This window comes from Equus przewalskii, chromosome 9, assembly GCF_037783145.1.
Source record: "Equus przewalskii isolate Varuska chromosome 9, EquPr2, whole genome shotgun sequence".
Classification (NCBI taxonomy): domain Eukaryota; kingdom Metazoa; phylum Chordata; class Mammalia; order Perissodactyla; family Equidae; genus Equus; species Equus przewalskii.
In genome coordinates, this window is record NC_091839.1 from 8,741,368 (window position 1) to 8,854,524 (window position 113,157).

Consider the following 113,157-nt stretch of genomic DNA (forward strand, 5'->3'; position numbering starts at 1 on the left):
ATGCTAGTTTGGAGCTGGTTACAAGACTGTTGCTAGGTCTGCAGTGGGGTCCACAGTTGGCAGGTTTGTTTTCAGGGGCGTGGATCCTGTCTGGATGAGACTGCCTCTCACACCTGGTTCAGCAGGCTGGTGCTGGGACAAGGGTCTGCTTCAGGGTTTGCAGTTGGATCCTTAGATAGTGGGACTATAACCAGGTACATAGATGGGTGTGGCTCCCATTAGATCCCTGGGAGGGCTGCTACCTACTGGATTGGCCCCTGGATGAAGGACTGGCCCTGGACCATGGCTGAGAGGGGCTGGAACCAAGCTCCAGGCCTGTTTCAGGTTCCACAGCCAAAACTGAGGTCTGCGAACTGGCTGTGCAAGTACAGATGGGTGTGTCTCCTGCCAGGTCCCTGGGTGGGCTGGATTGCTCCCTGACTGTGGCTGGTGGGGCTGGAGCCCAGTTATAGGATCCTTCCAGAATCTACAGTCTGACTCATTTGGCGGGCTTACCTCCAGGGATTCCCAGACTGTGGCTGAGAGGAGCTAGAACCCATTCACAGGCCACTTTGGGATCAACAGCTGGGATTGAGATCTGTATGCCTACCACCTGTTGCACAGGTGGATGTGAATCCTCCCAAGGTCCCTTGGTGTTTATGGTGCTGGTGACAGAACCAAAGTCAACTGGGGCTGTAGCTGAGTTCCCAGGGTACAGAGCTGTTCCTGGGTCTGTAGCCAGGATCATGGTTGGTGAGTCAGCTGTCTGTGTATGAATCTACCTTCTCAAAATGGTTCTCCCCCAGTCTTGACTGCATCAGGATTTCATTGTCTCCAGCTGGATCACAAAGAACCCACAAAGTCACTTTTGTCCATGGGTGGATGGCATGCCAAAATTATTGTTGTCGAGGAGATACAAGTAAGGGATGTCTTATTCAGACATCTTGCTAATGTCACTCCCTAGATTCAATTTCTCTAATACTTATAGGACTATTCTATGTTTCACCTCATGTGAGTTTTGGTAGGTTTTTAAAAAAAGAATTGGTCTATTTTGCGTAAGTTGTTGAACTTATGGGTGAGAGTTACTCATAGTATCTATTTATTATCCTTTTAATGTCTACAAGGTCCCCCTTTTCACTCTTGATATTGATAATTTCTCTATTCTCTTTTTTTTTTTCTTTGTCAGTCTGCCTAGAGATTTATCATTTTTATGGATCTTTTCAGAGAACCAACTTTTGGTTTATTTTCCTCATTGTGTTTCTTTTCAATTTCATTGATTTCTCCTCTTATTTTCTTCATTCTCCTCACGTTGGATTTATTTTCTCCTTCCTTTTCAAATATCTTTACTTTGAAGCTTAGATTACTGATCTGAGAGCTTTAGACCATCTAATGCTATAAATAACCTTTTAGCTACTGTTTTAGCTGCATCCCACAAGTTCTGATACGTATTATTTTCATTCAGTTTAGTATGTTCTTAAATTTTCCTTTGAGACTTCCTCTTTGTCCCATGGATTGTTTAGGAGTGTACTGTTTAATTTCCAGGTGTTTGGAGAGATTTCTGCTATATTTGGGTTATTAATTTCTAGTTTGATTCCATTATGGTTGGAGAATAAACTCTGTATGATTTCAAGTATTTTGAAATTCTTGAGATGTATTGTATAGCCAAAGATATCGTCGATTTTTTAAAAATATATCCTGTGGGTACTTGAAAAGAACGTGTGTTCTGCTGTTGTTGGTTGGAGTGTTCTATAAATGTCAGCTGGATCCTGTTAAGTTCAATTATTTTAAATCTTTGATAATTTTCTGTCTAGTCATTCCTCCAATTACTCAAAGAGGAGTACTGAAGTCCCCAAGTATAATTCTGGATTTGTCTACTCACTTCAGTTGTTAGTTTTCACTGCATGTATTTTGAAGCTCTTTATTTGGTACATACATATTTAGGTTTGTTATTGTCTTCTTGGTGGATGGACTCATCACTTCATAGTGTACCTGTCTGTCTCTGGTAAATTTTTTGCTCTGAAGCCTACGTTATTCTGTACATTTTTTCCATCTATTTAAATTTTTTGTTGAGGTGAAATTCACAATTAATGTACAATTAGCCATTTTAAAGTGTACAATTTAGTGCATTCACAATGTTATGCAACCACCACCTGTCTCTAGTTTCAAAATTTTTCATCACCCCAGAAGAGTACCCCATACCCATTAAGTAATTACTGCCCATCTTTTCTCCCCCATACCCTTGCTTTCTGTCTACGAATTTGCCTCTTTGGGATATTTCATAGAAAAAGAATCATACAATGTGTGACTTTTTGTGAATGGCTTCTTTCACTTAGCATAATGTTTCTAAGATTCATTTAAGTTGTAACATGTATCAGTACAGTACTTTATTGTTTTATGGCTGAATAATATTCCATTGTATGTACCACTATTTGTTTATCCATTCATGTGTTGATGGACATTTGGATTTTTCCACCTTCTGGCTATTGTGTGTAGTGCTCCTGTAAATATTCATGAACAAGTATTTGTTTTGAGTACCTGCTTCAGTTCTCTTGCGTATATACCTCAGAGTGGATCTGCCAGGTAATATGGTAATTATGTTTCACGTTTGAGGAACTGCCAAACTGTTCCCCGCAGTGCTGCACCATTTTACATTGCTACCAGCAATGAATGACGGTTCCTAATTTTCCACATCCTTGCCAACACTTCTTTTGCTTTTTTATTATAGCCATTCTAATGGATGTGAAGTTGATCTTATTGTGGTTTTGATTTGCATTTCCTTAATGACCAATGATGTTGAACATCTTTTTATGTGCTTCTTTACCATTTGTATACATTCTCTGGAGAAATGTCTACTCAAGACCTTTGCCCATATTTAAATTGTGTTGTCTTTTTGTTTTGAGTTGTAAAAATTCTTTATATATTCTGGATACTAAAGGCTTATCAGATATACAATGTGCCATTACTTTCTACCATTCTGTAGGTTGTCTTTTCACTTTCTTGATAATGTTTTGTTGCATACATAAAGTTTTTAATTTTTATGAAGTCCAACATATCTATTTTTTTCTTTCACTGCTCATACTTTTGGTGTCAAATCTAAGAATCCATTGCCAAACAGGTCATGAAGATCTATTCCTATGTTTTCTTCTAATAATTTAATAATTGTAGCTCTTATATTTAGGTCGTTGATCCATTTTCAGTTAACTTTTGTATGTAGACTGAGGTAGGGGTCCAACTTCTTTCTTCTGCCTGTGGTTATCCATTTGTATGCAGCATCATTTGTCGAACAGACTGGTCTTTCCCTGTGAAATGGTCTTGGCACATTTGTCAAAACTCAATTGGCCCTGGAAGTTTGGGTTTATTACTGGACTTTCAATTCTGTTCTGTTGGCCTATGTGTTTATGCTTATGCCAGTCCTACATTCTCGATTACTGTGCTTTTGTAGTTAGTTCTGACATTGGGAAGTATGAGCCCTCCAACTTTTTCTTTTTCAATATTGTTTTGGCTACTTAAGGCCCCTTGAAATTCCATAAATATGGTGACCAACTTTTCATGTCAGCCTAAAAGGCCATTAGAATTTTGATAGAGATTGAAATGAATTGGTAGATCTCTTTAAGTAGTAGTGACATCTTCACAATATTGTCTTCCAATCTATGAACGTGGGATGTCTTCACATTTACTAGGATCTTCTTAAATTTTGTAGTTTTAAGTTTTGTAGGTTTATTTTTTGATTTTTGTATTTTTCAGTGTATGAGTCTTTCACCTCCTTGGTTAAATTTATTCTTAGGCATTTTATTCCTTTTGATGCTATTACAAAGGGAATGGTTTTCTTAATTTCTTTGCCAGATAGTTCATTGATGTTGTATGAAAATACAACTGATTTTTGTGTGGTGATCTTGTACTCTATAACTTTGCTGAATTTGTTTATTAGATCCAGTAGTTTCTTCGTGGATGCACTTGTATTTTCTATATACAGAATGATGTTGTCTGAAAATAGAGTTTTACTTCTTCCTTTCCAATTTAGATGCCTTTTATTTTTCTTTCTTATCTAATTGTTCCAAATACGGCTTTCAGTACTATGTTAGATAGGACACTCTATTCACAAAACAATATCAAAATGAAAATGAAGAAGCGAGAAAAGCAAATACTACTAAAAAAGGCAAGTGTAACAAAACTGAGAGCAGACTAATTAGAAACACTGAATGGGACCTGAGGTTGCTCTAAGGTTTTAAAAAGGAAAATTCATCATGAAGAAAAGTTATTAATTTCTATAGATCTAAATAATTTAGCTTTGAAATGTATTAAGCAAAATTTGATAAAAATACATGGAGAAATGTTTCCTAACATGATCATAAATTTATTTACTATATCACTTACAGAAATGGAAGCACTAAGTTTTTAAAAATAATTAAGGCTTATTTCTTCTGTTGGGGTGAATACAATGGTCTTTGTTCTGTTAATATTATTTATATCTTCATTTTTATCACAGATCTAATTTTACACACGTTAAACATAAATTAATAAATAAAAATAAAGAGATCATTAATACAAAACAACAGGAGAATGATAAGGTAACTATATAGAAAAATATCAAAATTTCCCACCTTTTGTGTTAATTTTGGTATAATATTGTTAAAAGAGGTATACACACGTTCACACATTCAACACTTGCCTTTACATACACATACAAATCACAGAGCTTGATTAGATTCAAAACCAAACTTTGTGAATTAAAATAGAAGAAATCACAAAATACATTGACTACAATGCTAAAAAATAAAAAAATAAATACTAAGAGACTGCAAAAATGAATATATCCATCTAGCCATTGATAAGCAGTCTTTGAAACAGTAATTCTTGTCTAAAAGAGAAAATAAAAATGAAAATTAAAGGCCACTTAGAAATGAATTGACTTTCAGGAGAAGAGTAAAAGGAAGAAGATAAATGAACTGAATTATGATTAAATAAGCTTGCCACAGCAATACAATAAAAAAGAAATTACCTTGAGATTAGTAAATATCAACATAAATTAACAAAATATGAAATAAAAAGACACACTGAAGAGATGACTAAAACCATAAAGCTGCTTGTTTGATTAATAAATAGAAAAAATATTTAGCAAGAATATTCAGAAAGAGACATAGCCACAAGCATGGAGGAGATTAAGCAATTATATAATTTAGTTGTAAAAGTAAACATGCCCCAAGATTTCTGTGTTTTTTCTAGATAGAGCAGTATACTTCGGATTGTAATTTATATCTGTCAGTGGGTGTTAACAAGCATTTTCTTCGTATTTGTTTCACTTGGTAATTTTCTTCTATGCCTAGTTTAAATTATATAAAGCATAGCTGTTAATTGTATGTTAGGTATTATGACATGTACCAAGTTTTTCCTGGTGGTGTATGTGTGCAGTGTTTTTCACTGTGGAATACAGACCATAAACATCTAGAAACAACACACTTAAAGGTGAAAAGTAAGGCGTTTCGCTTTCACTTGGGTTTGAATATCTTCTACCAAAGAAACAAATCAGTGAGAAGAGTGGCACTATTTCCTATTTTTTCAAATCTCTTTAACGTCTGGTTTAATAGAAGATAGCTGGTATTTTATATGTGCTCCTGCATTCAATCTGTTGAGATAAATAAAGAAAATCTGGCCTCACACAGATATAGAGTTAGAAAATGGAGGAGTATTCTAATGGACTTTTCAGATACTTGTCATATTATTCTTTGATACTACACTAAAAATCAACAAATGGTAATTTCTTAAAGGTTTCTTGTAATGCAGAATCTGGCCTTTATCTCTTTAAATTAAAATCCATTTGTCTATCTTATACTTTAACATACTCACGAATGATTTTGCAGCATCATGCACTAATCATTTGGAAAATATTGGTTCAATGAACTAGGCAGATCTTCCAAATACTGACATATTTCATCATATGGTATTATAAAATCACATTTATTAATCTCATCATAAAGGACTAAGTATTAGGAAGTTGTCAAGTTCAGCATGGCAGGTATTTGTTTTTCAATACTCTAATTTTTTCCTTGAGAGTCAAATTAACAAAAATTACTGTGTTTTCAAAAATCACTTCATTCTTGACAAAATGTCTACCAAATATCCAAATCTGAATCATCTTATTTGAAATTTGTCAGTTATTCTTTCAAATAAGAATTTGTCAGTTATAATTTCAAATAAAATTGGTGTCAGAGAAGAGCATTTCTTTGAAACAACCTCATACTTCAGCATGAAGAAGGGTTCTATGCATATTTCTTTTTTCATCACATAAAATATTTAAAAGATGTGCAAATATCAATTTTAATATCTTGGTTGTGATACTATAGTTTTCCAAGATGTTACCACTGGGGTAAACTGAGCAGAGTACATGGGATCTCTCTATATAATTTCTTACAATTGCAAATGAATCCACAATTATCTCAAAATTAAACGCATAATTAAAAAATTTGTACTCAAGGGTCAAGATTTAACTAAATTAATTTTTACTGTTTTCTGAAGACCATTCTTAAGTGGAACTGGCACTTCTTACAAGTATGCGGTGGTAAAGAATACAATAACTAGTTGTACGGCTTGGTGACACTACTTTGATTCACGCTAAAGGGCCAGCAGTTTTATCTACCATTAATTCTGCACCGTCTGTGCAAATATCAGCACAACAGGAAAAAAGCAAATAATGCCTCAGTGTTATTATGAAATTGGTTTTAACCATGCAGATTGCCTGAAAGGACCCTCAGACACCCTCTGACCACACTTAGAGAACCACTGTTCCATAATAATAATTTAAAATAGAATTAAATGAAATAGTTATATTAAAACTTACTGCCACTCATTTTAAAATAGAACATTTCAATGGTGATCATAACAGGTTTATGGGTGTGAAGCAATATTCATTGTTTCATACTGTTTATCATCTTTTCTTCAAAATGTGCTCCACGCGGTACAGTCTATTTACCATGGAAGTGGTAGGACTGGGCAGTAGCTGCTCTGGGGCACTTTTTCTGTTTTTTTAAACATCTAGAGCTGTCACCTCAGGATATGAAATATGGGCACTAGTGGATGGCTAATCCAGACAGGGACTGGAAAACAATTAAAACACAAGACTGAGAAGATTCACGTATTTGAATACTCCATGGTACTTGCCTCCTAATCAGCTTCCACATTTGCACACAGATTTTCATGCCAGGCCCAGGTGAACAGCTCAGGTCACCTGTCCCAATTCTGTCTCTTCTGAGAGGTTCTAAGCAGAGGGACTGATGTGGGTTTAAGAGTCAGCAGAGGTGTGGGCCCAGCCACGTGGCTGAGTGGTTAAAGTTCCTCATGCTCTGCTTTGTGGCCTGGCTTTGTGGGTTCAGATCCCAGGCACGGAGCTACTCCACTCACCAGCCACGCTGTGGCGGTGTCCCACATACAGGAAGGTTAGCACAGATGTTAGCTCAGGGCTAATCTTCCTCAAACAAAAAAAAGAGAACGATTGGCAATAGATGTTAGCTCAGGGCGAGTCTTCCTCAGCAAAAACCAAAAAAAGAAGAATCAGTAGAGGCGGCCTGGGCAGGGCCAAAGTGTGGGGCTTCTTTCTATCCCTTCCTCAGAACATTTCCAGCTTTCTCTGTTTGGCTGCTTCTCCACAGAAACTGTCTCCCAGGATTTGGATCTCTTTGAATCTACTGGAGTCTTCACATACCAGCAGTGTTCTATTTTTTTCTTGTTGAGAATTTTAAGCAATTTAAGGCAAAATCTTTTAGTTTTATGGGCCAATTATCTTGAAAAATGAAGTATTGCTTCTGAAAGTTAAAAAACAGTGTATGATATATGTTTAATTTTGGAATCCTTACTTTTGTGACATGATTTTATGGAAAAGAATAGTTAAATTCTAAGACTCAAAGAGATCAAAACCCAAAGGGTAGTTTCCTATTGAGAGGGAGTAAGAACATGAGATCAGGAATTCCTATGGGGAGGGAGAGAAGGGCAGACCTGGCCAACTGTTCCGTCCAGGGTAAGATTTCATCATTTTTCACCAAGTTCTGCTCACTCCACTCAAACTTAGATCTTGAACAAAAATTAAGACTCCTGTTATACCTCATTTTATTTGAGAGAGTGATTCCCTAACGCTAACTCCTTTGGATACTGAAACTGTGGGACCTATGTTTATTTTTTTCCCTAAATTGAGAGCCAGTGACAAACACTGAAACTTGTCCTTGCCATTTTCACACTAACTTGAAATCCTGCTTCATCACTTTCTGAATACTCATATATAAATGAGGTTTTTTCTCTATTTTTATATGGTTCTAAAGGTCTATTCTAAATACCTGTACACAGGTAAAAAGACATAATATTGTACACAGTTCCTTTATTTTTCTGCCCATTCTTGAAAATTTTATTTTCCAAATAAATTTCAGAATCATTCAGTCAAGTTCCATAAAAAAAACTGGGACTTGGCCCAGGGTGATAATTTGTGAAACACTGCCATTTTCAAAAAGAGAGCATTCCCAACCAGAAAAATAGTATATTTTGCAATGGTTAGAAAGACTTAAACTAAAGGATTACCTCTGGGATACCGTATCGTAATTCAAAGAAAAATAGAAAGTAATTTCATTTTCTATTTCTGTATTTGAGTGTGTGTTTTCTTCATAAAAGCATATAATGCATTTCTAGTCTAAATATATCGGTCAATAAAATTATCTTCAGTATGGATTCAACCTGGAAACCAGAGAAAGCCCCAGGAAGCAAGCAAAGGTACGGTATTTCCCAAAATGGACACCTCTTCCCCAAACCTAGAGCTAGGATAGTTACAGCCTTTCTTACCTGTCAGCCTTTGTATAATAAAATCTTCTACCCACGTACTCTCTCTGTCCCCACGAGTTCACCATTTCCAGAACTCTCCCTGAAGCTGACTCTGCTGGGCCATGCTCTGGAGAAGCAAGATTAAATCAGTCATGGTTTCTGTCAAGCCTCCTGTCCTCAGAAGGTCAGCCGGACACTAGAGACAAGCTCCAGTATTGTTGTTTCTGTAACATCCGGGTTACTGTGGAAGGACTATTCCGGTGTACTTGGGGAATGACACTGGAACAGTCTGTTCCCTAATTTCAACCTCTTTGGAAGTAGTCCCTTCCTCAAGTTACCTGAGACCTTCCACAACCACCAGCCCCACCAGGGAACCGAAAGCTCCTGAAAACGCAACAGCAATTCTCCTTCAGGCGGATTGCAGATGTTGACTCTTAACCATTAACAGCCTCGTGAACACCCCCATCACACATAAGACGTCTCCACTTTGGTGTCTGGCAATGGCGGACTTATTACTAAAGCCACGGCCCTGAGAGTGACCTCTGGTGTCTCATGAAGTGTGACTCTTGCCTAAAGGTCTCACTACACTCCTTGGACACACGAGGTTTCGATCCTGTGTGTCCTCTGATGTCTGATGAGGTTTGATTTCCGACTGAAGCCTCGCCCACACTTCCTGCAAGTATAAGGCTTCTCTCCTGAATGGATCCTCTGGTGTCTAGCAAGGTGTGACTGCCGGCTAAAGCCCTGCCCACACTCCCTGCACACATGAGACTTCCCCCCCGAGTGTGCCCTCTGGTGTGTAATGAGCGTTAACTTATCACAAAAGCCTTGCCCACACTCTCTGCACACAAAGGGGATACCTGCGTGCGCCCTCTTGTGCCTAAAGAGGTTTGGCTTCTGGCCGAACCTTCTACCACACTCCCTGCATATGAAAGGCTTTTCCCCTGAATGTGTCCTCTGGTGTGAGATGAGGGTTGACTTATCATTAAAACCCCGCCCACACTCCACACAGACAAACGGCTTCTCCCCTGAGTGTGTCCTCTGGTGTGTGATGAGGGTTGATTTCCGGGTAAAGCCTCGCCCGCATTCCCTGCACACAAATGGCTTCTCCCCTGTGTGTGACCTCTGGTGCTTGTTAAGGTTTGACTTCAGGCTAAAGCGCTGCCCGCACTCCAGGCACGTGTAAGGTCTAACCCCTGAGTGTGTCCTCTGGTGTGTCTTGAGGTTTGATTTCCAGCTGAAGTGACGCCCACATTCTGTGCATACATAAGGCTTCTCTCCTGTGTGTGTCCTTAAGTGTCTAATGAGGTGTGACTTCTGGCTAAAGCCTTGCTCACACTCCCTGCACACATACGGCTTCTCTCCTGAATGCGTCCTCTTGTGTCTGATGAGGTGTGAATGCTGGCGAAAGCCTCGCCCACACTCCCTGCACACATAAGGCTTCTCCCCAGAGTGTGCCCGCTGGTGTGTGATGAGGTTTGACTTCAGGCTAAAGCTCTGCCCACATTCCTTGCACACATAAGGCCTGACCCCTGAGTGTGTCCTCTGATGTGTGAAGAGATTTGATTTCCAGGTAAAGCCTCGCCCACACTCCTTGCACACATAAGGTTTCTCCCCTGAGTGTGTCCTCTGGTGTGTGACGAGGTTTGACTTCCAGGTAAAGCCTCGTCCACACTCCCCGCACACATAAGGCTTTTCTCCAGAGCGCATACTCTGGTTTTTGGTGAGGACTGACATATTGCTAAAGCTTTGTCCCCACTCACTGTACATTCGAGGTATCTCCCCTGTGTGTGTCTCCTGGAGGCTGAGCAGGTTTGACTCCTTGATAAAGCCTAGCCCAAACTCTCTATATTTGATTGTTCCAAATCCTGAGACTTCTAAACCATGCAATACTCTGTCTGTTTCCTCAAAGTCTGTCCTCTGGGCTGGGCAGGGCCCTATATCCACCTCTCTGCTGTCTTCCTTGGACCTTACTGGCTGCTCTTCTCGTGGGCTGGAGAACGCCTTCGAAACGCTGCTTGTGCTTCCTCTCCCAAACAAAGGCTTGGAGTCGTCTTCTCTCTCTTGGATTTCTGCTTTGTTGCTCGAGCAGGTTGAATCAGAGAGTTGCTCCTGCTGCTGGTTCTGATCTTCTGGATAGTGTGTCCCTGGATGGAGAGGATTTCCTGCACATAAACTTGACAACAGCTGAGGGAGATGACTGAGCCACACATGTTGGCTGAGGGCTTGCCGACTAGAGAATGCCAGAGGGCAGGAGGGACAAGGCTGAATTTCTAGCTTTGATCCTGCTGAAGAAAGAATGTTTTTAGTCAGAGTAGTCATAGGTAGGGCTGCCAGGCCATTTTGCTTTGCCCATTGGTCATTCATAATATGTTTACCTCACAAGCTGTTTCCCATCCAGCCATCCTTCTCAAGATCTATTTTTCATTTCACTTGATGCGTTATGTTTTCTAATTGCAGGAGTTAGCAAACATGCTCAGTGGACCAAATCGAGCCTGCAACCTGCTTTTCTATGGCCTGCCAGCTAAAAACGGTTTTCACCTTTTTAAAGGGTTGAAATAAAAAGAAAGAAAGGAGACAAGGCAACAGACTGTATGTGGCCTGGAAAGCTTAAAATATTTACTATGCGGCCCTTTATAGAAAAAGTTTGTTGACCCTTGTCCTATTGAAATGTAGAAAACTCACACCAAGGACGTATTTTCACATTACCCAACAGATTAAAAAGTTTCAGGGGTTCTAGAAATGAACCAAAAACAGACAATAAATTGAGACGTGTTTATTCATGAAAAACAGTGAACTTCAGTTAAGAAGAGTGGGAGTCTGTGGCATTATTGCCTGGAGCCGCTCTCACCCTTCTAATCCCCTAGCGTGGGTGGTATGGTAGCTATACCAGGGCAGGCCAGAAAGGATCAGTTTTGCTGCTGCGGGAGGGGGCTCACTTGATTTGGGGTGGAAGTTCCAATGCCCAGTGGGACTGTCAATAAATGCAGTGATCTAGGCAGTAAACGAACAGGGAAGGCCAGTGACTGCTATCTGAGATTGAAGTCTTGGTTGTGACAAAAAAAAAAAAAAAAGACTGTCAGACTATCCAGCAATGCAGCAGGGACAGCCTGCAAGTGAGAGAGCCAGAGAGGGGCTTGATAAGCTCCCCACACAACCCTAGCTGACTGGAAGGCTGTTGGCAAAAGCAGGAAAGACTTCTGGGGGCCCAAGCTCTGCACATACCCCTGCCTGACAGAGAGGCTGCAACCAGGTCCAGAGGAAAAATGAGAGGGATAACTGGAAAGTAAAAGGCCAGAAAAGACTTGAAAACTACTGGAACATTGAATGCACTCCCCAGCTCATGCACTTATCCATTGGCAAAGGTAGGAAGCCTTACTGGCTCAAAGTATTTGAATATAACCTATAGCCAATTTTTGCAGACCACTAAGCTCTGCAGATACAAGGTTGAAATCTAGGAAGCCAGGATTAAATACAAACAGAAGAATAAAATAAAAAATCAAGGAGAAACATCATCTTCACAGAGGAAATATATTCCACATATTTAGTCTAAAAAAGTTACTAAACAAAGATCACAACAACAATACACAGGCAGGAAATACAATCAGATACTAGAAGGGCTACAATATAATATCTAAAATATCTTGTTTTCAAAGAAACAGGAAAGAGTGACTCACACTCAGGAAAAAATGCAGCCATAGAAACTGTTGCTGAGTGAATCCCAATGTTGATTTACTGGAGTGGTGGTGGTGGGGGGGGGAGACTTCAAAGCCGATACTAGGAATGTATTCAAAGAAGTAAAGAAAACAATGTGTAAAAAATTAAAGGAAAGTAGGATAACTTAAAAAATAAAGAATTTCAATAAAGAATAGAAACTATTAAAAGGAAACAAAAAAGAAATTCTGGAATTAAAAAGTAAAATAACTGAAGTTACAGCGTTACCAGAGAGCTAGAATAGCACATTTGAGTTTGTAACAGAACCAGTGAAGCTGAAGAAAGATCAATAGAAATTACCTAAACTGAAGGACAGCGTGAAAGATTGAAGAAAAACAAAGAGCCCCAGAAACCTGTGGGACACCATCAGGCAAACCAACTCACGTGTAATGGGAACTCAGGAAGGAGAAGACAGAGTGAAAAGAGCAGAAAAATACCTGAAGAAATAGTGGCTAAAAAGTCCGAAATTTGATGAAAAACATTAATCTACAGGTCCAAGAAGCTCAACAATCCCCAAGATAAACATAGAGATCCCTAGTTAGACACATCATACTGTTGACCATCAGAAAAAAAGACAAACAGAAAATCTTGAAGGCAGTAAAGGAAAAATGACTCCACACATTTAGGGTGAAAACAATATGATTAGTGCTAACTTCTCATCAGAGACAATGGAGACCAGAAGGCAGTGGAATGACATAGTTAAAGTGCTGAAATAAAGGCAAAAAAACTATGAATGAAGAATTCTAATCTCACAAAACTATCCTTCAAAAATGAAACTGATATAAAGATATTCACAGAGTAACAAGTACTCAGAGTATCCATTGCTAACATGAAATAATAAACAAGTCCTTCAGGCTGACAAGAAATGACATCAGACACTAATTCAAATCCACAGGAAGAAATGAGGACTACTGAAACTGGTAAATACATAAGACAACATATGTATATTTTTCTCTTTTATTTTCTTAATTTCTCTAAAATGCATAAGATTATTACAAAAAGCAATAACTATAACACTATACTGTGGGCTTTATAACATATATATATAATTATCTTACTAATTAGAAGTAGATTGTGATAAATTAAGATGCATATTTTAATTCCTAGAGCAGTGGTAAGAAAATAACTCTAAAAAAAAAGAAGAAGAATTAAAAAATCAAGAGAATTAAAATAGTACACTTAAAAATTTTTTTAACTGATTTTCTGCAAAGATGCCAAGACAATTCAATGGGGGAAAGCATTCTATTTTTAACAAACAGTGCCAGGACAATTGAATATTCATATGCAAGAAAACGAATTTAGACTTTCGTCTCATACGATACACAAAAATTAACTCAACATGGATCACAGCTCTAAATGTAAAAGCTAAAAGTATAAAACTTCTAGATGAAAATCTTCATAACCCTGGCTAAGCAAAAAGTTCTTAGTTACACCACCAAAAGCACAGCCCATTAAAAAAATTGTTAAATTGTATATCATCAAAATTTAAAACTTTTATGCTTGAAAAGACACTATTAAGAGAATGAAAAGACAAGCTACAGACTTGTCTCTTTTCTGAAACTTCACTTCATAGAGTTAAAAATATGTGAAAATCCTATATCTGATATAGGACTTCTGTCTAGAATATATGAAAAACTCTTACAACTCAAAAAGAAGACAAACAGTTCAATTTAAAAATGGGCAAAAGAATTGAATAGCTATTCCACCAAAGAAGATATGCAAATGGTTAATAAGCACCTAAAAAGCTCAACATCACTAGTCATTAGGGAAACGTAAATTAAAACCACAATGGAATACTGCTACACACCCAGTAGGATGTCTATAATCAAAATTAGAGACGATGACAAGGGTTGTCAAGGATGCAGAGAAAATTAAACCCTAATACAGTGGTAACAGAAAATGCAAAAATAGAAAATAGAAATGTAAAATAGAAACATACAAGGGGCCAGCCCCGTGGCCGAGTGGTTAAGTTCACACGCTCTGTTTCAGTGGCCCAGGGTTTCGCGGGTTCGAATCCTGGGCGTGGACATGACACCGCTCATAAAACCACGCTGAGGCGGCGTCCCACATGCCACAACTAGAAGGACCACAACCGAAAATACACAACTATGTACCGAGGGGCTTTTGGAGAAAAAGGAAAAAGAAAAATCTTAAAAAAAAGAAACATACAGCCACTTTGGAAAACAATTTTGTAGTTTCTTAAAAGGTTAAACATATCATAAAATCCAGAAATTAACTACCCAAGAGAAATGAAAACATATGTCCACATCAAGACTGGTACATGACTATTCTTAGCACTACTCACAAGAGCCAAAAAGTGGACACTGTCCAAACATCTATCAACCTGTGAATGCGCAACCAAAATGCATATCCATACATAAAATATCATATTGCAATAAAAAGGAATGAATTACTGATACACATGGCAACATGGATGAACCTCGGAAACATTCCGCTAAATGAAGGAAGCCAGTTACAAAAGATTATATATTTATGATACCATTTATATAAAATGTCCAGAAACAGCAAATCTATACAGCCAGCAGATCAGTGGTTTCCTGGAGCTCAGATGGGAGGAGGGATAGATGCAAATGGGCACAAGGGAACTTTCTGGAGTGACGGAATGTTCTACAGTTGGATGGAAGTGATGATCATACAACTCTAAAAGTTTACTAAAAATAAATGAACTACCACTGAAAATAAGTAGATTTCATAGTATACAAATCACACCTCAAAGAAGTTGTTAAAAAAGCAGCACCTGTGGAACTTTATACTTCTAAAATGTCAATGTCATAGAAGACAAAGGAAGGTTATGGAAATGGCCTACATTGAGGGAGACTAAACAGACACGACATGTAAATGCACCACCTAAACCTGGACTGGATCACGTTCTAGAGAGGAAAAAAGATATTATTCTGTCTACCGACAAAATTATAATATGAGGTATTATTAGATAAAATTACTGTATCAAAGTTAAATTTACTGAGATTGATTACTGTACTACGGTCACATGAGAGATTATCGCCATTCTTAGAAAACCTTTTAACAAACATCCACATATGAACCTACGTATACACACACATATATATACATAAACATATACATAAATATATACACGTACATATTGAGAGAGGGAAAGAGAAGAGAGAGCATGCACACAGGAGAACACAAGCAAATGATGAAGCAAATTGGGTAAAATATTAGCAGGTGATTTCATGATGCCATTTTATAATAATCACATGCCATATATATTTACACACACGTATATACACGTGTGTGTGTGTGCAGAGGATATAAAGGTGTTCTTTATTTTTATTTTTGAAAATTTTCTGTAATTTTGAAATAATTTCCAAATATCGAGTCAAAAATAAAAGGATGAAGCCTACTTCTGAAAATGGCAGCAGACTGAATTGGTCACAAGAATCCCGGCAGAAAACAATAATAAAACTGGATAAAATACAACAAACAGCTATTTAAAGGCACTGAGAAACACTCAAAAGCAACCAGAGGCTGGTGGGAGGAGAGAGTTTATGTTCAAAAAAGTGCAATGGAGGGGCCAGCCCCATGGCCTAGTGGTTAAGCTTGGTGCACTCCGCTTTGGCGGCCTGGGTTCGCAGGTTTGGATCCTAGGTGCGGACCTACACCACTCGTCAGCCATGCTGTGGCGGCAACCCACATATGAAATAGAGGAAGACTGGCACAGATGTTAGCTCAGGGCCAATCTTCCTCAAGCAAAAAAAGAGGAAGATTGGCAACAGATGTTAGCTCAGGACTAATCTTCCTCAGCAGCAACAAACAAACAATGGGAAGGGATAAGAATTTCATTTGTGACTCTCTTGCCCAAGAGCACTCCCAACACACACAACTACAGCAGTGGAAAAATAGTGCTGAAACGGCATATCCTGACTGGGTCAAGGTGCCAGAGAGGATTCAGAGCTGCAACAGAAGCTGCAGGTATGAGTTAAGAATAGAAGGAAATTTAGAGTCTTAAATCCTCATATGAAAAAAGACAGAAGGCTGACAAGTAATACTGTTAAACATTCATCTCAAAAAATTAGCAAAAGAATAGCAAAATAAGCCCAAAGTAAGAAGAGGAAGGGAATATTAAATATAAGTTCAGTCACAATACATACAATAGACATGATCAACAAAGCCAAAAGTTGCTTTTTGAAAAGATTAATAAGTTTAACAGACTTTTGACAAGAGTGAGAAAGAAAAAAGGGAAGGCAAAAATATATAGATGAAATAGTATTCTACGTATGAAACATTAAAGACAGAATCATAAATTATATGATAAACACCAAAGAACTAGAAATTAAACACCAAAGAGTAAGACAAACCATTGGATTAATAAAACCATTCAGCCATGCTGCTGGATATACCATAGACGATCGTTATAGTGGGACATTTTAGTTATACATGTCAATGAAAAACAGTTATACACATTTAGCTTTTAAAAATATAACTCAAAACAACAAAAAATAAGCCTATGTATAAATTTAAAGAAAAATGTCCATTTACAGAAAATTATAAAACTTAGCAAAAGTTTTGTAAGTAATGAAGTTCTGTTAGTAATGGAGACGCATTAATAAATAAGTGAGAGCAGACACCATATAACAGAAAGACAATGCCGTAAAAGATGTCAGTGCTCTTCAAATTAATTAAAATATCAATATATGTATATTAATTAATAAATTCAATGTAATTACCACAAAATCCTGATAGGCTATTTTATGAAATCTGACAAGCTGATTGTAAAACATCAGTGGGCTACAACTAACTAAGACATCGTGAAGAAAAAAATGAGAGGACTTGACCTGCCAGACAGGAAGACATTGTAAAGCTGTGGTAAATTAAAACTGTGTGACATTGGTGCAAGGGTACGCAAACACAACAATGGAACAGAACAGAGAGGCCAGAAATTAATCCGTGCGTGTACTGAAATCCAAAATATGAGAGAAGTGTCATTTTAGGAAAATGAGGAATTATTCAATGAATGGTACCAAATCTGATGGCTATGCATTTAGAAATATATAAAACTAGATCCATATCTCCCAAGACTTAACAAAATCCATTCCAGAGAGATTAAAGACCTAAGTGTAAAAAGCAAAATATTTTTGAATTTATAGAAGAAAATCTAAATAATGTCTTTATGATCTTGACGAAAGGAATTCTTAAATCAGACACACACGCAAAAACACCATACAAAAAAAGATTGACAAATCCAACCCCAACATTAAAATTTATAAAATTACTATGAAAGGCCATTTACACAGTGGGCAACTTTTATAACACTCTTGAAATAAAAAACTTTTACTGACGGGAAACAGATCAGTGGTTGCCAGGGGTTAAGGTTGGGGGGAGGACAGCAGGAAGGATTTTCTGTGCAGTGATGGAACACTCCGTACGCTTAATGTGGTGGTGGTGGTTACACGAGTCTACGTATGTGACAAAATTTCATAGTACTATAGAACAACAACAACGAAGCACACGTAAAAACTGATGAAATCTGAATCCGAATGAGGTCTGTAGTTTACTTAATAGCACTGTACCAATGTCAACTGCCTGGTTTTGAAAGGTGCTATGCTTATATAAGATGTAATTGGAGAAAGCTGCGGGAAGAATAGATGGGAACTTTCTACACTATTTTTACAAATTGAGACAAATTACTTCAAAGTTAAACAACTTTTTAAAGAGCAAATAGATCACAGACTGGCAGAAGAAAGACATAACGCATGTAACTGACAAAGAATTCATTCCCAAGACTTGTTGAAAAATTTCTGCAAATGAACAAGAAAAAGAAAAGCCGGGAAAAGGTTTGAACAGGCAATTCATAGGAGAGGAAACATCAATGCCAGTCAACCTACGAACATATCAAAAGACGCTCAAGCTCAATGCCAATCAAATTAAAACTACTGTGAGAGGCATTTCACCCCCAAAAGATGGTCAAAAACTAGAGTCTTCGTTGCAGCGGCCCTAACAAACTAATGTGGCGACTGCGGGGAACACTTTGGCATTACCTAGTCAGACTGAACAAGTACGCGCTCTTGGACTCAGCTACTCTACTCTTAGGTATGTAGCTTAGAGAAACAGGTGCTGACATACCTAAGGGCACAGGTGTGAGAATGTTCACAGCTGCATTCTTTAATAGCCAAAACTGGTAAAAACATCCATGTCCAACAAAATAGAATGGATAAATGAACTATATTATAGGTATGTATATCATACAATAAATGCTATACAACATATATCAACATGAATAAATCTTACAAACTTAGTGTCAGTGGAGAGCAAACTACAGAAAGATACACATGGTATGATGACACTGATATACAGTTTAAAAATATGCCAAACAACACTATAGATAGTTGAGGGATTTATGAACTAAAGCAAAAAGCCATGAATGGGAATTATAGATCCCTAGTTTTGAAAAACAGTCCCTTTGGGCAGGGAGGTGGGGAGGTTTCAGATAGAGTCTGGGAAGAGGAGACGGAAGCTTCGACTGTTTAGGTAATGTTTTATTTTTTAAGCTGGGATGTTGGTACATGAGTATGCATTTTCTTATTATTCATAGCTTTCTGTAATCTTAATTATTGAGTAATAAATTTTTTAATTATAGGAATTAGAAAGGTGGAGATAATCAAACTACGCTTAGCCGAAGAGAAAATGGAAAGTGTCTAATGCTCATGGGGTAGGTGCAGTTTTTAAGATTAAGAGGAGAGAAAGCCCGTAAGTGAGGAACGACCAAGCATGATGGAGAAGGCAAGCCAAGTGAGAGGAAGGGAGGCTCCCAGGTGGAGCAGAGAGACAAGGAAACCGGGAAGGCCCCTCCCTCACCTGGAGATGATATTCTGGAAGGGAGGTCACGCCAGGCAGCCTTACTGGGGCCCAGGAAGGCCTGAAGAAGAGCTTCCTCCCAGGACCCAAGAGATGCCTCCTCCTTCCCTGTGTGCCAAGCTGCAAAGTCCCGTCCGCCCCGTGTCACACTCACCTGGACAGAGGCCCAGCCGACATTGTCTCTCCTCTATCCAGGGCTCGTCCCCTTGCTCCAGCTGAGAAATGAGTTTTGGTTTGGAAAGTGGAATTTCTGCTCATAGGGAAAGAAAACAAGGGAACTCTAGGTTATGGCTCAAGGGGCCATTCCAGAACTCAGAGCCAAAATGGGGAGGGAAACCCAGAGGGTGGTACAAAAGACCTATGAATAGTGAACTCTCTAGGAGGGTTGAGTAAGAAAAGGGGAGTCCAATCAGAAAAACTGCACATTAACACTTGGTCAATGACAATCTCCTGGGTTTGGAGCAAGCTAAAATAGAGAGCCCCAGCCTTGGGAAAGAGGCCTGAAAATGCAGAGTGTCATACACAACATGAATAAATCTACCTCCTTTCACTACACTAAATCCTGATTTAACCCGAGGAAAAAGGTAAATTATTGTTTTTAAGCCCAACACTAAGACAAAGCTGCTTGGTGGGCAGCCTTTCCTTGTAACATGTAGAAAATACCCTGTGGGCGGATTTTAAGCGCTAAGGGAAGCCATCCTTACCCAGTGAGACCAGGTGGCTGTAGGTCTCCAGCATCACTTCCCTGTGCAGGGTCCTCTGAGCAGGGCTCAACAACCTCCACTCCTCCTGGGTGAAGTCCACGGCCACATCCCTGAACGCCACAAATGCCTTAAACACAAAACACACCCCTGCTCATCCAGGAGTCCACCTTGCTCACAGTGGGGATCAAAAGGCTTCCCCGAGAAATGCAAATCAAAACTACACTAAGATATCACCTTACACCCGTTAGAATGACAAAAATATCTAAAACTAATAGCAACAAATGTTGGAGAGGTTGCGGAGAAAAAGGAACCCTCATACACTGCTGGTGGAAATGCAAACTGGTGCAGCCACTATGGAAAACAGTATGGAGATTCCTCAAAAAACTAAAAATAGAACTACCATACGATCCAGCCATCCCACTACTGGGTATTTATCCCAAGAGCTTGAAGTCAGCAATCCCAAAAGTCCTGTGCACCCCAATGTTTATTGCAGCACTGTTTACAATAGCCAAGACGTGGAAGCAACCTAAGGGTCCAGCAACAGACGAATGGATAAAGAAGATGTGGTACATATATACAATGGAATACTACTCAGCTGCAAAACAGAACAAAATCATTCCATTTGCAATAACATGGATGGACCTTGAGAGAATTATGTTAAGTGAAATAAGCCAGCGAGAGAAGGATAATCTGTGTATGACTCGACTCATATGAGGAATTTAAAATTATGGACCAAGAACAGTTTAGTGGATACCAGGGGAAAGGTGGGGTGGGGGGTGGGCACAAAGGGTGAAGTGGTGCACCTGCAACATGACTGACAAACATTAATGTACAATTGAAATTTCACAAGATTGTAACCTATCAATAACTCAATAAAAAAAAAAAAAGGCTTCCCCGAGGGAGCTGGAGATTTCTAGACCCTACTTTGGACTGTAAAGGAAGGGTAGCAAAGTATGCCACTCCAAAATATGCCACTTTGGCATCAGGATTACTTTGAGCTGAAGGCAATTAAGAAGCAAACACAAGAGGGGCCAGCCCAGTGGCATAGTGGTTAAGTTCACACACACTGCTTTGGTGGCCCGGGATTTGTGGATTTGGATCCCGGGCACAGACCTACACACTGCTCATCTAGCCATGCTGTGGTGGCATCCCATATACAAAATAGAGGAAGACTGGCACAGACATTAGCTCAGGGACGATCTTCCTCACCAAAAAAAAAAAGCAGACACAAGAGAAGCTCTAAAAGCAGACCATAAATTTGTAAAGGTGTTCCCCATCCCCTCTCTACCAGGGGGAATAGAAGTTAATCACCAGACAACTCTAGACCCTTATGAGCCTAGAGACGGGCCCCAGAGGAATCTTACCTAACTAGCCCCCATCTTCCATTAGTTCCCCCATATATTTACCTTCCCACAATTTGCTGTCCTAGAAACTCAAAATCCTTTTCCTTTGTCTTGTCACTTCTCTAAAAAGTTATTGTTCTTTCACTAAGACGCTATATGAGCCCAAGTTCTAACCATCCCTTTGAGTTACTCATCACTGAGTCCTGCCATGTGTATGCATGATGGACATGTTAATAAACTTGTTTATTTTTCTTGTTAATTAGTCTTTTGTCAGTCTAATCTGCAGGGTTCCAGCCAATGAACCCAAGAGAGGCAGAGGAAAAAAGAATTACTTTCCTCCTCTACATGACCTTGGTCCCAAGGGTCAAAGTCCTTTATTCTCATATCTCTGTCCAGCCAGCATCATTTGTGCAGCTATTGCTATCAACATCCTAGGCTTGCTGCTGGAGGGGATAAAAGCAAAACAAAAAAAAGTTCCTTCACATCGGGAGCTTTAAATCTAGTCAGGGAAAAGAGGGAAATATCTCTCTCTCTCTCTCACACACACACACACACACACACACACACACACACACAAATTAAACAGTAAAAAATAATCATCTTGCTAAGCATTTATGTTCTAATAGCAGCAGGTGAGCCCCTCGGGGGGGGGGGCTGGTGTGAATAACCCACCAATATGTATACTTGACAGCAGGACTCATTCCTTCCCCTCCCTCACACTGCCACTGCCCTGCTCAGGCCTGAGGAATGGAGGTGCAGGGTGGTAAAGAGCCTGGACTCAAACCACACTGCCTGGATTTGGAACTCACCTGTCCCCAGTTAGGGTACCTTTAGGCAAATTAGCTAACCTCTCAGCCTGAACTGAGAGTAACAGGGTGGTGGAGGAGCCGACGAGCGGACGAATGACTCGGGACAACTCACTGCTGCAACAGTAGGTACTCAGGGAGGACTCCCCGGCCATTCCACGTAAAATTCCCCCTCCTGCTTTGCTGTCTCCCTTCCACTCTAGATAATGCGTGTGTTATTTGTCTTTATTTTCTGATTCCCTCCTAGACTGTAAGGTCCCTGTGCGTGGTTTACTGCTATGGCCCCAGTGCCTGGAACAGAGCCTGCGATCACTAAGCAGGCAAATGCTTCTAGAGGACTGAATATGCAATTATTCCACTGGCAAAGTTTCAGATGACCCTCTGCCACCTGGAAAGCTGTACTTTGGAGGCTGGAATAGACAATGGTCCTCGGCACAGCAGTTTTGGGGAGGCGTCGGCATGCAGGTGCGGGAGGCGTGCAGAAACCAAGTGCAAACGAGCCAAGGGATCCAGGTCCGGGATTCTTCCTAGCCCAACCCTTTTCTGTCTTTTAAAATGGGGTACGATCTCCAGTCCACAGGTTTAGTTTGACCCATGCACTGCTTTAAAACTCTTTTTTAATATCAATTATATATTGGGAGATTTCATATGAAAATCTCAACTTACGGGCCCTGTTGAGAAATCCGTAAATCTGACCACTCTGGGCTTTGCACAGCTGGAGGCCACAAATGGCTGAAGGTGACTTATACTGGGGGTCGTTAGCCTAGGCATGTTATTGGCAGACTGCTGCAACTCCCACCTTATCCGTTTCGCTCATTTAGGTACACGCCTGGTCTCTTTGGTGATCTGGCTTTGCATCCTCTTCTCAGAACACCACCACTCCTTGAGGGATGACACTGTGTCTCTCAAACTGATTCCATGCTGTGCCCTCCCCATGGCTCTTACCTTCTCAGGAGACCCTCCCCTCAATTTCCTGTCCCGTACCAGCTCAGCTGTTCTCCAGTGGGGCTGGGCTGTGAAATGGCCTTAAGACACTACCCCACTTTAGGGCCCCTCTCCACCTATAGTAATAGCAGTTCTAGAACCCAGCCTGCCCCCATGTCATTAATCACAAAGAGCACAGACAGGACAAGTGAGAGTTGTGGTTCTTATCCCTCATCCCTGGCTGTACTTTAGAGCTAACTGTGTGGTGTTTTAAATTATGGATTCCTGGGTCCCACTCCAAATCAATAAAATCAGACTCCGGGGATAGGGCTTTCATACTCTTAACGGCTCCTAAGTATAGTCATGGTTGTGAATCACGGGGCCGGAGGACCTCAAGAGGGAGCTTACTGAGGGACAGACAGATCAGGGCAGGTTTCACGAAAGGGAGGTATGATCTTAGTCTGAAAAGGCAGGCAGGATTTCAAAGGATCAGAGAGAAGAGGGCTAGGCAATCCAGACAAGGCACGTGGGATGGGAGGGAATAAGGAATGAAAACTGGCTCGCTGGAAAAGACAGCAGGCAGGTTGTGCAGCCTACAGAGGGTTTGAAAAGCCAAACGAACATAAAACTCTATGCTTTACTGTGCATTTAAGGCAATATTTGAGTACTACCCTTGAATTGATGGTAGAAAGCACATGTAGCAAAACATCCATTGTTGAATCTAGGTAGAAGGCAGATATGTGAGTATCAACATACAAGTCTTTGTATTTTTTCTATAGGTTTGAAACTGTTCATAGCTAAATATTGAAGAGGAAAGACTATTCACTCATTCAGGTATTTGCCTAGTCCCTGTGGTGATTAGATTTTACAACCCTTCTCAGAATGAATGTGCGCGGGTGTGCGTGTGCGCGCGCGCACACACACACATCCCCTTGAAAACCCCTGACAAAGAAGCTACATTAGAGACCATCCTACGTTATTTCAACAAGTTTAACACAACTGGTATTCCTGCAGCCCTGGAAAAATTAATGGTGTCTTTGTATGAGAACCATGCATGTAGGTGGTAGGGTAAACACTAAATGGATGACTCACCGTGATCCATTCCAAACTTCTCCACTGGGGAGCAACACGGCGTGGGGAACTAAAGTCAAGTCAAAGGGAGGCCTGACTGACGTACAAATAACCCATCCCCCTGCCAGCTGAAGAATGGATCTACAGCTGACGCTAACCAGCAAGCCACAAGAAGCCTGCTGTAGGATTCCAGCAGAAGACTTCTTCATTTTTAAGATGGAATAATGGGAAGCCAATACTTTTCCTGATGCTCATAAACACAGGCACAGGTTACGCAAAAGCAGCAGCATAGCCTAGTGCACTGGCTTTCAGTGTGGTCCCTGAACCCATAACACCAGATCCCTTGGGAACTTGTTTGAAATACAAATTCCCAGGCCCCATCCTAGAACCAATGAATCGGAAATTCTGGGGGTGGGGCAAAGCAAGCTGTTTTAACAAGCCTTCCAGGTGATTCTGAGTCACAGTAAAGTCTGAGAACTACTCAGTGGCTAAAAGCACACTCTGGAGACAAACTGTTCAAATGACAGCCCTCCTCCTATGACTTCGCATCAATAACTTAACATCTCTGTCTCAATTTTCCATAAAATGGATATTATAATAGTACTTACCTTTTGGGGTTGTTCTGAGAATTAAACAAAGTTGCTATTGGTAAACATCCTATGCCTCTGAGGGGAACCAGCCTGGGTGAGGCTGACACTGTGAAGAGCAGAGTTGAGTGGAGGAATCTAAGAGCCCCAGCCGTTGACACGCTTATGACGGTAGAGGACCAACCCCAAAGCGTGTCCTGGCTCTGGACTTCCTTTCATGTGAGCTAAGTTACTTAGTGTTTAGAACAGTCTAAATGGAGTTTCCTGCTGCTTGCAGCCCAGAGCATCCTAATTGACTGGTGGATTGTTATAATTGATGGCCCCCAGTGAACCATGCCTCCCTGTTTCTACCCTTTATGAGTTCTCCTCCTAAACTATCTCTAGGCTTGACCATACGACATCCTTTATCTTATGGGACATTAGCAAACATGATGCAGAGGTTTAAAAGGCATTTGGGTTTGGGGCTGGCTGGCTTTCTTTCTGTGCAGGAAACCTTGAGGCCACCATGTAAACAAACTGAGCTTGCCTGCTGAAGAGGCCACAGAGAACCAAGAAACAAGGTACCTCAGCTAACCAGCCTCTCAACCACCAGACAGGTGAGATCATCCAGCTCCAGCTGAGCAGCCAGCTGACTACAGCCACATGAGTAAGCCCAGGTAAATCAACAGAACCATTCAGCTGTGCCAAGATGAATCGCTGACCCACATGACTATGAACCAATACGTGATTTAAGCCACTAAATTGGTACACAGAAATAAAGTGCTGTCATAACATATACCTATAACATGTGGCATTAGCTTTGGGAACAGGACATGCACAGAGGCTGGGAAAGCATCTAGGAAACTGTTAGCAAAGGTTGGAAAAGCAGTAAACAAACTGTTAGCAGAAGCCAGAAAAGCAGTGAGGAAACCACTCTGGCAGCTTAAAAAAGACAACACATGCTATGTATTAGCAAAACTACCACCTGCACTAACTTGGAAAATAGAAAAATACGTAGTGAATTTTCAGATCTGGCTAAAGAGATCTCTGGAAAGCCTGTTAAGAGTTTCAGACAGATGCTTCTAACTAAATACGATAACGTATAGAAAGAGAAGAGCTAAAGAAGCAACTCCGGAGTTTGCAAGCCTAATTTAGAGGAAATACAGACAAGCTAGGACTTGCTGGGTTGGAAAATAAAACTGTTTTATATCTCCAGTCTCTCCAGCCAGCAGAAGTCTCAAAATAAGAAACGGCCTCAGGGTAAAGATCAAGTTTGGCTGAAAGACCCAAACTTTAGGACCTCTGAAAGTTTAAGCTGATGTCTAGGAGACTCTAAACTAGACAAAAGGGATTCAAGATTCTTACAGGTATTATCTCACAGCACTGACACCCTGACCAAAGCTGAGAGGCCTATCTGGAAAAGAATTGTGGTTATAATTTTTGTTTAATAGAGTGGTCTGATAATCCGATACATGGGAAACCCAAAGAGTCTTTAAAGAAATTTTATCAACTTGACTAAAAGGGCTAGAGACATTTCAAACTGAAGAGGCCTCCTATGTGTCTCCAATTCCTCCCCTTTTTGAATGGGTGTGTCTATTGCAGTTTTCCTGTCCCCGTCTCACCACCGCATATTAGGTGGGTGGCTGGGGGTAGAGGGAAACAAATGACTTGTCTTTTCAGTATACAGGTTTCCGACTTAAAGGAGTTTCAGTGAAGAAGCCTTAGCCACATCCAGACTGATATACATAAGATACTGGGCTTTGAGTCTGTGATGAAACTTTTGGGGATCCTGGGGGAGGGGTGAGTTTATCTTGCACATGGGGAGGATATGAATCACTGGGATCAGAGGGTGGTTACAGTAATGAACCCCAATGAATCCTGTGTCCCTGTATCAATACCCTTGTGTTATCCCCTTCCACAACAACTCTGGACTTGGCCATGAGACTTGCTGTGGTCAAAGGGACACTAACAAACATGACACAAGCTGGGGCTTAAAAAGTGTTTGTTCGATGGGGTTGTCCTCTCTTGCTGTATAGAGAAACCCAAGACTATCATTTGATCAAGCCCAAGCCCACATGGAAAAGAACCAAGAAGAACTAAAGTACCCTAGTCAAGCAGCTTGGTAAAGTCATGGATGGATGGTCATCTAGCTCCAGTCAAACTGTCAGCTGACTGCAGCAACATGAGCAAGGCCAGGTGAACCCCACAAAACACCCATCTGTGCCCAGCTCTAAATGCTGACCTACCAAACTGTGTGCTAATAAGTGATTTTGCCTTAAGTCAATAAATTTTGGGGTGCTTTATTATGCAGCAAAGCCTAACTGATACACTGATAAAGAAGTCATGTTACATGAAAAATGCTTTGCAATAATATCACCCTTGACTTGCTAAGTTGCTCATGCAGTCAGAAACTCCTAAGATAGATTTAGAGAGCAATAGGTTCATTCCTCCCATTTCTCACTTACGGGCATGAAGCCATTAGATGGGAAAGAAGACAGATTCATGCGAACAACCAGAATAGTTATTTTTCTCCCTTTTTCCAGCTGAGTGCCTAGAAAGGCAATTTATCTAAGTCAAAGGTGTATATGAGATGACTCTGATGTGGTAGCAATAAACATACTTTCTGAATGAATAATCAGGACATGATGTCAGACACCAGGACAACACATTTGGAATGAGGACTGTCCTAAATATCTAACACACTGTCATGAGCCACTGAAATCTTCTGAACAGAAAAGTGATGTTACCATAATGTTTGGGGAAAATGAGGATTACAGAAACATACAATGGGTAGCAAAGGACCATGTCAACATGTGAAAACAAACCAAGACACTATTGTGAACATTCACAAGAAAGAAGAAAAAAGATCTGCACTGGCAGGTCTGCCTTGGGAATGTACAACTGCACAATGTAACAATAAAAACAAAAACAAAAAACCTGCAGAGTGTAAAGCAAAGACATCGTGAGGGAAAAAGGGAGTCTCAGAAAAGGAAGAAATAATTGATAGGATTAAATGTTTGAGAACAGGCAGGGTTCAAAGCTCCAGCAGGTAAACGGTCATTGCTATTTAGCATGTCATATTTTTGTTTGAAGAATAAAAACAAATCTATAAAAGAATTTCTTGCACAAAGTTGATCATAGAAGCATTATTTTACAACAGTTAAATGTTGGGAACAAGTTAAACGTTTGGGAAATATTTAATCCATTCAATGGACTGTTACAGAAATTACTTCTGGTGGGATGAGTGTTGGCTGTTCCTTCATCTATAAAAATGGGTCTCGGAAGATACACTGTCACTAGCTTTAGTACACTATGATTTTATCATTAAGGTTTGTCAAAATGCATGTAGGTAGGGGTGTGTGTGTGTATGTGTATAAATGAAATCAAATCCCAGTGATAAAGGAATCCCAAAATAAAACGGAAGACTCAGAAGTGTGCAGGCCGTACTTTACACATCACTGACTGTAGTCTATTGTGTTCTGCACACGGCAGACATTCAGCAAATCTGTTCAGCAGAATCTATGAAAAAATGCTTAACGTTAGTAACATCATGTGCTAATCCATCTCATTTGTCACAAATTCTAATTTCTCCTCTCAGGCAAAGGTCCTTGCCAGTGATACCTAATGTCCTACTGTGTATTTGCCCAGATTGTTTTGTATAATTCAGATGTCATACGTATGAGTTCCTGGAAATTCCACTCAAACCCGCTGAAATACGTGGTTAATTTTATGCCCCAAATAACACACCAAAACAAACAACAGAAACTCCTTTGTTACTTAGTTCCTTCAAATTAATTTATTTAACGTTGTGGTTCCTTCATGCACCAAACATTTCATGTGTGCCAGTTACTCCTCGAGGCACAGAGGTCTCATTTTAAACAACTTATCCATTCAAATGCTTGTGCCCTTTGATCAGTTTTTCTGAAAAGTATTAGGGGCAGGAAAAGTCAGCTGACACAAACTTCTAGCTTTTCTGAGAAAATCAGAATGCTTCCCTATTAACAGTATGAGCAGTGAAAAAAGTACACACAAAAGATTCAATGTTACCTTGGGAAATGTCCTGAATTGGATTTCTTATGCATTCTTGGTACTTTCAAATGAATGAACTATTTTACAAATGAGAAACACACAACCCTCACAGTTCTGATAACATCCAGGAAATTATAAATCTCCATCACGGGAGACCAGGATTTAAGAATAAATCAAGATCTCTTTTTCTGTCTAAATTCTACTCTGATTTGTTGATAAGGACAGTCAAGGCAGACCTGAAATAACCAAGTTAACCCATATCAAATGTGACAGTAACCCAACCTATTGACTGTGTGTTGGTGCTCAATAAATGTTAATTGCATTCAACTAAGTGAAGGTCACCATAATCGCCATTCTCAGGGGTTAGAAAGTTTCCCCTTAAGTCCCTATAAGCCCATTTCATTGATTTCCTTATGTCAAATCCCTTCTCAACATCCTCTAAAACTCAGCTTACTCAAAGACAAAGCCTACACTCCACAGTCTGGCCACCCAGACTCAGAGGTGGGAAATGAAAATCCTTCAGGGGCCAGGTAGGTAATAAGTATGGAAGAGGCAGGGAAAACGTTAGCTGGTCAATGGTTTCAATCTCAGTATGGAGGATACTGTAGTAAATGCAGCAAAACAGACTCTGCAGGACTTGTCCAAATGATGAAGACACTTTCAGCTCAAATTCCCTGACACCAGAGCACACTGCAGACTTATTTTCAGAGAAGCAGGAAATCTGTAATTTTGGGAGAAAGCTCCCCATTGCCAAACGCTGAAAATGCTCTCAAGTGTAAAATTAAGGTCAAACCATATCAAACTCCTCTCTGTTCCATGTGTGGACAACTAGTCTGTATCTTCACCTGTACATATTTAAAAATCAACCTTATGTAAGTCTAATGGCCACTAAAATCCTCCCACACTGTGGCCAAGGGCAGTGCCCAATGGCCCAGCTTCTAAGACTCACCACACCTCCTGCCCTCTTCTCACTGGTATGTCTTCTGCCAACTCTCCAACTTACCAAACCCTCAGGGGCAGCTCAGACAGCCCTACTTCTCCTGGAAGCCCTTCCCAACCACTTCAGGCATCTCTGCTGCTCCTGCCCTTCATCCTTATCACTGGACAATTAAGCATGGACGTCCCTGTATTTTTATTTAAACTGCTTCATGTATGATGTTCACAATTTACTTCGTGGATGACTGTGGCATGGATAGAGCAGACAGGAATGCTGAGGAAGGACTCCTTGTAAGATGAGCCGCCCCTCCAGGACCAGGAGTGGACTTTGCCCAATACCAACAAGGCAGCCTCCAGAGCAAGAAAAGGGAATGGATCCATCCTGTTGACAGCCAAGATGGAATTTACAGGAAATCCTCACCTCTTTTTTGGCTTTCAGGAGCCCCGTGGCCATTTTCCCGGTCTCCTGAGTGCTCTCCCTGGAGAAGGGCAAAGTCTCAGAAGACAGATCTGGGGACGTGAAGAGAAATGAGAAAGCGCCTAAGTGGAAACCCTCTCCCCACGAGTTAAAGCGGGGTCTGCTCCAGAGCCCCACAACTGGAGGCTGGGAGGGTCACAGAAACCACCAGCACAACCCAATTCCCACCCAGGCCCTGAAAAAAAAGGACGCAGGGTGATCAAGCATCCTCCAGCTCAGGCCCAAGCTCCGGGCAGGGAGTGAAGCCCATGCTCCCCAGCAGCTGACTTAGGGTCTGTCTCTAACTCTGCGGGCTGGAATGAAAGGCAAATGGCCTGGCGGTGCCTACAGGAGAGCGCCCGCGAGTTCAGAGGCAGCTCCGCCTCTCAGCCTGCGTACCCGTGAGTAAAACTGGGACGAGCAGAGCGATGTGCTAACTGGATGAGGCTACGACTACAGGGCACTCACGGAACGCTGGGCGCACGCTGCCAATCCTGAGGCTGAAGCCGGGGGAACCAAGCGCAGAAGCATTAAAAGGACCCAGACTGGCAGGCTCACGGCGCCGCCAACCAGCCTTACGGGCGGGACCCACCGAGCGGAAGTGCTCCTGTACGTCAACGCCACACGCTGAGGGGCGAGCGTGAAGGAGGACGGAAGTGGCCGCAGAGGCGTCTGGAGAATGTAGTTTTGGAGGTAGAGGGGAGGTGGGTGAGTTGGCCTCGCCGAGGCAGGGTGACTTTGCGCCTCTCATACAAGCAAGTTTAGGAGTTCATGGTGAAGATGCCCAGACCGCGAGGTTCACAAGCTTCTCCTCCGAAGGCTACTGAGGTCTGTGGACACCGAGAGCGCCGCAGACACACCCGAGGATTCTGGGAAATGTGGTCCTGGCGCCCAGCCGGTGTTGCAGCGGCGGGAGGCCAGACCGTGCGCGCCAACCTCGGGCGGCGTGGATGCCAGATCTCCTCCCCGTGCGTCCTTCCCGAGCAGCAACCAGGGTCGGGACCGGCGGCTGTGGGCTCGGCTCCCGGCAGAAACATAAGGGGTGCTATATACACCTCTAAATTTATGCTTTCTAGTTTCGCTAACTCTAAAATTAATTTGGAGATCCATCAAGACAGATAACGTGAAAAAAATGGGAAGTGTCACAACTAATGGGTGAAAGAAAATAATCATTAGGTGGTGACTGCGAATAAATGCCCGACCAAGACAAAAAAAATTGTCACCTCATGCGAAAAGGCTGAAAAGGGGTTTAGAAGAAAACTGTGGCCCTTAAAGGAATGTAAGACAGAAGAAATCAGGTCAGAATGTCAAGAAATTGGAAATGATTCTCCATGTTAGAAAAAGAACATGACTAATGGAAAGAGAGGAGAGAGGGAGGCAGTAGTCAGACTCCAAGGGTGTGGGGGTCGATGAGAATAAAGGGGGCATCAAGAGAGATGGAGTGTGTACCTAAAATCATTCTCTAGAGCTGTGCTGTCCTGGAAGGCAGCCACCCATCACATGTGGCCCTGAGCATTTGAAATACAGCAAGGCCAAATGGAGATACGCCGTAAGTAGAAAACACATTCTAGATTTTGAAGACACAGTATGAAAAAAAGAATGCCAATTAACTCATTAATAACTTTTATGTTGATTAAATGTTGAAATATTTTGGATATATTGGGTTAACTATATTATTAAGATTATTTCACCTGTTTCTTTTTTTTCCTCTAAAGAGTGGTACCTAACAACTGTTGCCAATTTTTGTTTTCCTTCTTCTTCTCCCCAAAGCCCCCCAGTACATAGTTGTATATATTCTAGTTGTGAGTGCCTCTGGTTGTGCTATGTGGGACGCTGCCTCAGCATGGCCTGATGAGCAGTGCCATGTCCACGCCCAGGATCCGAGCCAGTGAAACCCTGGGCTGCCGAAGCAGAGCACGCAAGCTTAACCACTCAGCCATGGAACTGGCCCCTCAGCTGTTTCTTTTTAATTTCTCTAAAGTGGCTACTAGAAAATTTAACATTTCATATGTATCTCACATTATATTTCTATTGAAAAGCACCACTCTGGAAAGAAGAGTCTCTAGGGAGGTAGGAACTTGGGGACCACAGTAGAGGTGGAGGGAGGGAAGTGACAGACACCCCTGGTGAGTACCTTCGTACCTTCAGTTGCTGACAGTGGGGGACACAGGAGAGATTAAAGTGTAAACACGCCCCCATCTACACAGAGCAGGAGGGGGGCATGGGTGACACGAGTAGGTGCAGGGCTGACATACAAAACTACTTAGTTTTATAAAAATTTTTAAGCGATACTGTTAAATCACTGACGGCTCACAGAACAAATCATAGTAGAAATGAGAAATACTAAGGAGCAAATGATACATAAATACCCAACATCAAAACTGGCTGCTGGGGCTGGCCCCTTGACTGAGTAATTAAGTTTGCGTGCTCTGCTTTGGTGGCCCAGGGTTCACAGGTTTGGATCGAGGACCTACACACCACTCATCAGGCCATGCTGTGGTGGTGTCCCACATAGAAGAACTAGAATGACTTACAACTAGGATATACAACTATGTACTGGGGTTTTGGGGAGGGAAAAAAAAGAGGAAGATTGGCAACAGATGTTAGCCTCAGTGCCAATCTTCCTCACCGAAAAAAAGCATACCTAAAAAAAATAAAAATGGCTGCTAAGGAGAGAGTCCCACCGCTCCACCTCCCCCACCCCACCCCACCCCATAAAAGTACCAACTGTAAAAGAATTGAAGCTCCCCATGAATAAGCTGAGATTGTGAGAATGTTTCTTTTTGGAGCAGGAACCTCATCTCCACAATGGTGTTGAAGGTGCCCTCCACTGTCATCTCTCTGCTATGCCCTTTTTGCTTAAAAGTTACCTCTGATGCTAAGTGAGAAATCAGTAAGAGAGAGAAAACTTGGGAAAATCTAATTTGGACATTTAAGAAAACAAAGTTCAAAATTCACTGCTAAGGAGAATGAATCTTCATGGGAAATATAAGATACTTTCTCATGAACATTAAAGAAAATTCTAACAACCAAAACTCGGATTTAGGGTAATCCAAATGAGATTTTAATCTCCCTAAAGGAATTATAATTTCCCACCAAGAGTTCTTTACAGCTAGGGGTGGAAATTTGTCTTTACAGCTTTTCACAAAGGATCAAAACCAAATATCCAAGATCAGGTCTTCCCACTCTGACAGGAACTGGTCCTGAGAACAGAAGAGGCATACAGGACCTCGACCTGGAAACGACTCAGGAAATCTGGAATATTCCCTCAGGAGAGATCCATGATGGAAACCTGGCATCATAAATCAAACAAACATAAATCATAAAACAAGCATACAAACAAAACCAGATAGCTCTTGTGAAATGGCTGGAGCCTGAGGTCTTCAGATGGGTCATTTTCTATCCTGGGGTCTGAAGAAGCCAATTATAACCCCTTAAAACGAAGTGAACAAAATAAAGGGGAAGAAAATGGGGAGAAAGACAGCGGAGAAGCTGAAAGGGATTGCTTACTCTTTCTCTCCAGCCTTCAAGGCTCCTCGCTGCTGGGGGTCCAGTCCCAATTCTAGACCAAGAAATGGGAGGATTTCAGAGTGATTAGTGGTTTCCCTATTTTCTCTAGTTATTAAAACGTTCTCAATTGTTTATGTAAAAATTAACAAAACCATCACAGGTGACTAAGACTAACACACAGGCTATAATACACATACCATCTCCCAGTTACCTAGCCACAAGGTGAAGGATTTTAAACAGTTAGGGTCATTATCTCTATTATCACCATGACATCGGGTCACACACAAACCAGCAGGTGCCATATAGACTGGATGTCTCAACTAAAATCAGTATGCTGTGCATGGAGAAGCACTGAGCTTCCCCAGTGGGGCGGCACACCAGGAGGTGACACACGTGTAGCACGGTAACCCAAGATAGTTTACTATCACACACAGTCAGGAAGGGATGCCCACCATGAAATGTTTACACAATAAAGCTGCAGTTGGGCTGGGCTGGGAGTGGGTTCTGAGAAAACTGCACATCCTGGTAGAGGTGGGGGGCGGGGGCGGCAATCAGGCTTTGAGGAGACATGTAATCCAAAATTACACCTGTGCAAACGCACACAATTAAGATCACACCACGCTGAGTGAGGTGGGTCAGGAAGGACAGAAAGCAGAGGAAGAGACTGAAAACATAAAAGGGCTTCTCTGTAAACTGTTAGGGGAGTAAATGCCAGCTATACCTCCAGGAAGTGGTTATGGCAGCATTCCTTCAATTAACAGGGCAAAGGCTGGAGCAGCAAGGACCAGATGAAGGCCAGGCACTGCCCCGGAGTCATCAATGTGAGCTGGCAGCCAGCCACTCTGGATACCACCGTTTTCCCCACGACGAATCAGAGGCACAGAGAAGTTCCCTTGTGGGTTCAAGGTCAGACAGCTGGTAAACAAAGGCTGGATCTGGGATTTGAATGAGGCTGTTGGCCTCCCAGGCCTGTGCCTGATGCTCAGTGACAAAAAATCAACCTCACTTAGTAAAGTGCAAAGAAAGTCTCTCTCCACATCCCTCAAGTTACTCTTTTTGGTTGGTATTTGCTCTGTGAGCTAGACATGATAGAAGAAAATGAAAACTCAGGAAAGTAAGCACACTTCTAAAGTGATGAACGGTCAGAGAAAATGCCACTTGGCAAAACCAGCAAAATGAGTCCCAAGTCTGACTTACAACTTGCCTTCAGATACATCCAAGACAGAAGAACAGGGCTGGGAAAGACGCTCCTAACCTCTGCTGAGGTGAGAAAACGATAAGCACAAACAGAAAGAAATCAGAGCAAAAAAAAGATCAATTTCTAAAACACTGCTGAGTCCAAGACAAATGAGAAAGTCCTATGCTAACCAATAAACCAGGGCAGAAACTGGGCACCTCAAATCTCCGGAGGGGGCCTGAGCCAGTTCTATGTTTCAGACCCTTTTTACATCTGACAGTCCTTGAACCCGTCTCAGAATATTGCTATAAAATACATGAAATAAAGGCATGGGATTTCAAACAACACAGAAATGCAGTCACGCCAATATTTCTAAAAATGTTTGATAAATAGATGTGCCACTGTAGCAGTTTAAAAAAAAAAAGGCTGCACATTGCTTGACACTCCTCCCACTGAGAGGTGGAGTCTATGTTCTGTCCCCTTCATCCTGAGTGGACTTGTTGTTTGTAACGGAGTAGAGTACAGTTGAAGGGATTCTCGGTAACTTACAAGGCTGAAGTAGCTTCCCCTTGATCACTGCAACACTTCCCTTTGGAGCCCTGTGCCAGGTAAGTCCGACTACCCTGAGACTGCCGTGCTCAGGGAAGCCAAGGCCATATGGAGAAGGCACGTGCAGGCACCCTGCCGGACTGGCGCAGCTGAGTCCAGGCTTCCACGCATCCCAGCCGAGGCACCAGGCACGAGGGAATGAGCCTCCACATGGTTCCAGCCTCTAGCTGTTGCGTCTTCCCTGCTGAGGCCACAGGCATTGTGGAACAGAGATAAGCTGGCCACGTTTGTGCCCTGTCTGAATTCCTGACCCTACGGAATCCATGAGCATAACAAAATGGTTGCTTGAGCCACAAAATTTTGCTTAATTTCTTATGCAGTAATAGTTCCTAAAACAGTCACTTTAACACATTAGTACCAATATCGAGCGGCAGGCCATCATTAAGAACTGTCATTGGGAACCAATGACAACCACAGTGGCTATTTGGAGATGCTGTAATATGAGATAAAAACTGCTCTGGACTCCACTGCTAACAAAGCCTCATCCCTGGGGGGTCCTACGTTCAGGATGGAAGGAAACACTCCATTTCAGTGAGAGAAAAATGAAAATTTAGATGGGAATTTCTCATGGACCCCTACAAGGTGGCTCATGGAACTGAGGGTTAGTAAGAACTCATAGCCCATGGAGCTGGGAGTAAGAACCTATGAGTTAGAGAGAGTCAGCAGGGTCAAGGCTGGTCGTGAAGCAGCTGACACTCACTAACTCAAGTTTGGACAAGAGAGAGGAAAGAAAAGAATGATAGCTCAGCAGGGACGTCAGAGAGATATCCAGTCATGGTTTCCAGACACCCAGAAAAGGGGACACCAATTTGAGTAAAGGATTCAGTATGAAGATGTGGAGAAATATCAGGAGGAAACATTAGTGGTTAATGCCGGATATTACCACGGCTCTCACATAACAAAAACTTAGCTTAATTTTAGGTACAATGTCAGGAGTACAGGGATGCTGAGAATTAAGGAAAAGGCCATGAAGAGTGTGGGGGTTGCTTTATAAACCCCCAAATCTCCTCACCTCATGAAGATGAGGACCTGAAGCCCACATGAGGTCTCTCATCCAAACCTATGAAATAAATCCTGTGAAGATAGAGATCCACCAAATCACATTTTAAAGGCACTGGGAAGGTAGTTATTACCGTTATTAAAAGAGTCAAAACAAGGATTATATTTTTCAAACAAAATCCCGAAACCTCTTTAACTGGCTGTTCCTTTCACAAAAGCCACTCTCTATATAACTGCCAAAACATAAGATTTTAAAGGAATTTGGGAATTATAACCAAAATTAATATATCAAAATCAGGAACTTACTTTCCTTTAAAAGAAAAAAAAAAATTCAAAGTAACTTGCTGCGCCTTTCACAGCAATTTCTCAAATAACATTTTACGAAGCATGAGAAGTTGTTAGAACCAAGACTAAAAATTGGTCTTAACAACGAAAAAAAATTCCAAAGCCACTATAACCGACTGTCCTTATCTCAGACATTCCACTAAATAATACAGGCGGGCACGAAAGGGATTTTAAAAAGCTTGGGGCTCAATACTATTACTAACACAGCCTAAACCAGTAATTTATTTTATTTCATAAACCTGAACCCGTCGGTCAACCCCTCTCGCAGGGCGTTCTGTAAAATACATCTGCGGAAAAAATAAAAGGGCGTTTTGCCTGGATAGGCTGAAAAGTCCCGGTTTTGACCTTCAGTACCGACCCCCCGCGGGTCGGAGTCGGGAACCCGCGCGCATGAGCCCCGCGCGGGCGTCCACCCAGCCGCGTGCAACCGGGAGAGCCGGGCCCGGCTCCTCGGTCACCACTCGGGTTCAGAGCCCGAGTCCCGGTTCCCGCCGTCGCGAGGACCGAGGTGCCAGCCGCGCCCGACAGTCCTGGAGGACTCTCGCCAGGACAATACCAAGCTGCAGAGCGACGCCGAGCGCTCGCTGCCGGGACCGCCTCTGCCCGCCCGCGGTTCGCCGGAGGCTTCGTGTGGGGGCGGGCTTCCGGAGAAGGTGGCCAATGGAAAACACGAGCAGCTGTTGATAGGCAGGACTCCGTTTCCAGGCAACGCAGAGGGGGGAGGGAAGAAGGACGATCCTCAAATAGGGACAGAGCTCTTAGCCAATAGATGCGTAAGGGAGGGGGCCGTTTCTCACATTGGCCAATAAGAAGCGTTTGCGGCCGACCCGCCTACAAACAATAATAAACTGGTTTTTGCGGGTCGCGGCAAGAGAACGGCTGCGCGCCTGCGTCGGACTTTGCAGTCGCTTTTCGCGCGGTTGGCTGCATCTCGGAGATTTGTACCGGGCCTTGGAGACCTTCCGGCCTTGTCCATGTGTTATGACCTTGTCTACACCGAGACCCGACTTTCCACACAGCCGGTCTCATTATCAATGAGGTAATCATAATTAATAAAATAAAGGAAATGGACAGGGGAGACATTAATACTTGAATTCAAACATACGCTTTCGGTGGAGGGCCCGCCCTTCTTTGCAAAACCGCGCTCGGGGGCGAGCGGCACGTTTCTAACCAACAATCGGAGCACAGAGCGGGCAGGCAGCAGGGCCTTGGGTTTAATTCAAGTGACTTGTCAGTGAAGTCGCAGGGTTTGCAGGTATTTCAACGTTGTACCGTCTGCCTCAGTTCCAAGAGCAGCGCTAGGCTTACAGGCAACCGCGACCCACTGGTTTAATTTCAGCAAACTCCATTTTGTGTGGGGATCTGGAATTCTCTCTGAAGAGAACATTTTAAAATTTTCGTTTCAAAATTTCTATGGCCCTCTTGCATTTTTTTGTTGGGTTCCCCAGGGACCCACGGGCCCCTTCAGTGAGTTCATAGAGTTCAGAGCCACATCCTTCCACTCCGCAACTGTTCCCCAAATACAAGAACGGTATTATGCAGAAAATATGCATAAAAGTCTTGCCATTGTTCACTGTAGAACCCCACATTACAAACTGATGAAAACTGAGAATTTTAACCCGAATATATTTTTCCTGTATTTGAATCCAAACATTTCTGTCTTCTTTACAATATTAGGCAGAATTTCAAAATCAATCAATAAACCCCCTTAGGTTTATTGTACGTACAGTGCCCCCTCCACACATGTAAGATTAAATGCAGGTCACATCCCCTGCCAGCACTAGGGACTGACAGACCCACATCCCAGTTTATCCACCTCAGTGCCTTCTAAGGTGCCGAAATCAAACTGCTTGCCCCAGAAAATGGGTGCCTCAAGAAGTCATGGCTTAGCCGTTACAGTTCGGTGGGTTCTGCTTCAGGGGCCCAGGTTCAGCTCCCCAGCACAGAAGCACACCACTGGTCTGTCAGTAGTCGTGCTGTGGCAGCCGCTTGCATAAAAAGAGTAAGATTGGCAACAGATGTTAGCTCAGGGCGAATCTTTCCCAGAAAAAAAAAAAAAGAGAGAGAAATAGTGGCTCAGCAATCCCACTCAGGTAAATACTCAAGAGAAATGAAACCATATGTCTACACAGAAACTTGTACATGAATGTTCTTTGCATTCATAATAGCTCCAAAGTGGAAACAACCCAATGCTCACCAGCAGAGCACAGATAAGTAAAATGTGGTTTATCCATATAATTGGATACTACACAGCAATAAAAAGGAATGAAGTATTGATACATGCTATAACATGAATAAACCTTGGAAACATTATGCTAATGATTTCATTAGTAAAAGAAGCCGGTCACAAAAGACCACATATCATGTGATTTCATTTATATGAAATGTCCAGAGTAGACCAATAGATAGAGACAGAAAGATTAGTGGTTGCAGGGGAGGGGGAGTTGGGGGCAAATAGAAGGGTGACTGCTAAAGGATATGGGATTTCTTTAAGAGTAATGAAAACGTTCTGAAATTGACTGTGGTGATGTTTGCACGACTCTGAATATATTAAAAACCATTTAATTTTACACTTTCAATGGGTGAATTGTATGGTATGTGAATTATATCTCAACAAAACTGTTAAATAAAAGAAATAACAATGTCTGTGTGTATTTTTATGTAATATTTCCTCCAAAGTCCACATTTTTGCACTTGACCGAGAAATCAAGATTTAGTTCCTGTCATTTCAGATGCTCTAAACCCATTTTATTCTACCATAATTTCTGAAACAACATCTCACTGGAGTTTTGCCATTAGTTCCCAAAGCATTTTACTCCTAAGATTTTCATCAGAATGTTTCCGGAAACAAAATATATATTTAGTGATCTGATACAAATAAAAGACCTTTGTGATCTGCAGAAGCCAAGAACAGATAAAAACCCAGTCATTCTTATGAGTCTTTAATGTCCCTGAATTATAAGAATTGTGACTTCTATGATTAAAAATAAACATGTATGACAAAGATTCAATACGGGACAGGCATAAATAAACTGTAATCCATACTTACTGGGATGAGGTCTTGAAAGATGCTACCACAGTAAGAAAAAAGAAAAAGAAAAGGCAGAGAAATTGCATTGGCTACCAAGGTGTTAAAATCTACCTAAGCCGGTTCTTCAGCACACACGTACATTAAATGGATCTGTAAAACCATCCACACAGTCTCCTACGAATGTGTCCCCTTATTAATAGGTCTGTGGAGTGAGAGATGGGAGTCAGGGATGGGAGAATCTGCGGTGTCAGTGATGGGATGTCTGTGGAATCAATGAGAAGTCTACCTGTGAAGGCAGGACCTGTGGGGTCATCAATCAGGATGTGTGCGTCAGTGGTGGAGATTCTGTGGGGTCAATGACTGTGTGATATTAGGCACTTGCCACTTTGTATTTGGGGTCCGTCCAAGTGTACCAATTCCCTCAACGGGTCCGGGCCGGAGGGGCGCCCCTTCTCAAGGACGTGAAGAGTGGGGCTGGCGATGTTTTTTTCAGCTCTTAGAGACGTCAGACACATGCAGCCTTTAGGAAGTTTTGGTCTGGCCCGAGCCACCTGGCGCGAGCGACGCAGATTATGGCTCTTGGCGAGGTTCTGATCTGGGCAGTTGTGTTGATTTGTCCGTGCGGTGCATGCATGTAGGCGGTGGCTTTGAGTGACAAGAGGACGGGGAAAGGACTGTAATTGACAGACAAGCGCTCCTCGGGCTGGATCGACAAAGGCTTGAAGAAAAGCCTCCCTAAGCCCAGCAGGGGCCAATGAGAGGCCTGACGGGAGGTACCGCTGGGCGTAAGCGACTGACAAGAGCTGGCCCTCCCAACAACAAAGGAGCTATCCGAGGCCTGGGAGGCTGGGCCGCGGACCTGTGAGTGACCTGCAGGGGCGGGCCCTCCCAACGACAAAAGGCCCTGGGAAGGAAGCCTGTACGTCTCAGGACACTGAGATGTTGCTACGGGAACCAAGGGCCTTTCAGGTCCCTGATCACATTCTTTCTCGGACAGTTTCTCTGTGTAACTGGGAGATGTGGCAACGTCAGGTAGTATCATTCCTGGCAGCAAACCTTTGCCTGCTCAGGTTTCCCAATCTCTACGAGGTGCACCCTCTCCCTGCAGGGGTCTGAGTGGATGGTGGTCCCCAGTCTCTTCTCCCCTGGACTGGAGTGAAATTGGCCCCAGGGGGTTCAATCTGTACACATCCTGGGTGGAGGGGATGGTGTCTTTGGACTTTTAAAATATTCAGTTTTTGCAGTTACATTTGTCAGTCTCTTCCTTTATGGTTTCTGGATTTTCTTATATGCAAAGGTATTCTCATCCTTCCACTAAAACAAAAACGTCTTTACTTTCTTCTAATTCTATTATAGTTTTGCCTTTTAAATTTCCCTTGGCGTTTATTTTGGGGTACGGTGTGAAGTAGAGACGTAACTGTTTTTTCCTAGGTGGATAAACAGTTGCCCTAACACCAGTTACTGAAGGGTCCTCACTTCCCACCGTCTTCTAAGCTTGTCTGTTACTGTCCCAGCACCACGCTGAAGCTTTGTGGAATATCTGACTGCTGGTATGGCAAGTCCTTCCAATATGCAATTATCTCCCAAAACTTTTCTGACTCTTCTGGTTCACTTTGTTTTCCAAATGAATATTAGAATGAGCTAGGCAAATTCTATTAAAGAAATGATGCTGGGATTCTGATTGAGATGGTCTAGACTTTATAGATTATTTTAGAAAGAATTGACATCTTCATACTAAATCTACCCCTCCAGAGTTATGGTATCCGTTTCCTTTAACTCAGGTCTTTTATGTCCTTCAGTAAAATTTTATACTTTTATTCATATAGATCTTCCACAATTCTTGTTAGATCTATTCTGAGGCTTTATTCTAAGGTTTTATTTATTTTTATAATGGTTTATATTGTGATTATTACATTTTCTAAGTGATTGTTACTGTTGTGTACATTTTTTAGCATTGATCTTACTCATTTTAAGAGTATAAAACTCATTTAAGAGTATATACTCATTTAAGAGTATAAAAAGTAAGAGAGTATAAAAAGAGTATAAAAAAGAGTATAAATAGGTAGTTTGGTTTTGCTTACATAAATTACGTATATTGTTTTGTACTTGGTTTGCTTAGTTAACATTATCTCTTGGGAATTTTTCCATTTTGGTACATAGAAATATTTCTGTTTTTCTTTTAAACTGCATATTGTTTCATAGTAAAAAGAAACCATGGTTATTTACTCATTCTCATACTGGTGGATATTTAAATTATTTTCAGTGTTTCATTTGTATTGCCACAGTATAATGAGCATTTTAAAAATGTTTAGCTTCATTCATTTATGTGACATGTGACTATTGCGCCAGGTTGGGATTGCTCCCTGAAGAGTCTGTGATTTTCAGCCGTTAGTGGGCACTGTGAGGCTGTCTGGACAAATGTTCTTTCCCAGCAGCCACCTGTGAGCGTGTCTATTTCTACCCCAGCTGCCAACACATGACACTCAGGATCATTTGTGGCCCCTTGGACCTGTGGACTCCCAGTCTACAGCTGCAGGGAATAGGCTTCTATGTCCCCCCCCCACCCCCCGCCCCACCCCCTTTCTTGCTGGCTGCTCTTTCCTTCTAGAATTTCTGTGAGATGAGAACACAACAGACCTTCAGAATCCTCCATGACCTTCATGTGTTATTTCATACTTGCCATTTGTACTGCATCCTGGCACATTCCTCGGATCTGTCTTCCTGTTCAACATGTCCATCTTAAACTATTCATTCTTCCATTCAGCTTGTTTATTATACTGTTTTTATTTCAGTGATTTCATTTTTAATTTCCAAATTATTTTGATTATTTTTAAAGAAGTAATAATGTCTCACATCTCTCTGAGCAGAGTGATTGGACTCATTCTAACGTTCTGCCCTGTTTGCTTTATTAGTCCCATTCCTTGGTTCTATCAGTGCTTAACTTTTTAACTACAACCTACCCTGAATGTTTCTGCATGTTAACATCTTCCCCTAAATGTTAACATCCTACATAACCATAATACAATTACCCAAACCAAAAACTTAACATGATACAATACTAAGCGGTTTTCTCCTACTAGGATATTTATGCTGAACATATTTGTATGCTTATGACTTAAACTCACTGCTCCCTTCATATTCAAGGATCCCATTTATTTTGCTTTCTTGTCCTTTTCTTTCCTGCCTTTTCTTCCACTTGTTTAGTATTTTTCTCATCTAGTGGTATAGAACTTTAGACCCTTTCTGTCCTATTGAATATTATTCCTTGCTTTCTGTATGTCTGATATTAATATTGCCATACTTGAATCTTTTTTGTTAACATTTTCCTATGATATCTTTTTCAAAAATCCCTGTATTTTCAACCCATAATCTGTTTTAGTTATCTCTCATAAACAGCATGTAGCTGAAAATTTCTTTTTCAATCTTAGTGTCTTTGACTTTCCATCCAACAACTCAACACATTCTTCTACTGAATCAGTAATAATAGTGACAGTAAAACCCATAGTAAAATCAATTTGAGTAATTATTGTGTGCCAGGTCTTGTGCAGTATTTTACATAGATAAAATCTATTTGTTATAAACAATGGATTATATACCATTTCATCCTGAAAAAAGATATAGGTAAAATTATTCACATTTTTTAAATGTAGAAAATAAGACCAGACAAGGCACTAGAAGTCTTTGCCCAATGTAACACAGCAAGTGGAAAGGATTTGTACCCATAAAGACTGGGTTCCAAGTCCACAAGTTTAGTCACTATGATATATGGCTACTTTTGGACTCTTTTTAAAAATTGTGCTTTCTTGATCTCTATCCTTCAATCGTTTTATGAGTTTTCTTTCTCCATCTATTTAATTACATATGGAAAAGTCAGTATTCTCCCTCCAATTCCACCGTCTGACCCAGTTCCAGTGTTAACAAGAAATGAACATCTTTCCACAGTGTTCTCCAGGATTTATATAAGTATTTGCAAACATATAAAAAACATATGTTTTCATTATTTTATTTAAACCATTTTACTTTTTTCATATAACAATTTACCATGGACAGCACTTCAAGACAGTAGATAAAAAGCAAACTCATTCCTCTTAAGAGTTAAAGTATCCTCCTTTATATGATAGGATATAATGATAGGATAATATGAAACGAGATATATATAGATATACACATAAATGATTTAAGATGTTGAAGTACTTTTGTCACCAAAGCTAAGGCTTCAATAAATACTCTTTATTTATATCTTTATGAGTTTTTAGTAGATAAGGTTCCAAAGCCTCACCTCTGACTGACCTTCGGGCTCTGTGCAAGCAGGAAGTGAAGGCTAAGGCTTACCTACAAAATGCCTAAGTGTTGACGGTGTGCCACCACACACACACACACACACACACACAGTACATCTGCAAAGACTAGGGGGTTATTTTTGGTTCCAGGCAAAAGAAATCTTGGTCAAATCACTAGCTCACGACAAACCAATGGAACAGAGACTTCTGTGACTATGCATGATGAAGAATATAGACCTTACAAGATTAGTTCAGAACAGTCACTAAACAAACTAATATCAAGAACTATTACAAGCAGCAAAAACAAACTCTAGGAAAGGGAGCAAAGATGATTTCCAGAGTTGCCATCTTGTAATATTAAAGATGTCTGGTTTTCAACAGAACATTACAAGGTGTGCAAAGAAACAAGAAAGTATGGTTCATACACAGGGGAAAAAGAGAAATTAATAGAAACTATCCCTGAAGAAGCTCAGACATTGGACTGAATAGACAACAATTTTAAATAAATTATTTTACATATGCTCAAAGAGCTAAAGGAAACCATGAGAACAATGCCTCACCAAATAGAAAATATCAATAAAGGAAAATAATTTATAAAAAAGGAACCAAATAGAAATTTTGGATCAGAAAAGTACAATAATTGAAATAAAAAATTCACTAGAGGACACAACAGATTTGAACAGGCAGAAGAAACAACTGGGAAACTTGAAGATACGTGCAATGAAATTATCCAGTCTGAGGAGCAGAAAGGAAAAGAAAGAAAAATGAATAGAGCCTAAGAGACCTGTGGGGCACTTTCAAGCATACAAACATACACAAAATGGTAGTCCCAAACTGGGTAGGGAAGGGGAAGAAAGAATATTTTAAAAAACTGGACACAAACTTTCCAAATTTGATTAAAAATATGAATCTATACATCTAAAAAACTCCAAGTGGAATAAACTGAAAGAGATTGACACCAATATACATTATAATCAAGTTGTTGAAAGCCAAAGATAAAGAGAGAATATTTAAAGCAGCAAGAGAGAAGCCACTCATTATGTACAAGGAATCATTAACAAGATTAATAGCTGATTTCTCATTAAAGACCATGAAGGCCAGAGGCAGTGGGATGACATATTCAAAGTGCTGAAAAAGAAAAATCAAAACTGTTAACAAGATTTCTATATCCAGTAAAACTACCCATTAGAAAAAAAGGAGAAATTAAGACATTTCCAGATGAACAAAAACTGAGAACGCTCATCACTATTGGTCTGCCCTTTAGGAAATGCTCAAGGGAGTCCTTGAGGCAGAAATGAAACGACACTAGACAAAAACTTGAATCCACATGAAGAAATAAAGAATACCAGCAAAGGTAACTACATAGGTAAATATAAAAGTCAGTATTAGTATCTTTTGGGTCCATAACTTGTCTTAATTCATATATGAATTTAAACAATAATTATAAGTCTATGTTGATGGACACATGTATAAAGATGTAATTTGTGACAATAACAACAAAAAGAGGGGCAGAGCTGTAAAGAAGCAGAGTTTTTCTATACTATGGAGGCAAAGTTGGTATTAATTCAAACTAGACTGACATAAGTTTAAGATGTCAACTGAAATCCCCAGCATAACAACTAAGAAAATAAAAAATATACAGAAAGAGAAATGAGAAGGGAATCAGAATGGTACACTACAAAATTCAAAAATAAAAGAAGGCAAAAATGGAGGAATTTGAGGAACAAAACATGTATAATATAAAAACCAAATAGCCAAATGGCAGGAGTCCTTTCTTATCAGGAATTATTTAAATGTAAATGGATTAAACTCTCTAATTAAAAGGCAGAGATTGGCAGAATGGATTTTTTAAAATGATTTACCTATTTGCTGTTTACAAGAGACTCACTTTAGATCCAAAGACACAAAGAGTTTCAAAGTCAAAGCATGGAAAAGACATTTTATGTAATTAATAACTCAGAGAGCCCTGGGATGGCTATAATATCAGACAAAATAAACTTGAAGTCAGAAAAGGTTACAAGAGACAAAAGAGGACGTTATATGTTAATTAAAGTGTCAATCTATCAGGAGATATAACAATTATAAACATATAAGCAGCTAACAACAGAGCCCCAACATATATGGAGCAAACACTGACAGGATTGAAAGGAGAAATAGACTGTTCAACAATACTAGCTGGAGATTTCAATATTCCACATTCGTTAATGGATACACAACTAGATAGAAGATCAACAAGGAAACAGAAGACTCAAACAACACTATAAACCAAGTAGACCTAAAAGACATATATAAAACACTCCATCCAACAGCATTAGAATAAACAATCTTAAGTGTACATGGAATATTCTTCAGGATAGAACATATATTAGACCACAAAATAAGTCTCAATAAATTTATAAACATTAAAACCATTTAAAGTATCTTCACTGATCAAAATGGATTGAAATTAGAAATCAATAGCAGAAGGAAATCTGAATATTCACAACTACATTGAAATTAAATTTACACTCTTAAACAACCAGTGGATCAAAGGAAAAATCACAATAGAATTTAGAAAATACTTTGAGGTGAACGAAAATAAAAACACAACACATCAAAACTTATGGACTGCAACCAATGCAGTACTCAGAGGGAAAGTCATAGCTGTATACTGCTACATTCAAAAGAAGAAACAGCCCAAATTAGTAACCTAATCTTCCACCTTAAGGAACTAGAAAAAGAAGAGCAAAGAAACACAAAGTAAGCAGAAGGAAGGCAACGATAAAGATTGGAAATGATATAAACAAAACAGAGAATAGAAAAACAATAGAGAATCAATGAAACCAAAAGTTTGTTCCTTGAAAAGATCAACAAAATTGATAAACCTTTAAATGGACTAAGAAAAAAAGAGAAGACACAAGTTACTAACATCAGAAATGAAAACAGGGACATTACTATTGACCTCACAGAAAATAAAAAGGATTATAAGAGAATATTATAAATAACTTTATGCCAACAAATGTCAAAGGACACCAACAAGAAAGTGAAAATACAACTCAAAGAGTGGGAGAAAATATTTGCAAGAATATATTCTGATAAGGGCCTGGTATTATATAAATAACTCTTACAACTCAACAACAAAAGATAAACAATTCAATTTAAAAATGGGCAAAGGAGGGGGCCAGCCCCATGGCCTGGTGGTTAAGTTCGGCACATTCCACTTTGTGGCCCAGGTTTGATTCCCGGGCACAGACCTACACTGCTTGTCAGCAGCCAGGCTGTGGTGGCATCCCACATACAAAAAATAGAGGAAGATTGGCACAGATGTTAGCTCAGGGTGAATCTTCCTCAAGCAAAAAGAGGAAGATTGGCAACAGATGTTAGCTCAGGGCAAATCTTCCTCAGCAAAATAAATAAATAAAAAGAATAAAAATGGGGGCCAGCCTGGTGGCATAGCAGTTAAGCTTGCACATTCCGCTTCAGTGGCCCAGGGTTCACGGGTTTGGATGCTGGGTGCGGACCTATGTACCGCTTGTCAAGCCATGCTGTGGCAGGCGTCCCACATATAAAATAGAGGAAGATGGGCATGGATTTTAGCTCAGGGCCAGTCTTCCTCAGCAAAAAAAAAAGGAGGATTGGCAGCAGATGTTAGCTCAGGGCTAATCTTACTCAAAAAATAAAATAAAATAAAAACGGGCAAAGGACTTGAACAGATATTTCTCCAAAGAAGATACACAGATGACCAATAAACACATGAAACAAGGTTCAAGATCACTAGTAATTAGGGAAATGTAAATCAAAACCACAATAGGATACCACTTCACAGCCACTAGCATGGCTAGGATCAAAAAAACAAAAACAAAAACAGGAAATGACAAGTGTTGGTGAGGATGTGGAAAAACTGGAACCCTCATACACTGCTGGTGGCAAGGTAAAATGGTGTAACCAGCATGGAAAACAGTTTGGCAGTTCCTCAAAAAGTTAAACAGAATGACCACATGACCCACCAATTCCACTCCTCCAGATACACCCAAGAGAATTATAAGCATATGCTCAATGAAAAACTTGTACATGAATTTTCATGGTGACATTATTCACAAAAGCCAAAAAACGGAAACAACTCAAATGTCCATCAACTGAAGAATGGATAATGTTGTGTATCAAAACAACGGAATACTGTTGGGCCATGAAAAGGAATGAAGTACTGGTACACGCTACAACATGGATGAACCTTGAAAACGTGATGGTAAGTGAAAGAAGCCAGTCATGCAAGGCCACATATTGTATGATTCCATTTATATGAAATGCCCAAATAGGGAAATCTATAGAGACGGAAAGTAGATTAGTGGTGGCCAGAGGCTGGGGGAGGGGAATATGGGGAGTGACTATTTAATGGTAACAGGGTTTCTTTCTGGCCTGATGGAAGTGCTCTGGAATTAGACAGTACTGATGGCTGCACAACATTGTGAATGTATTAAAAACTACTGAATTGTACACTTCGAAGTGGTTAAAATGGTGAATTTTATGTTACCTGAATTTTACCTCAATAAAAAAAAATTTGTTTTGAAGCAAGGGTGATTCTTTGAAAAACATATTTTTAAATAGATGTTTATTCTTTGAAGATATACACTAAAGTATTTAAAGATGAAACAATATCCTAGTCTAGGATCTGCTTTAAATACTTCAGGATTGAGTGTGAGGGAGCAGGCTGGAATAGAGGAAACAAAATTTATCATGAATTGATTGTTGAAGCTACATGACGTTTGTTACACTGTTCTATTGCTATATTTGTTGGAAATTTTCCAAGTACATGTAAAAATCCAATGTACAAGATAATACTCTTAGATGGCATAATTATTTTCTGTACATTGACATGTAGTGAAAATTAACCATGTATTTCAGGACTTTAATAAGCCCAGTTTTTAAAAAAGTGACAAGTTTTTAAAAAAGTTTTAGAATACCCATCAATTCCACTCCTAAGTATATACTCAAGTATACTCAAGAGAAATGAAAGTATATGTCCACACAAAGATGCGTACCCAAATGTTCCACAGCAGCTTTATTCCTAATGACCAAAACCTGGAAATAACTCAAATATAAATGTCCCTCTACAGCTGAATGGACAAACAGTGGTTCATCCATACAGAGGAATACTACTCAGTGACAAAATGAATGAACTTCTGAATACACACAACATGGATGATTCTTACAGATGTTGAGCAAAGTCCTACACGAAATATTACATAGTGTGTAATTCCACTTATATGATAGTCTAGAACTCGTAAAACTAAGGCTTTAGAAGGCAGGAGAGTAATTCCCTTGTGGGGTAGAGAATGGACAGGCGAATGCAGAGGTCTTTCGGGAGAGATGGAAATGTTTTGTTTCTCCATCCAAGTGTGGACACAGGTGTGTTCACTTTGTGACAATTCATCAACCTGCACCCTTGTGATCTGTGCTCTTTTGTGTATACACACTCACAAATGCCATAGACCATTATGCCTGAGCCATGCCGTGCACCTCAGCACCCATGCCCTGGCATTCCCCCTGGCTCTGGAAGGTACCTGCATGAATGGAGCCCAATTTGGGCAGCCTCTCCCTACAGTGCACCTTCTGGTGCGTCCGCAAGTGAACTCTCTGACTAAACCCCTTCCCAAACACGGCACAGGGATAGGGCTTCTCTCCTGTGTGGACCCTCTGGTGCCTCTCGAGGGCCGAGTGATGCCTGAAGTTCCTCCCACAAGCCCCACACCTGTAGGGCCGCTCTCCTGTGTGGACCCTCCAGTGGATGCCCAGGTCCTTGCTCCAGCTGAAGCGCATGCCACAGGCCTCACAGTGGAACGGCCTCTCCCCAGTGTGGACACACTGGTGCAGGTAGAGGCTGCAGCCCCGGCCACACGCGTCACACACATAGGCCTTGTCCCCTGCATGGTCCTGCTGGTGCCGTGCCAGTGCTGAGCGTGAGGTGAAGCCCCGGTCACACACCTCACAGGCATGCGGCTTCCTTCCTGTGTGGACGCTCTGGTGGATCTGCAGGGCTGCCCTGCGGCTGAAGTCCTTGCCGCAGTCGCAGCAGCGGAAGGGCTTCTCGCCTGTGTGTCCTCGCCGGTGGATGGGCGGGTTGGAGCTGCGGCTGAAGTGCTTCCCACGTTCCTCGCATGTGTGAGGCTTCTTTCCCCTGTGCTCCTTCTTGTGCCTTCTCAGGGCAGATCCCGAGGTGAAGACTCTGGAACGCTCTGTACGTTGGGAGGGCTCTTCTCCCGGGAGGAGCACGGGAAGGTTAAGGTCTGCTGTCCTCTCCATGAACGCTTTTCCACACCCATCATACGGAGAGGGCTTCTCTCCCCTATGGGTTCGCCGGTGAATTAGAAGGTTTCTGAGCTGTCAGAAGCCTTGGCCACCATGGGGACAGCTATAGGGTTTTTCTCTTGGAGGCACTCGCCAAGGGAGAATCCTATCCTTCTCATCCCTGACTCCTGGGACAAAGAAAACTAGGTGATGAAAGTGAGCAGAGCTTTTGGCTGCACGGGGCTCCTGGACACACTCAGGAAGTACTGGCAAGACAAAGAAACTTCACTGAGCGGACGAGTGCTGGGCTGCTGGTCTCCGTCCTCCTGGCTTTAGGTCTTTCATTTTTGCTTCAAGGGGAAGGAGAAGATACTGGGGACCTTCTCATTAGTCAAGGAAACTAAATACTATTAGAAACACTGAGTCAAATTCTGTGAGCTACAAATGGGTTAATGCTTCCAAAGTATAATTATCAAAAAGTTAAAAACATAACTTTCATACAACTGTGGAGTGAATATCTGTCAAAAATTTTAATAAGGAACCACTAAGATAGTAAGGCTGGTACCAAGAGCATTTGAGGAACTTGGGCATTTAATGCTTTTATTAAAAAAGATATTTATCTCTAATCAAATAAACGTTTAAATATTTTCAATTAAATTATCAGCCTAAAAAGTCAAATAATATATATTTTTAAAGTTGACACCCACTGATCATGGATTCATAGGGTTATTGATGGCATTTACTCCTGGCCGACTGGTTCTCACCTGAATAGGAGCGTCTTGGTATTTCTTCTTCCACCCACACATCATCTTCTTGTTCAAAATGGAAGGTCATTTCTGGCTTGGGCAGCAAATGCCCCGCTTGAGGGGAGAGACCCAAGGATTAGGGCACCGTGATGTGGACAAGAACCCTCCCACAAGTCACATCTTAGCCCCTGGTATTCGTGAAGGTCGTCTGAAGCCTGGAAAAGGTGAAAAAATCCATTACGCATTAATATTACATTTAAATTTACCTATATTTATATAGACATACATATACGTATATTTCCCAAAACAAAAAGGGTTCCAGGAGTTCCAGGGGATGTCAGTGAAGAGGCCCATTTGCAATGTAACACAGTAATAATTCTCAATGAGTTGAACAGGCAGTAATGATTCTGTGCCTGCCAGAGAAGCACTGTGCAAAGTGTGCTTTGAAGAGACTTGTCAAAAATGCAGACTCCATCCCAAATCCACTGAAGCACTAGCCCTGGTGATAGAAGCCAGGGACATAGGTTTTTCTGGATAAGCTTTGATTTTATAGAAAAGTGGCAAGAGTAACACCAAGAACACCCATAGAACCTGAACCCGTATTCACCAACTGTTGTTATTTGACCCATTTACTTTAGTAGTCTCTCTACGCACACATGGGATTCTCTTCTAGACCATCTGAGAGAAAGTCACAGGCCCCATGGCTCTCTAGGACTAAATTCTTCAGTATATATTTCCTCCTTCATAACCACAGTACAGCCATCAAAGCTAGGAACCTTCACATTGACACAGTATTATTATCTAACCCACAGTGAACTTGCAAATAATGCCAATTGTCTCAATTATGTCCCTTTTAGCACTCTTTTCCCGTATTTTTTTATTTTCTTTGCAGGGGAAGATTCACCCTTCACTAACATCTATTGCAAATCTTCCTCCTTTTTTCTCTCCCCTAAAACCTCAGTACATAGTTGTGCATAGTTGTAAGCCCTTCTCGTTCTTCTATGTGAGCCGTCGCCACAGCATGGATACTGACAGACAAGTGATGTTGTTCCGCACCCAGGAACCAAAGCCAGGCCGCCAAAGCAGAGCATGCTGAACTTAAACGGCTAGGCCATCAGGGCTGGCTCACCTGGATATTTTGATCCAGGATAAAGCATCGCATTTAGTTATCATGTCTCTCTAGTCTCCTTTAATTTGGACAGGAACCAGCATTTCTAACCATCGTCTCAGGCACTTGTATGCATCTCAAGTCTGACCCCACTGCCATAACGGATCTGGAATACGCGGACCCCCAAATGCAAATCCCCTCAGGATTTAATCCATACAATTGAACCACTGAGATGCTGTTCTCACCCAAGGAGATGAGATTCCCATAGTTCTCCAACATCACTTGTCTGTGCAGGTGCCTCTGAGAGGGGTCCAGATGCTCCCACTCCTCCTGGGTAAAGTCCACAGCCACATCCTTGAATGTCACCAGCTCCTAAAACAACAAACAGAGTCACCCTCAGACACACCCATTCCCACGTAGGAATGTAGCTGACAAGCACCAGTGAATTCTGACATCTCTAAGTGGTCCTGGCAGTTTCCAGGGTCCTGAGCTAGGCTAATTTAGGCACGCATCCAAGCATCTGTTTGTGTTATATTACAAAGAAGATGGAAAAGATACAGGAGGCACATTTCTAAACTCTCCGACCCTTAAGGTTTCTTTGGTGAGAAGACTCAAATTTCAAAAGCTACACAATTCCAGAGGTGCTGTCTGCACCACATTCTACGACTCAGGAGAATAAGCTTGAGAATTCACTCAGGGAAGGGTCCAAAGAAGGAGGAGTCTAGGGTGGGCTGGGGCCACCAAGGCAGGTGCCATGGAGAAAGCCACGTACCAGACTTGTGGGATGGTTAGAATGTGAACAGAGGAAAGGGAGGTGGTGAATTCCAGCTGGCAAGAAAAGGAAGTGGACAGTTGTGTGATAAGGTGCAAGACATGTATTAACAGTAAGGAAATGTGCAATCTAGGGAACCTCTCTCTGATGATTATGTATTAACAATGTTTATTACGGGCCCCAAATCCCATTCACACATCCACAGTAGAAAGGCTATATGAACGGTCGTATAGTCACATAGAAGATCAATATTCAGTAGCAGTTCTCAAAGTGTGGTCCAGGGACCCCTGAGGTTCCCTGAGACACTGATGGGTGGGTCTGTAAAGTTAATAATTATTTTCATAATAATTATAAGATATTATTGGGCTTATTCACTCTCATTCTCTTACAAGCATACAAGGAGTTTTCCAGAGGCTACATGATGTGTGATCTGGGAACAGAGAAAATGTGGAAGCAGGTGTGAGATTCCAGCTGTCTTCTATTAAGCCAGCTATTAATTAATACCAAAAATGTAAAACATTTCCATTCTTCTCTATAAATTTTTTTGTTTTGGAAAAGTAAGTATTTTTCATAAAATGTGGTATTAACATGTAATGGATTTATTTTTGAATAGATTAATAAATATTTAAAAATTTTGTTTCGACTTCTAATATGGTAATATTGATAACCCACATAAGAAAAGTTGTTATTAAAAGTGTAAAGGGGGGACCGGCCAGGTGGCTGAGCGGTTAAGTTCGAACACTGTGCTTCGGAGGCACAGGGTTTCGCTGGTTTGGATCCTGGGTACAGACATGGCACTGCTTGTCAGGCCATGCTGAGGTGGCATCCCACATGCCACAACTAGAAGGACCCACAACTAAAACATACAACTATGTACTGGGGGGATTTGGAGAGAAAAAGCAGGCAAAAAAAAAGATTAGCAACAGTTGTTAGCTCAGGTGCCAATCTTTAAAAAAAAAAAAGTGTAAAGGGATCCTAAAGGCAAAAAGTTTTAGAAACTATCGCTATACAGAAGTGAAAATGAACAAATGACAACTACATGCCACAACACGGGTTAATCTCACAACATAATATTGAAAAAGCCAGAAACAAAAGAGTACATGCTGTGTGATTCCATTAAATAAAGTTCAAAATCAGGCAAAACGAATCTACAGTACTGGAAGTCAGAATAGTGTGGGGAAGGTGGGGTTCCCTCCTGGGGAGGGGTTGTTCAGAGCAGGAAGAGAGAGGGGAGGGCCTAGAACAGCCATGAGGGGGAGGAAGGGATGGTGCAAGCATCAGACAACAGACAGCGTCACAGCCCAGCAGCCTGGTCTCTTGGCAGATATGTTAAGCCTGTGAAATAGAGAATGTAGACAGGGGGGTTTCCAGAGAGCTGGTGACTCACAGCGTGGGGGTGATGGGAGCTGGTGGGGGCGAGCAGGATGGCAAGGCATCCTAGACGGCGCTTTTGTGCAAAGTCTAAGAGGCCAAACAGATTATGCTGGACAAAAAAAAATTACCTTCTCTGATCCTCTTTCCTCTTCTCTAAAATAAGCATGTCCCCAACACCATATAGATTTTTTTTTTTGAGAAGGAAGTTGTTTTTCATGTTGTTTCTGTGTACAAATTTTTTCTAATTTAGGTACAATTTACACATAGTGAATTACATAAATCTTCAGTATTTCAGTTAATGAGTTTTGACAAAAGGATACGCCTGTGTCACTCACACACCAGTCATGATATAGATCGCTTCCATCACCTCGGAAAGTTCTCTTATGCTGTTCCCAGTTGATCCCTGCCCCTCTTCCAACAACCACTGATCTGCTGTCACTATAGCTTAATTTAACCTGTTCTAGAATTTCATATACGTGAAATTATATAGCAAACACTCTTTTGTCTCTGGCTTATTTTTCTCAGTGTAATGCTTCTGAAATTCATTCATGTTGTTATAGGTATCAGTAGTTTGTTCCTTCATTTTTATTACCGAGTAGTTCTTAATTATATGGATTAACACATTTTGTTTATCCATTTACCAGCCGATAGACATTTGGGTTGTTTTCAGTTTGGAATGATTATGAATAAAGCTGCTATGAATAGTCACATACAGATTTTTGTGTGGACATATGTTTTCATTTCTCCTGGGTAAATACCAACAATGGGGTTTCTGGGTCAATGTAAGTATGTATTTAATTTCATAAGAAACTCTGAAATTGTTTTCCAAAGTATATTATACCATTTTGCACTCCTACCAGCAATACTCAGACAGCCGTTCTGAGGATTAAATAGAGAAAATGGAGTAACACATGTCTAGCCCAGGGCCAGCATGCAATGTGTGTTACATTGCTCTCCTTCCCCAGCCCCTAAAATGAGCTATGGGGGTGATATTTCCAGAGAGAGAAGGTGGACTGCAACTTACCTGTACTTCGGGCATTTTCTCCTCTTCCTGAGGGAGGGCAGAGCCCTCACAAGGCAGTGCTGGGGAAGAAAGAAGCAGAGAGAACCGAACCTGGCTCACTGAAGCAGACCAGCGTCTTAGTCATCGAGATGGGAGAAGGGGGCACATTGTGTTCAGCTGGTGACATTGGTCTTGTTTATCATTACCTGACATGCCCTTCCCTGGATGTCTTTTCCTTTCTTTCTACTTTTATAGGTGGCCCTCGAACCCAGACTCTTTCTTCTTCCCTCCTTCCAAAAATTTACCGAATACCCACTATGCGCCTGGTGATGCCTTAACTCTCACCTTTCTCCTCAGCCTTCGCCGTCTCTCTAACTTCCACACGTTTGCACATCTTGCCCTCCCTATTAGGAGGGGAATCCCCTCAGCCCCAGGGCTGTGCTGGGGGATCTCTCTTCAGCCTCTCCACACCCCACCTGGAACATCCAGAGGGAGTTTCTGGAGGTGTCGTCTCCGCCCAAGATGGAATTCTTGTGTGGCGAGGATCCCCTGCTGCCTTCCTGCTCAGGCAGCTGCTTTCCTGTAGGCAGGAGAGGAGACGTCCCAGACATCAGGCTGGCTCCTGGACCTCTCAGTCTAAGCGAGAGCACAGTTAACTAGACTAAAGCACTGTTAAGGCAACGAACATTTATTAAGCACCTACCGTGTGCAAGGCATGGCCCTACTTCCTCAGGGCACCCAGACCTGACCTCCCTTGGTCTGTAGCTTCACAGGTTGATCAAGTCACAAGGCAGCAATGAGCCTCCTCCATGAGGCTTTCCTCGAAACCTCCCACTTTGGGATATAAATTCACAATCTCAAAAAGTGAACCTGTCAAATTCTTGAGTTTATCTTTTTTACTATTAATCAGTAAATGTTTTAAAATCTGAAAACCTTATCACTAGTGAGACCATGGGAAAACAATTATTCCCATGTGCTGTGAGAACATAAATGGGCACAGCCTTCTTGGGGGGAGTAATCTGACATACCCATCAAACTGAGGGGCAGGGAGGTCAGGAAGCAGGGACTACAATGTGAACAAGGAAACTTTTGGGGCGACAGGTGCATTCATGACCTTGATTGAGATGATGGTTTCATGAGTGTACAAACGTCAAAATATAGCAAATCGAACACTTTATATGTGCAGTTTATCATGTGTCAGCTAATTCTCAATAAAAAAAATTCAGTTCCCTAAAAAATGTTTTTTAATATACAGAACACCTTTGGCCCCACAATTCCAATTCTACATAAAAAACTTGCCCAAGCGCATGAAGATATGAGTGCAGAGGTATTTACTGTGGCAGCATTTGTAATCCTCTGAAAGTACATCCACCCTGACCACACGACACGTAGTACCTGCTGAAGAAGAAGGCAGCTCCGTACATACTGACAAAGACAGACAACTGTAATATAACTTCACAGGAAAGCAGCCAAACTCTGTTAAGATGCACTTGGTAAGTTTTTTCAAGTATGACAATTTTACACAGATGTAAACGATGGTCAATGCATTAGATGGGAAATTGGCACAGGCTAATTTCATGTTCAACTTTATACCCAATTGTATTCTTCTATTTTTAACAAGCAGTGTGTTTAACAAGCAAAATGTTATGCTACTTTGTTTTTAAATGAGTAAAGACTATAGAATAAGAAATGAAAGAACTAAACATTAAGGTGACAGCTAGATGAATCTCACAGATATTATGTTGAGTGAAGGGAATACAATTTGTATTTATACAAAATTCTAGAATAGACAAGACTAATCAGAAACAGTGGTTGCCTACAGGGGAAACTGATGGGGAGGGGGCACAAAGGGAACTCTGTGACAGAAATATTCTATGCATTTATTTGGGTAGTGGTTTCATTGGTGTGTACGTGTATGTAAAAATCCATCAAGATGCGCCTTAAGATTTGTACAATTTATTGTATACAATTTACATCTCACTCGAAAAATCTTTCTTGAGCCAGGCCTGACGGCCTAGTGGTTAAAGTTCAGGGCGCTCTGCTTCAGCAGCCTGGGTTTGGTTCCCAGGCATAGAACCAAACACTTGCCCACTAGCAGCTGTGCTGTGGCGGTGGCTGTAGAGGAACTAGAAGGACTTACAACTAGAATATACAACTATGTACTGGGGTTTAGGGGAGGAAAAGAAAAAGAGGAAGATGGGCAACAGATGTTAGCTTAGAGCAAATCTTCTTCAGAAAAAAAAAATCTTTGCAAAAATTTAAGAAGTTATACTGATTCTAAGAAACTCTAGTTAGCAAAGTTATGCAATAATACAGTTTTTGAAATTTCTTCAAAGAGAAGATAACATTATAGATTACCTTAGAAAGAGGTTCATGTTACGATGTTTGGAGAAAAAATGCAAACTGCAGATTATTAATATTTTCATTTTTAAAAATTATGTGCACACCTCCATGTAAGTTTAGAAGCAAATGCAAAAAGATGTCTGGAAAGAGACATCAAGTCCTTTACAATGATTACCTTTGGGGAAATGTGGGGCCTTTTACTTTCTACTTCCCATTCTTTTATTAAACCCGGTGGAATTATGAGTTTCTTTTTTCTAGATTTTCCAAAAGTTCTCTAATTACTTTGTTCATTAACATTTATAATAAAGGTCATAAAGCCTTTAAAAGTAAATACTCCCGGCCGGCCCCACGGCCGAGGGCTTAAAGTTCTGCACATTCCACTTTGGCGGCCTGGGGTTCGTGGGTTCAGATCCCGGGTGTGGACCTGCGCACCACTCATCAGGCCATGCTGTGGAGGTGTCCCACATGCACGGTAGAGGATGATGGGCACAGATGTTAGCTCAGGGCTAATCTTCCTCACAAAAAAATAAATAAACAAAAAAGTAAATTCACTGAAAGATACCCAAGATCCCTGACAGTCTACCATTTCTTGATTTATAAACCTGATTGTATTACTCTTGCTACCTTAAAGGCTGCCATAATTTTTCTACTGTTCCTTTGTACTTCTAACTCAGTAAAAAAAGAAATTTAGATCTAAAACCACAACACAGAGAGGGGTGAATGTAACAGCTTACTGAATGTCCGTGTATTTTACAGACGGGATAGTCTGGATACTGATAACAGTTTGTGTGTGTGTTATATGCATGTATTTCCCAGCAAGTTCTGGAACATTTATTTCTTGCATAATATCCTTAAAAGCATTTCACATTGTTCCAAATACGTCTAGAACTTTAAATCACCTCTTAAAATCTAAGAACAACGAGTAATGTTCTTGTCCCTCAGGGAATTTGTTGCCTTCTTAAAGATCTTGCATGTTTTTTCTTAGCTTCAAGGCAATGTGTTTGATATTTTTGTTGCTTTTGTGAACAGAATCTTTTCTCCACAATTTAATTTCCTAATCAGCTTTGGCTACTATAAAAAGACTTTTCAGTTTTGTAAATCTGCTGTCTAAACAATCACTTCTTTGTGGAGGAAAGAAGGGAGGCAGGGAGACCAAATAGACGCTCCTGAAATAAAGTTAGCAAAGGCCCAAAGGTGCTGGCAACTAAGATGGGGAAAGGGGATAAATTTGTTGGGCATTACAGAGGCAGAATCAATAGGATTTAGATGTGAGGGTCAGAAAGAGGAAGAAATGATAAATGCCCAAGTTTCTGGCTTGGGCGCCTCTGTACTGAGATGGTAAACAGAAAGGAGTGTGTGTTAAAGGTGAAAAATAAGTGTTTCTATTTTGAATGTGTTGGATTTCAAAATCTGTAAGATACTCAAGTGAAGATATCCAGACAGAAGAAGAATATGCTGTCCCATATCAACCCAGCTAACCAAAAAAGTGGATTCTGTTGATTGTAGAATTACTTTTAAAGATTTAATTTTTCCTTTTTCTCCCCAAAGCCTCCCAGTACATAGTTGTATATTATTAGTTGTGGGTCCTTCTAGTTGTGGCATGTGGGATGCTGCCTCAGCATGGCTTGATGAGCAGTGCCATGTCTGCACCCAGGATCTGAACCAGCCAAACCCTGGGCTGCCGAAGCAGGGCACGCAAACTTAACTACTCCACCACGGGGAAAGCCCCTATAGAATTACTTTTAGTGACAGCCTTTTGAACCTGAAAGCTATTTCTTTGTATTCCATCACAGGGGTTGTAAAGTTTCTTTCAGAATGAACAATACTATAGACAATATAAATTATTTACATATTAAAGTAACAGAATAAAATAAATAAACTTTCTCTTTCCTAAACTCCTGTTGGTTCAAAGAACTTTTCCTTTCCAAGAATTTTTATTTTTGAAAAGGTATCATGCATGCATGTTTATTTGTGTAAAAGTACATATAATGACAAGTCTACCTCTTCCCGTCTCTCTCCCTGGAGACAACCTCTGTTAAACTTCAAAAAAAAAAAAAAGGCTATTTTTTAGAGCAATTTTAGCTTCATGGCAAAACTGAAGGGAAGGTACAGAGCTTTCCCATTTACCCCCTGCCCCTACACATGGATAGCCTCCTCCTTTATCAACATCCCTCACCAGTGTGGTACATTTGCTACCATTGGTGAACCTATAGTGAGTGACACATCATTATCACCCAAAACCCATAGTTTATCTTAGGGTTCACTCTTGGTGTTGTACAGTCTATGGATGTGGACAACTTTATGATGACATGTATCCACTATCATAGTACCACAGGGTATTTTCACCGCTCTAAAAATCCTCTGCCTATTCACCCCTCCGTCCCCTGCAAACCCCTGGCAACCACAGATCTTTTTACTGTCTCCATTGTTTTGTCTTTTCCAGAATGTCATATAGTTGGAATGATACAGTATGTAGCTTTTCAGATTGGCTGTCATTTAGTAATATGTATTTAAGGTTCCTTCATGTCTTTTCATGGCTCCATAGCTCATTTCTTTTTAGTGCTAAATAATATTCCACTGTCTGGATGTATCACAGTTTACTTATCCATTTACCTACTGAAGGACATCTTGGTTGCTTCCTAATTTTGCTAATTATGAATAAAGCTGCCCAAAACACGTGTGTGTGCAAGTTTTTGTCTGGACATACATTTTCAACTCCTTTGGGTAAATACCAAGGAGCGTGATTGCTGGATTGTGTTACGTGTTTTTTATAATAACAAAAAAAGAAGTAAAGTAACGTATGATGACAACGTCACACCAAACAGAGAATAACAATAAAGAGACATAAATTTAAAAAAACAAGTGAAAATTCTGGAGTCAAAAAGTACAATCACTGAAATAAAAAATTCAGCAGAGGGGCTCACCAGTAGATAAGAACTGGCAGAAGAAAGAATAAGCCATCTTGAAGATAGATTATAGAGATTATGCAAACCAAAGAACACAGAGAACAAAGAATGAAGACAAATGAAGACAGCCTCAAAGAATTGTGGGACACCATTATGCACACCAACATACAAGTAATGGGAGTACCAGAAGGAGGTTAGCGAAGCAGGAAAAATATTAGAAGAAATAATGGCTGAAAACTCCCCAAATTTATCAAAAAACACTAACTTCCACATCCAGAAAGCTCAATTAGCTCTAAGTAGGCTAAATGGAAAGAGACCCACAGACAGACACATCATAGTAAAAATGATGAAGGTCAAAGACAAGGAGAAAATCTTGGAAGCAGCAAAAGAAAACAACTCATTACGAAGATAGGAACCAAAATAAGATTAACAGCTTTTAGACCGGCTGTTATAATGGAGGCCAGACAGCAGCAAGATAAAATATTCAGAGTGGTCAAAGTAAAAAACTGTTACCTAGGAATCTTATATCCAACAAAGTTATCCTTCAAGATTGAAGGCCAAATAAAGACTTTTCCAGATATACAAAAGCTGAGAGAATTTGTTGCTAGCAAACTGCCTTACAAGAAATACTAAGGGAAGTTCTTGATGCTGAAAGCAAGTGACCTCAGATGGTATTTCAAATCCACGCGAAAACCAAAGAGCCCTGGTAAAGGTAATTATGGAATTATAAAAAAAAGAGTTTAAGAGCATATTTTTCTCCTTTCCTGTCTTAGCTAATTTAAAAAGGAATCATGTTAAATAATATGCATATAATGAATTCTTGGCCCTATAACATACAGAAATGTAACATGGATACATTTTATGCCAATAACACCACCGAGAAGGTGAGTAGGAGCAAAGCTGTATCAGACTTAAGAAATTCTTACAGATGGAAAAGTAAATTCTTACAGACAGTAAATTATTACAGATGGGTTTGTAACATTAAGAGATATAACATGCATAACGATAATAGGACAAGAAGGGAGAAGAGGAAATAGGATCTATTAAGGTGTAAGGTTTCTATACATCACTAGGATTAAGCTAGTATAAATTGAAAGCTGATTTGGATAAATTAAGATGTGTATGGTAAGCTTCAGAGCAACAACAAAAGAATAACTCAAATAATACAGTGAATGAATAACCAAAGAAATTAAAATGCTACCTTAGAAAATATCCACTTAATGCAAAACAAAACTGAAAGAAGAATAGAGGAACTAAAAGACACAAGACATAGAGAAACATAAGTAAAATGACAGATGTAAATCCAACTACATCAATAATAACATTAAATGTGCATGGACTAAAATATCCGATCTAAAGGCCGATTGTCCAACTAGATTACAAAAACAAACACAATCCAACTACTTGCTGTCTGCAGGAGACACACTTCAGATTCAAAGATACAAGCTGATTATAGGTAAAAAGAAGGAATAGATGGAAAAGCATGCAAACGGCAATCACAGCAAGCTAGAGTGGCTATACTAAGATCACACAAAATACACTTTAAACACAAATTGTTACTAGAGACAGAGGGACATTTTATAATGGTAAAATGCTCAATACGTCAGGAATATATACAATTATAAATATATATGCATCTAGTAACAGGGCACTAAAATACATGAAACAAAAACTGACAGAAATGAAGGAAGAAATAGATAATTCAATAATAATATTTGGAGACTTTGATATCTCACTTTCAATAATAGATAGAACTAAATAGAAGATCAACAAGGGCATAGAAGACTTGAACGAAACTATAAACCAACTAGACGTAACAGACAAGTATAGAACACTCCATCCAACAACAGAATATATTCTTTTCAAGTATATTGGAACTTTCAATCACAATGGAACATTCTCCAGGATGAACCACAAGCTAGGCCATAAAACAAATCTCAATACATTTAAAATTATAGAAATAGTACAAAGTTTATGTTCTTTGAACACAATGGAAGACATTAGAAATCAGTAACCGGAAAAAAATTTAGGAAACTCACAAATACGTGGAAATTAAGCAATGTACTTCTAAATAACCAAATGGTCAAAGAAGAAACCAGGTTCCAAGAACCGCGCTCCTTCCTGGCCCTTTCAGCCTGTGGTGGTAAGGGCTCCATTCTGTTGCTGATTCAGGGACAATGAAACCATCCCACAATGGTCTCTGAAACCCTTTTAAACAGTCCCTTAATTAAGGTCTCCTCAGTCATCCCTTGTGCATGTTATCTGCTTCCTTCTGGGATCCTGATGGACACACTTCCTGATTCCCCATTTTCACACATACTTGCCAAAATCTGGTGCCCTCTCTATTTCCTATCTCAGAAAATCATACCACCATTCATCTAGTTGCAAAACCCAGAAGTCTAGGTATTGACACTTCCTTAAGTTAATCACCTAATCTCATTGATTTTACTTCCTAATAGCTCTCGAACATTTTCATTTCATTCCATCTCCACTGCTATTCTGGTCCAGAACACCATCAACTCTTACTTGGAGCACTATGGCTGCCTCCTATGCTAGATTCTACTCCCTCTCTGCCCGCACTTTAATATGCTGTCCACATGACAGTGGCAGCTGGCTTAAGAGATCTGCTCCCTTCCTCTTCAACCCCCAAGCAGGAACTTCACAGTGGAGAGACCTGGCACGCCCTATGTTAACTAAGTGATTAAAGTTAGTATCATCAGTAATGAAACAAATTAGTATTATGTGCCATCTGAAACGACACATTGAGGAATACCTTCTGTGTTATTCCTACCAAAAGTGTATAACGTGAATCTAATCATGAGGAACCCTCAGACAAATCCAAACTGAGGAACATTCTACAAAATAACTGGCCAGCACTCTTCAAAAATGTCAAGATCAATAAAGACAGAGAAACACTAAGAAAGTGTTCCAGATTAAAGAAGACTAAATAGAGGAAATAAAGGGGAAAAAAGCCATAAATAATTTATTAGGACAATTGGCAATTATTTTTTCTTTTTAAAGATTGACCCTGAGCTAACATCTGTTGCCAATCTGTTTTTTTTTCTTCTTCTCCCCAAAGCCCTCCAGTACATAGTTGTATATTCTAGTTGTAGGTCCTTCTGGTTGTGCTGTGTGGGACGCCGCCTCAGCATGGCTTGATGAGTGGTGCTAGGTCTGCACCCAGGATCCAAACCAGTGAAACCCTGGGCCGCCGAAGTGGACTGTGCAAACTTAACCACTACGCCACGGGGCTGGCCCTGGCAAATTTTGATTATGAGTTGGAGATTAGACAATAGTATTGTATCAATGTTAAATTTTCTAAATTATACTACAGTTATTTAAGGGACTGTTCTTGTTTTTAGGAGATGCATGCTGAAGTAATTAGCAGTAATAGACATGATGTCTGCAACTTATCCTCAAATGATGCATAAAATGGTAACTATACACACAGAGATGGAATGATAAAGTAACTGAGGCAAAAAGTTGGCAATTGATGAATGCAAGTGAAGGGCATATGGGAGTTCTTTGTATTATTCTTTAAATTCTTCTGTAAACTTGATACTATTTAAATTTTAAAATCCATTGCAGTAAGGAAAAAACAAAACAAATCTCACAAGACCTACAAGCCCTCAAGAAAAGACAGCACTTCCCAATGTACAGAGCACAGACTAGGGCATGTGCAAGAGAGGCTAAACCACTGCGGACTAAATCAATGGAAAGCAAAGGCGAAGGCGTGCCAAGGGCTCTGATGTGGTAGCAGAGGTGGTAGCGGCGGGGAACTGAGGAAGGAGAGTGGGCTTTCCCCTGGGGTTTCCCAAAGCTGTGCCATGATTCACATTTGCCTTAGATCCTTCGAGGGCTCTGCAAGGCAGTGAACAAACACGTCACCTAACTGGGGACAGGGATTCCTGCATGAAAGAGGATAAATCCCACTCACTGTGGGTCTTGCTGCCAGGAACCCGGGAGCCATTTTCTCCTCTTTTCACAGATCTCTCAAGGCCAGCAGATTCCCAAGAGGGCAGAATAAGGAGCTGGGGGTAAAGAAGACGGAGTCACATGCCAGAAGTCCTCATACCCGGTGTCTGCAGATCCACCCTTACCTAAAAGGAAAATAAAAGTCAGGAGCCAACCTCGACCAGCAGAACCACAGAGAATTTAGGGCATGCGCATCCCACAACCACTGCACTCAGAGGGGCTTTGCAGAGATTCAGCCAGGCCTGTGACTCAGGGGTCAAGCCGTGATAGCAAATTCACAGCTGGGACACCTCCATCTTTAACACCTGGGACTAAAACTGCCACTGGGACAATAAAGGGGAAACAAGCCCTCTAGAGCCCTTCTGGCCAAGGGTGTGGAGAATCCTCTTCTGCAGATACCTGTGGAGGTGATTCAAGGTGTGACATTCCCAGCTTTGCCATCCCCGACACAAGTCCCCAGGGGAAAGTCATTTAACTCCACAGCACCAGGGAGCTTAGAGAAGCTGCTGAGCTCTTTGTGCTCTGGGGTTTCTCAGATGCAAAGTAGGGGGAGTCCTTTGGCAATCCACAGAGGACCTGGCTGGAGGAACAGCCGTCCCTTGTGTCCAGGACAATCTGGTCATCCCTCTGATAACACACCCCTTGACCCACTTACGGAAAAGCCCTCTGAGTCAGAGGTGAAGGTGGTCTCACAGGAGCGGGGATACAGAGAAGACTGTGGCCCGCCCTCCTCAAAGTCCAAGCCACACCTCCAAACCCAGGGATGCCAGTACACATTATAACTCTAAAGACCAAGACTCATGACCTCCACTACATCCCAAACCCAGGGGCACCCACTTCCTAACTCCTGCCACCATTTCCCTAACCTGAGAATGCACACGTCTCCCGCCCCCACACTTAAGAACATACAGCCCCAGACGCTACCCTAGAAGCTGCCTCACTATCCTCACTCCACCAACCTGGGGCTGCAATGTCCCAGCTGCTCCCCAAACCAAAATGCCCGGCCTGGGCTGCCCCCTGAATCCAAGGACCCCTGGCTGCTGCCCCCCAACCCAGGGATGCATGGGGGCCGACCGATCTGGGGGGACACAGTCGCAGCCATACGCCCCCTTCTCAATAAAACGAAGGCGCCCCCTGCGTCTCCCGCGGGACTCCGCGACCCCTGGACGTTCGGTTTTCCCTGTGCCCCTTCGCGCGACCCGGAGACCTCCCGCTATTACCACCGCCCTCATCCCCTAAGACTGGAGAACTCACCTCTCCAGGCGTCCGCCTGGAGGTCTTGGGCACGGAGGCCACCACAGGGCCCTCGCGGGCCGCTGTCCCGCGGATCCAGCCCGGCCCAACCGCGGGGCCCCCAGCAAAGTCCAGGGGGCGCGGGCCGCTGGACTACGTCTCCCAGAAGCCCCTGCGCAGGCCGGGGGCGCGCGCGAAGCCCCGCCCCAAGGCGCGGCGGGGGCGTGGCGAGGCCAGCTCAGGTGAGCTCGGAGTTTCACCTGGGAACGTCCCGTTGGCGGGGCTGGACAAACCAGTCCAGAAACAAACACCGGCCTCCACCCGCCGTCTACACTCAAGAATAAAATATACCTGTAATTTCTCCATCCAGACATAGCTATGTTTCAGCTTACATCCTTTCACATAAATATTTGTCTTCTTAACCTACTTTTTAAATCAAATATATATTGAACATTGTGTTCTTCCACAATATTTTGTAAATTCTACATGCCACTTATGTAATTAACGTCTTACCTTGTTACCGTTAGGCTGTTTCAAACTACTGACATTACAACCACCATCACTTGTGTTTGGCAGAGACTCAAAGGCAGGCTGGGGAGTGGGAAAGCTTCCTAGTGAAAAAAGGGAAGACTTCAGGTGTGCTCTGACTGGAGGTTACTGGTACAGAGAAGCTGGAGGTGGGCTAACCAGAAGCAGTGCATCTTATGTGATTGATTTGCAGACCGTATTTGGCTTTCTTTCGTTGGTCCTGAGTTGGAAGCAGAGGCAAAAAATAGGGAAAGGAAGTCACTGACCAAGTCCTGACTGTTCTGGACTGATTGCTGCCGAGGTTGGAGTTTGGTTTCCTGGTTGGAAACCAGCTGGTTGCTGCAGAGTTTGTGGGTCAGAGTTCCATTGTCATATATGATCTGGCATTTTCTGTTTGTATCTTCAGTCTCTCAAGTGTAATGGTTTCAAACAGCAGTCATTTATCATCTTTCATGGTTTCTCTGGGTCAAGAATTCAGGAGCAGCCTGGCTGGACAGTTCTGGCTCAGGGTTTTCAGGACAGCTGAACCCGGAACAGTGTGGAGGTCCAGAAGCAACTCGGAGCTGACTGGACATCTCTCTTATTTCATGTAATCTCAGGATTTCTCCATGTGCTCATTCTATGTGGGCTAGTTTGGGCTTCTTAACAGCACAGTAGCCTCAGTCATCTTACCTTGTAGCTCAAGGTTCTAAAGGCAAGAGTCCCAAGAAAAATCCGGATGGGGCAACAAAAGACTCCGAATTGCTAAAGCAATCCTGAGAAAAAAGAACACAGCTGGAGGCATCACAATCCGTGACTTCAAAACATAGTACAAAGCTACAGTAAGCAAAACAGCATGGTACTGGTACAAAAACAGGTGCACAGATCAATGGAACAGAATTGAAAGCCCAGAAATAAAACCACGCATCTATGGACAGCTGAGGGCATACAAATGGTGCTGGGAAAACCGGAAAGCCATAAAATAAACTCAAAATGGATCAAAGACCTAAAGCTGAGACCTGAAACCATAAGGCTTCTAGAAGAAAATGTAGGCAGTACACTCTTTGACATCAGTATTAAAAGGATCTTTTCAGACACCATGTCTTCTCAGACAAGGGAAACAATAGAAAGAACAAACAAATGGGACTTCCTCAGACTAAAGAGCTTCTTCAAGGCAAGGGAAAACAGGATTGAAACAAAAAAACAACCCATTAACTGGGAAAAAATATTTGCAAGTAATACATCCGACAAAGGCTTAATATCCATAATGTATAAAGAACTCACACAACTCAACAACAAAAAATTAAACAACCCGATCAAAAAATGGGCAGGAGACATGAACAGACATTTCTCCAAAGAAGATATACAAATGGCCAATAAGCACATGAAAAGATGTTCATCATCGCTGATCATCAGGGAAATGCAAATCAAAACTACACTAAGATATCACCTTACACCCATTAGAATGACAAAAATATCTGAAACTAATAGTAGCAAATGTTGGAGAGGTTGTGGAGAAAAAGGAACCCTGATATAGTGCTGGTGGGAATGCAAACTGGTGCAGCCACTATGGAAAACAGTATGGAGATTTCTCAAAAAATTAAAAATAGAACTACCATACGATCCAGCCATCCCACTACTGGGTATCTATCCAAAGAGCTTGAAGTCAGCAATTCCAAAAGTCCCATGCACCCCAGTGTTCACTGCAGCATTATTTACAATAGCCAAGACGTGGAAGCAACCTAAGTGCCCATCAACAGATGATTGGATAAAAAAGATGTGGTATATATATATACAATGGAATACTACTCAACCGTAAAAAAGAACAAAATTGTGCCATTTGCAACAACATGGATGGATCTTGAGGGAATTATGCTAAGTGAAATAAGCCAGATAGAGAAGGACAATCTCTGTATGACTCCACTCATATGAGGAATTTAAACATGTGGACAAAGAGAACAGATTAGTGGCTACCAGGGGAAAGGGGGGGTGGGGGTGGGCACAAAGTGTGAAGGGGTGCACTTACAACACGACTGACAGACAATAATGTACAACTGAAATTTCACAAGATTGTAACCTATCATTAACTCAATAAAAAATTTTTAAAAAATTATTCATTGTTTAGCTGAAATGAAAACTTAACTGGGCATCCTGTATTTGATCTGGCAATCCTAGCTTGGGACAAATCATCATAAGCATTATTTTTCTCAAAATTTTGACTTAAACCATATTTGATCACAAGCTTTAGAAGATGAGAGCTTTCTCTGCTTCAGCATTGCAATATTCTTTGGGGCTATATAATTCCAAAGTCAGCCTAACCTCAAACTCCACATCCAGTGTCCTTTTCAGTTCTTCAAGGCTCTCAGGTCAATACTTGGCCCTGTAGGCTCTGAATATGCCTCCACTGTATTCTTTTCCAGCTGAAATCTTTCCTTTCCTTATGGACCATTCTTCTCCATACAGGATTCCTCTCCTCAAATCACTATTATACATTTCTATCCTTACCCTCTCACACCAAATTGCTTGTTTTCATCAGGTCCATTCCATTCTTCTTTCGCTGGTTTAAAGCTGCCTTTCTTAGAGTCCTGCTGGTTCTTTACATAAAGTAATTGATAACAAACATAAAGAGGAGGTTTTTATTCTCTTTTTACTGATAAGGAAAAATGAGGCTTTCAGAGCAAAATTAAAATGCTTCAAGACACATCACTAATATATTTTACAACAGAATTTGAACCAAATTCTAGCTGAATTTCAGCCTCTATTTTTGTCACTGTATCAAAGAGTTCAAATGTCTTTCTCTCCCAATATAATTTAAATTCCTTACTGCAGACCCTGTGACTGAAGTTTTTCTGTCACTCAAAGATCCTAGTCTAAGTTGGTCCTCAGTCATTTATTTCCTTATGTTTTTTAATTTATTACTATTTTTTTAAAGATTGGCACCTGAGCTAACAATTGTTGCCAATCTTTTTTTTTTTTTCCTTCATCCTGGAAGGGATTTATGGTTGCTACCAGGACCTGCTTCGAGCCTGAGTGACTTCAAGCCATAGTGATAAGCCTTGTGGAAGCCAAGGCTGCAGGTTTCTTGAGCCCAACACAGCAGAATCCTGTGACCCCTTGAGGCTGGGATTGATGCGTAAGACCCCCCCAGGCTGGAATTAAAAGGAGCTTTCACGTCCACTCTCTGAGTACCTAGTGCTGTTGTTTCCCAGGGGGTGTTCTCTGCGGCTCATTTTTGAGTCTTTCATCCTTCAAGACAAGGATTTTCTATCCCATCATGTCTCTCAAGAAAAACTTAAAATGACTTCACAATCACCAAAGCTCCATCTCTCAGAACATGGCTGACTTTGTTCACTCCCACAGCTTCTGTCAACATGTAGCTTCTCAAACTGCTGACGCTAATCAGGATTCTTTCCCAGAATTTTGGGGCCGTCGCTCCCAGAGAACGTTTCAAACCGGTCCGAGCAGACGTCACACAGACAACGCCCACTGAGCATGGTCAGAGCACCGCGCGTGCGCGAAGGCTGCCCACAGGCTAAGTCGCTTGGTCCCACCGAGAGCCTGCTCGCAGGCTGCAGCATAGTGGGGTAGAGAGAGGTTGTCCTGAGAGGGCCATCCTGGGGGGAGGCTGAGCACGAGGCAACAGCCCTGACGCTCACTCGCACCTTCCGCTCAGGGCGGTGGTGGCAGTGGTTGCGTGGGAGCAGGAGCCATAGGTGTGGTGCCCCAGTGGCCTGTGAGAGGATGGAAAGGCTGAGGCCTCAGCTGCTCGTGAAAGGTACTTGTACAAGGAAACGAAACCGCAGAGAAACCATCGTCCTTCTAACCGCTTGCAGCCTCTGTTTGGTTTTGTTATGTTTGCATGGGAGATGCCACCTTAGGCCTGCATATTTGAAGACAGCATTACTCTGTGATCAGCAGTCTGTGATCACAGATCTGTGATCAGTGTAATCCACAGGGACAAAAAATAAAAAATAAGGCTTTTAGATTGGGCTGGGATTGGCACTGACTGACATTTTTTATTTTTTTACTTTTTAAATTATTTTTAAACTTTTTATTTCATAATGCTTACAGACTCACCAGAAGTGGCAAAAATAGTACATTCAGTCGTGAACTTTTCACCCAGCTTCTTCCATTAGTGACATATACTGTAGTACACTATCAAAACTAGGAACTGACATTGTACAACACTTAACCAGGCTACATGCCTTACTCCATTTTCACCAGTTTGTACGTACACTTGTTGTGTTTGCATAGCTCTAGGCACGTTGACCTCCTGTATAGATTCCTGTAACCACAAACAGGATCCAGAACAGCTCCATAATCAAAGAAGAACTCCCTCTGCTGTCCCTTAATAGTCACACTCATGTAACGCCACTCATGTTCCTGTCCCCTGGCAACTACTAATCTGGTCTCCATCTCAATGGTTTTGTCATTCTGAAGATATTCTACAGATGGAACCATACAAAATGCACCTTTTGATATTGGCTTTTTGTTAAGCATAATGCCCTTAAGTTCCATCCAAGTTGCTGCACATATCAATAGCTAGTTTTTATTGGTGAGTGTAGTTCTTTTGTATGTATGCAACTGTGTTTTCTTAGATTCTGTATTTTTCTATTTGGCATCCATTCGTCACAGGGCCAATTAGATTAACTATTTTTTCTTACTTTCTGTATTCTTGATGCTTTGGCATTTGGGAGCCTTACAGACCCGGGGAGAGGCTTCCTCCTAGGGCTGACCAATTCTTAGAGAGAGCAAGGGGCTGGGCCAGAAGCACGCCTTTCATATACAAACCAAACAGACCAGAGTCTGTACATCCCAACCATCTCCTTCTCCAACTACACTAAGCCAATATTTCCCCTGCTCTAAATCATCTCAGGACCAAGTACCAGGCAACCAGAGACCACTGCTGTGTTAAAAAATAAAATTCAACTGAATAAAATTTAAAGATCCCGTTGGCTTTTTTCAATGATTCATGAATTAGGCAGCATCCAATCTAGCAGATGGACAGGAGCTCTGAAGAGCTATACATGACAAGAGATTTTATAGGCAGAAGTAGGGTTGAGCATAAGTGACTCCATTTTGAGCCTGTTACCTTGTGTTTAACAGCTGGAATTATTCAAATTTGCCAATCTTAAGGCCAGGCTGCCCTGCCTTGCCTTTCCCATGGAAACCCCGGTAAAGGCTTTGGCTTAGGCTTTCCTCTTGTTCCTTTCTGCCTCCTGACTGACACTAGTGCTCTCTATGTAGCCCTGTGTGGCCTGGTGTGCCTTCTCCTTTCTCGAACTACTATATGATCTAGCAATTCACTGTATTCATTTATTATTTCTAAAACTTTTTTAGTGGATCCTGTAGTGTTTTCTATATATAAAATCACGTCATCTGCAAATAATGACAGTTTTACTTCTTCCTTTCCAATTTGGATCCCTTTTATTTCTTTTTCTTGCCTTATAGCTCTGGCTGGGACTTCCAATACTATGTTAAATAAGAGTGGTGACAGTGGGCATCCTTGTCTGGTTCCTGTTTTTAGAGGGATAGCTTTCAGTTTTTCCCCATTGAGTATGATATTAGCTGTGGGTTTGTCATATATGGCCCTTATTATGTTGAGGCACTTTCCTTTTATATCCATTTTATTCAGAGGGTTTTTTTTAAAACCATAAATGGATGCTGTATCTTCTTGAATGCTTTCTCTGCATCTAATGAGATCAGAGTTCCTTTCTACTTGCTAGATGGGATTCTACCTGATTCATGAATTGTTGAATAAAGCCAATTAGATGTTCAAATTTACTCAGTTTAATTTTGTTTGTTTTTTTTTTTTTAACAGTAATATGGTACATCCACTCTCAAAAATAGTTTGGCAGGTTTTATAAAACTTAAAATGCACTTACCTTATGACCCAGCAATTGCACTCTTGTGCATTTATCCCAGAGAAATGAAAACTATGTTCACATGAAATCTGTTCATGAATGTTTATATTAGCTTTATTCATTATACCCAAGACTTGGAAATAATCCAAATGTCCTCAAATGGAAGAATAATTTTAAAAATTGTGGTATATTCATGCTATGGAGTACTGCTCAACAGTAAAAAGGAACAAACTATTGGTACATGCAACAACTTGGATGGACTGCAACGCAATTATGTGGAGCAAAAAAAAAAAAAAACCAATCACTGAAAGTTATGTACTGTATGATTCCTTTTATATAACACTCTTGAAATTAAAGAAATTATTGAAATGGTGAACAGATTAATGGTTTCCAGGGCTTAAGGATGTGGGAAGGGGTGAGTGTGGCTATAAAGTGGTAGCATAAGGTAGCCTGTGGTGGTTGAACAGTTTTGTATATTGTCATGGGTGGCTCCATGAAACTTACACACATGATAAAATTATGTAGAACTATTACATACACACAGAGAAATGAGTGCATGTAAAACTGGTGAAATCTGAATAAATTCTGTGGATTATTTCCAATGTCAATTTCATGGCTTTTTTAAAATTTCTTTTTTTTTTAAGATTGCCGCCTGAGCTAACATCAGTTGCCAATCTTCTTTCTTCTTCTTCTCCTTCTCCTATTGTACTCTAGTTATGCAAAATATTACCTTTGAAGGAAACTGAGTGAAGAGTACATGGGACCTCACTATATGTTTATTTGCAACTTAATTTGAGTCTATAATTATTTCAAAATAGTTTTTAAAAAACGTAGACCAAAGAAAAATATTACCATTGAATTTATAATTTTTTTAAACTAAATAATAAAAGAAAACATAAGAAACTAATGGGATGAGGTAAAGCTTACAGGGAAATTTATAGTCATAAATATACATATTAGAAAAGAAGAAATGGTAAAAATCAATGATATAAAAGTTTTGAAAAAATACAGCAAATTAAACCCAAAGACTAAGAAAATAACAAAAATAGAAAAATAAGTAAAACAGAAAATACCCACATAATAGTATCGAGAAAGCAAGAAGTCATTCCTTCAAATGATTAATAAACCACCAAAAAATTAATCAAGTGAAAAAAAGGGCACAAATAGCCAAGATCAGGAATATACTGTGCAATATAATGCAGATTTTAGAAAGAGTAAGATTATACCTATTGATCTGAAAGATGTACAAGTTAGACTGTTGCTGTACAAAGTAAGCTAGAGAAAACAATGCACAGCTCAGTGCCATTTAAAAATTTGAACAAAGACAAATAGCTATGTGCGTAATGTTAGTATGAGTAAGGAGATAGGTGCGAAAAGGCAAATAAGCTTTGTTGAAATTGTAGATAGGTCTGAAAGATTTGGGGTGGGGACATGACGTTATTTATGTATCTTTTCATTGTTTACCAGTTGTGAAAATACATTACTGTTGTAACTTGGGTAGAAGAATATAATAAAATCTATATTAAAAATGTATAATGCAAGGTAAAAGAAAAATTCTATTTCTGACAGCTCCTATTCAAATATTAAAATAGAAGTAGAAACAAAACCAGTGCTGAAATTCCAGATACTTTTTCTGTCTTTTTAAAGTCTTCCATTCTCAGAGACTTTTCTCCCTTAGAAAATATCTGCTGATTTTCTCACAGATTTTTAATGATGCAATTTAACGTATCACTTTTTAAAACCTGTAAAAATTACCATAATTCAATGTTTAAAGAAGATCTCTCTCATAGGGGACTGGTGGGGAAGAGATAGAGAAAGGGAAGATTAATGAGATCTTTGGTGAGAGGCATTTCCTTCTGCAGAGCAGGACTGCCTCCCACAGACAAACTAGAGACTTTCCGCAGGGCTTAATATTGAAGGTGTGGAAAAGCTCCTGACCCCAAATACTTAGCTAACTACCTACAATCATCTCCTCAGCTTTATCCTTTTATCCATGTATTCTAGTCAAGTAAATATTTCCCAGGTATGTTTATTTCTCACAAATGTTAATAACAATTAGGAGGAAAATGGGTTTCATAGTCAAATTACTTTGTGACAGGCTGGAATATACAAGTTGAACTCTGGGGTTTGCTGTTGTCTATTTCTGGACTCTGTATTCTACTCCATTGACCTGTTTGTCTATCCTTAAACAGCACGGTCTTTATTGTCTTTATTGCCTTGTCATAGAGTTATAGCAAGTCTTGAAATCAGATAACACAAGTCCTCCAGTTTGTTCTTTTTCAGAACAAAAGCTATTCCAGGTCTTTGGATTTCTATACAAATTTTAAAATAATTGTATCAATTTAAAATAAAAAGCATTCTGGTTCTTTGGGGTTGCATTGAATCTGTAAATAAATTTTGGAAAATTTTATCAAAGATATTGAGTTTTCCACTTCACAGCCATGGTATCTCCATTTATTTAGATCTTGTCTAACTTATGTCAGCAACGTTTTGTAGTTTTCCATATAAAGGTCTTTGATATCTTTCCTTAAACTTACTCTTAAGTATTTTATGTTCTTGATACTATTATAAACTGTATTTTTGTTTCATTTTACAATTGTATGTTGCAAATATAAAGTATGGGTAGATGAAGGAGTAGGCCTGACAGATGAAGAGACTTTACAGAAATAAAGAGAAATTAAAGCCTAAAGTGATACTTAGGACTTTCTGGATGAATTAGAATCTGGAAGAGCCCCGAATGCAGAAGATTTAAACAATACTATCAACCAACTTTACCTAATTAATATTTAATGGTACTTTCAATAACTACAGAATACACTTGCTTTTCAGTTATACAGGAAACACTAAGACCACATGTTGGGCCATAAAACAAGATTCAATAAGTGTCAAAGGACTAACATATAGATTATGTTTTTTAACGTAGAACTAAATAGAGCTCAATGATTAAAGATATATAGGAAAATCCTGTTTTCTTCCAGATGCTTGATAGTCTTAGCTTTGAATTTTAGGTGGATGATTCACCTGGAATTGTTTATAGTATGAAGTATAGGTTGGGGTTCATTTTTTTCTTCACATAAATATTCAGTTGTTCCACTTCTTTTTGTTAAAAAAGACTTTCATCTTCTCCAATGAGTTGCTTTGGCCCTTTTATCAAAAATCAATTGACCATAAATGTATACCTTTATATTTATATCATTTATATTTATATCAGGAATTCAGTTCAAGGCTTTCTTGCCTCCACCCCTCTTAAATATTCCCATAGGCAAGTATGATTTTTATCTTGTCAAGGCTTTTCTTGCTCTCATGGGAGTGAAGGCCTTTCATATTCTTCCGTATTCTAATTGCAATGAAAGTTGAAGTTGGGTGCTTGTTTTAATAACCTCCTTCCCACCTCCCATACACCCTCACGCTGAAATGCATGGCAATGACTGGATTCATTGGCTAGGTTTTAAAGACTCTTCAAGTGAGAAGGAGAAAGGGTATAAATGGAGGAATGCAGTGATACTGCAGCGGGTAGGATAACTCAAGTTCATTTATAAAATAGATCCCGTTCTGTCAAATACTGCTAAAAAACAAGAAGGGGACATCTAGAAGATACTGGGGCTTGACTGTGTATTTTAATTTATAGTGCTTTAGTTATTTGAACCCTAGAAATTCCATGTGAATTAACTTGTGTCATATTCCAAGGATCCCTTGCTGTCCAAATCTATTTGGTTCCTGAGTGCAGATCCTAGGAATACTATGCTATCTAAATCAATTTAATTTCCAAGTTTCGGAAAGGGAGTAACAAGTTTGGATAAGGATTGATCAGAAACATTTTGTCCCTAAATTCAGATTGTGACAAATATTTATTATATTTCAACGGATTACTAGATTCAATTTGCTAATTTATAACATGACATATTTTCATAACTGATTCTGGACTTATCTTTTTGTGTTCTTCTAGCAAGTTTTTTTTTTTTGTTTTTTTTTTTTTTAAAGGGGAACTTCGTGTGTGGGCAGCCTGGATTCTTTTTTTCTGTTCAGGGAAAGATTCATCCTGAGCTAACATCTGTTGCCAATCTTCCTTTTTTTTTTTTCCCTCCCCAAAGCCCCAGTACATAGTTGCATATTCTAGCTGTAAGTCCTTCTAGCTCTTCTCTATGAGCTGCCGCCACAGCACGGCAACTGACAGACAGATGCTGTGGCTCTGCAACCGGGAAAGGAGCCCAGGCTGCGAGAGTGGTGAGAACACTGAACTTTAAGCACTAGGCCATCAGGGCTGGCTCTCCCCTAGCAAGTTTTAATATTAGGATTACGATAAATTCATAAAAATAAGGGGCCGGCCCCGTGCCTGAGCGGTTAAATTCACACACTCCACTTCAGCGGCCCAGGGTTTCACCGGTTCGGATCCTGGATGTGGACATGGCACCGCTCATCAGGCCATGCTGAGGTGGCGTCCGGCTTAGCACAACCAGAAGGATCTACAACTAGAATATACAACTATGTACTGGGGGGCTTTGGGGAATAGAAGGAAAAAAAAAAAGATAGATTGGCAACAGATGTTAGTTCAGGTGCCAATAAAAAAATGCGTAAAAAGAGACAACTTGGTATCTCAGTCTATTTCCTTGAAGAGTTACTAAACCATTTCATAGATTTCACCTATAAACATGCCTAGTTTGGCAATCTTCTTTAGATATTCAAAGTATTTTTTGGTCTAATTTTAAAATTTTCCTTTTGGAAGGGAGTCTATTAAGATTTTAGACCCCTTCTCTAGTCAATTCTGATATCAAGTCAATTCAATTTCTTCATAAAAGTCACACATTTTGTTCAGATTTTCAGATATATTATAAAAATGTCTATGGTACTAACTTGTTTTTTAATTGTGATAAAATTCATAGACCATTATTTTCACCATATTAAAGTATACTGTTCAGTGGTTTTTAGTATATTCACAAAGTTGTGCAACCTATACCACTAATCCCAGAACATTTTTATCACCGAAAAAGATATAGTCCTTTTAAATTTAAATATGTAGTCACTTCAGTTTCTCATTCACAATGCTGTCCGTCATCCTAACTTCCCCACCCAAATCACTAGTTTGTCTACTTTTTTCCTGTCAAATAATCAGAATTTCTATTTTATATTACTTTTTCTTTCATTTATTTCTGTATTTTACAACTAATAATGCCCGTCTCTACCCACATTTTAGATTTATTTTTGTTTTAGCTCCTTGGGTTCTATATTGATCTTATTAATGATCTTTCTAGTATTTGAACATATGCATACATATTGGGTTATAAAACTTCCAATACAACTTTGACTGCCACTCACGTTTTTCAATTGTGTTTTCATTTTCATGCACATTTAAACAACGTGTATATTAAGGATTTAGTTCCTTAACCCATGTTAATCAAGAGGGTACACTGAATTAATATTCAGATATTTGATGGCTAGCCTGTTGTTACTATTTTCCCCATTCTGGTCAAATAAGGTGTATTTTCGGCTTTTTTGGGGAACTAATTATTGGGAAAAATATTCTCATCTCTTCCTGCTTTTTTGAGAGCTGTGCTTTCAACCACGCATCCTTACATCCACAGGGTTTCAGACTGCTATTAATCTTTGTGCAGCATAAAAGATGAAGTCAGAATGAAGACCCACATGTACTTTTCCTTTTCCTTTTAAAATTCGATGCTGACTAATGAGTGATGGGAAAAAGTTTTCCTATACTCATGACATTCATTTCTCTTTTTGCATTATGAATTCTTTCATTTAGACAAAGGTAAACAACATAATTAAAATCCTTTCCACAAATAATAATGAAAATAATTATGAAAATTAGTTATCAATGATAATAGTGGACTTTTACTAAACATTTACTACGTGATAGGAATAGTTTTAAGCACTTTATATTTATTAATTCATTGAAACCTCACAATAAACCAATACATACAGTATGATTATATTTACTAATACAGAAGAAGTAAAATGCCACTAACATACATAAGTAAAAAGTAAAAAAAATATCTGGAAGGATAAACAACACTTTGATAACAGTGCTTAATTACCTTTCTTGCATGAGATTGGGGTTAGGATTGATGAAAGAAACAAAACAGTTTACGAGGAGAAAGTACGCATAATTTCAGCAATTAAAACAGGTGTTTTAAAAGAAAACAAACAGGCATCCAAAGATAAACTTTGGGTCATATTAATCAGGGCAGATTTTATAACTGCAAACATTTAGATGCAAGCATAATATGAATAATAGTCATTTTAAAAAGTCATTAAATATAAGTCATTAAAAATAATAAAAATCTCTATGGAAATGGCCATGATATTTTGGATGATAAAAGCAGGTGAAAGTACAATATGCAGGCCATGCCTACACTTTCTTGAAAAACAAAGTCTGGTAGGGCTTGCTCTAGCAACTGGAGAGTAGTCATCTAGAGTTGGTATGATTACAATCTTGGCTTTTTAGTTTCTGGTTTCCTGTTTCATAATAAGAAAATATAAATTTGTGAAACAAAACAAAAAGATTAACACTGACTTCAACAAAATTATAATTCTACAAGGAATTAAAAAATACAAGGTCACATAATTTGAGCAGTGTAATACTGGTGTAAGCACAAATATATGGGTCAGAAAAGAAAGGACAGCCCTGAAACACAAGCAGATATAAACAAGGATATAACGTATCACCAAGAAGGTAGAACAAAATAATGGGGAAGGAAAGAATTATTGAACAACTGCCATTAGTACAACATGGGGGGAGGTGGGAGATGGGCAAATATCAGTTTTGAATTTGAATCCATTACTTAGAGTGAAATACCTTTGGATTAAAAATAGACAAAATAAAATTAAGAAACAAAAAATAGTGAAAGCGAGTAACTATCAAACATGAATTTTTTTGTTTAAAATATTAGGAAGGTGATAAGAACTTCAACTTTCATTATTCATCAGTATGAATTCCCTGATGACGAATGAGATCTGAGCCACTACTAAACGCCTTCCCACATTCCCTACAGTTATAGGGCTTTTCACCAGTGTGAATTCTCAGATGTCGAGTAAGGTTTGAACATTTATTAAAGGCCTTTCCACATTCATTACATTCATACGGCTTTTCATCTGTGTGAATTCTCTGATGTTGAAAAAGTTGTGAGTTCTGAGTAAAGGCCTTCCCACATTCAAGACATTCAAAAGGTTTCTCACCAGCATGAATTCTTTGATGTTGACGAAGTTGTGAGCTCTGCGTGAAAGCCTTCCCACATTCCTTACAATCGTAGGGTTTCTCCCCAGTGTGAATTCTCTGATGATTAGTAAGTGCTGAGCCACTACTAAAGGCTTTGCCACATTCCTTGCACTCATAGGGTTTCTCACCAGTGTGAATTCTCTGATGCTGAACAAGTTTTGAGCTCTGCGTAAAAGCTTTGCCACATTCCTTACATTCATAGGGTTTCTCGCCCGTGTGAATTCTGACATGTTGAAAAAGCTGTGAGCTCTTAGTAAAGGCTTTCCCACATACTTTACATTCATAGGGTTTTTCACCCGTGTGAATTCTCTGATGGTCAATAAGATTTGAGCAATAACTAAAGGCCTTCCCACATTCTTTACATTCATAGGGTTTCTTACCAGTATGAATTCTCTGATGTTGAGAAAGGTATGAGCTACAACTGAAGGCCTTCCCACATTCCTTACATTCAAAGGGTTTTTCACCAGTGTGAATTTTCAGATGTCGAGTAACATGTGAGCCGCAACTAAAAAATTTCCCACACTCCTTACATTCATAAGATTTTTCACCAATATGAATTTTCTGATGTTGAATAAATTGTGAATTCTGACTAAAGACCTTTCCACATTTCTTACATTCATAGGGTTTCTCTTCATTATTAATTATTTGATGCAGAGTAAAGAATGTCTGTTGAATAAATGTGGGCATGTATTCATGAGTGAATATTTCTTGACTGAAATGCCCATTTTGATATCCCAGTTGTCTTTCAAAGTGGCTTCTATATTCCAAAACATCTCTAAAATTGGAGTACTCAAGGCCATGCTTTGTAAGTCCCATTATCTCCCTCTGGCATGATTCTATTTCGTAAACTTCCTTTTTTAGAGATAATAACTTCGTTTCACACATTGATTCCAGATCTGAAAGAAAATGAAATGGTAAATATTCTTTTCCCCTCTTATTTGTGACAAATTAAACTTTTATAACAGAAATGGAAAAATTAAAGTAAAAATAATATCTAGTAGTAAATGGCATACAGTTTTCAAGTATATCTGTTTAATCTGAAAAATGGACAAGACATGCAAAGATATTAATGAGATACAATGCAGGAAACAGAGGGAGGAGACTATGGAAATAGGAAACCGCAATGATTCTCAAATATTGACGTGCATCAGAATCGTCTAGAAAGGTTGATAAATATACAATGCTTGCACATATGAAAGATAACTAGTTATAATTACATCTATAGAAGCATGCATGCATGTGTATGTAAGAAATAGAGTGTATCATCATATGACATGTATTACAAAAAGTGGGTAATTTTCTGACCTCCACTAAAGGTCTCCCGAAAGGAATAAATGCATATAGAGGAAGATTCTTGGGCTCTGCAGCATAATAAAGAATAAATTTGGTCTTTGTCCCTGGTTCCTAACACAGAGCTCCAAAACCTTTTGGAATTTCCAGAGTGACAGGAGCGGTTTTTGTTATGCTAATGAGGTGACTCATGGTAGGTCCCTAGATAGCTTCAGGATGGGGACTGGTCACCAGAAAGACCAAGAAAGTGATTAGAGGATTGGAACTTTCAGCTACTCGGCCTCTGGGGGGGTGAGGGGGCCAGAGATTGAGTGGCCAATGACTTAACCAATCATGCCAATGTAAGCAAACCCCAATAAAAACTCTGGACTCCAAAGCTCAGTGGAGCCTTCTGGTTGGTGGACACACTTTGACTCCACAGGGGGAGGGTGTGGAACTTCTGCATCCAGAAACCTTCCAGAAGCCTACCAGACCTCACCCTAGTATATATCCCTTATAGTAAAACTGCAATCATAAGTATAGAGCTCTCCTGAATTCTGTGAGTCCTTCTTGCAAATTATTGAACCTGCAGGGGCCATGCAAATCCTTGAATTTATAATTGGTCAGAAGTGTGGGTGGTCTGAGGAGCCCCTGAGATTTGAGCTGGTGTCTGAAGTGAGGGCAGTCTGCTGTAGGACTTTGCCATTAACCCGTGGAGTCTACACTAACTCTGGGTAGTTAGTGTCAGAATTAAACTGCAGCACACCCTGTTGGCATGGAAACAGAATAGGCTCCATAATAAAGGATATAGTGGGTGAAATTTGAAAGAGATTATGGAGGGTTAGCCACAGACACCCTCCCTCAGGGGAATACCCTGAGATAAGTCTAAGACATTGAACAACTGATGTGAGTGACAGATAGGGAAGACTCAGAATATGTTATGTGCTGGGGACTCAGTGAAAATACTGTTTGCCCTGGAATTTTGTGATGCTGATCTTGGGAGAAGAGAGAGACCTGCTCATGTACCACTGCAGTGACTGAGACGGGAGGGAGCTAAAGTTTAAGGCAGATGAAAAGAAAATAAGACAGAGTGCAAAAGACTGCCATGGAGAGATGACAAGAACCAGAAGCAGACTGATGGGAGCTGGGTCCCAACTCTGACCATTACTCTATGTTCCCAGGCAATGATTTAACCTTTCTAAGTCCCCGTTTCTTCATCTGTAAAAGGGATATAATCGTTAACTCATGATTACTGGGAGGGTAAGGAAAAACATATGTAAATGTCTTAGAGTAAGTTCAGTATTTGATAGCTATCATTATGAAAGCATTTCTTACCAAAAATGGGGACTTAAGGCAAATTAAACGGTTTGAAGACATCAAAATGGAGCCTACTGGAACATCTCCAGCCAGAAACAGGGAATTCATTCTAGCATCTTTTGTCTCCTACCTTTATATGATCTTTCAGCAACTTTCATCTAGTTAAGCTCCTAAGTAACTTTTAAACTAGCCTCTTCTATCGCTCCTGCCAATGCCCTCCTCCAAACCAGAATCACCTCTTACTCAGACCACTGAGGCAGCCTCCTAACCCAGTCTCCCCACCAAGGTCTCATCCTCTTTAATCTATTCAGGGACCACAATGACATTTGGCCTGGCCTTCCACTGCTCAACACCCAAACTCCTCAAAGTCACTGGCAGTGTGGTTCCTACCTGTCTCTCTAACCTCGACTCACACTCCACTCTCGTTTGCTCACGGGGCCTGGCAACACTGGCTTGCTTTCAGTTCTTCAAACACACCAAGCTTTCCCCTCCTGGAAGGGCCTTCGCAGAGGTTCTTCCCTCTGCCTGGAGTTTTCGTCTTTATTAACACATTAAACAATGAGACCTAGCAGTCAGCCTAGTACTATGGGAATTCTGAAATAGTGATGAGAATAAATGATATTTCGATATGTCTACAACAACAGTAAAATGATATGCAAATACCTGTGATTTCCAGTCATGTCAAAGTCACAGGAACTACCCCTACTACTCCTATGGGTTGTTGCATACACCATAAATGGAAGAAATGCTAAATTTCAATTAGAGATTACTAAACATAAAGATGCATTTTTTCCTTCTCATCCAAGTTCATGGACTGCTTAAATGCTATCCAAAAGAATCCAAAATTAGCAACCTCTTGAGTTAGACTGATCCTTTAAAAACATAATGTCACTCCTCTGCTCAAATCATGTCATTCCAAATAGAATGGCTTTACATCTCATCGAGAAAAGAATTCAAAGCCCATCCCAAGGCCCACAAGACCCCAAGTCATCTGCAGGCACGCCCTCCCTCCCACCAGCACCCAGCACACGAACACACCTACATCCTGCTGCTCTGCTCATCTCCGTTCACACAATGCCCTCTGCTCCTTCTGCTCCAGCCACAATGGCAGGAGCTCAAAAGTGCCTAACTCAAGGACTGGGTTCTTCCTGTTCCTTTTGTCTGAATCTCAGATACTTACGTTACTTGTTCCCTCACTTCCTTCAGGCCTTGATTAAAATATCACCCCATCAGAGAGGCCTTCTCTAACCTCCCTTCACAGTACCTATTACCCTCTGACGTTATATACACCTATCTTTTCTCTCACCTTCTAGAATATAGGCTGCAGCAGAACAGAGCTTTGAATGTTTCGTTCAGGACTATAATCCCAGCACCCGGACCAATGCTTAGCATACAGTAGTGCTCAATAAATGCTCTTCTTGTCCTCCTCCTTTATATCAAATCTCTTCTCTGCCACCTCTTCCTTTCCGATATAGACACAGACCTTTTTGTTTTTCCCCACATTGTCTCTACGGACAGTGACTGCAGTCACTTGCAAGGCTCCTACCACTGTTCCATTCTGGATTAATGCCACTTCGGCATAGTTAGCCCCTGACTTTCCGCTAAGCTCCCTGTCTGATTCTCTTTTACTAGATTCTACTTTGTAAAAGTTATTTATGGATATATTTTAGCACCATTTTTTGACTCCAAGTTCTTAACAGCTGACATAATTAGCCAACTGCAGCAGCTGACAGACCCCCTTACACAAATTAGGAAATCAAAAAACGTTGGATAAAGGAAAACTGCACAACAAACTGATAAGAAAATGTCATTGGCAGGCAGCTATAACAAAGACCAGTACTTGGAGGGGAGGGCCGTGGAGATACACACACACATACATGCACACCACACACACACACGCACGCGCACACACACGGATATTATTTTGGGAGTGGGAATAGAAGACATTTAGATGAGTCTAAAAGGAAGAGAAGCTAGGAAGGAACTGAATCTAAAATACAGGTAAAAGAGTTTTCTTTGGAACGGAAGCGAAGGGCACTTTCTACCTGAAATTAAGAGGTGGGTTGGAGAAGAGTAGTAGAAAGAGTAGTAAGCGAGGGAAGGAATGAAACAGCTATCTGTAAGTGCATGCTAAAAGGACTTAGTTGTTCCCAGAGACCGAGGGTTTTGATGGGAGCTTCCAAGATAGCATCTCAAAGGTGCTGTTTCTTCACTGATCAGCTGAGTAATTACCTGTAATGCCCCACCCTGTCCAATCATTTCTCACTCACCTGAACACAGGCCTCTTGTCAGCTCTCTGCCAACCATCCAGGGCTCTTTCCCTTGTTCCAATAAGGAGATAACTTGAGGCTTAGGAATATAAAATCCTGCTCACAAGAAAAGACATGGAACATGGTTATGCTGTGGGTAAAGCAGATGCAGAAATAAGATCCTGTCCCTTGAGGATCAAGGAAGAGATGCCACTACAGGAACAGCCAAAGAAAGAAGAAGATGAAGCTTCAGCCATAGCCATTTGGAGCTGCCCATCTCCCACTCTTCCTTTGCATTTCAGCTCCAACCCTTTATTTGGGACTAGGGAGCAGAAATTTAGCTGGTCACTTGAAAAGCAGCTGAGAAATTCACTGTGGAAGAAGCAGACATTCCAGAGGAGACCTTTAAATGACTGGTATAGATGTCCTTACCCATCGACACCAGGTTGCTATAGTTCTCCAGCATCACATCTCTGTACAAGTCCCTCTGAGCAGGGTCCAGGCACTCCCACTCCTCCTGAGAGAAGTCCACAGACACATCACTGAACGTCACAGATTCCTGAAATAACACATACACATATTACTTGTGTAATAAAAGAAATACTCTAGAGACTATTGTGCTTGGATTGCGGGATAAAGCAAATGAGCAGTGACACTGATGTCACTGAGAACCATAAGCTTTGGGTCTCAGAAATAGAAGCAAGAGTAATCAGTTTATTTTATATTTAAAAAACAAATTCCTGACTCAGCCCATTGAAAAGGCCTAGAAACAATAATTAATCCAGTAGCAATGAACATCTCTAGTATCTAGATTGTAGTCTCTAAGTACCATGTTCAAATAAAAGGAACCAAGGCTATTTGGGGAAAGAGAGGATCTCAGGATTGAGTTAGAAATGTACAGGATGAGCCTCAACATTCTGTTCTATCAGAAAGCAAGAGAGTTATCAAAAACTGTTAGCATCATGTTCAAAGGACTCTTGAGAAGTCCTCCCACTGGCCAAAAATGGTATAATTTGAGGATCAAATGTCATAGGCTGATCAGTTCGAAAACGTTTAAATCCATGAGCTCATAACAATAATGGACAAAAAAATTACTGGTCACCTTTGTAGGAGTCTAAGAAACCAATTCGGTATTTTAAAAACTGGTAAACAAAGGAAAAAAAAATCAAACATTCTTTCCTATATGAACTGTCTTTCAGGATAATCAAACAGTTGATGAGAAGTTTTATTTTTCAGATACTATTCCACCAAATCTATGAAAAAGGAATGACAGAATTAAAATATCATTTGCAACCTAATGAATCTAGACAATAATCATCAATGGTGGCTAACATTACAAAAGAAAGAGAATCAGATATAATGCGCCTCCTGATGGAATCATACATCACCACCTATGAAATATTCTTTTTCTTTTTTTGGAGGAAGAGTAGCCCTGAGCTAACATCTGCCACCAATCCTCCTCTCTTTGCTGAGGAAGACTGGCCCCGAGCTAACATCCATGCCTACCTTCCTCTACTTTATATGTGGGATGCCTGCCACAGCATGGCTTGACAAGCCTGGGATCTAAACTGGCGAACCGTGGGCCGCCAAAGCAGAACATGCAACCTTAACTGCTGCACCACCAGGCCAGCTCACCTATGAAATATTCTTGACAAAAAAATCCCACCTGAATCTGATGAAGCTTCTGGACCTAACTGCTAATTTTCAGGAAACACTTCAATGATACCACAAAGATGCAATCAGCAAAATCTAAACAGTGGACAAATGAATCAGATTTTTTTTCTTTTCTAACAAAAAAAACTGCACAGAAGAGCCAGCCATGGTGGCCTAGTGGTTAAGTGTGGCACACTCCACTTTGGCAGCCCGGGTTTACTTCTTGGGCACGAACCTACAACACTTGTCTGTCAGTGGCCATGATGTGGGGGCAGCCCACATACAAAAAGAGGAAGACTGTCAACAGATGTTAGCTCAGGGTGAATCTTCCTCAGCAAAAACAAAAAACAAAAAAAACCTGCACAGAAAGAAAAGAGATGAAAGAGGTAAGAGACTCGAGAGACATATCAACCAAGTGCAGTACATAGTCCTTTTTTGGATTTGAATTCAAATAAACAATTAAAAAAATTAGACAATTATGGAAATCTGTACACTGAATAGTGATGATATTGACAAATTATTTTCAACTTTTTTAGATTCAGTAATGGTGAATTGTTGTTTTTAAAAAATAATCCTGGGGCCGGCCCAGTGCTGCAGCGGTTAAGTTCGCACGTTCCGCTTCTCAGGGGCCTGGGGTTCACCAGTTCGGATCCTGGGTGCAGACATGGTGCCGCTTGGCACACCATGCTGTGGTAGGCGTCCCACATATAAAGTAAAGGAAGATGGGCACGATGTTAGCTCAGGGCCAGGCTTCCTCAGCAAAAAGAGGAGGACTGGCAGTAGTTAGCTCAGGGCTAATCTTCCTTAAAAATAAATAAATAAAAATTAAAAAAATAAAAAATAATCCTTATCTTCTAGAGATACATACCAATTTGTATGTGCTGCAAAATAATCCTGCAGGAGAGAGGGTAGGGAGTGTGCAGGGAGGAACCAGGTAGTGGTATAGATGAAAGAAGACTGACTCTGAGTTGATAATTATTGAAGCTGAATGGTGAGTATACGGTAGTTCATATGACTACTCTACTTGTCTGTGCCTGCAATTTATCATAATAAAGCTTTTTTAATGGGAAGTGGTAGAAAACAGCTACAATAGAATATTTGCAGAGTAACAATCATATGTATAGCATTGATTTAAATAAACAAAACTGTGATATACCTCTGTTGTGGGAAAGGAAGTAGAGTGTGACATAGCAAATTTCCTCTCCACTATAGTCCCTGGGAGACGGCTGAGAAAAGAGATGCTCAATTATTGAATGAATGAAAATGTTAATGCTGGGTCAAAATAAGAGGGGCACCTAGGAACGGTATAGGAGTATCTGGCTAGAAGGAGAAGAAGTGGGGACCAGGATCCTGAAGGGGGACCCTGATAGCCAGAAATGTCAGGAGAAGGAAAGCAAGTGCTCACGTGCTCTTTAAATTTTTTTTTTATTTCTTAAAAAGAATTGAATGTCAGGAAGATAAGAAAAAGCACCAACTCACCTGGGCCATGGCTTTCAGTATTGCAGGAGATGATCAGTCCTCCTCGGGCCTGTTCTCCTGAAAAAGGAGAGTGTCCTGAGCAGGCAGGCCTGGGGCAGCAAAGAAATGCTCCAGAAACACACTGGCCTTACAGCTCTCAGACTGACCAGGTAAAACCACCTCCACTTCCCTTGATCTTATCATACAACTCTAGGTAGCGGGAGTATGGAACAAATCCTACTCCTTCCTCAACTCCAAAAACCCTAGGCTTTAGCTACAGCAAGATGGATCCCGGCTAGTGGAGCCAAAGGAATACAGACTCAAATTCCCTCTCCTTCACCCAAGCACCCAGCTTCCTCCCTCGGCCAAGTGATTCAGGCCAGACCTTGCCCCACCTCAGCGATGTTGCTGCTCTGAACCCAGACAGAGCTGCTATGATCTGCCCTGAGCACATCCCTTCTCTGCAACCCTCAGGCCCCCAGGCAGCGCCCTTTGGCCAGGACCTACCCTCTGACCAGAAGGACTAGACTTCCCTTCAAGTCTTCTCACTTCTCAAGCCCAAGAAAGTCAGTCAACTTCTCACCACACAACCACACCCACACAGACACACTCCTCATTCTTATGTTCTAGCTGTTTTGTAAAAATAAATAAACTTTGTTAACATGTTTTTGCCATGCAAAACAGTCAAAATGTCAGCTTTTCAGTAAACTCTTTCTTACCTATACATATTTATATAAATTTCTCTTTTTTCTATAACTTCAGTGCTTTCATTTGTTACACTTAAATCTTTAATCAATTATTTTACTTTGGTATAAGATTATTTGATAAAAGACTATGGTCTAAGATTGTAAATTATAATTTTATCTTAGTATAAAATGTGAGTTAGGAATCCTACTTAATTTTCCCCCCAGAAGAAGTTACCCAGGTCCAGCAAAGTCACATGTGAATAACATAATATTTCATGGGACTTAAATGCACCACTATTTTAAAGAAACTTTATATAAGATATAACCTGACTTCAGATATGTTGAAATGCGAGACAAAAAAAAAAAGTGAGCCTTAGAACAGATGACTATGGAATGTATTTTCCTTACTGATTTAAATGCTGCAATTATCATAGATGATACATGTTTGTATTTACTTGTGGTTCTACTTTGGTTCAGTGATCCGTTAAATGTTTTGACAGCATCACATCCTCTATTTATTATAATTTAAGAATATGTTTTAATGTCTTAATAGAAGACCCCTCCACTACACACCTATTAGAATGGCCAAAATCCAGAACACTGACAACACCAACTGCTGGCGAGGCGCAACAAGAACTCTCATTCATTGCTGGCGGGAATGCAAAATGGTACAGCCACTTTGCAAAAGAGTTTGGCACTTTCTTAAAAACATACTCTTATTATGTGATGCAGCACTCGAGCTCCTTGGTATTTACTCGAAGGAGCTGAAAAATTACGTCATGCGAAAACTTGTGCACAGATGTTTATAGAAGCTTTATTCATGATTGCCAAAACTTGGAAAAAACCAACATGTTCCTGAGTGGGTGAATGGTTAAATAAATGTGGCACATCTAGACACTGGAATATCATTCAGTGATAAAAAGAAATGATCTATGGGAGCCATGAAAAGACATATTACTAAGTGAGAGAAGCCAGTATGAAAAGCTATATACGGTATGATTCCAACTATATGACATTCTGGAAAAAGCAAAAATATGGCGAGAGTAAAAAGATCAATGGTTTCCAGAGGTTAGGAGGGAAAGAAAAAGGGAGGGGTGAACAGGCAGAGCACAGAGGATTTTTAGGGCAGTCAAACTACTCTGTATGACACCATAATGGTGGATACATATCATTAGACATTTGCCCAAACCCACAGACTGTACAACAGTAAGAGTGAACCATAATGTAAACTATGGACCTTGGGTGATAATGATGTGTCCATGTAGGTTCCTCAATGGCACCAAATGTGCCACTCTGGTGGGGGATGTTGACAATGGGCTATGCATGTGTGGGGGCAGGTGGTATACGGGAAATTTCTGTACCTTCCTCCCCAGATTGCTGTAAACCTAAAGCTGCTCTAAAAAAATACAGTCTTTTTTTAAAAAAGTTCTGGCTCTGAAGCCTGTCTAGACGCAAAAAAGTAAATAACCCCTTATTACTCATCTTTTTCAAGAGTTTCCATATGAACACAGATCAGTAAAAATATTATACTGCATAAAATGAATACATTAAGGAGTTCTGACATATTTATGATGTTGAGTCATATGCTTTGATTTCAGTACTTTTTGGAATGTTTAAAACCACATGATATACCATTAAAGCAGCAGATTCATCAAAAATTAAAATGCCAAGTGACCAAGTATTAGAAAGAACACAGGATGACAACATTTATAAACTACTGGCAGGAATTTAACCGGTACAACCATACTGAAGATCAGCTCAGCATTATCTAGGAAATTCGAAGATACACACATATCCTATGGCCCAGCAATTGCATCTGTATGTTTATACCCTAGGAGAGTATGCATATGTGCGCCAGGGTACTTAGAAAAATACGTTTAGAGCAGCCCCTTCAAAGGAGCCAAAAATTGGAAATAACCAATGTCTAAACTACAGCTATATATAACAAGTGACCACAAGGGTGAGACTAAGAAATATAATATTGTGTAAGAAAAGCAAGACCCAAAACAACAGGACACAGTACAATTTCATTTCTATAAAGTTAAAAAGGCAAAACTAAACTATATTATTTAGGGATGTGTAGATATGTAGCAAACTATTTTTTTCAAAAAAACCAACATGAAAATAATTATCACCAAAGTCAAGATAAGGTTTACCCAAAGAGATGAAGAGGATTGGTTTATTCTGGGGGCAGGACTAACAGGGCCTTCTGGAGTGCTGAAACAAGCTTTTGTTATAGAGAGGTTCCCTTTATAATTACTTCTTAAACTATACGTCTATATTTTAAGCACTTTTGCATATGTATGTAATATTCAAGAATTTAAAAAAAGAAAAAGACTATATAATAGCTACAAATAATTTTTAGTGAAAACGAAAGATAGGAAATGATAAATGCTGTAAGATTCCAACCTTGAAACAATGCATACTATATGTACACAGGAAACTTATTAGAAAGAAATCGATCAAAATATTGACAGTGGTTATGTCTGGGTAGTAGTTTACTTTTGCTTCTTGTAACTTCCTATTTTCCAAATTCTTTAAAATAATCATGTTTTATGTGTGTGTTTAAAAAGAAAGTAAAACAGTATACGGGAGAAACTGAGCTATTTTCTAAATTAACATGAGAACATGGAGGAGGAAATGAGGGAGAATACTGGGATCTGTGTGTCCACACCCAGGGCTTCCCGTCATTCTCTTGGATGGAAACGTGTAGGAACCAGGTCACTTGATGAGTCTGTGTTAAACAAGACCATCCGGGAGAAGGAAAGCAAAAGGCAAACCCCAGCACACCTTGAATTTGGCTTGGTCAACAGCCATTCCTCCTCCTTCCTCTGGGGACCTCTGAGAAGAGCAGGAAGGGGAAAGGAATCCTGAGACGCCAGGCCTTTCTTGCAGCCCAGACTGACAAGATTAGAAGGGTCTGGACCCACACCCACCACCCGTGGAGAGGAGGGATGGAGAGAGGTCAGAAGAGTCTGGGCTGTCCTGAGCATTCCTGGTGTCAGAAGGGGGAAAGTCTCTGCTGCCTGCCACCAAAATCTGTCCTGACTTCACACATCAGCCACGGGGACACACACGCTGTCACCCTGGCACAATTACAGGCACCCTCCAACCGCACACAAAGTGTCACAAAAAGTTACATGATCACACTCACTCATCCCCACGGTCACAGACATCCAGTACACAGTGCTGCTAACATGCAGTCACAACCCCACACACACAGCCCTCCGATAACACAGTCACAGCCGCATAATCAGATTATGCGTCCCCCGTCCCACACTATGTCACACAAAGTTATACGAACGCACACAATCACGGTCCCTCCACGAGGACACAGTCACACCGACACACACAGCGCCGCACATTATCACAGTCACACACCTACAACGAGAATATCCAGTCACATCAGCACAAAGAGCTCCGCGCATGGTCACAGACACAATGACACACCCACCACAGGGACAGACAATCACACTCGCACACACGGCGCCGCACAGTCACGTAAGGTCACAATCGCACACATGGAATCTCACACCTCTTGCCCCCTCCCCCAGCCCAACCAACTCACACAGGCCCGAGACTCCGGACCCGCCCAAACTGTCCCTTCAGATCCTCAGGGACTCACCTGAAAGCCTAGTCAAGCCCCCGAGACCTAGGCCGCTCACCTTGCGCTTCCCCTTCTCCGGAGGCCGAGGATCCCGCAGGCAAGTGAACGGGCGACCCTGTTCCCGCGGGAGTCTCTGGGAAATGTAGTCTGGATCCGCCGGCCAAGATGGCGGCGGGCCCTCGGGTTCCCCGCCAGCGCACAGCCCGCGCCAAGCCCGCATCCCGGCTTCTCTCCCCGAGTCGCTGTTAGGAGTCTTCGAGATCCAGACGCAGGCTCGGAGTGAGGCTCCCACACGAGGCAGGCCGCAGACCCTGGAGACAAGCTTCCTTCATTGACCCGGCCAATCCCAAGGAACCATGTGTTCCCTGAGAAATAGAAAAAAGTCGCCGGGTTCGCGCCAGAAGTTGATTAGTGCCGCAAGAACTTCTGGGAAGTGTAGTTTAGAGCCGGAAAGGGCGAGGTGCCAGCGCTGGTAGATGACTTTCTGCGCTGAGCTGTCCACCGAGAAGCGCGGAGCGGAGCCGCGCCCAAGAGTCTTCCGGGGGCTATAGCCCGCTCTGTGAATACACGGGACTGACTGACTACATCGCAGTTTCTGCCTTCGTCAGTCGAGGAGAGAGGCGGGGCACGGCGCTGCTCACTAGTGGAAACCTGAGAGTCTCAGACCCGAACAGCACCGGGGAAAGTGAAGGAGAGTAATCCAGGAGCCCGGAAGGGGGCTTTTGGGAACCGGTTCTCCGGCGCATCAAGCAGTGTGTGTGTTGGGGATGGGATGGTAGTGGTGACTCTGAGGATGGCCCGTGTGTGTAAGGCCATAGGTGAAACTGGATGAGTTACCTCACTTGCTTCTCTGGAAAATGATTCTGGGGGCGCGTGTTCTTGTACCATCAATTTTACGTGAATATTAGAGACGCAAAAAGCAAACCAGTTGGTCTGACACTTGGTTTTAAACGTGGTTTTTATAAAATCATGTTTCTCTTCTTCGCAAATGATTGTGGATGCCACACCCTCTGACGCCTTAGGGATATTGTTTTCATACGTACAATTTCAGTCTCTCTCTGCAGCGTTTAGAGTTGTACTTTTTTCCTCTCCAGTCTTCCATGGTTTGATCCTTGACTCCCTTAACTAGGAAAAGAAAAAAAAAAAAAAGATTTATTAGTGTGATCAGTACAACAGCTTTGATATGAATCCTACCCCCTTTCACCTCTTGGGAACAATTCAAAGTCACAAATGGGGACCAAAACAGCAGACTCCAGTTTCAGTAAAGTTCAGAGAAAGGAAAAGTCCACGAACTCCAAAATACACATGAGTGCTTCCCAATACAGTTGAGATTGGATAGAAGCATGTCAGAGGATAAGGACTGGTAAGCAGAGGTGAGAAGTAGTGCTTAGGAGCTCGTGAACCTATTCGAGAAAACACCAGATATAGGGGATGAAATCATTCCAGGACAAGGAGGAGCTTATACTGAAGTATAAACGTTGGAGAAGGAACTGCCATAGAGTAGAGGTCAAGCAGAGTAATATCAGGTGGAACCAATGTGCCAAGATTAGGACAGTCGTGTTTAAGGGAAAATTGATCCAGAAAAGTAAAATATGCCTTAATTTTGACCGAAGTTATTTGGTCTGTAAGATGAAGACACTTGAGCATCTAGAGAAAACCTCAAGTTGCTTAAAGGAGAGAAACTACTGAATATTTAGCACCAGAAGTCAGTGCAACAAAACCAAAAGAATAACAAAGAAAGAGAGTGAAAGCCAAAGATTTTTGTCCACGATGAAGCTGCAATTCAGGTGTAATTTAGGGTCACCCTAAAATGAGGATGTGAACTAGGGTGACTTGAGAACCAGGGCAGTAATATAAAGGATAGGCTGGTTTAAGCTAATAGAATAAGCAGAGAATGATCATTAAAATATAAAAAATAGCTACAAACAAACCAAAAACAAAAACCACTAAAAGTGTTGGCTGACCCTGGCATGAGTGGAAGAGGATGGAAGAAGTAGAGTAGAAGAAGTATGTAGGGTTTGATGGAGCAGCCGTGTGTGAGAATTCTTTAGGACAAGAAACAAGGGCATCGATACAGCTATTTCAGAGATGAGGGGGAAAAAAGACCTGTGGGGAAGACAGTAAAATGTGGAATAAAATGGCTTGTTAGGAAGATTGTATGCTTCAGATTTTGACAGGCCTGAGATTCAAATCCTACTTCTGAAAATGACCGTTTGTAACCTTGAGCAAATGATTTGTGCTCTATGCACAAGATATTCCATATCATCAAAAATCTTGGTAACAGTATTTTTTTCTCAGGAGTGTCACGTGGATCAGAGAAAACGTGCGAATTAGCTTACACAAAATAAGTGGTGAAGGCTATTATATAAAACACTTCCCAACTCCTGCTTTAAGGCCAGTATTACCCTGATGCCAAAATCAGACAGAGAAATTATGAGAAAAGAAAACTAGAGACAAATATCCGTTATGGAGATACACACAAAAATCCTCAAAAGTTACTAGCAAATCAAATCCAGCAACATATAAAAAAGATTATACACTATAGATAACCAAGTAGGATTTATCCCAGGAATGCAAGGGTGGTCCAATATAATATGTCATATTAACAAAATAAAAACAAAAGCCACTTGATTATCCCAATAGATCCAGAAAAAGCATTTGACAAAACCCAATATTCTTTGATCATAAAAAGCATTCAACATGGGGCTGGCCCCGTGGCCGAGTGGTTAAGTTCGCGCGCTCCGCTGCAGGCGGCCCAGTGTTTCGTTGGTTCGAATCCTGGGCGCGGACATGACACTGCTCATCAAACCACGCTGAGGCAGCGTCCCACATACCACAACTAGAAGGACCCACAACGAAGAATATACAACTATGTACCGGGGGGGCTTTGGGGAGAAAAAGGAAAAAATAAAATCTTTAAAAAAAAAAAAAAAAAGCTTAACAAACTTGGAATAGGTTCCTCAATCTGATAATGACACCTATGAAAAATGCACAGCTAACATCATACTTAACAGTAAAAGACAAAAAGCTTTCTCCTAAGATCAGTGATAAAGACTGAATGTGTCCCCCTCAAATTCATATGTTGAAATCTGATCCCCACGTGATGTATTTGGAGGTGGGACCTTTGGGGATGATTAGGTGATGAGAGTAAAACCATCATTAATGGGATTAGTGCCCTTAAAAAAGAGACTCCAGAGAGCTCCCACACTCCTTCTGCCATGTGAGGACACAGTGAGAAGACAGCCATTTATGAACCAGGAAATGCACCCTCACCAGATAACAAATCTACCAGTGCCTTAATCTTGGACTTCCCAGCCTCTAGAACTCTGAGAAACAAATGTTTGTTATTTAAGCTACCCAGTCTTTGGTATTTTTTTTTTTTAAAGATTTTATTTTTTCCTTTTTCTCCCCAAATCCCCCTGGTACATAGTTGTGTATTCTTCGTTGTGGGTTCTTCTAGTTGTAGCATGTGGGACGCCGCCTCAGCGTGGTCTGACGAGCAGTGCCATGTCCGCGCCCAGGATTCGAACCAACGAAACACTGGGCCGCCTGCAGCGGAGCGCGCGAACTTAACCACTCGGCCACGGGGCCAGCCCCCTAGTCTTTGGTATTTTTGATACAGCAGCCCGAAAGGACTAAGACAGTTAGGAGCAAGCCTCTCCAAGGATGTCCATTCTCTCCATTTCCATTCAATATTGTGCTGGCGATTCTAGACAGGGCAATTAGGCAAGAAAAAGAAATAAAAGGCATCCAGATTGGAAAGGAAGAAGTAAAACTCTGTTCATAGATGCCTTGATCTTATGTAGACAGAATCCTAAGGAAGCCACACAAAAAAGATTAGAACTAATAAGTGAGTTTGGCAATGTTTCATGATACGTGATCAATATTCAAAAATCAATTCTGTTCCCATATGCTAGCGATGAACAATCCAAAAATGAAGTTAAGAATACAGTTCCATTTTATTAAAAAAGTAGTTAGGGATAAACTTAATGAAACCATGACAATTCAGTGGGGTAAATAACAGTCTTTTCAACAGATGGTGCTGGGACAACTGGATAGGCACATGCAAAAAGAATCAACTTGGAATTATACCTCACACCATATATAAAAATTGAGTCAAAATGAATCATAGATCAAAATGTCAGAGCTAAATCCATAAAACCCCCAGAAGAAAACATAGGACTAAATCTTTGTGACCTTTGGGTTACACATGGCTTCTTTTATATGAAAACAAAAGCACACAGGATAAAGGAAAAATTTGATAAATTAATTTCAACAAACAAAAAAATTTATGCATCAAAGAACGCCATTAAGAAAGTGAAAATATAACCCAGAGAAACTATTCTAAATTATATATCTGATAAGAATTTGTATCCATGATACATGAAGAACTGTTACAGCTCAATAAAAAGACAAATAACCCAATTTTTAAATGGCCAAGCAACATATCTGAATAGACATTTCTTCAAAGGTGACACGCAAATGAGCAATCAGCACATAAAAAAATGTTCAACATATTAGGTATTAGGGAAATGCAAATCAAAACCAAAATGAGATAGCATTTCACCCACACCAGGATGACGAAAATAAAAAAGGCAGGCAATAAAAAATGTTACAGATGTGGTAAAATTGGAACCTTCATATGCTGATGCTGGGAATGGAAAGTGGTGCAGCTGCTGTGGCAATCAGCTTGGCAGTTATTGAAAAAATTAAACGCAGAGTTACCGTATGACCCAGCAATTCCACTCCTATATATGGATGTATGTATATGTATTCCCAAGAAAATTGGAAACGTATTCACACAAAAATTTGTACACAGCTGTTCACTGCAGAATTATTCATAATAGCCAAAAAATGGAAACAATCTAAATGCCTATAAATGGATCAATGGATAAAGAAAACGTGGTATATCTATACAGTAGAATATTATTTGGCAGTAAAAAGGAATGAAGTACTGAAACACACCACAACACAATGGCCTCGAAAGCGTTAAGCTAAATGAAGATGCCAGTCACAGAAGAATAGTCTACAATTCATACAAAGCATAGAGATGCGTAAACTTTTATGCATTTCTATAAAAATTGTCCAGAATAGGCAAATCGACAGATACTTAGGGCTGACAGGGTTAGACAGAATTGGGAATGATTACTGAAAGGTATAGGGTTTCTTTTTGGGGTGATAAAAGTGTTCTTGAATTGGATAATGGTGATGGTCACACAACTCCAAGAATATGCTAAAAACGGCTAAATCGTACACTTTAGAAAAGCTAATTTTTGGGCCAGCCTGGTGGCGTAATGGTTAAGTGCACATGCTCTGCTTTGGCAGCCAGGGGTTCACAGCTTTGGATCCTGGGCACGGATCTATACACTACTCATAAAGCCATGCTGTGGTGGCATCCCACATACAAAAAATAGAGGAAGTTTGTACAGATGTTAGCTCAGGGTTGATCTTCCTCATACACACACACAAAGGTTAATATTTTTGGTTTGTGAAATATTTGGGTGCATATTTTTAAAAAATCAACTTTATTGAGTTAAAATTTAGGTACAACAAAATGCACTCATTTTAAGTGAACAGTTTGATGAGTTTGAACAAATGTATGCATTGTGTAACCATCACCATAGTCAGGATATAGGACATTTTAATTCCCACCCCAAATTTCCCTTTGACCTTGTTCAGTCAATCCCCATATTCCTACCTCAGGTCAGACATCCACTGACTTACTTTCTGTCACTATAGATTAGACCTTCTTATCCATATAAATGGAATCACATTGTAGGTGGCTTCTCTCTCTCAGCATGATGTTTTTGAGTCCATCTATGCTGTTTTCTGTGTTAGCCTTTCTTTTTACTGCTGAGTAGTATACCATTTTATGAATGTATCTGAATTTGTATATCCATTCATGTGTTTATTCACACTTGGGTTGTTTCCAGATTGGTTAATATGATTAAAGCTGCTATAAATGTTTGAGTACAAATCTTTTTGTAAACATATGCTTTCGTTTATATTAGAAAATACGTAGGAGTGGAATTGGTGGGTCATATATGTTAGTGTATGTTTACTTTTACAAGAAACTGCCACATTGTTTTACAAAGTTATTGTACCATTTTACATTCTCACCAGCAGGCTCTGAAAATTCTAGTTGTTTCACATGCCTTCGGCACTTGCAGTTGTCAGTTTTTTTAATTTTAACTATTTGAGAGGGTGAGCAGTGGTATCAAATTGTGGTTTGATTTGCATTGTCTGATGACTATGGATTTCAGCATATTCTCATATAATTATTAGCTATTCTTTTATCTTCTTTTGTGACGTCTGTTAAATCTTTTTCCCGTTTTAAAATTGTTTGTGTTCTTAGCATTGAGTTGTAAGAGTTATTATATATTCTGGATAAATCCTTTGTCAGACACACACATTGCAAATATTTTCTCCCTGCCTGGGGCTTGCTTTCTCAATTTCCTAATGATGTCTTACAAAAAATAGTTCTTACATTGGATGAAATCCAATTTATCACCTTTTTTCTTTTATGCTTCATGCTTTTTGTGTTATTTCTGAAAAATTTTTGCCTACCCCAGTGTTGTGAAAAATTTTGGTCTTTTTATAGTTTTTTTAGTTTTTAGGCATATGGTCCGCTTGAAGTTCATTACTATGTATAGTGTGAGTAATATCAAAGTTATTTTTTTTCCATATGGAAATCCAGTTGTTCTAACACCATTTGTTGACAAAACTATCATTTTCCTGTGGAATTACCTTGATATCTGTTGTAGGCAAGATAATAGGTCCCCCAAATATCTATGACTTAATTCCTGGAACCTGTGAATATATTATGTTATATGGCAGGGCAAATTAAGTTAGCAGGTAGGATTAAAGTTGCTAATCAGCTGACCTTAAAATAGGGAGATTAAACTGGATTAAATGGTTGGGCCCAGTGTTATCACAGAGTCCTTAAACGGAGGAGAGGAAGGCATAAGAGTCAGTGTCAGAGTGGTGTGAGGTGAGACTTGACCAGTCATTACTGGATTTGAGGATGAAGGGGTGCCATGAGCTTAGGAACGTAGGCAGCTTCTCGAAGCTGGAAAAGGAAAGAAACATTCTCCTCTAGAGCCCCTGGAAAGGAAAGCAGCCATGTCAACCCTTGATTTTAGAGCAGTGAAACTCACTTCAGACTTTTGACCTAAAGAACTGTGAGATAATAACTATGTGTTGTTCTGAGCCACTAGGCTTATGGTAAATTGCTACAGCAACAATAGGAAACTAACACAGAAACTTTGTAAAAAATCTATTAACTATCCATGTGTAGGCCTAAGCCTGGAATCATCTGTATGTCTATCCCTAGCAAATACTAACTCAACATAAATATTTTTATTGAGATATAATTCACATAGCATGAAACTCACTATTTTAAACTGTACAATCCAGTAGATTTTACTATAGTCACAAGGTTGTGCAAACATTACTGCTATCTAATTCCAGAATATTTTCATCATCCCCCCCCCCAAATCCTGTACTTGTAGTGCTCACTCTCCATTTCCACCTTCCCCTGTCCAATGGCTTCCAAAACTATACGTTCTGTTCATATGGATTTGCGTATTCTGGACGTTTCATATAAATAGAATTAGACAATATGAGGCCAATTGTGTCTGGCTTATTTACTTATCATATTGTTGCCAAGTTTCGTCCAGGTTGCATCAGTACTTCATTCCTTTTTATTACTGATCCATTGTACAAATATACCACATTTTGTCTATCTATTCATCCACTGATGGACTTTTGGGTTGTTTCCAGTTTTTGGACATTATAAATAATGCTAAAATTAACATTCATGTGCAAGTTTTTGTGTGAATATATGTTTTCACTTCTCTCAGGTATGTACCTAGGAGTGGAATTGCTGGGCCATATGGTAATTCTATGTTTAACATTTTGAGGAACTACCATACTTTTCTCCACATTGGCTGCCTTGTTTTTCAATCCCACCAGCAATGGTTGAGAGTTACAGCTTCTCTACATCCTTGAAAACACTTGTATTCTTCCCTTTATTAAAATTATAGCCATTCTAGTGGATGTGAAGTGATATATCATTCTGGTTTTGATTTGCATTTCCCCAGTTACTAATGATTTTGAGCATCTCTTCATGTACTTGCTGGTCATTTGTATATCTCCTTTGGAGAAATGTCTATTCAGATCCCTTGCTCATTTTTAAGTTGAGTTAGTCATCGATTATTGAGTTGTAAGATCTGGATGCAAGTTCCTTAACAGATATATGATTTGCAAATATTTTCTTTCATTCAGTGGAATGTCTTTTCATTTCCTAGATGGTGTCCTTTGAAGCACAAAGGATTTAATTATGTTGAAATGCAAATTATCAATATTTTTTTGTTTCTCATGTTCTTGGTGTTATACCTAAGAATCCTTTGGCAAATCTGAGACCATAATGATTTACCCATATATTTTCTTCTGAAAGTTTGATAGTTAGCTCTTCCATTTAACAATTCGATCTATTTTGAGTTAATTTTTGTACATGGTGAGGTATAAGGGTCCAACTTCATTCTTTGCAGGTAACTATGCAGTTGTCACAGCACATTTGTTCAAAAGGCTGCTTTTTCTCAATTGAATGGTCAAAATCAATTGGCTATAGATGTGTGGGTTTGTTCCTGTATTCTCAATTCTATTGTATTGATCTACATTCCTATTCTTTTTTTAAATTGAGGTAACATTGGTTTATAGCATTATAAAAATTTCAAGTGTACATCACTGTATTTCGATTTCTGTGTAGACTACATCACATTCAGAATCCAAAGACTAATTACCATCCATAACTATACACACGTGCCCTATCACCCCGTTTGCCCTCCACTCTCCCCTCTTCCCTTCTGGTAACCACCAATCTAATCTCTACATTTATGTATTTGTTTGTTGTTGTTGTTTTGTCTTCCACTTATGAGTTAAATCACATGGTATTTGACTTTCACTGTCTGTCTTAGTTCACTTAGCATAATACCCTCAAGGTCCATCCATGTTGTCACAAATGGCAAGATTTCATCTTTTTTGTGGCTGAGTAGTATTCCATGGTGTATATATACCACATCTCCTTTATCCATTCATCCATTAATGGGCACTTAGATTGTTTCAAGTCTTGGCCATTGTGAATAATGCTACAAGGAACGTAGGGGTGCAAATATCTTTCTCAATTAGTGTTCTCTTGTTCTTTGGATAAATACCCAGAAGTGAAATAGCTAGATTGTATGGTAGTTCTAGTCTTAATTTTTTGAGGACCCTCCATAGTGTTTTCCATAGTGGCTGCACCATTTTACATTCCCACCAGCAGTGTATGAGGGCTCACTTTTCTCCACATCTTCTCCAACACTTGTTACTTCTTGTCTTGTTAATTGTAGCCATTCTCATGGGCATGAGGTGATATCTCAGTGTAGTTTTGATTTGCATTTCCCTGATAATTAGTGATGTTGAACATCTTTTCATTTACCTCTTGTATGTACCATCTATGTATATTCTTTGGAAAAATGTCTGTTCAGATTTCTTTGCCCATTTTCTAATCGGGTTGTTTTTTGTTGTCGAGTTCTTCATATATTTTGGATATTAACCCCTTATCAGATACATAGTTTAATTGGAGAATTCAATCCATTTCCACTTAGAGTGGTTATTGATATATGAGGACTTACTGGGTTTCCAGTTCTGCATTTCCTTTGTTTCTTGTCCCATGTATTTCAGACTGCGAATTCAGTTAGGTAGTTTTCTATGCTGGTTTTCTTAGTTTTCTCCTTATTTGTTATTTATGTCTTTGTTCTGATTATTTGTTAGTGCTTACCATGAGGTTTGTATGAAAAATCTCATAGATGAGATAGTCTATTTTCTGATAACCTCTTATTTCCTTAGATCAAGCCTATTCCATCCCTTTCCTCTTCCCCTTCTAAGTTGTTTTTGTCACTTATTACATCTTGTGTTGTGAATTTGTGGTTATGATGATAAGATTATAGTTGTTTTTGGTGTCTTCCTTCCCTTTATCTTTAATGTTATAATTAAGTGTTTGCTAACCTGTTCTGACATATAGCTATAATTGTCCAATTTTGTCTACCTATCTGTCTCCTTACTCAGGGGTTTATACGCCTTTCTTTTTTTTCTTCAGGTATGAAGTTCTTCTTGAGGATTTCTTGTAAGGCAGGGGGTCGGGGGGGGGGGATCTTGTGGTGATGAACTCCCTTAGCTTTTGTTTATCTGGGAAAGCTTTTATTTCTCTGTCATATCTGGAGGAGATTTTTCACCAGATAGAGTATTCTTGGCTGAAAGTTTTGGTCTTTCAGAGTTTTTAATATATCATTCCACATTCTCCTAGCTTGTAAGATTTCTGCTGAGAAATCCACTGAAAGCCTGATAGGGATTCCTTTGCAAGTTATTTTCATCTGACTTGCTGCCCTAAGTATTTTTTCTTTGTCATTGACTTTTGCCAGCTTCACTACTATATGCCTCTCAGTAGGTCTTTTTGCATTGATATAATTTGGAGTTATATTAGCTTCTTTTACTTGTATTTACAGCTCCTTACCCAGGTTTGGGAAGCTCTCAGCTGTTATTTCTTTGAACAAGCTTTCTGCTCCACTCTCCTTCTCTTCTCCCTCTGTAATATCTATAATCCTTATGTTGCATTTCCTAATTGAGTCTGATATTTCTTGGAGAATTTCTTCATTTATTTTTAGTCTTACTTCTCCTCCTCCATCTGAAGCACTTCTGTATTTCTGTCCTCAATATTGTTGATTTGTTCCTCCATAATATCAGCTCTATTGTTCAGAGAATCCATATTCTTCTTTATCTCATCTGTTGTGTTTGTAATCTCCAACATTTCTGATTGATTCTTCTTTATAGTTTCAATCTCTTTTGTGAAGTTCCTGAATTCATTGAACTATCTGCATTTTATTGTAACTCATCAAGTATTTTTATCATAGCTATTTTGAATTCTCTGTCATTTAGATTATAAATTTTTGTGCCTTCAGGATTGACCTTTGGGTAGTTGTCATTTTCCTTCTGGTTTGGAGATTTAATAAATTTTTTCATACTGCTTGACATCATGGATTTGTGTTTCTGCGTAGTGGTAGTATTTGATCGCCACTTCCACCTGCCGCCACTGGGTGGGGGTCAAGAGCTGCATATTCTGAGCCTGCTGCGATCTGCAGCTCAGCTCCCAGTGGCTGCTTTTCTGGACCTGCTGAACTGGGATGCCAGGCAGGGGGAAGGGGGGCTTTCTTTCTCCTGCACTATCCTAGGGGCTTCTCGTTCTGCCCTCACTATCTGGTCTCCTGGAGTGTTAGCTTGATGAAGACACCCCTGCAATTGCTAGTCACCTCTGTGTGGGGCTTTCCCTTGGGCTGTGAGGGACCTCAGAGAGAAATGGTGTTCCCGTGGAGGGCTGCCCTCTCCCCCCTTTCCTCTTAGAGCTGTGCACAGTCCCTGGGTCGCTGCCCTCCAGGAGGAAGAGAAAATTCCTCTTATTCATTGCACTTCCTCAGAGGGGCTCCAGCACCTCCACCTTCAGACGTATGGTTATGTGGGTCCCTCAGACATCTTTTCTGTTGTATAGACGTCCTCTGTTGGTATATGAACGTCCTTTTTGTTGTATCTTAGAGGGGATAGTTTAAGGGGAGAGCTCACTCTGCCATAATGCTGATGTCATTCTGTGGGCTACATACTTTCAAAGTTTTAATTGATTGCCATATTTTCCATGGAGGTTCCAAACTAATTTTCATTTGTGCCAGCAGGACATAAAAGTATCCTGTAATCCATAACCTCCCTAACATGTGATATATGCTTTTTAAAATTTTGGGTAATTGATCTCATTTTATTTTGTATTTCTTCAAGAAATTGGCCATCTTTTCAAATGCTTACTAGCTATTTGATATGCCTAGGTCTAGGGTTTTTTAAAATATTTTTTCTTTTTGTTCTCTGAGCATCTTCGATCTGTGGTTTGGTGTATATCATTAATTTTGGAAAGGTTTTGGCCATAATTACTTCAAATAATTCTTCTGCTCAGCTCTCTCTTTCTTCTCCTTCTGGTATTCCACTTATGTGCATGTTATATCTTTGGAACTGTCCCATAATTCTTGAATGTTCTGTTCTGTTTTTTGCTTGTTTGTTTTGTTTTTAAATTTATTTTTCTCTTTGCATTTCATTTTGAGAAGTTTCTGTTGACCTATCCACAAGCTCACTGATTCTATCCTTGGCTGTGTCCAGTTTACAGACAAGCCCATCGAAGACATTCTTCATTTCTGTTACAATGTTTTGGGGTTTTTTTCTGCTTTATCTTCCCAAACCCCCCGTACATAGTTGCATATCCTAGTTGCAGGTCCTTCTAGTTGTGGGATGTGGGATGCTGCCTGAATATGGCCTGATGAGTGGTGCCATGTCCGTGCCCAGGATCTGAACCCTGGGCCACCACAGCGGAGCACATGAACTTAACCACTCAGCCATGGAGCCAGCCCCTACAATGTTTTTGATTTCTGGAATTTCCTTTAGATTTTTTCTCAGGGTGCACATTTCTCTACTTACATCACCAATCTGTTATTGCATGTTGTCTACATTTTCCATTAGAGTCTTTAACATGTTAATCATAGTTATTTTAAATAATAGATGATTTCAACATCTATGGCATATCTAAGTCTGGTTTTGGTGCTTGCTTTGTCTCTTCAAATTGTGTCTTATGTGTATGGTGTGTGTGTGTGTGTGTGTGTGCCTTTTTTTCTGCCTTATAATGTTTTGTGGAGAACCAGGCATTTTTTTCAGGTAATCAGAACTGAGGACTTGGAATTGGCCTGTGTTTAATATTTTCTATAACTGTAGGTGCCAAAGGCTTTAAATTCCTCCTGTGTCCTTCCTTTTGTGTATTCTCTAGATTTTGGGCTTCCCTAAATATTCATCCTCAGAGAGCATGTATATCTTATGACTCTTTCAGCTGTAATCTGCCATTATCATACGGGAGCCCTATGAGTGAGGTGGTAACGTCTGGGGGACAGGGAATGCTCTATAATTTTCCAATTAAATCTCAAACTTTTTAGTGGGCCTAGGTCTCCAGCTGATGACTTTCACAACTGTTTCTTCATAGTTTAACCCCTCACTCCATTTTGGTGAGACAGGAAAGACTAGAGGGGCTCGAGTAAGAACCCCAGCTGGGATAAGGCTCTGGTAACATTATGTTTGCTATCCTTTGTTATGGAGAGCACTCTGGGTGCATTTCTCAATGATTGCTCTTCCCCTCCCTCTCCTAGAGTCATAACAGGATCTTTCTCAGATCTTCACACTGAGAACCTGGTGGGATTCCTGGAATTAAAACCCACTAAAGTATGGGGTACCCTAAGACTGCAGTCCCCACAAGTTTCTTGCTCTCATACTAGTCCACACTCACCATCCAACAATTTGTCAGAATTGCTATGTGTGTTCCTACAAGTTTATGGCGCCAAGGTCTTCTGCTCCAGGTAAGCAGATTTTGGCTGTGACTTTCTGGATTTACCTCTCTCTCCAGATCTCAGGGTGGTGATTTGCCCTGCAATCTCGGTTCATTTATGGGTCCAAGAAAAAGTCACTGATTTTTGGTTTATGTAGCTTTATCCTGTAAGGATGAGAGCAATAACTTCCAAGCTCTTTTTATGTCAGAGCTGAACTTTACCAGCTATTTGTCTTTCTTTTATATAGTTTGTGTTCATGTCTTTACCTATATATATATTTGGGCAGGAGGACTGGGCTTTTTGCCTTTTCTTGTTGAATTGATATTCCTTTTATATTCTAAATATGAGTGCTTTTTCTCTTGTATATGTTGAAGATTTTTTCTGCTCTGGTTGTTTAGCTTTGTTTGTGATATCTCTTGTCATACAAATGTAAATTTTGATGTACTATGACATATCTTGTCTCAAATGGCCTTTCCTTCTTCATAGTCATAAACATAGTCTTATATAATTTTATAGTATTTTATACTTTTTTATAACTTATTATTTTGAAAAATTCAAACACAGAAAACTTGAAAGAATAGTATTCTGACTTATATATCTACCACCTAAACGCAACAAGTATTAACATTTGGTGTAATTATCTGTTCTGCGTTTGTATGTGTAGACATTCTGTGCAAAAAACACCAAATAAGAGGTCATTTCTCATTATTTTAACTGGATAAAATTTAAATCATAACAATAGGCTCAAATCCCCAGGGAACTTCATAAGATGCAAGTAAAACACAATAAAGTGCTTTTAATTAAAAGCTGTCATGTTAAGATATAAAATGTTTAACACCTTGCTTCTCTCCTAACCACCAAACAATTACTATAGCTGTGGCTCTGCTTTGTTGACCCTTGGCACACTTTTTATACCATTACACACTGTTCTGCTGGAGTACCATTTGTATTTAAAGTGTACACAAAGACTTTTCCCACACATCATAGTTACTTTTCCTCCATGTAATTAATCATTGACTGGAAAATGTTGTATTGGGAAATAAATATGTTCTATGAAGTTTTGGTATTAAAAAATCAAAATCAAAAGGAATTCTAATCCTAGAAAACTTTAGCTGGCAGATTTTCTGTTAGGTGTGCTAACCGATTTAAATAGTTGGAAACAAACACTCTTCACTCATAAATACTTCATCCTGCATCTGCCAAGAATAGGAACATTCTCCTATATAACCACAATAATATTATCACAGCTAAGAAAAATCAAAATAGTTCTTTAATATCATCTAATATTCAGTCCATGTTAATATTTTTCCATTTGTCCCCAAAATTACTTTCGAAGTTTTTGTTAAGAAACCTTTTCTTTAGAGAGGGCATGGGACCAGAATTCAGTCAAGATGCATGCATTGCATTTGGTTGTTCTGTTTATTTAATCCCACTTGATCTGGAACCATTTTTTTCCACGATACTAAATTTTTAAGAGTCTATGCCAGTTGTCTTTTGGGATGTTCCACATTCTGGATTTTTCCAATTCCTTACTTATAGTATTCTTTAACTTGTTCCTCTGTGCTTTATATTACCTGGAAGTTAGTTCTAATAGCTTGTTTAGATTCAGGTTAAACATTTTTGAGAAAAGCACTTCAAAGATGATTTCTGTGTTTTATATTGCATCGCATTTTCCACCCTTAGTGGATAATATAGGTAAATATTTAGACCTTGAGATGGGAAAGGATTTCTTCAAAGACACAAAAATAATTGAGTATAAAAAAAGAAGATAAGTATAATGTCATTACTGAATTCTAAAGCACACATGATTCTACTTCAAGTTTTTATATTCTAATTCTATTTGTATTTTTATTAAAAAATTCTGTTTTCATAGTTTCGTTTTACATTTTAATATCTAGTAATATAAGCCCCCCCTTTTCCTTTTGTCAGAAGATTCTTAGCTACGCTTGTTACATAAATATCTTTGTATATACATTTTTAATCACCTCAGCATATTATAAAAAGTCCTCTGGGCTTTTTATTGGAATTACACTGAACGTATATGTTAATTTGGCGCGAGTTGACATTTTTCCTAGATTGAGCATCCCTTCCATAAATGTGGGATATCTATCCCTTTATTGAGATCTTTTATATCCTTCATTAAGATTTTATAGTTTTACCCATGAAAATCTTTGAACATCTCTTCTAAGAGTTATTCCTCAGAACTTAGAGCTTTCTGAGTTATTATAAAGGGAACCATTTTCCTGCTGTATTTCCTAATTGATTATTGTTTTTATTTTATTACAGTTTATTTATCACAGTTGATATTTTAATCCTTCCATCCCTGCCAAATCAGTGTATCAGTTCTATTGCTTTGTCATTTAATTCTCCTGGGGTTTGTAATTTTTGATACTTCTTATTTCCTTTCTTTGTCTTAGGGACCCAGTCTCTTTTCTTCCTGCTCTACTATCTTAACATGTAGCTCTGAAAAGGACCCTCTCCTTGGCCTAACTTTAGTCAGGCTCCTCTGAGCCCTCTTCCTAAAAATGCTTTATCCTTGGGCTTCTGTCCTTGGCCTGCTGTGCCCTCTTCAGTATGAATCCTGCCAAGCCAGCTGAGCAAGAATCCCCTCATCTTGATACCTAACCAAGTTCCTCTTAGTAATTTTCCATCCACTGACTCCCTCAGTCTGCCTGTTGGTTAGCTGCCCAGCTGTCCCTGTTTTATTTAGAGCTGAATTCATTCTCTCTCCCCTGTTGGAATAGTTTTGACCGTTATTGCAATAGTCTTGAATAAAGGCTTCCTGGCCAGTTTAACTTGTCCAGTGCAATTTTTCTTTGACGCTTCCATCTTCAAGGTCACCTCATGATGAAATGCTTGCTGCCGCTCCAGCCAACACATGTGCATTCTGGAAAGGAGGAAGGAGGAAAGTGCTGGTAGAGGACAAGAAGTGTCCATCTCTCATTTGGGTCAGCTCTCTTTAAGCAGCCCTCTCAGAAAATATCACAGAAAGTACCACACAACACTTTTGCTTACACTCCCAGGACCAGAACTTAATCACATGGACACACCCAACTGCAAGGGAGGCAGGATAGGTCTTCCAGCTGGGCATATTGCTGTTTCAGTTAAAATCGGGATTCTGTTATTGAGGAGGCAAAGTAGAGATGATATTATTGGGTAGCAAGTGGCAATCTCTGCCACAGCTGGTGGAAGTGAAATTAAGGAGACCATATAGGAATTATTGTAATTCAGATGAGAGATTATTTATTTTTTTCCAGCTTCATTGAGATGTAATTGACACGTGACATTGTGTAAGTTTAAGATGTACAACATAATGATTTACTACATATATTTATTGTGAAAGGACTACCACAATAAAGTTAGTTAACACATCCATCACTTCACATAATTACCTTTTTTGTGTGGTGAAAACATTTAAAATTTACTATTAGCAAGTGTCAGGTATACAATACAGTATTGTTAACTATGGTCACCACGCTGGACGTTAGGTCCCAGAACTTACTCATCGTCTAACTGGAAGTTTGTGCCCTTCGATCAATATCTCCCCATTTCCCCCACCCTCCAGCCCCTGCAACCACCAGTCTACTCTCTGTTTCTATGAGTTCGGCTTTTTTAGATTCCACATCTAAGTGACATTATACAGTATTTGTCCTTCTCGTCTGACTTATTTCACTTAACATAATACCCTCCATCTATGTTGTTGTGAATGGAACAATTTTGTCTTTTTTATGGCTGAGTAGTATTCCATCATATATATACCACATCTTCTTTATCCAATCGTCAGTCGATGGGCACTTGGATTGCTTCCACGTCTAGGCTATTGTGAATAATGCTGCAATGGAGATAGGGGTGCATAAGTCTTTTTGAATTGTTGATTTCAAGTTCTTTGGATAAATACCCAGCAGTGGGATAGCTGGGTCATATGGTAGTTCTATTTTTAATTTTTTTGAGGAATCTCTATACTGTTTTCCATAGCGGCTGCATCAGTTTGCATTCCCACCAGCATTGTATGAGGGTTCCCTTTTCTCCACATCTGTCCAACATTTGTTATTTTTTGTCTTAGTAATTATAGCCATTCTAACAGGTTTAAGGTGATATCTTAGTGTAGTTTTGATTTCTATTTCCCTGATGATTAATGTTATTGAACATCTTTTCATGTGCCTTTTGGCCATCTGTATATCTCCTTTGGAAAAATGTCTGTTCATGTCCTCTGCCCACTTTTTGATCGGGTGTTTGTTTTCTTATTGTTGAGTTGTGTGAGTTCTCTATATATTTTTGAGATGAACCTCTTGTCAGATATATGATTTGCAAGTATTTTCTCCCAGTTGGTGGGTTGTCAGGAAGGATTTATTATACAAGACAAAAACGTGCAAAGGATAAAGAGAAGATTGATAAATTTAACTACAGTAAAATTAAGAATTTCTGTTCATGAAAGGATACCACTAAAAAAGTGAAAGAAAAGCCAAAAGCTGTGAGAAGATTTTCCTAACCATACAACTAACAGATAAGTATCAAAAATATATGAAGAATTCCTGATCAATATGAAAAAGATAACTCAATAGAAAAATGGACAAAAGGTATGAATGAATATTTACAGGAGAAGGAACTTGAATGTCAATAAACACATAAAAAGATATTTGACCTCATTAGTAACAAGGAAAAGGTGGATTAAAACCATAGTAAGATGTCATTTTATATCCACTAGGTTGACCAAAATTAAAAAGTCTTATGATCAACTACTACAGTGTTGGAGAGAATTCTTGTTCACTCATGGAGAAAATATATGTATACAGTACTGTTTTAAAAATATTTTGGGATTTTCTAGAAAAGCTGAATATGTGAAAGATGTATGGAATTCCACTTTTTTATATATATCCCAGAGATTGTACATGCATTCCAAGAGACATAGTTAAGACAGTTTATTTATAGGAGCATCATTTATAATAGGAAAAACATGGAAACACCAAAATATCCATTGATATCTGTCTCTGTGTCTTTTCATCTTATAAAAACACCAGTTATTTGATTTAGGGCCCACTGTAATCCAGTGTGACCTCATCTTAAATTAACTAATTACATCTGCAAAGACCCTATTTCCAAATAAGGTCACATTCTGAGGTTCTGGGTGGACATAAATTTTGGCAGGACACTATTCAACCCAGTACAATATTCTTATTGCTGTGTGTCACTAGTGTTCATTCATTTGACTTGGTTGACGAGCATTTGGGTTTTCAGGTTTTTGTCCTTGTGAACCATGGGCTGACATAAATATCCTGTACATGTGTTCTAGAACACACATGCAAGAGTTTCTTTAAGATATATATTTAGGAGTGTACTCACTGGATCTTAGGGTATGAGACTGTCCAGCTTTATAAAATACTTTTGAACTATTTTCCAAAGTGATTGCAACCAATTAACATCCCACCAGCAAAGTATAATTTGCCCCATGTTCTATCAACGCTTGGAATTGTCAGACTTTTAAATTTTGCCAAAGAAATATAAAATTAAATTATCATCTTCATTTACATTTCCCTGATCACTAATGATGTTGAAAATCTTTTTATATGTTTGTTGCCTACATGAGTTTCCTGTTATATGAAATGCCTGTTCATGTCTCTCTCGCCATATATGTATTGGGTTTGTTATGCTTTATTTAATGATTTGGATTTGTTCCTGCTACCAGTCTCCAGTAGACTTGTGTTCTATGTTTATCCGTCCTAGTTTATAACTTACCTTTTCATTTTCTTTACGAACAAAGTTCTTGTTTTTATCAGTCTTTTGATTAAAATCTTTCAATTTTTAAATTGATCAATCTTTTATATTTAATGGTTCCTTTGTGTTCTGTTTAAGAAATCTTTCCCGGGGCCAGCCCTGTGGCCAAGTGGTTAAGTTCACACACTCCACTTCAGTGGCCCGGGGTTTCACTAGTTCAGATCCTGGGACGGACATGGCACTGCTCATCAAGCCATGCTGAGGCAGCGTCCCACATAGCACAACCAGAGGCACTCACAGCTAGAATATACAACTACGTACTCGGGGGCTTTGGGGAGAAGAAGCAAAAAAAAAAGAAGACTGGCAACAGATGTTAGCTCAGGTGCTAATCTTTAAAAAAAATAAAATAAAATAAAGAGACTGTTTAAAATTAAAAAGAAATCTTTCCCTCCATTACCAAAAGATCTAAAAATATTTGATATTTTTTACTAAAATATTTAAAGTTATGTTTTTGACATTTAAATCACTAATTCACGTAGGGTTGTTTTTTGCATATGGTGCCAATTCAGTTTCTTTTATGGTGTTTGGCCAATCCAGTTTTCTCTCCTTCATGTGGCAACTTCTTCTACATTTTCCTAGAAAACTTTCTATTTCATTAGGCTTTTGATTACTCAAAATATCCATAGAATTCTCTTGTTTTAATTTTTCTTCTCTGTATTCATGCCCCCTTTTCGTTCCAAGTTGTTTTCTTGTATCTCTATTTTCTTCATCTTTATTAAAAAATGATTGTCTATTTCACTATTTACAGAGAACCAGCTCATCATGGTTTTATTAATTACTTATACCTATTAATTACCTCTACTGGGTTTTTTTTTTTCCTACTTATTTTATTAATACCTGTTTGTCACATTAATTCCTCCTTTCCAATTTCTTTGGGAGTGTTTAATTGAACTTTAGTAGAATGTGATTAAATTAAAGCTTAGTTAATTTGTTTTCACTCCTTCTACTTTCTTAATGAATGCATTTTGGGTTATAGGTTTTCTTCTTGGTATCATTTTGGCCCATCTCTTAGATTTTTGATATGAGGTACTATCATGTTCCTCTTCATTCTAAAGAGTTTGCAATATCCCCTGTTATGTTGTCCTTAACCCAAGCGTTATTCAGGTGTGTATATTTTAATGTCCAGGCATTTGGAACATTTTATGGTTTCCCTGTTGTTGGTTTCTATTTTCATTTTGATGTAGTTTGAGAATATAGCTTATATGATATCAGTTTGGGAGCTTTATAATTAATTTTATGGCCTACTTTGTCGGGAATTTTTATGAGTGTTCTATGTATGTTTGTAAAAGCTCATTCTCTGGTAAAAAATAAAAAGAAAATGTAGATCCTCTATATGATAAATCAAGCAAATGATTCCTGTTATCCCAATATAGCCTTATACCTACCTTTCTTCTATTTGATCTGTTTCTGAGAGATGTATTAGTTTGTTACTGTGATTGTGGGTTCCTCAAAATGTCCCTGTTCTATAAGTTTTTCCTGTACGTATTTCAGAACTATTTTGTAAGACAAATGTTAGAAGTGTCATCCGCATCCTTTTAAAATATGGAATATCTCTGTTAATATTCTATGCTTTGAAATCTGTAGTACCTAATTCTATCAACACACCTGCTTTCTTCTTGATATTTCTTTGCAAATGTTTTAAAAATTCTTTTCTTTTTGAGTTAAATTTTTATTGTGAAATTTTCATACAAATACTAAAGAAGAGAGAACACAATAACAAGCTCCACGTACCCAACACCCTGCTTCAATATTTGTCAACATTCTGTATTCTTGTTTCATCCATCTACCTCTCCTCAGCGGAGTTTTTAAAGATAATAGTTCACCCATAAATACTTCCACATGAATCTCTAAAAGAGAAATGTCCTTTTTAACATAACCACATTACTAACAAAATTAACAGTAATTCTTAGGCCTCTCATAAAAATGTGTATTCACTAATGGACTTTTGCAGATTTTTCCTTAGACCAGGCTTTGGGAGAAGAAAAAGAACCTGCATGAGCAGAGTCCAACCCTCTAAGCGGTCCTATGATTAAGCTGAATCCCAGAGGGGACACAACTGGCCTGAAGGGACCCGACATGCCCACATCAGAGCCCAGGTCCAGTTCCCTCAAAACACCTTCCCCACCTGCTGGGACTGAAGCTACACTTTCGGCAGGACATAGAACCTCCCGACATTGTCAGGTAGGACTTCCTGGAAGAGGCAATATTTAAGCTGGGTTTTGAGAACGTTTAGGAGTTCACCAGGTAAAGTGATTGTGGCTTTGTAACTCC

At 40.1% G+C, this 113,157-nt stretch overlaps 3 protein-coding genes and 1 long non-coding RNA gene across 5 annotated transcripts; all 4 read right to left on the minus strand.

The window, feature by feature from the left end:
- Nucleotides 1-9,156: 9,156 nt before the first annotated feature.
- On the minus strand, nucleotides 9,157-91,834 carry LOC103552484 (zinc finger protein 850). The gene is given in 15 exon segments (XM_008522509.2): nucleotides 9,157-9,390; nucleotides 9,392-11,063; nucleotides 19,481-19,576; nucleotides 20,031-20,157; nucleotides 30,127-30,215; nucleotides 30,631-30,834; nucleotides 30,953-31,249; nucleotides 64,567-64,660; nucleotides 65,260-65,353; nucleotides 65,859-66,165; nucleotides 79,139-80,332; nucleotides 84,293-84,388; nucleotides 84,704-84,830; nucleotides 87,404-87,460; nucleotides 91,694-91,834. Coding segments are annotated over 14 exon segments (4,506 nt in total). The 5' UTR covers nucleotides 87,413-87,460; nucleotides 91,694-91,834; the 3' UTR covers nucleotides 9,157-9,290.
- On the minus strand, nucleotides 33,204-37,381 carry LOC139073485 (uncharacterized). Its single transcript, XR_011522264.1, has 3 exons — nucleotides 34,394-37,381; nucleotides 33,673-33,724; nucleotides 33,204-33,454 (listed from the first exon to the last, which is right to left on the minus strand). It is a non-coding gene; the product is annotated as an uncharacterized lncRNA (long non-coding RNA).
- On the minus strand, nucleotides 48,685-51,257 carry LOC103552485 (zinc finger protein 239-like). Its single transcript, XM_008522513.2, has 2 exons — nucleotides 51,142-51,257; nucleotides 48,685-50,343 (listed from the first exon to the last, which is right to left on the minus strand). The coding sequence occupies exons 1-2, from the start codon at nucleotides 51,209-51,211 to the stop codon at nucleotides 49,586-49,588; spliced, it is 828 nt and encodes a 275-aa protein (XP_008520735.1). The 5' UTR covers nucleotides 51,212-51,257; the 3' UTR covers nucleotides 48,685-49,585.
- Nucleotides 49,125-66,011, minus strand: LOC139073339 (zinc finger protein 568-like). Of its 2 annotated transcripts, none has more exons than XM_070557653.1 (6): nucleotides 65,859-66,011; nucleotides 64,567-64,729; nucleotides 55,726-55,960; nucleotides 55,402-55,460; nucleotides 52,477-52,603; nucleotides 49,125-51,338 (listed from the first exon to the last, which is right to left on the minus strand). In XM_070557653.1, the coding sequence occupies exons 3-6, from the start codon at nucleotides 55,772-55,774 to the stop codon at nucleotides 51,298-51,300; spliced, it is 276 nt and encodes a 91-aa protein (XP_070413754.1). In that variant the 5' UTR covers nucleotides 55,775-55,960; nucleotides 64,567-64,729; nucleotides 65,859-66,011; the 3' UTR covers nucleotides 49,125-51,297. The 2 variants fall into 2 exon arrangements, with proteins under 2 accessions (XP_070413754.1, XP_070413755.1); XM_070557654.1 differs by having other exon boundaries at nucleotides 64,567-64,660; nucleotides 65,859-65,980.
- Nucleotides 91,835-113,157: the final 21,323 nt, after the last annotated feature.

Coding starts and splice junctions, on each gene's coding strand:
- LOC103552485 (XM_008522513.2), bottom strand. CDS start 51,211: ATGACCTTCCATTTTGAACAAGAAGATGATGTGTGGGTGGAAGAAGAA. Junction 50,344..51,141: donor ACCAAGACGCTCCTATTCAG/GTGAGAACCAGT, acceptor TCCCGGGAGAAG/AGCCCTCCCAACGTACAGAG.
- LOC139073339 (XM_070557653.1), bottom strand. CDS start 55,774: ATGTGCAAACGTGTGGAAGTTAGAGAGACGGCGAAGGCTGAGGAGAAA. Junction 52,604..55,401: donor AGAAAATGCCCGAAGTACAG/GTAAGTTGCAGT, acceptor TTGTTGTTTTAG/GAGCTGGTGACATTCAAGGA. Junction 51,339..52,476: donor TGGGAATCTCATCTCCTTGG/GTGAGAACAGCA, acceptor CACCTTTTCCAG/GCTTCAGACGACCTTCACGA.